Source organism: Aythya marila (genome assembly GCF_965140915.1).
Source record: "Aythya marila genome assembly, chromosome: 3".
In the NCBI taxonomy this organism is placed as follows: Eukaryota; Metazoa; Chordata; class Aves; order Anseriformes; family Anatidae; genus Aythya; species Aythya marila.
Genome location: NC_139044.1, coordinates 43,368,256 through 43,505,197, shown reverse-complemented (window position 1 = coordinate 43,505,197; position 136,942 = coordinate 43,368,256). Strand labels below are relative to the sequence as shown.

The 136,942-nt window shown below is 43.4% G+C and overlaps 6 protein-coding genes across 7 annotated transcripts; 2 read left to right on the top strand and 4 right to left on the bottom strand.

Moving 5' to 3' along the window:
- Window positions 1-51,356: 51,356 nt before the first annotated feature.
- PSMB1 (proteasome 20S subunit beta 1) lies at window positions 51,357-56,594 on the bottom strand. Its single transcript, XM_082757392.1, has 6 exons — window positions 56,400-56,594; window positions 55,419-55,526; window positions 53,967-54,048; window positions 53,397-53,526; window positions 52,988-53,094; window positions 51,357-51,633 (listed from the first exon to the last, which is right to left on the bottom strand). Exons 1-6 carry the CDS (start codon window positions 56,501-56,503, stop codon window positions 51,448-51,450), a joined length of 717 nt encoding a protein of 238 aa, XP_082613518.1. The 5' UTR covers window positions 56,504-56,594; the 3' UTR covers window positions 51,357-51,447.
- Window positions 56,595-56,640: 46 nt separating this feature from the next.
- Window positions 56,641-66,132, top strand: TBP (TATA-box binding protein). Its single transcript, XM_082757391.1, has 8 exons — window positions 56,641-56,727; window positions 57,756-57,997; window positions 58,655-58,986; window positions 60,114-60,201; window positions 62,226-62,317; window positions 63,467-63,634; window positions 63,933-64,027; window positions 64,959-66,132. The coding sequence occupies exons 2-8, from the start codon at window positions 57,944-57,946 to the stop codon at window positions 65,036-65,038; spliced, it is 909 nt and encodes a 302-aa protein (XP_082613517.1). The 5' UTR covers window positions 56,641-56,727; window positions 57,756-57,943; the 3' UTR covers window positions 65,039-66,132.
- An 894-nt stretch (window positions 66,133-67,026) lies between these two features.
- PDCD2 (programmed cell death 2) lies at window positions 67,027-71,893 on the bottom strand. Its single transcript, XM_082756329.1, has 6 exons — window positions 71,398-71,893; window positions 71,069-71,317; window positions 69,863-70,054; window positions 68,697-68,812; window positions 67,703-67,819; window positions 67,027-67,444 (listed from the first exon to the last, which is right to left on the bottom strand). Exons 1-6 carry the CDS (start codon window positions 71,693-71,695, stop codon window positions 67,265-67,267), a joined length of 1,152 nt encoding a protein of 383 aa, XP_082612455.1. The 5' UTR covers window positions 71,696-71,893; the 3' UTR covers window positions 67,027-67,264.
- Window positions 71,894-71,999: 106 nt separating this feature from the next.
- Window positions 72,000-91,765, bottom strand: GNPAT (glyceronephosphate O-acyltransferase). Of its 2 annotated transcripts, none has more exons than XM_082756327.1 (16): window positions 91,475-91,765; window positions 88,919-89,110; window positions 87,373-87,549; window positions 85,790-85,919; window positions 83,776-83,903; window positions 83,247-83,322; window positions 82,515-82,666; window positions 82,282-82,412; window positions 81,357-81,580; window positions 78,823-79,068; window positions 77,735-77,814; window positions 75,216-75,356; window positions 74,239-74,338; window positions 74,057-74,150; window positions 72,775-72,836; window positions 72,000-72,399 (listed from the first exon to the last, which is right to left on the bottom strand). In XM_082756327.1, exons 1-16 carry the CDS (start codon window positions 91,748-91,750, stop codon window positions 72,356-72,358), a joined length of 2,253 nt encoding a protein of 750 aa, XP_082612453.1. In that variant the 5' UTR covers window positions 91,751-91,765; the 3' UTR covers window positions 72,000-72,355. The 2 variants fall into 2 exon arrangements, with proteins under 2 accessions (XP_082612453.1, XP_082612454.1); XM_082756328.1 differs by having other exon boundaries at window positions 88,919-89,107.
- A 30-nt stretch (window positions 91,766-91,795) lies between these two features.
- Window positions 91,796-97,294, top strand: FSAF1 (40S small subunit processome assembly factor 1). The gene is given in 9 exon segments (XM_082756330.1): window positions 91,796-91,871; window positions 91,993-92,029; window positions 92,031-92,115; window positions 92,118-92,279; window positions 92,622-92,678; window positions 93,790-93,885; window positions 94,512-94,598; window positions 95,580-95,632; window positions 96,286-97,294. Coding segments are annotated over 9 exon segments (768 nt in total). The 5' UTR covers window positions 91,796-91,810; the 3' UTR covers window positions 96,416-97,294.
- A 7,937-nt stretch (window positions 97,295-105,231) lies between these two features.
- On the bottom strand, window positions 105,232-135,366 carry TRIM67 (tripartite motif containing 67; the record flags this gene model as incomplete). Its single annotated transcript, XM_082757866.1, has 10 exons — window positions 105,232-105,297; window positions 106,283-106,445; window positions 111,436-111,739; window positions 113,230-113,368; window positions 116,308-116,453; window positions 121,979-122,138; window positions 124,193-124,303; window positions 125,578-125,700; window positions 129,569-129,664; window positions 134,452-135,366. 10 exons carry the CDS (start codon window positions 135,364-135,366, stop codon window positions 105,232-105,234), a joined length of 2,223 nt encoding a protein of 740 aa, XP_082613992.1.
- Between the last annotated feature and the right edge of the window lie 1,576 nt (window positions 135,367-136,942).

The window sequence follows — 136,942 nt, the reverse complement described above, 5'->3', positions numbered from 1 at the left end:
ATCAATTTGTAGGTAACTTTACAAAAGAGGATTAAGAGGATATGAGGCCATAATTACTTGAAAAATAGGAATTAAGGGTTATGTTTTATTGTAGATGTCTTGCACAACTGACTTCAGATTCACCACATCCTCTTAGATGTGTTAGGGTGACAGTGCTGGGAAATTAGCCCAGACCTGACTTCTGATAGGTTTCTTGACTGCTGGACTACAAACTCGCATGACAGATTGCATCCAGCACAGTAGGCTGCAGAAAGTAGTTAATGGAAAATAGACTGCTTTGATGTTCACTTCTGGTGGGCTGATCCTCTGGTTTAAAGGCTAAACACCTATTGTCCTCAGTAGGAGTTTTCTTTCTGAAAAGCTTGCACAAAATCTGTAATTTCCAATTTTGTTTTCTGAAACCACCGTTTGGTCTATTTCTGTATTCAGAAGCCAGCAAATGTTTTCAAGAGTGATTTTGAATTTTTTAGTCTCTAACTTCAGATGCCGTAGAGAGGACCTTATTTCTCAGAAACCACTGAGCATCTGTCCTCTCCTGCTGAAGCAGATGTCTCTAAAGCATTTCCATTAGAGCACCATAAACGAAGGCACCTAAACACACTGCCTGCTTTCCTGAAAAATGGGGCCAAGCGCTGCAGAGATGCACCTTAGAAAACAGGCTCAGCTAGAATTAAAACGGGGGGGGGGAGGGTGAGGAGAGGGAGAGCAAATACAGTAGCAGCCTATGATTAGAAATCTTAACAATGACAGTGAGTTCTGTTTAATTTCTAACCGCTTAAAAGCAGGCCTGGGGAAATGCTCTGCTTAGAAATGTCATGGAAAGTGCAGCTGGTCCGTGGGCTTTATCTTGAAAAGCAAAGGATCTTTCCCATTTTGCAGTAACACTGCCATTTACTGGGCCATACCACTAGCAATTTGCAACAATGGGAGGGAAAAAAGCTGCCATTTGACCTAGAATGCAATTTTCAACTAATTAATAAAGTGACCATTAGTGCCCGAGGGGATAATAACAGGAATAAGAACAAATTACTATGGGGTGCAAAGGAGGCTCGGGCATTGTATTGCAAATTTCTTATGGCACTATTCTTCTTTTTTTTTCTCACTAATACTTTTAAAGTGCCCCCACTCAACACTTGCTCCTTGTAGGACCCTTGCAAACCACATAAGAATTAGCCCTTCAAAGATCAATCAGGATCTAATTGTTGTTAACAAAGTGCCACCTGGAGAGAAATGTTACAATATACCTTCATTACAAAGCATTCAATCTCTCTCACGCTCACAAGTCCTGGCTACAGTACAGACAAAAAGGAGCGCTTGCTAGCATTAAGATCAGGCACCTGCAATTGCTTGGAAAACACTGGCAGTCCCTGCACAAATATGTTGCTAACATTGCAGGAGCCTCGTTAGAACTGCTCTGTTTATGCTTCCTCAGAGCAAATTTTGCTGGGGTCCCTCTATTAGCAGTGCTGTAACACATCGCCGAAGCCCTCATATTGCTGGGGACGCTGGGCACAGCAGCTACGCCATTTGCTGTGATCTCTCTTGGGCTTCAGGGACTGCTTTCAGCAAGGATCCTTCTGTGTTTTACGACCATTGATCTCCATGTCCCAAAGGTGAACACCTTTGAGCGTTGTGTTTTCATTCTGGTAACTGGCTCTGGCTGTCTTGTCAGAGATGGTGACTAGGTAGGGCACGTTTGCTGTAGGCCCTGCCTGTGCTAGTACTTTGCAGCTTCTTTGGTTAAGTTCAAGACGTAACTCACTGCCCAGCATCTGTCACTTACTTCTCAGACATGTTTGTGGCTACGTCTCCACAGAAGTTGAAGTCAACTGGTAATACCCACCTGTCCCACCTGTCCTTTGCCCTGTGCTGGCACTGGCATTCCTTTGACGTCCCAAGTTGGATTGAGATGGAGAGCCAACAGAAAGTTTTCTTTTTTAGGCTGGTTTAGTTTTGGGCATCTGCAAGTGGTATGGGAAGGAGCTTAAAGCAGGATTCATGAGTCTTACTGCCAGGTGCACTGGCCAAGGGCCTACCCTGGTGTCTGAGGTGGTGAGGGATGACAGTGGCACCCAGTTGAATTTACCTCATAGTGAAATGAGAATGCCTTCAAACTTCTCATGGCTGTTAGACTGCTGTCAGTGTCTGGCTGGGCTAGTACAACACTGCTTTGCCCCCTCACCATGGCTTAGATTCATTAGTTACCTTCAAGTATTAAAAAAAAAAAAAAAAAAAAAAAAAAAAGGAAAAGAAAATAAATCATCCATTGCAGTGAGTCCCAGGCATTTGCCACTGCACATCCCCTTCTGGATGCCTGATCTCCTGGGGATTCCTGCAGAGATTCCTGCTCTGCTTGTCAACAGCAAACCTACCAAGATAAAGCAGAACAGGATTCTCGAACCTTTTTTTGGTTTGTGGGCTCCTGGACATTTCCAGTGAACTGCTTTATAGGCAATTTAAAACTACCGTCATCAGACTTGCTTGTTCACAGTCAGGAAGTTGGCTTGACTGAAAGCTCTGTATGAAGGTAAACCCAGCCTCTTCCCAAAAACAAACATCAGTGGTTACCCAGGGTCCCCAGACCGTACTTGGCCAGTAATGTCGGGAACAGTGTTTCTGTTTGGGTGTTTCTCCTTCTTCCAGTTCAGTTCAGACGTGTTCAGTCCTCACTGAGTTCCTGTGTTGGCAACTGTGATAGCTGCTATTGCTAGGACTGTGGAAGCCAGGCCCAGGGGCTAGTGAGGGCAGTGCTTCCTTTCTGAGTCACCCCAAGGGCAGGTGCTTTTTCAGTGCAGGCTGCTTTCCCCGTGTGATTCTCTTCCCTGCACTGTCAGACCCTTCAAGAATACCTGTCATCCCCCAGCAGCAGGAAATCAGTCAGGTACCATGTTTGCTGGGTTGTGCATCACATTTGTGTCTGTGCTAAAGAAGATGAAGTTGTCCATGCTGTACGGATCCACTGCTGTAGTGTTTCATTTAAGAGAATTCAAAGCAAAAAGATCCAATACCTTAACTGAGTCACAGAGAAGAAAATTAGCATGGTAAGGGCAAATGGGCAGAAGCTCTGAGACATTCACAAAGTCTTGCAGACTAGCTCGCTGTCCCAAGTGCTGCATCCAAGAGTTTGCTTGTGGGATCCACTCCAAAAAACAGATTTAGAGGGTGTTGGCTAAGTGTCCACTGCAGCAGTGAGCTGACATGACCTGTGATTGTGGGAATACATGGGTTGTAATTGCTCTACAGAACTTGTATGGCTATTCTGCTGTTGCGGTTTGAGTATGTAGCTGACAAACATCATTTTGTACTACTTACACTTTTAATATAAAAACATTAATAACCCAATTAATCATTTATATGATCATTTATATAACCACATTTGATTGTTTGTAAGCATTGGATTAGTTCTGGCAAACACAATAAAAATGTAAGCCATCTGGAGTCTAAAGTACAACAATAGTGTTAGTATGAGTTCCATGAATAGTATGGTGTTACCCTAAATCTGGCTGACTAAATTAATTTGATGTGTCAGGGAACAAACTGTGACAACCAAGTGCTTTCTAGGGGCAGTCTCAGTTGGCTACATCTTGGTTTCACCTGGGATACATTTATAGCAGTTATAGGCCATTATATGTAGAAACTATAATTTCACCTGATTTCTTCTAGAATGTTACAAAGATAACCTATAGTGGGTTTTTGAGGTGTTCAGAGTATGTTCCTGGCTGCATCTCTAGCTAGATTGATTCTTTAATGGAGGTATGTGGAGACAAGAATCTTCCAGAGAATTAGGCATGTGGTCTTAGGCTTCTGGTTTTAGTAGAGAAATCACATCTGTCCAGACACAGCCCCATACATGAATACATGGGGAGAAATGACACATATGGTGCCTGTTTTGTTGGATAACTAAATTCCAATGCACTATTTACCCCCTTTTTCTTTTTTTTTTTTTTTTTTCTTGTGGGGAGGGGGGGTGGTCAAAGTACTGCAAGTAAAGATACAGAAGGTGGTTTGTTGTTTTTTTTTTTTTTTTTTTTTTTTTTTGTTTTGTTTTTTTCTGATAAAGAGCACATTATGCACAACTGGACCAATCCTTCTGGCTCCTAACAGGCTTCATTTATTAAACATCATGCCAAATGTCTTTAACTGGAAGATACTGACTGTTTGTGCTCACTCTGCAGTTGTTTTGTAAACAGTTTGTGTTACTGCTGCAATTAAAATACATGCTTTGAATTTTTCACTTTGACTTTGTGTGTCTGCCCATCCTAAACTGCCATGTAAGCAGCACATTGATCATAAAGGAGCTGTGCCACTTCAACCTAGCTGAAGATTTGCCAAAGAACCAAGTGGTAATGTTTTAAATAAAAAATCTTTGGTGTAGCAGGAACAGTGAGGCTGCACTGAAGTAATAAATATGCACAGGCTTCGCATATGTGTGATGGAGGAGAGGAGAAAGAACATTCCCTATGAGTGGAAGAGAGCCCCACCCAGACAACACTGAAAGAGGTGGGCTTCTGACCATACAATCCCAGACTTGCAGATTGTCTTTTTGAAAGGCTGAAAGTTATTGATAGCACAAAACAGCTGGCATCCTTGAAATGAATCAAAATGGTTCAACGACTCTGGCTTTTTAGGTTTAAAATGTCCTTAAATGACTTTACTAGAGTTGCAGTGCTTTTCTCTGGAAGTCAGCAACAAGAATGCATGCTTGGGACACCTCGCTGCTCTGCAGAAATCACTGTTTATATGTGATTTTCTATCCAGTCATTTGCATACATTGTTCATTAGGGAGTGCTCATTGAGCACGTGTTTTCAGACTTGATGAGTATCGAATTTGGCCTGCTCTAAGAGGATTCTGTCTAATCAGTGTGATATGGGGCAGAGTTAGGAAATCTCGTTAATTTCCCTGCACCTTCCATGTCATTTACTTACTCTGTCACCATGCTCAAGACATACCAACTCCTGTGCCACCTACTCTGCTGGAGTGCAACCTACCTGTATCTAGAAGTCTGTATGGATCTTGGATCCATTGGGCACTGCTGTTACTGTAGTGCATGGCCACTAAATAATGCCAAGGCCAAATACTGAGGTGCGCAAAATTAGAAGCCACTTGAAAGTATGGGCAATTGACTCCCTATGCCAAAACAGAGCTGACAGTATTCACCTCTCACAGCTATTACAGCTTGAAGAAGGGCAAGAGGTCCTTATGTGAATGGGCTGTAGGACTGCATAGTAGCTGGGTAAAGCTTCAGAGGAGAAAACGTAGGAATAAATAGGGGGGAGACAGGGGGCTATCCAGACTGCAAATCTCTGAGCAAATTCATGCACGCCAAAGAAAGGCTCAAGGAACAGAGGTGCAAGGGTTTGCCATCCCCAAAACAGCTTGGCAGTCCCCCCAGGACTGAAGACTGGTTTCACTGGAGGGCCTGTTCTGCTGCTGACACAAGAGAAGGATCTACATATACATCAAAGTCCCATTAGAGTTAAAGGGAAGCATCTGCCAAACTTTCCCACATGTTAGTGGAGGAAAAGTTGTCTAAAGGTATCTCACAAAGTAACAAAAGGTTGTTGCTGCATGTCACATTATTTTAATATTTGCCTGTGATACAAGCTGTATGCCTGTGTTATTTGGGTGTATGTGCTTGAAATCCTGCTATCTGTCAAAAAGGGGCATTTTGGGACCGTCCAGCATACTTTCCCATTCTCCTCAATGCAAGACTATAAATATAGAACTTGTATGCAACCTGTTTGCATACTGATTCCTTCTCCCTGATCAATCTGTTGCTGATTTCCAAGGACTACAGCCCCCTTTGATTCCTGTTTTTTACTGCAAGCTCATCAGCAGGGATATATGCCTGAGGTTTTTCTTCTGTAGCTGTAAGTTTTTCTGTCTTTTGTAGCAATCATTAAAGTTTATTTGTGGGCTGAGGAAAGTTATACCCTTTCTGACAATGTGTTGTGGGGGTTTATTTAATCCTGTGGGGCATTTGAGTGCATTCTGTTGGGGGAGGGATGGAAGAAGTAAAAGAAAAAGCTGTAGAAATCAGTGGAACTGGAGATCTAGAGTCCTAGAAGGTGGCAATCTGTTAATTAGTGTTCTTGGGAAAACCTGCCTGTGATGAAAATAAAGCCCCGTCGTTAAAACCCACTGCATTTTCCTTTTCTGCCCCTGAATGTTGTTAACAATGTTGCACTCTGGTTAAGTAAAAATCTAAAACTGCACTGAAGTGTTAGTAATTGGTTCCTGAGCAGATTCCCTAATGCTATTCACTTTTCCCTGCTAATCTTCCTGTGTGAGTTATAACAATGCAGCACCAAATGAGAAGGAAATGTCAGGTTATGTTTCAGGGCCAGCCTCCTGCCCACCCTCCATCTGTGCTGATGTCAGTGCTTATTGGAACATATGCTGCCTGTTGCTCACTGACCATCTGTTAGCCGAGCTGATGAAGTGTTCCCGTTGCTGGGACAACCCGGCCCTTGATTGCCAGTGGCACCGCAAACATTTTCCGCTCAGGTTTCACTTTTATCTGTGCTCTGGAATGGCAGCCCCGGGTGGGCACGGGCTGCCCCATCCCTGCCTTTTCCTTCCACGTGCGGGCCGAGCCAGAACTCGGGCCCCAAGTTTTGGGGCAAGTGTGGAAGGCTGCAGCAAAACTCAGGTGCACGTGGGGCCTGCGATCAGCTGTGGGCTCGGCTCTAAGGGCAGGAACGTGTCTGGTGGTGGTTAGAAAGTGTGTTCGGTAAGAGCCCCTGGACTGTGACCAGCACAGCTCAGAAGTGCTTGTAGCCCAGGGCTACAGGGGTATTTTTGGGGCCAAGCAAAAGGCTAGAGACGGACAACTTTTCCCTTGCTTAAGAGCCACTTGTTCTGTAATTGCTGGGTTCTGTATTTGTGTCTGACAGCCGCAAGTCTCTTTACAGCTGTAGGCCTCGGTTCATAGAGTGAAAGTGATGATAAACCACAGCAGCAGTGATCAAACCGTTTGCCCACATGCAGCCTTTATGCAGCTCCATCGGGTGAGCTCCCCCCCTCCCTCTTAAAAATGTCTACAAGCGTTAATCAATCCTCATGACAAGCCTGTGGGGCTGGCAGGTGGTATTCCCATTTTGAAGAGAGAGAAGCGAAGTGTGAGAGCTGGCATGAGAACCAAGGCATGCCCACCTCCCAACCCTCGCCTGCTGAGATCACTAGACCATATTGCCCTTCACTGCACACCAAGAGCCCCAGCTCGGCCGTGGTGCCAACGGGAGCTGCATACCAGAAACGAGGGCCGGGTAGGCTGTGTCTTTTAGCTCTTCCCATGTTAAATATAAAGGGAAAAGAGCAGGGCCTGATAAATGAATTTTGTTGGTGAAGGCGGCTGTGGTGGTTAGGCTCAGTGCTGTGGTAACTGGGTAAGCAGTGACAGCCTTTAGGCTGCAGAAAGTCTGGCTGCTCGGTAGTGTTAAACATTGTCAGGTTGGGAAATGCCTTGATCTTTTGTCTGCTGTGTTGGTACTCCCTGGTGTTCCTCCCTGCTGAACCTGCCAGCAGTTTTAGTCCCTGGATAACATCAGTCACTTCCACGAGCTCTCTGCCACAGCGCTAAAAACTATCCAGTCCATCTTTCCATTCCTCTCCCTTCCATGCAGCCTTGCCACTTTCCTGTTTTACCAAAATCCTTTTCATACATGTTGCCCCTTTGCAGTTCCTACAAAGCAAAAAGTGAAGTTTATAGCCTCTTCTACAGCCTGTCCGTTCTGCGTTCTCCCAGTTTTCCTGTACCTGTAGCCTTCACTCTGGATGGCCTTTTTTTTTTTTTCTCCCTGACTTCTCATGTTTCTAAAATCCTCTTTTGTTCTGTACCTCACACAAAAATCCTCTTCCCATTTTTCTTTTTCAGTTCATCCTGTCAGATACCTGTACCATCTTTTCATAGTAGAAGGTTGTAGGCTCCTGTAAGAGTTGCAAGAAAAAGGGCTATTTCTTTTTCACCCTGCACATCAATTAGTGTTTTAATTAAATGACTGAATGCTACAATAATGCTGTGTGCTCAGAGACTACGTGACGTGTGGTAGAGCTGGACGAGATATGATACATACTGACATAATCCTAGGTGTTAATAACAATGTACTACTTCAGCATATGTTGCTATTTCAGGATGTTCTGGCACAATAGGCTGGTTTTATTCACCCTGGGGCCAAGCACATGAACAAATTACCACAAGGCCAGTGAGGGTAGGGATTTGCATTGCCTCATCTGCTTTGTGGTAAGTGCCTGTGTTGGTTCCTATTCCATGGTGAGTGCGAGGTGCTGTGCTTTTGATGAGCAGCAAGCTGAGTCTCCTACCTTACATTTATCGTGGTTATGATAAAGGCATTTATCTGCAGTTTATCACAATTACCACGATGGAGCCTGAGCACTCTGAATTTATACCCTCTCTTGTGGTGACTCGTTTGGTGCCAGTCTGCTTTTAATCCACTTCAGTATCCCTTTGCATTGCCAGAATGGTACAAATGAGCCAGAAAACAGATTAAAATTGGGCCAACTTTTAATCCCTTCCAAGAATTTTGTAGGTTTTGTTGGTTTTACAGGCCTGGGCCTCTATGCATTTTGAATCAAAACAATGCGGAATTTAGCACTTTCTTTCCTTTAAGAATTGACAACCTAAATTTCCCTTGATCAAGAAACATGAAGGAAAACTGGTAATATAAGCCACCATCTACCCAGCCTCTAGCAGAGTTTGCAGTTCTGAACTGAAAACGCTATTCATACACAGGACAGGATTTCAATTTTTAGACTGAGGTTAAACCATCATACTGATTTCTGCATGTGGTTGAGTAGATAGATTACAGTGTGGATTTAGTGATACTGGAAGAGCAAGAGTGTTAAACTGAATACTTTCAAAGTTTTGAGATGCTACAAAGCATGTTAAGATGAGGCAGATGCATATATTTTACCAGAAATTTGTAATGTCTGAGCATTTCTAGGGCAGTAAGTAAGGGTCATGTTGAACTTCCAGATGGTGATACTCCTGCTATCTTACATGGATAGCTTTGTGACAAGTACTGTCCTCATCTTAACTGGTGGTGGAGGTCTCTGGTCCAGCGGCCTGTCCACAACACTGGAAGGTAAACTAGGGGTTGTCTTGCAGTTGTACAGGCTTCTGAGATGGGTACGCATAGTATTGGCTGATGCTTCCAAAAAGCAGAGGGGTGGATATAAATCACCTGTTTGATGATGCTTTGATGTAGGTATAAGAAACAGTTACAAAAGCACTGGGGAAGATCCTCAGCTAACTGGTATCTAGCGACACCATTAGAGAAAAAAACAATTTTTACCAGCCAAGAACCAGATCTCTGTGGCTAGGGTGTTAGACACTGAGGGCTCTGCGTAATCACAGCTCTCACACATTTCCTCAGTCTGGATGGCTGGATCCTGTGAAGAACAACAAATACTTGATTGCACTGCTGCACTCTGAGGTTTGCGGAGCGGGGCTCTTGTGTGTGCTTTTGTGAAAAAATCCCACCCTCGCCGCAGTGGGGGGGAGCAGCCTGCCACTAACATCAGCTGCGTTAGGATTTGCTCTGCCTGAGTTCTGCACATCACTCTCTGCACAAATTAATTAAAAGATGCCTTAGGTAGGTGTCCAGCAGGCACAGAAGGAACCCAGCTCTGTTACTAGTCTGCAATCCCCAGTTTTCCAGCTGTCACTATGTAATACGGTCTCCCCCTCACGTAATTCCTTCCTGTAGTCCAATAGAAGTCCTTTAAAGATGGGGAAAAAAAAAAAAAAAAAAGAAGAAAAAAAAAAAAAAAAAGAAAGAAAGAGGAACAACAAGCAAGTAATCCTGTCATACGATCTGCCCCAGTAGTTTGGGGCCTGTTTCTCTTTCAGGGTCTGTGAGCATGCTTTGAGGTGCACAATAGAGATGCCTTCTCCATTGACTGAGGAGCTCAATGAGCCAAGCTCGGCAGCAGCCCCGGTAACAGCAGCAGCAGCAGCAGTGGTGCAGCACAGTAATGGGCCCAACTGTTAACTGATTTAACACTCTGCCAGCTGCAGTCCCTGAGCTCAGAGAGGAGCAGCGGGCCTTTGAATATTACCTTTCAGCCAATTAGACATATGTCACTTTCAGAAAATGTTGCGTGCCTGCTCCCGTTGAAGAGAGGCTCTGCTGGGGAGTGGAGGGGAATGGCATTACCTGCTTTTCTCCCGAATGTGAGGACCCTCCCTTGGGTAGGAATTTGTTGTTTCTGGTATTATCAGCACTGTGGATGCAAGTGCCTGAAGAGGAGTGTGAGGAAGAGTGATTATTGCAGCTCCAGGTTTTTTAGTATCTTATAGGCTGCCTGGGACAGAGCTTTTACAGAAGAGGTGGGTTTGAGTCACTGAATTAAAATGAGACCTCTCTCCTCACCTCAACACTGAGAAAGTTAAAATCAGCATCTGAATCAGCTCATGTTTGCTTCTTTTTTTTTAAAAAAAAACAAAAAAAAAACATAAAGAAACTAACTCTGAGCTCTGAGGTACTAGGCATGGCTGCTTCAAAGTTAGTGTCCTTAGGATTGAGAAGTAGGTATTCACAGAAAATGAATATTAGGGATATTTATTTTCAGAATCAATGGGAAAAGCAGAAGCATTTATATTTGTCATAGGGTAAATATGCCACGTTTTATTCCCAGATTGATTGGATATCTGTATTTCAAATTCTTACTTCAGTCAAGTTAGTTTCTTTATGTTTTTTATATTAAAATACACAAAAATGCATTTTTAACATGTGTATTGGGATGCAAATTATGGAAAAAAAATAAATACTTAATGTGTTCAAAATATTTTAATAGCAAAAGTCAAAACAAGTGAAATGAAGGTAAGAACTTGAGCCAAGTGAACTAAATGAAAAAGATAAGAGAAATGCTTAAAGGTTTTTTACAACATTGTAAAATTAAAGCATTCTGGGGATGGAGGCTAGTGGACAGAAAGACATTTGTTTTAAAACCTTGGCCTAATATTTTCTATCTGGCACTTGCTGTGACACTACTGGTGAGCAGAAATAAGGGGTCTAGAACTGTGTGAAGACTGCTGCTTTTCCTACTGGAGGTAGAGATTTGCATAAGTTTGGGACACAGTCAGACCTGGACAACAAAGTGTGTGTGGCATTCAAGAAAAGGGAATGGATGATGGCTCTTGCTTCTGTAACTTGTAAGAGGAGTGATGCAGCTAGGTTAATCACTCACCAAAAAGCCAAGAGAGTGAAATGTTCTCTGAATAAGTGTAATCATTTCATTTGGTTTGGGCTTTCCTGGGTTTATTCTGGGTTTTTCTTCTCAGTTTCATCAGTCATTCTGGTAGTAAGATGTTCTATGGTTTAGACTTTTGGTGCTTGGTAATTAGGAAATAGTGTTTCTCAGGGGCAATGAGGTGAAGCATATTTGGGGGGTGAGGGTTCACACTGAATCTAAATATGCAGAAAAAGTTTTGAGGTATTGAGTCCCTTTCACATCTAACAATACCTGAAGAAAGTCATGAATTTAGATTTTGAAAAAATAATCCTTTCCTTTCCAAAAAAAAACACCCTCTTCCCTTACACTGTTTTGACCAGCTTCAGGCAGTGATGACAGGATTATGGAATGGTAATATATACACTGAAATGAGATGCTATTTGGAAGATCCCAGGGTTGTAGTCAGACAAGTGCTTCAAGCCAGAATAAGTTGTCAGTGTTGATAAAAGTAGTAGTTCCACACTTCCTATGCTTCTGGCTGCTTGTTCGCACTCTTGTGCTATTCTCTTCCCATCACCATACTCTCCTTTCTGCAACCTAACAGTGAACTGGAGCAGATTCAGCTGGAAATAACCTGTTCAGATTATTTCAGAGGCTGGGAAGGAGAGGGGCATGTGTGGCAGGACGTATTGGGACCTATTTTCTCCAGTCTGGTTCATTGCATGGCTACACAAACCCTTGTATCAGTAGATAGTCCATGGTACACAATGATGAAATTGAGCAATCAGAGCAGGAAGAAAGCAGGACCACTTTTTTTTTTTTTTTTTTTTTTTTTTGTCTGTGCTAGCACTAGCTTATTGTCTTCAACAGTGCCTGTCTTCCCATGTAGGGAAAAATTAGGAAAAAGGACAATTTACCCTTTTTTAACAACTGGATCACCTACCAACAGAAGCCACTTGAGGAGATCTTACAAAGTCCAAGTCAGCGTCTTGTCCAGCCAGCAGCTGGAGAGCCAAGATCAGATGTTCCTGTTGCTGGAGCTCCTTGCAGGTGTTGCTACCTCTAGACTTCATTTGGATGTGACAGATTTCTCAGTGGGGTATGTCAGTGCTGCTAAGCGTGTTTTTGATGGCAGTCTCCATTTTACCTGATAGTGTAGTTTGTAATTAAAAAAAAGAGATTCTGAACACAAGTGGGTTAAGTTTAAATACACCATCAATAAACAACACAGTACTTTCCCCCTGTGGAAGTGTGTTGGATGTTTACCTCACAGGTCTTGTATAACACTACACTGTTTGAACATGGTATTTCAGACAATGATTGTTCACTTTTTTCGTCTTTCTCTGCCTGAAAGACGAAATCTTCACTGAAGTGATCTTGCAGACTCTGTTGCTTTCTACCATCAGTCACTTAGTTGGTATGGCTCGGAACTTGCATATCTTTGTGCATTTGAATTCATTACTAATGCATAAGCATTCATCAGTTTGGCAGGAATGGACATTGCACATCTGTAATTCATAAGCTTCAAGACAGTTTTGGGTGATGATGATTCAGGCATCCACTAAATGTCCAAATTCCCTTTGGCATCAGTTGTCCAGCCATAACTTGTTGGATCCAGCAGAGTGAGTTCACATTGCAGGAATCATCTCCAAATTCCCGCTTAATAGTTTGCATGCAGTTCATGCTGGAATAAGCAATCTTTGCATGGGGGAAGCTGGCTGGAGTCAATTTCATCCCTTTTGGCAGAGAAAAGTTGATAATGGCATCAGTTGTTGCACTTTTAGGGACAAACAGATGGCATGTGAATTCTTGTAATTTCTGAAAGAAGCCTGATGAAAGCTCCCAGGGTTGTCCAAACACTGAAAAGTTATATTGATAATGCCATTTTCTTTGCATGAGTTCTAGGGCTCCCAGTTTTCCTTTGTTTGAAAAAACACTAACAGCATCGCATCCCAAAAAGACATGCAGGCCAATCAGTACCCTGCATGCGTCAGTCCCAGGGGGGCACGCTATTATATTACTGTCAGGGAATGATGTTTGGTGTCTGCTTTCCAACTTTCTCATGCATTAGCCAAGATCTGTATTACTGCTGGATTTCACCCATCGTTTTAGCATGCAGTATAACACACATCTTCCCTTTTTTTATGGTACTTTGAGAAGTTCTGTTTTCTTGTGGTGGTCTGTGGTTAGCCAGAAAGAGAGGATCACAATTCAATATAGAAGTCTGTAATGTGCTTTACCTTTGTGATTTACTCACATGCACAACATCTTTTAATCAGGATTTTGATAAGGTTTAACTTCTTGAAGGGCCAAGAGAAAAAAAAAAATTGTTACTTGGACTTTGTGGCCTGCATTTGTGTTCTCAAAATGAATGTTGGTAGTGGATCGTCTTGTATTTCTCACTGTCTTTTGTTGCTTGTGTCTGGTAAATATTCTAACTTTCTGACTTTCTGCACCTTCCTATAGTTCAAAAGAGCAGAGATGCCTTGTTAACACCACTCAGCCCTGGGACGAGTCTTTGTTAATAACACAGACAGATGGGATAGTGATGGTTTCAGGGGGGCTTTGCTGGACTGTTCTTTCCCCCATCTGACTAAATAAACTAAGTCTTAGTCAAAGAGGTTTATCTGTTGCTCTGTTCTTGCTGATGGGCTTAAGTCTTCTTCTATCCTGTTAGCATTGTATGAAGAAGCCATGTGCATTTGACTTAATTCAGTTCTGAGGGCTGAAAAGGCCACAGCTCACTCTCACTGCATACTTTGATGTCTGCTGTCCTCTGTAAAACTGCTCTACACAGCACTACTTGGATGCCTATTGATTTTTACTTCGTTGCTTTCAGCTCTGTGGTCAGCACTAAATTATCTTTGGCAAGCATATCCATCAACAAGTTGTCGGGATACATGAGCTCTGGCCCTTTGTCTCCCTGGCTGATACGTACCTAGTGTCTCCTTCAGACCTGCTCTTTCAGGTTCCAAAGGATTTTTTTTCTCAGTTGAAACGTTATTTATTGGATTTCATTTTTTTTTTCTTTTAGATAGAACTACTCTTACTTTAAGATAAAAGTTGCTGTCGTATCTGGATTAATGAAGACACTTTATGATAACTGCAAAGGTCACTTGGTATACAGAATGTTTTTTTTCTGTAGAATATTCAGAATTTGGATTATCCATCTGGTAGTATTCAGCGTTGTTATTTGGTCTGCCTTTGCTTTTGAAGTACAAATGATAACAAGACTGGGAATTAATGAACTTCTGAAACCATAGATTCGCTATTGAAAATGGCAAGGTTCCTGGTTCTTTGCAGTATTCCTTACACATCAGTACATAGTGTATTGCATTTTACAGGCAGTTACTAATCCTTTATCTTTTCAAGTATTTGGGGTGGGGATTTGAGATTTGGTTGTGGGTTTTTTTTATTCTGTTTTATTTTTGTTTGGTTGGTTTTTTGTTTCGTTTGTTTTGTTCATTGTTTGTTTTGTGTTTTTTTTAGGTTTTAACTTGTTTTGTTTGTTTGTTTAATTTTTTTTGTTGTTTGTTTGTTTGTCATTCTCCCCTCCCTCCCCCCAACAGAAGACACATTCCTATTCTTTGAATCTCATTTCTTTGTTTTCCTAGAAGTTTCGCCCTTCTTAGTCATTGTTGCCTTGTTTCTTTGACTGAGTGACATCCCTAAAGACATATTTTTGGCCATGGTTATTCATACTTCTCACAATACTGAATCTGTGATGTTTAATTTTTATTTGGCAACATCCTAAAACAGGATGAAACAGAGTCTGATTGCGGATCTAGGCAGCTTTCAGAAGAGTATTTGCAAATGCATGCTCAGTTGTAGCTTTAGGTTAGAGCTTGGTCTTCTGAAATTGTGTGAAGAGCGTATGTTTTCTGTGCTGTTTCAAAGCTGCTCACTAGTTCCTCTCTCTACTGCTTACTTCAATAGATGTGACACTAATATTTCAAATCTGCAATAAAAAACACATGTATTGGAAGCATCAGCAAAGTTTACCATCACGTAAACAGAAAGAGGACGTGTGAAGAAAACTGATATTGTGGCACTCAGTTTTCATTTGGTAACCATTCTGGAAAAGCTAATCTGTTTGACATTTGTATTTGTTTTCAAACTCTTAACAATGGCCAACCATAGAGATAATGCAGACTATGCTGATTCACGTAGAAAAATCCACCTAACTCAAAATTTGCCCTCTCAAAGGCTATCACGTACCATCCTGAGACACTGATGAAGAGAAAAAGTGCTGTAGCTCCACTTCAGTGAGCCCTCAAATGGTAATAGCAGGAAGACAGATACACTACCTCTGCCTTTCCTTAACCGAGTAGAGGGTTTGAAATTTTAGTGAAAGGGATGAATTCAACAACTCTGAGATAAAAAAGCAAAATACTACAAAAATGGCTTCCTCTCAGAACAAATTGCTTTCATTCAATGCTTTGTGTTGTTTGACTCACAGAAATTCCTGATATTACTAATATTTTCTGGCTCCCCATCAGGACCAGATGAATAAATCCCTTGTTACTGGATTTTCATATGTATAGCCTTGAAAACTCGAAGCTTTCAGTTCATTCTCCAGTCTGTCTGTAATAAGAAGTGACTTGAGGGATCTGGACCAGAAAATTGTTGAAATGGATATGTAGCTGGGAAGTATTTCATCCTTAGCAAAACAACATATTTGGCTAAATTTCATGTAGTTGCAAATACCCCCATCAGCCCTGGCCAGCAGTGTTTGGTTGTGATATAAATTAAATAAACGCTATCTTCAGAAAGCAATTGCCCATGTAAGAACACTGTTAGCACAGTTCTCCCACTTATCTTTCTTTGATTACTTGCACTTAAACAATAAGTGGAAAGGAGCAGACAAACATACAAGTGGTAAAAGACACTTCATCTGATAAATAAGGTAGATGGACCACCTATATAATACTTTGTATTTCTGCTTTAGTTTAGATATTTTAAAATAGCCCATAAAATTCCATATGGGTAAACCTGAGAATCAGCCACATAAGACAATTTTTAAAAATTTAAGACATGTTCCTTGACAAAAGGAAAGGAACTGAAGGAGCATGATCTCTGCAAGACCTCTTGTTTTGCGCTTATATTCTCTGGTGTTTAATAAAATGTTGCCTCTAGTGTTCCCTCAGTGAGGCAGACATTATGTCTCCCATATAGATTCCTTGCATCTTGTAAGATTTAGCTTCTGCTAATGCCTTTTCTTCAATAAGGGCACAAACAGAAGCACCTTCCTCAACCCAGCTGCCCAATTTCATAAGACTTGTAGGAATTTAATCTCGGAGTGTAATTTCAACCTCCTAGTGACTTCACTGCTGTTCTGACTCCTTGATACTTTGGTCACATTAGCCAAGGTAACTTCTCAGTCTCTGCAAAGCAAAGCTGAAGAAAGTAGGAGGAATTTCCTCCTATGGAAGAGATACTTGAAGTTACCTCCAGATTCTTAGCTACTGCTGTCAACTTGAGAATTTAGCTGGCATGCAAATCAAAAGGGACAAAACCCGAGCAGGAGGAAAAGGGAAAACAAGACACTTAAGAATATCCCTGAGGAGATTAGATGAAGATCCCTCTACAGGAACTCTTGGCACAGCAGACACAAGCTTATGAGACTGTCCTGAATTAGACTTGTCAGAAAGCAGAGCTAACAATAGCTGCTGGGCCCAGCAGACTGAGCCGTGCACCCAAGAGGCTGCACTGTCCCTCAGAAATTAGTTATCAGGGACTGCAGAGGTGAACGAGAGGCACAGTCAGAAGCAGCCACCATCCTGGAAGCTGGATGAGTGATGTGAGTAGCTGGTATTGCTGGGGGACGGCTGTGATAGTTCCCCTTCAGAACAAAGCTGTAAGATATCTGTTACCCATAATGTGTGCAAAGACTTTAAGGTCATGTCTGCCACAGGAAAATACGGGTATACGGGTATGTATGTATGTAATGCTGTAGCGAGGTGGGGGTTGGCCTGTTCTCCCACGTGCCTGGTGACAGGACGAGGGGGAATGGGTTTAAGTTGAGCCAGGGGAGTTTTAGGTTAGATGTTAGGAAGAACTTCTTCACTGAAAGGGTTGTGAGGCACTGGAACAGGCTGCCCAGGGAAGTGGTGGAGTCACCATCCCTGGAAGTCTTCAAAAGACGTTTAGATGTAGAGCTTAGGGATATGGTTTAGTGGAGGGCTGTTAGCGTTAGGTTGGAGGTTGGACTCGATGACCTTGAGGTCTCTTCCAACCTAGGAAATTCTGTGATTCTGTGATTCTGGGTGTAACACCTGAAATAAATTGTCTGATGTGCTTACAAATGAGATGTCTAATTCACTTGACCATAAAGAAGCCCTATGGCAACAATAAAGGGTAACGCCCATAGCAATTTTGCACTTATCTTGTCTTTTTTTGGCTCTCCAGCTCCTCAGTACTTCCACTGTGGCGGCATGCAGAGCCATAGCAGGACACACTGATGCCACACATGCATCGCACTTTCATGGTAGCTGTATGCTGGTGATGAGGGGAGGTTTTTAGGGCCGTCTTGCCACACAGCTGCTGCAGCTCTGTCGACACATGGAGCAGGGTGTGCTCCGAGCACAGCTGTCATTGCTGTCATCGAGGAATGGTGGAGACTGTCTTATGCTAGAGTCCAGGTTCAGGGGATTCCTGGGGAGCTCCTTGAAGGCAGTGTATTATAAAAGTGCTTGTAAAAGAATTTTAACCTTAGCTTGTAAGAAGATATACAAGGAAGTCATTTGGAGCTACATTTTTAGGAAAAACTTCGTCTCTTAGCTTGTGAACCATACTCTGTGTCGATAGTTGAGCAGTGTCTTCCGCTGGGAGGATCTATACAGGGAGGCTAGGGCAGGAGATTAATGCCCTTATGTTCAACTTGATCTATTACATACAGTGCTCTGTGTCACTTCTCTTGGACACACCATGATTTAACATTCAGGAGCACACACATCTTGTCATGAACTCAATCAGCTACTGGTTTTCTAACCCATCCCTTCATCAGAGTGCGAGAATTTTCAGTTGCAAATATCTCCAGAGTAAGGCTTCTCATCCAGAGGAAGCAGAAGGAAATTGTCCTCTTTAATGAGCATGAATTAAAAAAGGAGGAAAATTTCCTGCCTTTCTGCCTTCCATGAACACAGTTGAGGTCCATTGTGGATGCTGTTTGATATGCCTGAACTTCTCCTTCAAATAAAAGCAAGTAAAGCCAGGGTCCTGGCTGTTTCTTATTGAACATCTCCCTGAACTTTTCACAGCTGTCAAGTGCTGACTTGTGCACAGCAGCTGAATTCGACCTTAGAGTAACTGGACATCACTTCTCTATCTTCCTCATCTGGTTGCGTTTCCTTCTTCCTTGGCACCCTAGCCAAGGGCAGCCTCATTTCAGTGGTGAGTTTGTTCTGCACGGTGTTACCTAGAGGCTGAATCCTTCGGTCCTTACTCCAGCTGGTGCTTCCCTTGACTGCAGTGCAAATGTTGTGTGGAGAAGTTTAAGTAAAGACTACCGAATGGCTCCAATCCTGTGTCTAAATTTAAGCATACCGTGCTGCCAGTGTAGAATTTCATTCCTTCTCCTCAGCTTTGTGAGACTGAAAAGGCTTCTCTGTAAGGAGCCAGGTGCAGCAGGGGGATCAGCATCTCTATGTCCCTCAGATAAAGTGCTGCTGTGGAATTCACAGAGTTAAAATAGCTGGTACATTGATACTGTCAGTGTAGTACAGTATTTTTAATAGACTAAAAATCTTGCTTATTTTTCATGACCAATAACTTTTATTAAAAAAAGTAAACTTTTAAAAGGTTTCATTAAGAGTGCAGAAAGATCCTAGAAACAGGGGCACTTCTGAGAATTCCAAGTGTCCACCTGTAAAGTCTTCATATACTAAAAAATAACTTTAATACTTGAGTATTTGTCCTTTATTCAGCTATCTTGTAAGTACTGCTGCAAATGCAACAAGAGCCGAAAACAGCAGCCTCTTAACAGTGGCCTTTTTTTGGCTGTTTAATAAACATACACTAGATACAAATTTAGGCAATAAAAGGTTCATGTAGTATGTATGTATGTATAATACATGCACAAAAGGACTATTCAAAATGCATAGCAACCACTCGGCAGGGTTTAATTTTCCTTAACAGTTTTCCATTTTCCTTTAAATTTGGGATGGGAGTGGGGGGTAGCAATCAGAATCCTTGGCATAAATGGGATAATAATAAGGAAGTTCCTGGTATTGTTGATGTTATAGTTCCTAACAAAGCATACAACTGAATTCAGATAAAAGAAAGTTTCTGATTAAAAGGGACCATATGAATGAAAAATTTTAGAAGTTATTGGAAATTTCTTTTAGCTGCTAATCGTTGTCATATGTTAATCATAAGAGAAGTGAAACACCAGCCAAGATTTTTGTAACATGCTTTATTAATTTGGTTAACAACTTTCTTAAAACGTATTTTAAAAACTATTAGCATTCTGTATGATAGCACACATAAATTATGTCAGCCAAACAGTACGGCAGGTTACATCATTGTGACATTTATGAAGCCAGCATCTGCTGTGCATGATGGGCTGGCTTTTTCAAAAGTCTATCTAAGGGTTTTACAGCTGGCTTTCCAAATATATGCCCTTCCGTCTTCTTAAAGCGACACACACACACACACACAGATCGGTGCTGGGCTTGGATTTTCATCCAGATTTCTCACTTAGCATGGTCTGTTTGAGTGTCGGTTTTCATGTGTGCCGGCGGTGAAGTCCTGAGTGTTAAGCAGATGTGTCAGGACAACACCTAGATGTCCAGACTGAGGCTGTAATCCCCTTTTAGTCCAAGTGCAGAAGCAGATATTACTAACAGTTGGCTGAGAGTGCTGAGTGCTATAAAAACTAGTCACGCTTTACTGTCTTGAAAAATACAGAGGCAGTTAATTTTGGAGGGTGTTTTGTTGTGTTTTTTGTTGTTGTTGTTGTTGTTGTTGTTGTTGTTTGTTTTGTTTTTTAATATTTGACACTGATGGTACAGATAAGACTTTTTATTTGTTTCAGAAGAATCTACCTGTCTAACTCTCACCGAAATCTGGCAGTTCAGTGCCTTCATGTATTTAATGGGCCAGGGTCTGGCCCTCTCAGCCTTTTTAGGCACTTCAGTTATCTTTTGCACTGTGCTGGAGAAAAGGCTCAAGATGTGCCTGTAGGGTTCTGTGAATGCAAAGAAAACAGGGTTTTAAGGGACTTAGGATCTGGGCACAAGCAATAGCAGGACTGCTGGTAAAATAACACCGGTCTCACCAGACACAGTGCAGGACTGGGTAAGTTGGTCTGCCAGGTTTATCTTCACCTGTTTGTTTCATTTTGTTTTGCTCTCTGCACAGAGCAGCACAATCAGGCCGTGATGTGTGAGTGAAATAGGCAGAGGCTTTCTTCACGTTTTATCTTCCTCTGCTACAAAAAAAAACAGCAACCTCTTTCCTATAAAGACTGACAGAACAATCTTGTGATATATGGTGAAGGTGCATATAGATGTGTGCATGTTCGTACATGTATGCATACGAAGCATTCTGTCCCTAAGTCCTGAAGTCAAACAAAGCCCTAAACCCCTGCAGTGCACTAAATAGTCTTGCAGTTCTGATACGTGCATAAAGCTAGCCCCTAGTACTTCTCCCTGAAAAGGCTTTCTGTGCCTGAAGAAAGAAGCAAGCAGAGGTAAAATCAGGTTTACAAAGGGGCATCGCAGTGTCTCACCTGCCTGAAGGGATCGGGGATCAACTTCGGATTCCCCTGCAAAACCCACCAGCAAAACCCCAAGCTGTTACTGAGCCACTTTTTTTTTTTTTCCCCTAAATCCTTCAGTGGCCCGACATACCTTTCCATGGGGCCGCAGTTCTGCTTGCAAAAAGCCAGTCGTTTCATCAAAGCCCCAGACTCTGGAGAACATGGGCTGTGCCATCTCAGGGCTGCTTTTCAAGGAGGCATCTGTGCTTAGCATATGGCAACTATTTATTATAGCTGTTGCATTGAGAAACAACAATTCCCATGATAATTGTTTCTCGTATATCAAGATGCTTCAATCTCTGTTTCCCACAACATTCTGCTTGTCTGGTATGTGTGTGCCAATGTCACCACAGTCCTCGCAGACAGTTGTCTACGTTTTGTCATTACTGAGGGTAAACAGACATGACTTGAGTGGGAAGGAGAGCGGGGGAAGTGGACTGCTAATTTAGTCTGGCTTCAGTACTGTGCTGTGAAAGGAGTACTGAATGATTTGTGGGCAATATTTACAAACCTCCCCTCCCTCAATCCGTCCGTCCTTTTTCTCCGAGCACACATTGTTTAAGAGCATTAATGCTTAGGGGTTTTGCCAGAATGCAGTACAGACGAGGCTTGAATTTGCAAGGGAACGGGGGAACTTTTCAGTCTGTTCATTATTCCTAAAGAAACAATCACACAGAAAATATATTACATGTATTGTACATTTAATCACATGTGTGCGTACACTTTGAGCACCTATACTAGGAGCGTACCCTTTTACCCTCTGCATACAGTATTCACATACATACCTTTTATTTGCCGGGTGTCAAAATCCCTAAACACATAGATTAATGGAATAGAATAAAACCACTGGTTCATCACCAGCAAGAGGGAAACTTTTGATGCCTGACCTGGCTGTGATTTCCCCTTTTGAGCTCTGAGTTTCAGAGCCTGTTACCGAGAACAGTTCTAGGCTACTTGTTTGCATGAATCAGCACAACTCCGTAGATTTTCAGCATCAGTGTCTTGGCCCATACAGGGTAGGATTTGTATCCATAGCATTTGATGACGTTTTCTTTTTTTTTTTTTTTTTTTTTTTTTTTTTTTTTTTTTAGGGGAGATAGGGGATAGTATGCACCTTTCAGTAGTTAATGGAAGCAAATGTGACCCGGAAATGGCTGAGCAAAACAGCATCTGAGAGTTCTATGCATTGGGTAAACATTGCACTCACTTTCTCAGTTAGCCAGAGACACTCCTAAGAAGCCATAAGCATTAAAAATCAGCAGGATCTAAGCTTTATTGAGGAACTATGAGGGAGGTAAGGTGTTGACTCTTACCATATTTTAACTCAGGTCATGCTACTGCAGAGCTTGGGCATAACCAGGATTTGACCTCAGCTCATTCTGTGTTCAAAAACAGAGAGAAGGGTCTGTTACTTTCTGATAAATTAGGCTCTGTTCAAAATACAGCATTACTCCCTGACAATACAAACGAGCCAAGCTCTTAATGCGATGATGAGAGCTTTGATGATATTCAGCACTTGTGAAGCTGACTCTTGGTCTTTTGTGTGGCACTGATGTGTTTATACTAACCAGAAGATGTACACACATACCATATTATTCATAAGTTCATCTGATTTTAACCAGCTTGTCTGCTTTCATGTTAAAACCTGAGCTGAAACAATTTTGCTTGTGTGAGGAGGTGGTACGGCTCTTAGTGAAGTTTACATGACTCTGCTGCTTTATGCCATCGCTAACTGGATCCTGTATTTGCATGTAAAAGTCTGACTTCATAATGCTGCTTTATTTTTGGCTTTGTGCAAGCTGTTTCTAGTTGAATCAATAGTAAAACCGCTCCTTAAGGCAGATAAATATGTAATTAGTAGAAATAATGGAGCACTAGTCAGCTGCAAAACTGATGCTTCATCTAAATGTGTGTAAGGCACTTTATTTAGTTGGCATGGTGCTAACATCTATTAAGTTAAATTATGAGAAGTGTTTTGAGGCCTTTCACACAGAAAGTGAAGCTTTTCATTCCTTATTTACATGTGTGAATGTATATGCATGGAGACTTCAACCCATGAATTAACTCCAGAGGAAAACAAACCACCAGATAAACACAAAGCCTGGGTTTGTGTTTGGGTTTATTATTTTTTCCCTTCAGAAAGCAAAGAAGCATCCTTACAGAATTTTCTGATTAATTTATTCAAAGAACTTAATTGATGTATCACAACACAGCGGTATAATTTACATGGCATTAAAAAATGGAATTGCTTCGTTCTTCACGCTGACAGCAGCCAGCTGACTGAGTAACAAGAAGTCGATCTTTGATGGTCATTTCTGTGACTTTGAAACATGTGCTTTTATTTAATTCTCACCTCATGCTGTTTGCTTTTCTAAATAGAATTAAATGAGCATGGAGCTGCGCTTGAAATATTACACGGTGTTTTATTAACACCAGTTAACACTGGTAGCTCTGGGTAGATAGATAGCTCCAGGTCCTGTTGGAAGTCACCATACATCATGGGGTTTCATGCAAATGTAAAACCCTTGTTAAACAACTTCTGGATTGGACAATTACATGTTAGAAGTCAGAAACTTCTTTGGTTGGTTGTTTCTACAGTGCAGCTATCAGTGCCAAAGAAATCCAACAAGACATATAAATGTATACATGAGCTGAGTGTCCCCAGTGGAAGAGGTGTTTTTAACTTAGTAGACCTGGTCCTTTGGGGTTTGGGTCTGGGGTGTTGTTTCTTTGCTCCTGGGGATGCTTGCAAGGTTGCCTTTACACAAAGAGCACAGTCACATTCAACCTGAGGTGACTTTTTCTTAAACTAAGGAAATCTGAGAAACAAAAATGGGATGAAATCATTGAAGCATTGAATAATTCACACTGGTAGGGACCTCTGGAGGTCATTTAGTCCCACTGTCTGCTCAAACCAGGTCTGAATAAAGCAGGTTTCTTGGGGTCTTTTCCATTCAAAAGATCATCAGCAGAAAAAGCAGTGTGAGAGTCCCTCTCACTTCATTGCAAGTCCTCTTGCCAAAGGCTACAGTGACACAAGCTCCTGAGGCTAGGGCTTCACCCTTGGTATAACCCTGTCCCAAACTCTGTAACACCTGCATGTTTGCTGCTAAAGAAGCCCATTGAAAGGGAGAGTATTGCCAACAGGCAGGGGTTTACCAGGGAGTGAAGACAGAGATTTTTACCTATCCCCACCTGTGAGTTGGGTGGCATTGTGCATGCATGCCCCTGTATCCCTGCAGAGCTGCGCAGCTCCCTGGTAGAGTCAGGCTGCAGCCACCTCTGGTCCCATCTGCCCAAATCTTCCCCAAAGCAGTGGCTGTTTGGGCCACACAACTTGGCCACACTCTACAAGAAGGCTAAATGGTGTAGTGTAGTGTGGAGCACAGCTGAGAAGCCCAGGACCTGTGAGGTGTCATCTCTCAAGCCGTGGATGTCTCTGCTCTGCAGTCCAAGCTAGCTTTGTGCTGGGAACTAGGAGGGGGATGAAAGGAGAGAGAAAACTATCTCCATATACAAGGATGTTCTACTAGTAGCACAAGAAAAGATGGAAGAAATTATAAATCAGTTTTCCAACTCCTCGCAAGCACAGAGTACCTTGTCACACTGCCTCATAAGGATTTTATGTATGGTTTTAATACTTGAAACTTCCTCCATCTTCAAAGAACAACAAGACTTTGAGACAGATATGTGGGAAATCACTTAGCCAAGTCTTGTAATTTCAGTTCTTCTGCAGTGATCTGCAAACCACAGACTCTGAAATGAGCAAGGGGTTATGTGAATGTTCCGTATAAGTATTTATTTTTATTTTCTTTAGTAGAAACTGTCAAATAAAGCATCTCCTGCCCTTCAGAGTTTTTGCAGTCTGTGCAGAGCCTCTGCAAGCCAGAGCTTTGCTTAGTACACTTAATTAGAGTTTGCTTATTATAACACTGCAAAATACAAGCTGGTTTTAGTCAGGGAATTAAATTTTGCAGCATTTTATTCTTGGTTAGCATCAGTTGCTTCCTAGCATTGGCAGCAATGCTCATGAGATCTGTGCACGTCTGGTGCATAAGAGGTTAGTAGATTTAACAGGGAGACATTAAAAATGGATTTAATAGAGTAGTAGCCTGGACTTCAGCATGTACTGTAATTTTAGCATTGCCCCTGGGTAAGTATTCAATTTTGACTTTTTTTTTTTTTTTCCTTCCAGACTAAATGAAACAGATGCCTCTCAGTACACTTCTTTGGTAAACACACTCTGAGAATCCTCCATCCAATTGTAAGTGATTATATGGCTAAAAATGCATTCTGTAATAGAGAAAACAGATGCAGTGATAATTATCCCAGTGCCCTGCATGTCAAATATTAACTATTGGTGGTGGAAATAAAGAGGCTGAAATCAAAACCAAGTGGGATTTGCTGTACCAGATCAGACTACCAGTTCAGGTTGTCTGACTATATCTTCAAATACAGGCTCAGCTTGATAATTTATGAAGAAATCAGGAATGCTACTTTATAATATTGGAAAGGAAGATGAACTTCTGACGTTAAGTTTTCCTATCAGTTGTTTGTACTGGATACTTACTAGTCAGGCATGGAACTCAAAGGGTCATTGGGACTTCCAGTAATAATTATTTGAGTACTTCAAATCTGTGATCTGATTTTTCATTGCAATTTCATTGCTACCAAAAGCAGTAGCCAACTGTGCTCTGTGCTCAGTAACATGAGAATTGCAATGCCTTCCTAGGCAGTTTGAGGTTGGATCAGTGAATTAAGTTTTTTGCCTGTGGCTGTTGCGGAAAATTCCATGTGGATGTGCAAGCTTATCATCTGATCTTCCAAGATGTTGGTGAGCATAGCACTAGCCAGAGTGACCAGCATGTATGCAGGATCTTAGCTCAGGCTGGAAGCTTCAGCCCTTTGACCAAAATCATTGCAGCTGCTTCTGATTGCTCTTGTTTTGCCCTCACACAGCTGAAGATGATTCAATTTAAAAATGTAAGTGCCCAAGTAAATAGCCCCTAATATGGTCTCATCTCCTCTGCTATTTTTCTCTGATTAGTTTTAGAAGGGTTGCAATATTGAAAAGGTGAAAATTCCTCCATGACAAAGGTATTTGTCACAAATTCCCTCAGCTAATTGGAGGTATCTAACCTATTGAGCATAAGGGTAGGTGCTTTCTCACCCAGCATTTGCTGCCTGAAGCTCACGCTGTTGAAGATCCAAGCTAATATTCCATTTTCCTTCTCTTGCCAGTAGAGATAAAACAAGCACTTTCAGATGGCAGTTCAGCCTATCCGAAGATTGATGGGAAAACTGTCATCCACAGGTGCCTGTTTTGTCTGTAAAGGGAGCCTGCAGCGCTAAAATAAGCCAGAAGCCTAATTTTTTGGTAGTTTGTTTATCTGAGGTGAGTGTTATCCAAGTTAGCCTCATCGTTCCCTTCACTTCTTCTCAAGATGGAGGAAAGACAACCTCTTTCAGAGCTGGAGTGGAGAAGTGTGACCCTGTAACATGGGGTAGCCAGAGGCTGGTGGTTAAAACAGGAAACTAATGTAAACTGCTTATCATTGACAGGGAGGTAAACTTTAGAAACTGGGTGAATTCACCTGAAATGTATGAGAAATAGGTCAAGGCCATGCTGTCTGTTTACATGCTTTTAATCTCCACCAGGACATAGCAATTTATCATCTTTCCGAAGTGAAAGCCCTACTCAGTGCAGAGGAATGGGTTGAAATTCCATGGTCTAGGAGACACAGGTGTTCAGGTCAGAAATATCTGGTGGTCTTTCTGGGTGTCAATAAGCCTGTCTAGGTGTAGTTAGTTCCAATTTTATTTTGATGTGGTTTTACGAGAGTCAAACCTACTAATGGAGTGGCCTCCTAAGTAATGTTGTGGGGGCAGGAGAGGCTTGCGTTTTGCAACTCTGTTAAAGAAGGACAAATTATTTATACACATACATATAAAACCTATACGTGTACTTGTCCAGGAGAAAGGTGTGATATATTAATGTGAAAAGGCACCTGCTTGTGTTATGGGGGAAAACATGACGTATAGGAGGAGAGGAGCTATTGGAAGTTGAAGGCATCTCCCCAGGGTACAGTCGAGACCAGCTCAGGCTGGACCTGAGCACAAGAACCTTCTCTGCATTTTCCTGCACTGAGCAGCAGCAGGAGCAGCCACCAGTTTGGTTTAGCAGTAATCACTGGGCTAGCCTTTCATTAGTGTCTGACACTAATTAATATGCCATGTGCTCTTTCAAGAACACCAGATAAGTACTCACAGCTTTTCCTAGGCAGATGGTAACTTTCATTACTTGACCAGATTTGCTGATTGCTGCTAGATGTCTCACTCCTTGCACAGCTCCAGGGCCGTACCATGTCATGCCTCTGAGTGTTCTCAGCCACAGAAAAGAAGGAGCCTGTTTGATTTTGAAAGCCATGGGCTGGGTAAAATCCCATTGCTCTTTTCTGATATATCTTCTACTAACATCAACTTTTTGTCTGAATTTTGCCTGAAAACTGTCAGAAGAATAAGCTGCAGGTTTAAGCTCACTGTGAGCAACAAATTCCCACACTCATCTTGAAACCCTTTTGTTTTTCCACAACTTTGTAGCATCTTTTAGGTCTCAGGAGGGGGATTGCAAGTTGTAAATGTCTTTATGTGTCCTCCTTTCACACTCCTAGGCGTGAAAAATAAAATGCTCCCCAGCTAGGCCATCCCTCTGTCTCTGAATAAACATTTGTTCGAGGGCTCCCATTCTTGCCAAGGTGTTAGGATAACATTCTCATGCTGATTCCTCTGCCTTCCTTCAGCATCCTGGTGCTGGAGGTCCATTTCCGAGGCTTTGAAATGGCCTTGCTCTCACCTCACCTTATACACATGGAAATCAGATCACCAGAAGGAGAAGGAGCGAGCTTGTAAATCCCATGGAGAAGCCAACAGGGCAGGTTAGGGAATTATGACCTTCAGTGTATTAACATTTGTGGTAGGAGCTTTGTGCAGCCAAAGAGGCTGCAATAAAAATTGAGAAAGGGTGGGTAGGTGCGTGAGGGCACTGCTAAAGGGCTTGGGCTTGCTTCTTTCAAGCTCCACTGACTGCTTTGCCGTTGTGTTGGGGAAGGCCAAAGCTGACCATTTAAAGCTTTTAGCTGCTTGTTTTTATACACTGAGAACAAAGGTTCTCTTATCATTAGCAACTGTTTATGCAAGAGTTGAGAAACCACAGCTGATAGGGGAGCCATGCCTTGGTGGGCACCACACATGCCTAGAAAGTCCTTGCCACAAATCTACAGAGAGGCTACAAAGGCTACAGCATTTAAGTAGCATGGGTGTTGCAGCAACAAATTTCCAGCAAGACTGGCCCATCACCATCAACCACAAGGCCAACTTGTCTCCTTAGGAGTTGTGTAAGAAACAAAGGGGGCCAACTGGGTGTGCAAATGTCTCCTCTTTACACTGCTTTTAATTAATCAGGGGAACTTGCTGCCACATGGTGTCTGGGAGGCAGCTAGTTCCAGTGGCTGCACAGTGAGAAGAACAAGGCTTTGTCTGCCCTTCAAAGGGGATGTCGGCAGAGTTATTCCCCAAACCATGCCTTCCAACCATCAGCCTTCATGTCCTCTGTCCAGCATAGGTCCTGCTTGTTTTCTGAGCAGATGAATCCTTAGTGATGAATCCTTCTGCTGGTTTAGTTGTACCAAAGAAAAGGCTTTTCCTGGCAAAGCTACAGTGGTAAGGGGAGGAATATTTTCCAGCGCCTGGCTGCCGTAGCTGGTCTGAGAGGAGCCTCCAGTGCAGGCCTGGTGGGAGGCTGTCAAACAGGCGCTGCAGGCAGCAGGAGAGGGTTATGTCAGTCCTCAAAAGTCACAGATGGGATCCAGAAACAATTTTTTCTCCTCATTACCTAATTGCATAGGTACCTTAATTTGTGGAGCTGTTCTTTCATGTTTCTTTCTTTTGAATTTCCTTCACTTGCATATTGCAGTCATGTCCAAGGAGACTCCTAGCCTTTGGTTTGGTCGCACCATCAGTGCCTCTGTTTTGTTCTCCATAGATGTGGGGCACTTCAGAAGGAGTTTAAGTGTGAACAGATAAGTGTATCACTAAATCCACACCTCTGAAAGCTTCATTGAACAATTCTTCTCGCTCCTGACATGTGAGACAAGAGTGAGTAAGATGGGTTAGGTTTAAAGTGTCTCTCCAGTGACAGTAGATAAGGTCAATGTTGGTTGTTTAGGGTAAGGCAAATTAAGTACAGTGAAAAGCCTGAAGGGAAGGAGGGAAAAGTACTGTGAGAAAGACCACATTCAGTATTGTTCTGTCCCTGTAAAAGAGAAAGGGGCAGAGACCAAAGCTCTGGTCTAGATTAGATCTAGAAGTCTTGTTAGGTCTGCAATAAGATCATCTTCAAAGCATAAGAGCTGACTTAAATATTTGTTTTCTGATCTTAGTAGGAGCTGGTTTGAGGATATTGCTTCAGGCACATCTTGAATGCTAAATAACCTGAAATTCGTATTTATAGGTGATCAAAGAGAGATAGAAATAAGTTGTTTGGGAGATGAGAACTTTAACCAACACCAAATAAAATGATACAGAAATCCCAAGATTAGTCAGGTAGGGTATCTTAACATACTTTAACACATTAAAAAGTGTGGGCCTTTAGATCAAGTACCCTTTGATACATTAGAAAGAATCAGACAGGAAAAGAACAGTTCTCACGACTCTTAGAAACACTTCTGTTTTTTTTAAAAAAACAAAGTAAGAGCTGGAATTCTGCCTGAAATCCTGTCTTACAAACTGTGTTTCCCAGGTGAAACCCCAAGTTTAAAGATAAACATGTGGACACTGTTGCTTTACCCAAGCCTTTCATTGTTATGGCTTATTTGGTTCAGAGGTCCCTGAGAACTTCCAAGTGATTTTCTTATAATGAGGGGGACACACTGAAGCATGTGCAATGGCACTTGAAATGGGAACGTTCCTCATTCTGTATTAGCTGGCACGCTGCTTGCCAGGGGCATATGGTTTGGGTTGTAGGGTTTTTCTAGTCCGTGTTTGCAGAGCTGTCTTACATCAAAAGAGAACCAAGAGAAAAGGGAACAAAATCTTAAAACCGTTCCCTTTCCTCTGCTACTACAGTGAAAAATGCTCCCTAGAATGAGAGCAGGTCAAATTATTCAGTGTTGGTGTATAAGTGCTTTGGGAAGGGTTACTAGGGCATTTCCATTATTTGCTGTGGTTGTTTGGTGGTTGTGACATTTAGAGGGTACTTTGAAGAAAACAGCCCGGCTGGTAAATGACAGCAGAGAAAGGGGAAGGAAAGCAAATGGAGAGGAGGGAAGTTCACAGAGATTTCCTGACAAGATGAAAGGGTGAAGAAAACCCAGCGAGTTCTTATTCAAAAACCATTTTGGTAGCCTCTATTTGAATGAGAGAACAGTTTCTTAGCATGCTTAACAACTATTTGGTCCTGTCCAGGAGTGCACTTCACCAAATGTCTGCTGAGTTTAACACCACAGCCAATTTTGTGAAGTGTGATGAGAATTATTTTTACAGCTGAGCTTCTTCAGAGGGGACCATGTGTGATGTGCAAATCCTGGTGGGTTTTAATGCACCTCAGTTGCACTAAAAAGCAAAATGCTGATCTTCACCAAGATTAATAAGGTACACAAAGATATTAGCATCCAATGTTTAAACCAAATGAAAATGAGTCTGGAAACCTGGTGTCCTCCACAGGGGACCCAATGTGCGCATGTGGTGGGATAAGGACAATGACTAGACTTTGCTGATTCTCAGCACAGTTTTAGTCATGTCAGCTTTCCAATATGTCCTACAATGTCCTTCAGTCCTACAGGGGAAACAAAGTAGTGACCACTGCTCCAGACTGACACTGTAAGAATTCAGTGCTTGTACACAGCTTTAACGAAAAGTTCAGTAAGTCTCAGTGCTCTGGTGTCAGGTGATAGCATAAATATTGCCACATGCTTAACTAGAAGTTATGGGTTTGGGGATAAAGCATTAATCTGGCATGAGAGAGAATCTTGTGGGTGAGCACAGTGATATTTTGAGTGTGACTTTGGGAAAATTGCTTAACCTGTCCTCTGTGTCTTTATTTCCTAACTCTAAACCCAACTGGGTATGTTACTGCCCTGTTTGCAGGATTGCATGAGCAAATTAATCAGGCTCTGAGTGGCACTCAGATACTACTGTGATATAAATAGAGCTGGGCAGGAAACTCTTCTCAGATCCTTCAACTTTATTGTACATCAAGGTAAAACAATCTTTCAAGGGTTGTTTGTTAGATTTGTGATTGAAACAAATACATACATACATAGAACAAACATCATTTTGTTGGTAAGTGTGCTCCTATGGGATGTGCATTCACGTTTTGAATGAGTTTGCCACTAACTCATTTCATAGAAGGACTTGAACCTAGGGTTTTTCTTTCCTGAAAAACTCTTCAAAATGTTGTTTGGTTATAAAAGCCTCTTGTGTTAATAATAATAATAACAACAACAACAACAACTAAAAAAATAAAGCTGACTGGCTATAAACAGAGATAGTAATAACAGAAAGATGTGATTCATGAAAGCAAAATTTAAATATGGACCAATATAGAGAAGGCAAGGCATGATGAGGAATAAAAGAAGAAAAAAAGAAAGAGAATATAGAAGGGCGTGCACTTCTGTCACCAAATGTGTCTTTTCCAAAGCATGTGGAAAAAATCATCATGAAGAGTGCAACACAGCAGGCTAGGTGTCAAGTGGGCATGTAAACCTTTCCCCGAAACACTGAATAGTGCAATGGTATGGAGCAGTGAAGTGTGAAACGGAGCAAATTTAGAGAAAGGAGAGCTATGTCAGCAGCAGCAGCAAAATGTAGAGACTAGCATAGTCTTGTTGAAGAGAAATTAGAGGCTGGGAGAAAGGTGAGGGAGAAAGTGTTGATGCACTATAAGATTATCGCACATTTCTAAAGAGGTCTGAAAGAGCTGACTTCCTGCTGTGGGGTTCCTCTCACACTGGTGTGAACAAGCATCACACTATCACCTGCAAAGTCTTTAAGTGCAAGTGGTGACACTTTAATATGCACAGCCTGCCTTAGAAAATCCCGGAGGAGCAAAAGAAACATGAAAACCACGCAAGTCAAAAGGGTGCTGCTGCCATTGTCCTTTGTGCTGCATGGCTATCCGGGAATCCCAGAGAACAGAGAGGGCCCCACATCTCCCCACATGTGCTCTGCCCACATCCTAGGGCACTGCTGTGCTACCCAGATAGAAACAGCTCCCACAAACACCTTTCATGGCTTTCACAGCAGCAGTACAATGAAATCAACCTGCTAGGTGGGAAACAAGCTCTCACCAGAATACGTATAGTGGAATATATAAACCTGGTAGCAAAACCCCTTTACAGAATAGACAGGAGTGAAACCACTTGGGACTGTCTTGAACTGAAATAGGACTTTTGGGGCACTTGAGACCAGGTCTGAGTTACCAAAGACAAGAATGCATCTGGACCTTCTCCAGCTGGGACCTTGAAGGTAACCACTGCCTGCACCTGGCTATGAGCTCCTTCTGTTCCCAGCCCATGGGCTTGAGGGCCAAATACACTGTCAAGTGCATGAAGGCCTGAAGCTGAAGGAAGCCAATATAGATGTGACAAGGAGAGGGAGCTCCACAGAGAAGTATAATAGCAATGAACAGGTCATATACGAAAAACTGCGGGAAAAATTAGTGAGGTAAAATAGTTGGTCAGCAGGGTGATGGTCACTGGGGGACCATGCTGAACTCAAGAAAGATGTTAGGCATGTCCATGTGCTTTGCTGATTGAGTTTTGTACTTTGTAGAAGGTGTCACACCACCAAGCTCTCCCAAGGAGAGGTTTGGACTTCCAAGGGGCACTCTGCTGTCTCCAACATGAAGCAGTGGAGTGCCAGTGCAGGCTTGTTATTGTACTGTGCTAGAAATGTATAATGAGAACCTGAAAAAAGCAGGGCTGAACAAGGTCCTCTATTTAGACAAAGAGTAGCCTGGCTTATTTTCCAGGATGAGGTATGTGGGAGGAGTATGAACATAGTTAAGACCATAGGGAATAACAAGGTCTTAGAAACATCTTTATAAAAAGAAACCCTGAGTGACTATATTTTTCAGGAGCTGATCACGATCTGAGTAGGCTTTTCTGGTTTTAATAGTTATTTGTGCTTTGGATAAGCTCATTCATTTGATGTCCAATCCTATAAAAAGGACCCAAATAAGATGAGAACTTTGTGACCTGCAGCTCAACAACATGCCACAGCCATTATCAGCAACAGAGAGACTGTTCATGTTCTTGATTCCTTGTGGAAGACAAGACTTTAGTGTTTCTTCTATAACCATCACCACCACCACCACCCCAAAAAAAAGCAAACTGCAAATACTTTATCTTTTACTTTTATTAACCCCTCCCCAACAAGTCAATTCATTTCTCTCTTGAAAGACAGAGATAGTGTGGCTAGCTGGCGCATACTAGAGAGCCCTTTGAGCTTGCCTTCCCCACATTTCAAGACAAAGTGAGAAAAAAATCTAAATTTTTGTCTTTTTAATGAAAATCCACTTTTTGTGCTCCTTTATTCATTTATTTTGAGGCCTTCTACCTCTGTTAACTGTGGGAAAAAGCTTCACTTTGCCAGGGTACAGCATGCATTGTAAAAGTAATTCAATTTTACACCATAGCAATGACATGATCAAGGGAACTTTGAGCAGGCTTTGTGACCAGGAGCATTTAACAAGTATGTGAAAAGCTCCCAAAGAGCCTTCATGAAAGAAAGAAAGATTATAACAATAGGAGAGGTAGTTCGATAGTGGTAAATTAAGAGTCATAGGAGTGACTCTAATCAGGTTAGACTTTAAAGAAAGAGAAGCACCTTTATATCTCTCGTGTACAGGCCTGACTGCGTTAAGAACTGTTCGGTGTGTGTTCTGAAGTGCAGAAACCCCTGTGATGCTCAGCACTTGTTGAGCTCCTTGGGTTCAAGAATTCAGCCCTGCAAGTGCAAAGGCTTCTAGGAGAAATAAGTCAAACTGCAGATTTGGACAGGGTGCCTTGAAAAAAGGATTTTGAATCTTCGTTCTCCCTGCAACAAAGTTTTAACCTATGTAGGGTTGGTAACCTTTCATTTTTGGTCCCTGTGGAAATCTGACAACTCCCATGCAAGCATGGAAACAATCTTGTGTATAAAAGTGATGACAAGTAATTCACGTCTGATGGTTTATCAGTACAGCACAGCCTGAGCCAGATTCTGTCCTCAGCTGTATCCCAGTGAGGTGCATGATGTACCAGAAGCAAAACAGGCCATGCAAATGAGAAATAACTGTGTATACCCTGTGTATTCATATGCACATTAAGGGAATTGGTTCTGGACATGTAATTAAAACTACAGTTAGTAAGTAACGTGTACAGAGATGTAGATTTTAAAGGAGAATCCAGCTGTCTAAAAAAATAATACATATACAAACAGCCTATCAAGCAGTGTTAGTTTTGTTTCTCACATGTGGCTGACTCACTACTTCTTAGATACGTGCTGGTGTGAAGAATAGTCGAGTTTATTTTGCACGGGAAAAAGGTTGCAACTGGTCTTTTTCTTTGTTAGCAAAAAAAAAAAAAAAAAAAAAGAGGACTGAAAAAGTTGGGCTTGCCTCCTTTTTGCAACCGACAGGGACACCTACAGGAAGACAAAATTAACACATTGGCATATTGGGTGTTTTCTGCTTTATTTGTTCACAGCTTGAGCCTATTACCTAATAGAGACACAAGAAAATGGCCCATCTGTTTGCAGTGGGCAAATGTGTGAGTACTGCTCTCTGGGGCTGCATGGGAGAAGGGTTGCTTTTCAAGAATGTATTTACTTTACTCTCTGTTTTCTCAACGGTGTGTATAACTCAATACTAAAAGGCTAATTTGTTTAAGAAAACCAAACCTGACTTCTTCAGTTAATTGCTCCCAGAAAAGCTGTAGGTATTGCGCGAGTTGTGTGCGCTTTGCTGAGCGCTCTGGAGTGGCCTCGGCTCGGCTGCCGGCTGGGAGGCAGAACAGCCAGCTCCATCGCGGCAAAATCCCTGCTCCTGGCCTGCTCGCTCAGCTTGGGCTGCAGCTCCTGGAAATCAGGGCTGCGTAAGGAGGGGGAGAGAGATGAAAGTCTGCCTATCAAGGAATGGGGATGAGGCATCTGGGAGGGAAAGGCTGCTCAGGGGCACGCAAGATTTGAGATATGATTAATGCTCTGGCAGCACGTTAACGAGAACAGGGTTTGGCAACTCGGAGGAAATGCCTCTGTGTTTGCTTGCAGCCAGCCTCAAGCAGGAATATGAGCCTAGGCTCGCGTGAAAGCGAATCCAAGCTTTTGCATGGACACGAATGGCAACAGGATGGCACAAATCCTGCGGGGCCCTTTCCATGGAGCTGGGTCTGCTTCGTAGCTCCTTTTATCGACAGAGGGACAGGGGACGTTTTGGTAAACAGCAGCACCGTGAAAAACCTTCAGCGATTGTCACTGCTTCTCCCCAGCTCCTTGGCCTCTCAGGCTTTTTAAACAATTTTTACAAACTCCCAGGGTCAAAGCCAGTGACAACAGAGGTAGCCTTTACTTCTCTGCAGTCTGCAGGGACAGAACTGCTTGAAGGTATTAGCTATGCTAAGCCTCTTAAATAACTATTAAACACATAAAACTCTTAAATGCACGCAAATCCTGTGTAACAAATGGCAAACAATAAGGAAAAGCTGATCAACCATTACACAGCAATTTAATCTACGCAATTTGCATAATTTTGTCTAACAGAAGGAGGCTATAGTAGAACTGCTTTCTGAAGAAAGGCAGAAATGCTGTACAAAACAGGTAAACAATCGGGGATGAGGATTTTGCAAGTTCTCGACAAATTCTTGGCTCCCGGACAAAGGGAGTGTGATGTAATTGCAAGGGATGTGATGTAGATGGGCTGAAAGAGATAAAAGAAGAGTTGCGGGCATGAAAAAAAAAAAAAAAAAAAAAAAAAGTTTTGCAATCAAATTGGGGAATGGGGAATTTAGGACGAAGGTTGAATGTGTACCTTTAACTCTGTCCCCCTGTATCATTTCAGTAGCCTCCCGTGTCTGCATCCTGCGCCAGGGATGCAGTGCTGTGCTGTGACAGGCACACCGTGGCTACCTTCACCATTTGTGCATGTGTTGCACCTTTGGGACTGGGGAGATCAAAGAGCAGCCACTTCTGAGCAGCCTCACGTACAGATGGCCACACGGCAAACGAGCCACGGGCACCGGGACTCGGGGCCAGCTCCCCAGAATAGCCTGCACCTTCACAGTCTGTAAGGTGGGCTCACACTTGTAGAAATATGCCTAGCATGTTGTGGAATCCGTAACGCTAATCTTAAGTCTAAGCATGCAGAGATCTCAGGGACAGGAGCTGTGCAGCTTACTCCAAAGTAGGTAACCGGGGGCCTGCTTGTCACTACAGAGCCACCTGCTTAGGTACAGCCCCTGCACCCTGTGAATTTACACCGGGAGCTCATTAACAACTTAGTGCTGGGCTGCAAAGCAGCTTTTTTTTTTTTTTTCTTTTTTTTCAGGATTGTCCTCTATTATGTTCCCAGCAATCTGGTGGCCATCAACACCTTGCTGATAAACTGGAAATTTTCACCTTCTTCCATCCTCACCTCTCAAACGACCCATGAAAGAGCCTTAGAGATCAAAGAAATCCTCTTCCAGCCTCATCCTTCTGACAGAGGGACTGATGGGATTTAGCACCCATGTGGGAATGGCATTGGTAACTGGGCAGTGGTAGGGGTGGAAAATGAGGCAGGGGGTGTGGGGGTGGAAGAGCCCAGAAGATGAATTACCTGGGGAGGAGGTGCATAGTGAATTGTGGTCACCATGGCAAGTGTGAGAAGACAGAAGAGAAACGACTTCCTCTGCCCCAAATAAAGATCAAGGCACATTTGCATTCAAAGGGGTTGGGTTTTGCACGTATCCCATCTCTTCAGTCACTTTCTTTTAACTGGAAATCCTCACTAATTAATTGTCCTGCAAATTCTGCTCCTGCACATCATATATCTGAAGGGCTCGCTTCTTTCTCCAGTGCTGACTGTGCTCTTTCACCTTGCATTTTTGCTGAAAAAGACAAATAAAAACCAAAAGGACTTAGCCTAGGGGATCCTATGAGATTTTTAAAAGATCCTGCAGTTTTTAAGTATAGACCTACTTGTAGAGATAACCCAACAAACTGTCAAATAAGAGTTATCCATTATTTATGCTATTGTTGCAGCAGTTTTAGGCTTTATATTGAAATCACGTTCACAGACACAGCAACCTGGGGAGTTTTCACAGCACCTTAGGCAGACTGAAGTGGAGCTGACGAATAATCAGTGATGGAACAGCTGTTATCCAGAGATAACAGAGGACTTCAGGCTGCAGATGTGCATGGGGTCAAGGGAGACAATGTTGTGCATGGAAAAGTCATACAATGGAGTCCTGTGTATTTTCTTCAGATGTGAAGAACAAAGAAGCAATGACCTTTTGTCTGTTGCTGTCACTCCCCGCTTCACCATTAAGGTAGTTTTCTCTTTTTTTTTTTTTAAGGGGAGGTTTCTTGAAATAGACCCCTGTCAGTCATGCCCTGAAAACGATGAGCCCATCCGTGAGCAGAATCCTTTTTAGAAGTTTACATACTCTGAATATCAAAATACACTTAGTTTAACACGGAGCTTGGGATACCTGTGATTTTAATGCATCTGTTTCAAAACAGTGGTAAATAGCGGTGTGCAAGAATAAGGCTAGCAAAGAGCAACAGATCTTTTTGTGCATCCTCCTGGTATCGGGTAGTCTGGGATTTAAGGATTTCCGAGTTGAGGCTGTGGCCATGTGTTGGTGTTGAACTGCATTTACGGGATCTAGATTTGCCCACGCCAGTACATAAACCATGCCTGGCTCCTGAGCAGGGTTTGAAAGCTGCTGCCATACAACCAGTGGTGAGAGAAATATCTTCACTGGGGGACCAAAAGCAGCAGTGCAGGAGCTCCTGCTCTGCCCTGGCACACAGGCTTTCACCTGATCTCCCATGTGGTGGATCAGTAATCGCAGATCTGTGCCTCATCCTCCGGCACGCGCCGCGCTCGCCCCAGCCGTGGGCAGGTCCGGGGTGAACTCTTCCCATGCCAGAGTAAGGCAGGGCAAAGTCAGCATGCCTCGCCCGAGGCTGAGGATAAGCCTCTCTCTTCCTGCTGGCAGAAGCACAGCTTTGGGAAAACTCAAGCCCCCGGCGCAGAGCCCGGTGCCAGCCGTGTGCCTGGGCACAGGGCGCTGCCGCCCGCAGCTCTCCCTGCCCAAACATCTCCGCTGGAGCTGGCCACGTGGCAGGCTTGGCTGTGGGTCCTTCTCCCACACCCTGCTACGGGGCCGTCACTTATTCCTCACCTAAGAGCCATAATGAGCTGATTACGGGATTTTGTTTTACCACTGGGATTATTTTTAAGGAAGGTGAGTGCTCACGGGTCATTTCCCCCACTAGACAGGAGGGGTACACATACTCTTTCTGGAGCATCCCCTGCATTCAGTAGAGAGTTGTGTTGGTTTGGGTTGAGAAATGTGAGTGAGAGCACACAGCAGTTACGTTCCCAGCCCAGCTTGTTGTTTTTTATGGTTCCCATCCCCAACAGAGGACAATGGCTTCTGTAGCTCAGGATCCATGGGAAGCTGGTGTTTGACAATACACTCCCAACACGTCTGGTTTGTTTTTCTGTTTGGGTTTTTATTTTACTGTTGAAATTAGGAGTTTCCATTTTAGCTTTTTTTTTTTTTTTTTTTTTAATTGCTTTCCCCCCTCCTCCACACTTTATTCTTTTGGCACAGAGCTGCCACTTACCAGCTGTTCACAATTCCTTCACCCCGTCTGCTTTTCAGTACAAGATTACCACGACATACACTCAAAGGACATTTTCTTCCTTGCAGGAGGTCCCTGCTTCCCATGCCCACTGAATACATTTAACAAAAATACTTTTCTCTCTCCTTCATACCTTGGAGGAAAGTTTTTATATCCGTACTCCTCACATGATTCAGATTGGCCAATCTGTCACCCTCTAATTGCCTGAGTTTGATTTCTTGACTGCTTTTAGATCCCAGGACTACTGATTTCCCCCTCTCCTTGGTAGAGCGAGTTCACCCACAAAGTGAGTACTCAATAATTATTTTTCAACAAAAAGTTCATTCATCAACTCATAAATCTGGTCTCCTCTCCCCTGCCTTTTCCATTTTGTTGTGTGTAATTGGATTATTTTTCTAGGCTGAAATTTGACCAGAAAAATAAGTGCGTTGCCACATACCAACAAATGGTAGCCGAAAGAAGCAAACTGGCATGTCACTGTGTCACTGTGAAGCAATCGGTTGCACTCCCTGGTAGATGTCATCTGCTAAAGGGAGAGCGAGGAGCCATGATTTGGGATCGAGGGCTGCAAGGTGCAAAGCCTGGGAACTTACACTGTTGCTAATGGGAGAAAGAGGCTGCTGAGCTCCTCTCAGGAATGTACTGCTTTCATTTCTAATTGAGTTATTTGTTCACTTGTTGAAGAACTCATCTCTTAGGGCAGTGACTCCCACAGACAATAACAGTGGCCTCACGCAGCCACCAGGGAATTCATTGCAGCCACAAGACAAAAACTTGCTCTGATTGTTCAGTTCTGTTTTGACTTAGTCTGTCAAAACTGCGGCCACCATGAATTTACTGTGATGGCACGTGTCACAGCTGCTTGTCTGGGAGACACTGGTTAGTCCTGTCTCTTTTTTGGGCCCTTGGAGCAGGAGTTCTCAAGCTGCAGCCTGAGAGACCACATTGAGTAGTCTGCAGAGCCGTACTAACATTGCACATTGATGTTGTCTTTCTACCTTGTTAGTTAAAAGCCATTTGAAGAAGGGGTGTCATAGACTGCAGGAAAGATCTGGGTGCTCCGTGGCTCCAGAGAAAATGGGGACCATCAAACCCACAGGTCAGCTCTGCTCTCAGCACGTCTCTGCCAGTCTTGATTCCCAGATCACCCAGAGCCTTCTGCTGAACATGTCCCTGGCCCTGGCCTCTGTCTTCCAGGGCCATCTTTGTCCGTGGAGCAACCTCATGGCCATCAAACAAACCCCCAAAACCATGGATACTGCTGACTCAGGTACATTTGCTCTAGCCCTCTGCACATGTCCTGCACAGATCATGCACACACCCCTGAACTGTCTCTCTGGATACTGAAAGGGCTCACAAGAGGCCAGAAAGATCAAACTCTCCTTCTAAAACAAAGTAATTCATGAGCTAGCCTTGGACATCTCCTTATCCAAGCTTCACCAGTCCTGCATTTTTTCTGGTCTAGGGAGTTATCATCTTCTGCAAAGCTACAGGCAGTCTCATACAGCTTCCCACTGGGGAAGAGACCCAAGCCCTGGAGCCGTCTGCTTCCCACCCATGCTCTTGACCTACTGAGGTTGCTTCTGGCCATTCTTGGTCAGCAGTTCCTCGCCTGCAGCCTCCCCTGGATGCTGCTGCTCTGCCAAGACTGCAGTCTTTCGTAAGAGGCATTTCTGACTGACTGCTTGGTCATGTCTCAGGAATTTCAGGAGTCCCTTATTTACCTTTTGCAAGCAGTTCTCATCAACAGCAAATCAATACCTTCTTATCTTGTGGTTAGGATATTACTAATATTTGTCCATAGTCAATATTTTTCCTTAAAGCTAAAACATTCAAGTTTTTTTTTCTCTCTTTTTGGTTATTCTTTGCAAGCTTTGAACTATGTGCAAGTAGTATCCGAAGCCATAAAACTAATACTATAAAGCTGGGCTTTCGGGGGGAGGGTGCAGAAACAAGTCGTTTAGATGATACGTTGATAAATAATAATAATAATAAAAGTTGATCATTTACAGGAGAAAAAAGTGTTTCATACAAGAAACAGCATCCTCATAAAAAGTTTTATTGTAAGGGACCAGTATAGTACGTTGTGCAGTGAAACAGGGCAGGTTGTGTCCCTTCCTTCCTACCAGAGCAATCTGCTCCTGGTTGTCCCTGCACAATGACTCCTTCAGAAGCTGGGTAAGGACCAAAGGGGCAGAAAAGAAAGGCAGTACAAGTAATGGATATGTGCTTGTCTGTTGTGTGACGTTTTGCAACTTTGTCTTTGGAAATCAGAAGCGTTTGAGAAGTTCAATTTTCTCCTTGTCTAGCAGCAGTGAAAGAGGTCAGCTCAGCATGCCCCTCTCCCAGTTTATATCCCTACCCCCCAACAAATAGATTTTAGTAAAATGAAGCTGGTTTGAAGCACCTGTGTGATATTCCCTAAAATGCCATCAAGACCCTGTGTCTTCCATGGCCAGTCACTCCTGAGACAGCTACGTGGACCTTTTTTGTGGGATGCTGCAGGCTGGCATTTGACAGGTGAGCGCACCTAGTGCCAAGCACAAGGGAGAGGCACGGGCACTGCTCCCGAGCTGATCCCGTGTCCTTCGCCCCTCTGGGTGAGTTCAGAGTGGAGCAGCAGTGTTTGGTGCTTCAGCAGCAGCACAGCAGATGTGCTTGGCAGTGTTTCCAAGGACTGTCACCATCTTCTTGAGCGTGTCGCCGCCCTGTCCTTCTCCCCTCCCTCTCCTCGACCCCTCAGTGGTGCCCCCTCTGCCGCCCCCCTGCTCAATCCAATCCAACAGCACAGTCTGCATTTTCCATATCTACTTTTTTTTTTTTTTTTCTTCTTCTTCTTCTCCCCCCTCTTTTGTCTTCTGGTAACAGCGTTTGGCATTTCCCGGACAGCCCGTACCCCATAAGGCCTTAGTGTCTGAATGCGAGAACGGCTTGAGCGTTGCCTGCTGCGACTGAAGAAGAACTTGAGTGAAAATAATCCTCTCTTTTGTTCCGCTTGGGTTGCTTTTTGTTTGCCTGACAGATGTTCGGCCCCTGTGCGTGCGCGCGGAGCGGCTCCTGCTCCGCGCGGCCGGGCCCTCTGATCCGCCAGCCCATTGATTTCTGCACCTCGGCCCGCTGCTCCCCGGCCCTTACAGATGCGCTCTTCCACACACAGGCCGGGCGACCCTCTGTGTGAGGGGGGACGGGGAGGGACGGCCTCTCCCTTTCTACCACCATGGTGACAAATCCAGGCTAGTTTGGGGCAAACTCTGTCAAGCATCACACCGCAGTGCTGTGTTCCGAGGTGCCGTGACATGGCGTCGTGCAGGGGTGTGAGGGAAAAGCTGCAGGGGCACTGCACTGTGCCCATATTATTTCAAGTTCATAATTAAGTCACTCAAATGATGAGTGTGAGGAGCGAAGCCTTGAGACATGTGGCACTCGTTATGCCCAGATCAGCCCCGTGCAGCCTGCCATCAGGAGGGTGCTGGGTGTGCGCACTGCAGGCAGGCCCCTGCAGTGTGCGGCTCGGGGCTCATGTCGTGCCCACAGAGTGCTCTCGAGCGCTTTGGCCTCCCCCCCACAGCCTGACATATGCCTGCACAGGTCTGAGCTGCCTCCAGATCTAGAGCTGTGGGTGGGTTGTTGAAGGCAAGGTGTTTGTTTTGCCATACTCAGCTGTTTACCTCGGGTAAACCTGTGCTACACAGAAAATGGTGGATGCGCACGCTGCCCACCCAGCTCTGGGTAGCAGCGCCTCTTTGCCTGTGTCTGTAATGCAGTTTCAGAGCGGACACACTCCTGAGCACAGAGCTGCATCCCCTTTCTTTGGGACCAGAATCATGTCCACGCTGTGCATGACCCACCTCACCTCCCTTCACCATCCCGCAGAGCTGAGGTGTGCATTTGTGGGCAGCCCCAGGTGCCTGTCTCCCCCTGCCAGCCCCTACATGTCCGCACCTACAGCAAGCTCCAGCTGCTGTGCTTCTGGTCTGTACCGTGCTGCCCAGCCTTATTGCCTGTCCCTGAAGTGTATCCCATAACGCAGCACATGTCAGAGCTTCCAGAACGATGACTGTGCTGTGGCATGGAGAGGGACGGCCTTTGATTTCCCTGACACTACGAGGCACTGAGCTGTCATCTAACACTGCGGTAGCTGTGCATGGGTTTATTGAAAACTTAGCTAGCTACGTGTTAATGACCTGTTGCTTGACAGGATATTTTCCCCTGCAGAAACAAATACAGACACGTTCCTGGTGCTACAGAGTTCATCCGTGCTCTTCCTGAAGGCTCTGTGCCTGCAATAGCAGGGGCAGCTTGGTCTGGGCTTGTTACGGCAGCACTCCCACTGACGTGCAGCCGTCTGCTGTATCCCCCCAAGAGGCTGGCAGCAAAGCTTCGCCTGGCACAAAGGGATTTATCCTGACACGGAAAGCAGGCAGGGAGGGAAACCAGCCTGCAGGCTGTGGTGGCCTGTGTCACAGCTCCAGCTGCAGTATGGCTGCTGGTGCTGGGAGCAAAGCTGCAGTGCGGTGTCTCCAGCCCTCAGCGAAGGCATCGCACCCACAGCTCACCGCGACGGGGCTCAGGTAGAGCTGGTGGCAGGGGGGTGTCTGTGAACAGCTTCTTGGAACAACCCCTAGCAGTAGGGTGGGCAGAGAGACCTGGACAGCATCTGCAGCAGCAGAGCAGATGTTCTACAGAGCCACCTTGAGCGGCTTCTGCCTGTCAGCAGCATTGGAAAGGTCTCCTACCTCTTAGCCTCAGCTCTTAGCTTCAGCTCAGGCCTTGAGATTTCCTTCTCTGATGTGCACATCATGCAGTTCAAGTGGGATGCGTGTGTGGGTCTTTAAGCCAGGGAAAACAACATTGAAAAGCCGCTGTGGTACCAGTGGCCAGCAACTTACATTCCCCTCTTTGTTAGTTTTGGAGCCTCCTTGACACGTATGTAAAAATGAGCAAAAGGGGCTCATCTGGAAAGAAGAGTTTTGTAAAATGCCCTCTGGCTTGACAAGCAAGCTTTGCTGAGCCTGCTGGACCTTGTGCTTAGCCTCTCTTTTGGTCACCAGCTGAGGACTGTAACTGCTGTGAATTCCTCAATGCATGTTCCGAAAAGTGAGTTTTGTCCTGGGAGTGTCACCCAAACACTGTTAGTTGCCTTGTGGCTCAGAGAAGTTTAAGATGTTGGGTTCACCTTGCTAACAAGCGATTTTTTTGCTAAGCATTCAGAGATTACCCAAAGGCTATGGGGATGGTCAGCCTCAGTGCAAGCCAGGAAGGGCAGGAGGTGCTTTATGAACAATTCCCAGTTCAGGGATGAAGAGAAGGAATTCCAAAATCTAGGTTTATCGATCCTCTGAAGTCGGTAGTGATAAAAGCCTTTCTTTGGTTGTTGTGTACGAAATGCCTTAAGGGTGTGGATCAGTGAATGCAGCCCTGTGCATCCATGAGTATCTGTAGGACAATATATCATACATCCTGCCATAACCAGTTTTGTACATGCATATTTTTGCAAAGGCTATGCTATAACTCTCTGTAGGCAGCATTAGATGAATACCATGGGATTTATCTAAGCAGTTATATCCCGTAGATGGTACCTGAAATCCAGGCTGTGTCCATGCTGAGCGGTAGCGAGGGACATCAGCATCAGAACTAATTCCCTTTGACTCGTCTTGTTTCTGTCATGAGGCTCACGGCCCTTCTCCTTGCTCTGCACAGCCTCTGGGTGATGTTGTTGTTTGCAGAGCTGTGTGCGAGCTATTCTGTGACTTTTCTTTTAAAGTACTTCTTTGAAATTCTCCTGCTTCTGTAATGGGGTTTGAGCTCAGTTGCGTCACTGTTGTGATGGTCTGTCAAGCCATCTAATTGGGTTGTCTCATTAAACCACACAATCAGTGCTTACAAGGCAGCGATCCTGTAGCCCAACACTGTAGCTAGAGCCACGCTGGCTCCTGTTGCCTGCATGTGGGTCGGGACGTGATGCAGAGGCTGAGGGGAGCGTGCTTCTCTGTGGACTCACCCAGCAGCTTCTGAGGTGACACTTGCATCAATCAGGCCATTTCCAAACTGACATGCTCTGCAGTGAGACCAGCTGGAGCAGTTCAGTTAAAATCAGCAAACAGGTGGCTTTGGGACTGCAGTTCGGAGTGAATGCTGCTACTGGGATCTCAGACGGGGCGATGGCTTCCAGCACCGTAGCTAAATTTAACTGGGAGCATGAACGGGAGCGCAGAGCTCCTGGTCTGTGCACAGAGCGAAAATGAGGGTAGCTTTCCTGCCAACACCAATCGTAAGCCAAACAGAGGGTTTAAACTGCCCGAAGCCTCTATGAAATGCTTGTGCAGGAGCTTGGTGGGTTAAATTAGGCATGTGAATGCCTGTGTGTAGGTGCTGTTTTGGTCACTGTGACTTCCCAGCTACTCAAGGAAGAGCATCTTGGCTTTGCGGTGCTTCGCTAAGTCTGAAGTGCCCCTGTGACAGAGTCATGTCCTAGCAGAGGTGAAGGTTACCACAGCCCCTGACTTTAAAGGCTGCATAGCCAAATAGCATACATTTGATCGTTTAGGTGGAACAGCCTGTGCTGAACCAACAGCCTGTCTACCTGAGGCTGTAAGCTCACTAGCTCCGTGCTAAGGGCCTGGAGAAATGGGGGTAGAAATGGGCCATCGCCTTCCTGTGGAAATGCTTCAGCTGTGACCAAGCGAGTGCTGAAACAGGCTGGGGCCAGGAGACACCGGCTGCCCAGGTGGTGTCTTTGGGGATTTGAGGAACATAAGATGAACAGTGTTATGCACCAGTCTAACAAATTGTGTAGTCCAGGCTGAGCCACACATCAGACCAGTCTTTACATGAGCTGAACTCTGTTCAGCATCACCGAGCTTGCAGCAGTTAACAGGCTGTAGACAGCAAGGCTCTCCTTTCCCCCGCCTCACACAGCGCCTCCCGATGCTGTATGAGAAAAATCTAAGTGTCACCATTGAAATCTTCTCGTTTGGTTGCACTGTTAAAGAGCAGTTTGATGTAAAAGCCTCACTAGGTACCAGCTGAAAACGCTTTGCATCACCCTTTACAATGCTTTTACTTCGGATTTTGTGGGTTAGCTCAGGGTGAGCCCTTCCCTTGGCTTTCGCAAAAGGACATAAAACCCCAGACTTTGTGGCTTATTTCAAATCAGAGAACGAAAACACACTGCATAGCTCTTCCAAAGACAAATTATCTTTCATTTTTTAAAAATCCCATCTAATTGTCATTAATCAAGCCATCCCCTGCGCTAATAAGATGGAGGCGGGGAATGGAATGCCGCCCCGGCTCAGGCAGCTGTTGAGCATGTCAACCAGTTTCAAAACGCTTGGCAGAAGTTGTAAATGCAGTTCTAATGAGATCGACTTGTCTGCAACTAGCAAACAAATACCAGCCGCACCAAACTGTTTGTTTGCTGTGGGACTTAATGGAGATTGTGTTAACCATTCCGCAGTCAAGGGGAGATGTCAAGAAAAGTTCAGATCAAGCGCAAGGCAGTGACACTGGAATGCAGCTTTCTCCAAAATGGTTGCTCGTACAAAACCTAAGAAAAAGCTCCCCGCTCTTCTTTTATTTTTCTAACCCTCCCCACAGCCACCAGGCCTCTGAACTTTCTGCAGGCTCGGTGCATGACACTCTCCGCAGAGGCTGTGGAAGCAAGCTGCAAACAGAAACAGGCGGCGTGAGGATGGGCTCCTGGCAGGGGACACGCTCCCGAGGCACCCTGCAGCATCCCCACCTCCCAGGAACAGCTCCATCAGTGGTCCAGGTGGTCGTGGAGAAGAGAGGTGGCGTTTGGCTGATCCACCCTGGGTCTCACACAGAAGAGCACAGCAATGAGAGCTCTATAAGTAGCTCAGTGAGCCGCCAGAGCTGACTGGTGAGCTGGTTACAGCCCTTTTGCACAAGGCCTGGTTAAACGTGGCTTCGGTCCAGAGGAGCTGTGACCCCGCTGGGCTAAGCCACCTCATTTGGTGCGCCCTGGGTAAATCAGCACAGCAGTGAGTGCTTGGACTAGAACCGAGGAGGTCACCAAACCCCTGTGGCTGGAGAAAGCTAAGCAGGAATACCTACATTTCAGAGGTGTAAGCCAAATAAACACACCAAGAGTGAAGCATCTATATTGCTGCAGTACAATTCCCAGTCTTCTACACCTTGTTTCTCTTCTTCAGCAAGAATGAGAATCCTGCTTCGCCCCTCTCTTAGGGTTCTTTGGTGAAAGAGCAAAGCACCAGTTGCATTTTGGATGCCATCCTTATCCCCTTGCTAATATCCCTTTAATTTGTCTTGTGCCAGAAAAATTAATTATTGCAGGCTAGAGCAAAGTTGAGCAGCTTGACAGAGTCCATCCCTACCCTCACTTGAGCCTCCGAAACGAACAGCGAAGTTGAACTCTGCCAGCAACTGTTCGGAACAGGGCCAAGAACAATCTAACAGGAAAGATACTGAGGATTTTTTTGTTTGTTTTTCTGTTAAACCATGTTTTTGTAATTACGAAGACTTTGTTGAGATTGCTTAGAAAAGGAAGTGCACATAAAATGGTCCATACAATTAAACTAACTACATATTAGAATTGAAAGAATATAAGGCTGGTCTCACTGTGTTGCACCCACACAGACAAAACCCCTCCTCAAAAGGAATTTGTCCTGAGAAGGCAGTTCTGGAGACAAATCTTGGTTAACTTCAGGCCTATGTGCCACATTGTCTGTTTTACAACTGCCCCAGTTGGCCTAAAAGCAAAGGACATTCATATTAAACAAAAGCCGACTGAAAGAAAGAATTTGAAAGCTGTCACTCCCAAATCCTTTTCAGTCAAAAGTTGGTTCCTGACTCCAGATCAGGAGCCCCAAACAGGGCAGCAGCTACTGTATGCTCTTAAAACTATCTTCCACTAGCCTCGGGAAAAACAGGACCGCTTTATTTTGCTCAGATTCACATGAATGCTTTTTTTTAATCGTTCCCTACTTGCTCCTGCCACTTCGCCCCAAGCTTAGGTTTGTAAAATCCAGAGTCACTCAGCAGAGCACTTGGAAAGCCTACTTCTTCTTGGTTTCCAGTTTGGATAATTCTGCGGTATCAAAAAAAAAAAAAAAAGTTTTTCCAAGTGTGGGAAATTACAGCGTTGCCCCATAAGCATATAAATAGTGGAAAGGAGCGAGTTGCAGTAGGATCACTTCAGATTGCTATACTTCAAATCGTGTTTTATAATTCCCATATCACTGTTTTTCCCCATGAAACAGCAATAACATAGAAGCAGCCCGCTCCTGCCTCCCCCCTCACAGAGGCATCTCTCTGTAAAAAGGAGAAATGTCTTCATGGAGTTAGAGAACCCAGTGCTTGTTCTGTAAAACAACATTTTATGATTCAATCTTGAGATCACCTTAATAAAGGGAAATTCAACTTATCCTCCACGCAGCAGTGACACAGTGAACTAGCTCTAGAAGCACGGATGCAGTATATATGCCCTGTCAAGCACTTTCACTTTCCATAATAACAAGCCCCCTCCCCTGTACACAAAATGGATTTGACACATAAACAATCCTGCTGAAAACATGTGTCTAAAATAAAGCAGGGTCTACTTCCTTACAAACCTAGTCGTCAGGGCTGATTCTGACCTTGCGCCGTCCCTTATATAAGCAACAGTGTGCTGCCATTTGGCTGGGATCAAAATAAAGCCTCCCATCCCCTCAATAAACACTACTGCGAAGCACGTTACAGTGGGAAACGGGTGAAGTCTGCATGACTATTTTTACCCACCCCGTGTGTAACGGTGGTGAGGCCAGCTGGAGCAGCTAACTATTGCCATCTGAAGGACTGGGTTAGTACTGCTCCAGACGAAGAGGAGCTCGCTGTCGCGGCTTTGTGCACTTGCTCTTTTGCCATGTCACTTGCAAGCACTTGATCAGGGTGGTTAAAAGCGCTTGTGCCAAGATTAACCAAATTCTGCAGCACAGCTGGCTTTTGAAACACATGTGTAACTTAATACTAAAGGGTATTGCAAGACAAACGTTTTTCTTCTCCCTTCTCTTCCATCAAAGTCTAAGAGAGACATCTCATCCCTAGCCAAGTAGAACTGCCAATGCCAGACCTCTGCTTCTAGGAACTGTGAGTGGTATTATTCTATTTATTCTTCTTATTCTTATTATTTTATTCTTCTATTTGTTTTGCCTTGCTGTACCTCCACAGTGTACCACCCTGGGCAGCTGTGTAACTAGATAGTGCTCACAGTACTTCATAAAGCATTAATTGACATGGTAGACAGTGCAACACGGCTACAGACCTGATTTATATACACAAAGCACCAGCACAAAACTAAGGAGGGTTGTGAAAAGTCAGGGAATTCCTGAAAAAATGACATTGGTATTTCATGTCCAACAAGCCTGTGTAAAAGCTCTCATCCCCTGCTGGTTCTTCAGCCAGACATACTCCACAGGAGAACTGAGAAGGACACAAAATGGCCATCTCGTCTGCACCAGTGCTCCAACCAGACAGCACTGGTGCCCAGTAGCAAGAAAACATATATCCTCAGTACCTGTTGTATCTCCCCTCTGACCTGAACACTCAAATCACCTGGCATTCCTCCTGAAACAACTTACCGAGACAAGCCTAGACACCTCACACTAGAACACGTAATTCTTTACGTCTGTTGGACGTGCATTTAGTTTTCATATAAACTTCACCTTTGAATTACGAGCATCCAAATTCGAAATCAGTCTTTTAAATTGAATCAGTGCAACTCTCCCACACATTTGGCATCTATCAAGAACATTAAATTCATTCAGGTACAAATTAGATCCTTGTTTGTTGCCTTTCCTTAGTAACTGTTTTGCATATTGGAAACAGAGCTGTCCAAAAGGCAGGCATGCCAACATGTTAGCGTGAGCTGCTTACCACTGCAACTTTAGTACTATCCAGTCTCACTGGAGTCCAGCAATTGTGCAAAACTAACATTTTTCATGAGACACTTTAGCAAATCAGCATGGAATTGGTATCAAAGATAGCTGAGCTGAAGGTGCTTTAATTTAATTTATTGAAGTAACAGTGTGTACTTAGTTTAGCATTTCAGGTTTGCGTTTCAAGTAGATGCAAGGTTTTAGTTCTTGGAATTACTGCACAGTGTTTGATTTGCTCAGTAAGGCACAGCCTGTAGCTACAAAATCAGTTCTACAACTAACTGTGCCCGTTTAAGATGGCTTTTGCAAATAATCTCAAGCATCCCTGTAAGTTACTGGAATGTGCCTGGAAGTTCTGACTTGTGGGATCAAGTGACTTCAGCCCGGGATGCTGTGTCCCTTTACTGCTGCTGATCCCTCTGGGATGAGCTGTTCCCTCAGTGGGAATAGCGGCCCAATAGTGGCACCCAGTGGTCAAAGGGTTTCATGAGCAGTAGCAGCTTCCCAAAGTGCTCAAGTTGTCACTCACTGGATTTCCTAAACACATCCAGAGTCCTTTGAAACACACCACGTGTTTCACTGTTGGTGTCAGAGTTACCTGCTGTTTGAACTGTCCAGAAAGCCGGAAACGACCATCATTGATGAAGACTAGCCAAAGCTAAAAAAAATTGCACGACACCCACAATGCTGCACCCAAGGCAGTCAGCCACCTTCAAACAAGCCACAAGCTTATTGCAGGCTCAAACAGAATTGTTTTTATAAAGATCAAGCATGGCACCTCAAGCAAAGAGATATTTTTTTTATATGTCCTTTTCTGAATGGGTAGAGACTGAATAAATTCCTGTACAAGAGATGATTCTGCCCTTGATTACTCATCTCTGCCTTTTTGAAAGTCCTAGTACCCAAGCCAGATTCCCATGGATCTGACTGTCTATGCTTGCTGCAGTTTCCCAAGAATCAAAAGCTAGTAGGACTGACAGCTTCACCCTCAATGTTAACAGGCTTCCAGGAATCTCCGCACTAAGCTATTATCCATCAGAAGCCAGAAAAGGACACTGCTTCCGTTTTGGACACCAACCAAATACAAATGTGGAGGTGAGTCAAGATGCTGAGTTCAGGGCTAAACTTTGAAAAGTTCCATGTATCATCCTTCCCTCTTATGCAGATAAATTTGTTTCAGGCAACTCAGATTTATCATCTGTAAATAAATACAGAGAGGTCAGATGCCAGAACAGCACGTCAGAAAGATAAACAAGAAGATGGGAAAAGTAAGCTATGAAGTACGGAGAAGACAGCAGGAACAAACACAACAAATGCTTTTCTCACTAAACCAAGGCTGAACAGAAAGCATCATCAGAAAAGCTGTCAATCTAATTTTAGCAAGTTCACAATCCTCCATGTTGTAGCATATAGGACGGCAAGAAGAGGATTAAATTGACAATGTAATTAGATCGATTAATAGATGAGGATGAGATGAACCAAATTGACCTAGACAAACACTTAATATCATCCTCGCCACAAATTGTTTGGGTTTCTAAAAAATCAACAAAAAACCCCCACACCAAAAACACCACTATCACTTCTACCAGACAGAAAACACTCGGCATTACAGTAGTCAAACTTCTTGAAAAAATTTAATAAGACAAACATCTTCACAATACAGTTAAATTGTATTCCATAGATTACATGTTTGTATGTGAACTGAATTAGTCTTTCCGTAATTGGATGGTTTCCTCTTTAATTCCATCTTTTGTGACCACACAAATCTTAAGTGCATCACCAGTGTATACATCTCTCTCAGCAGCAGAAATAAAGACATCTTTAACCAGCTGCAAAGCCTTTTCCAGGGTCAGAGGTACATGCTCCACATTTTGCATGTTCTTGAAGCCAATCTAAGAAGAGATGAAAATGCTTTTTAAATGAAGTACATTCCATCTAGCACGAAAACTGTTTCAATCTCTGCACTAGAACGAGCAGATTTAGACAACTTAAAAAGAAATGATTAGTCTGTTTTAAAAACAGAGTTGGCAAAAGCAGTACTCCATACAGTTTATAGCTGCGTGATCAGAACTTTACCTATGCTGATATTCATACATAAGTAAACGGAAGCAGATCTAGTATAAAGCATAGCCTCTCCTACCACTATTCAGCATATGCAAGATACTGATCTGTTTGTTCAGAAACTTCTCGCTGGGTTAGCAGCATCAGAACTGCACACAAGCCCTTTCTCCAGTCATTTCATAGTTACAGCATTTCTTAGAAGCAAGTTTTCCTAAATGCACCTAGAATTTAAAATAATAGCCCATAATAGAGCATGATCTGCCCCATTAAATATATTTTAGCCATTAAGTAAATGTTAGAATTGGAAGAGTCATTTACTCTTCCTCAAATTCAGAAATTATAAAAAAATAACACAACTTATGGCAGAAAATGTTTTATTCTCTCCAGTTAATGATGCTTAAAACTGAAACAAATCTGAGAAACTGGATTTTTAAGGAAACTGGAAAAATGCTACTCCTTTCTTAGCTGGCAAAAAGCGAGAGCGCTTACTGCTTTTTTGAAGCACTTAAGTTGTGTTGGCATCAGGCTCGACTGACTAGCAATACCAGCACCAATATCTAAGAACTAGATGAGTAAAATGTGCTTTAGTGTTTCTCTAATTCAACAGTTAACAGCTTCAACTAAATATGAAGATATTCAACTATTTGACAGACGTAATTAAATAAATTTCCAGCAGTTTTATGCAAGAACATTTTTAGAAAGTAGTGAATGACTTGTACACAACTTGAAAATCTCAGAGTTAAGGTGTTAAAATGCATTAAATACCCCAATTAATTCTATTATCTTAATTTAGAATTATTTCATGGTAAGTAATAGGCATATTTACATTATCAGACAATGGAAAAAACAAAAAAACAAACAAACAAAACAAAAAAAAAAAAAAAAAAAAACAACAAGCTTCTGTGGGAAGCAATTTCTCAATTAAAACATTTAACTATATTTTAAACAGAGAGCCCCCTGTAGCTTATTAAAAACCTTAAGAGAATCCAAAAGCAGCACTTTTGGACTTCTCCTGAGAGGGTGGAAGCACACAATTTGTGAATTTATTTTGGTAGGATTAATAATACCTGTAGTACATTTAAACCTTCTTTCAAAAGTAATCTTCCTCAAAAGTAAAACTACATTAATTTGAATGTCACAAATCTTCACTGAGATCATAAAACCCAAACACTAAAATTATTTTACCTGGTTATCAAGCAAGGGCTGCAGCATGGCACTTGCTGATCCACCTGCTTTGAAAGAATCTCTCTGGTACGAGCCTACTGGATCGAAGCTATAGACTGCTCCCTTCCCTTAAAGAAAAAAAAATACATAATCACAATCCAAAAAGATTCTCTGAAGCATCAGTTTCATGAGGACATTCTGGTGAAAACACAGCACCTGGCCAGCCTCAAGGAAGTCCTTTACATTGCACTGTAGCTTCCACACAGAAGTCATTATTTTCATTAGGGATTAGTTAACATTTAAAAGTCTCTTTAGAGGAACCTCTCTGGAGTAGGTCTTCATATTTAAGAATCTCTACCACAATGAAAGGCATGAATAAAAATAAGTGCAGTTGTACTAGTAACATTTCCTTAGTCTCTTCCAGTCTTACCTTCCTCATCAAGTCCACCAATGATGTTGTAAACGTAGTAAGGGAAGAAACGTCGGGAGTACAGGATCGTGGACAGCATTGCTGCAATAGCCCCAGTAGTCATGGTCTTGTTATTGGAATGCTTGTACATCTGCAAACAGCACACCACATCCAAGGCAAAAGTCACACACTAAATTTTATACTCAGTCAGGATTACACTTTTGAAACCTTGTTACAGAAGAGATTGAGGCTTAGCAAGATGATCAACTAGCAAGATGAGCAAAAACACACTGGTCTAACCGTAAAGTCTTATTACAGGCCAAAATTAATATTTCCGTGAGATTTTGCACAGAATAGATGTTGCCTCACGAACATTACCCTCTTCAGTGCTTCCATCCTTTAAATTTGTGATGTTACACTTGTAAGAACACAGCATCAATTTCACCAGCCTGATCTTTCACTAGCAATGCAGCTACAGCTGTGATACACACAGTTGAGGACAAACAGCAAAAGCCATATTTAAACACATCATGGGTCTCAAATGCAACACTAAGAACAGAAGTTTCTAAATACATTGAGATAGCTAGCTACCTTTAATCTTGCTTCAATGATTTTAGTAAGCGTCAGGCAGTCCCCATGGAAACCACTGCATCCAATGACCGTTCGTTCTGTTCTGTAAAACAAAGTTTTGTCGGGACTTTAATTCCCTGTGAACTATATACACCACTTTCTTACACAGTAGATTATGAAAACGTGAAATGTATTTCCAGTTTCTCCAACAAGATCAGAAACTGTTGTCTAAAATGTAGTAACAGGTATTTCCTGCACCTAAAGGGAAACCGCAGCCTACATCTTGGGAAGGACTCATTCAGTACAGGACTACACAGGTGTCATTCTTCAGTCTACTGACTACTACAGCAAGACTGACCAAAAAAAACCACTTCACTCCTTCACGCACCCCTAACCCTAGCTATTACCAAGCTCCATCATATCAGTCAACCCAGTTTTACTCCATCTGGCCAGGGGACTGCTTTAAGATTTTAAGATGGTTACATAACATTTACAGTGTAGGTGGTTTTCTGTGTCAGCACAACAGAAGTTGTTAGCTACAGAGGTACTGTAGGTTAGCTCTTCGTTCAGTCCCAAAGCATTTTGTAAATGCTAATTATGGGAACACACATTTGAATTTTAAACTCTAATAGATCAGTGACAACCTACAAACACTGACATATATTTTATAGGATTAACACTCAGCAATCACTTTCAAAATAAGTTCAAAATCGTCTCTCACTGTCACTACAACCACCCAAATTCACCATGTGCTGCACACAGATTGTGCCAAAGCAATTTCCATTTAGGCAGTAACACAATCAAAGACACAGTACAAAGTTAGCCAGGAAAAAAATCAGCTCATATGATTTTGTGTCATCGACAAAAAAATTGTTTATACAGCTGATGGCAGCCTACCAGGTAAACACCTCCTACATTTAAAATACGTATTGTTTATATTCTTTTGAAACCAAGAGGATGCTATCTAGGTGAGTCAAGATAACCATACAACAAACATGAAAAGTTGAAAAATGAATTACGGACACAACAATTATGGTTTACCTCTCTGAAAATAAACACCCTGTGAAGTGACAGATGGCTGACTAGAGGGACACAGGACAACAGACAGTGGTGGGCACACTCATGTCCCGGCAAAGCAGAACTAGTTACTACAGAACTATGTTTTGCTACAGTTAAGACAAAAGTTCTTCTGATTATCGGGTCAGAAAAGGCCCTAGCTTATATTACAAAATCTGGTACCATGCTAAAAATACTGTTATCAGCAAAATTCAACAACACACAACAAGAAATCCAGCTGCATCTGGAGCAGCACATCGCAGTAAGAGTCACCATGACTCAGAAAATCAATTCTGTTACTATCCTTTTTTCTTGAGAATTTGGCATAAAGAAAGTAGATCACTTCATGCAGGTGACATGCTCATCAATACGCATTGATCTTTCCTCCATTTCAGTTCTTACAAGGTATGGACTTACAGTTTGTAGCATTTGGGACTGTCCCGGCTGTGAATTGCATAACCTTCACTCAGTCGTGTGTCAGAGGCAACAATGCAAAAGTCTTCTCCAGCAATTGCCAACACCGTCCTTAAAAAAGAATGTTCATATCATCATGACTTCTGTGACACAGCTTTTATTTATATATTGAGGTCTCTTCCAACCTAGACAATTCTATGATTATATATATATATATATAGATATATAGGTGGCAAATAAACAGACGAGAGCTCTCTAACCAGACTCACGTTGTGTCAAACATCTTATCAGATTCCTTAGTATGCTTCCCATTAGGCATTTCCCTGCACATTACTCAGGATTGTAGGGAAGAAGACACTACGTACTGAAGAGAACATACGTGATTCTCTGCGTTGACTGTAAATCATAGGAAAATTTGGTAATATATAAAACAAAAACTAGACAGAGTGAACTACAAAATATAGATGTGCGGTAAGGAAAGATCCAATCTCCTGTAAGTGCTTGGATTTCCAAGCAAGAACATTCCAGCCACGTATCAAACACCAGTACTGCTTTAAATTACCTCTTGAATTAGTATTGCTCTTTCAGTTTGACATTATTTTATATTACTAATTTCCAAATAATAACTTTGCGCTTGTTAATACACATGCTACCATTAAGTAATAATCAAATACCCTTTAAAAAGTGGTTAGATATGACGAAGAATACATCTAAAGAACAGCACGCCGGCTCGGCCCTGCCACCCCAAGGCAAGAATCACCTGCCCGCAGCAGTTATGACCAAGCAGTTTCCAAACCCGTCACGGACCCAGAAGCAAACAACGCGGCCGTTAACGGCTGCACCGAGCGCTGTAAAACCCGGCCCCGCGGGCAGGGCCCCGCCCGCACCGACCCGTGAGGGCTGCGGGACCCCAGGCGCGGCCGGGCCCCCTCAGACACACAGCGGCCAGCCCGGCCCAGGCCCGGTGCCGGTGCGAGGACTCACCCTCCGTTGAAGGTGTAGGGCGAGAAGCGGTACTGCAGGGCAGCCCCCTGCGGGCCGAGCCCCGGCAGCATCCCGGCGGTGGCGGTGGCGGCGGCGGCCAGCATCCCCCCGGCACCCGGTACCGGCACCGGCACCACAGCGCTGCCGCCTCACGGCAAAATGGCGGCCGCAGCCCCCGGAAGCCCGGCCCCGCGGCCTCACCGCTGCCCTCACCCAAGATGGCGGCGGCGGAGGCGGCGCGGAGGAAGTGTCGCGGTCGGGGCGCGCCGGGCGCGGGGCGCAGCTGGGGCCCGCCGGGGCTGGGCGGCGGCGGCGGCGGGCGCGGCAGGTACCGGGCGGCCCCCCCCGAGCCCCTCAATCCCTCCTCTGGACCGCCCCGGGACGCGGTGCTTGGGGCCGGGAGGGGAAACCCGGCCGGGAGGGACGAGGCCGTGATGGCGGCGGGGCCGGGGGGCTGAGGGGGAATGGGGGTGGGGGGAGGAGCGGCCGTTAACGGGCGGGGGGCGGCCGTTAACGGTCAGGGAGCGGGGCCCGGGCTGCTCGGGGCCGGTGTGGGGCTTCCCGGCGCGGGGCCCTCGGAGCCGAGAAGCGGCCGGTAACGGCCCGGGGAGGCCGGCCCGGGTGTGCCGGTGGCGCGGGGCCGGCCCAGCAGCGACCTTGGGGCTCTCCGGCGGCGGGGGCCCCGCTGAGGGAGCCGTGAGGTACCGGGGAGGCGCCGGGTGCCGCATCGCAGCCTGCAGGCTCGCCACGTGCCTCGGTTGGTGCCGTAGCACGGGGATGTAGCGAGTAACAGGCACGATTTGGAGAAAAAGCACCACACAAATCGTGCGTGCGCTTTGTGTGCGCACCTGAAATTGGCGCTCACTTGGTTTTTCCCCTGTAAAGCACGCCACAGAGGTTTATTTCCTAAAACTGGACAAAAGAGGGCTTCGTAGCTCCGGTTTGAACAGGGATGCTACTCCCCCTATAAACGAAAATATTTTTGGAAGCCCGAGCTGTAAAATTGCCCAGGAAAAGATGAACAAGCAGCGTGGGGCTGTAAGCTTGCCAGTCTGTTGCTGGTAGAGTTCGATTCTAAAAAAAAAAATCAACGTTTTTCAAAGCAAAGCTTGCAGAACGAACGTGGATGCCTCATGCTGTTTGAAAAGGGGGCTCCAGGGACTTGCAGGGGTTCCCAAGGCCCTGCAGAGTGTGCCCGAAAGAGGTTGTTGTGTACATGGTGCGTATGTGCACGCGTGCGTGGGTGAGGGCTCTTATATATATTTGTACGTGGGCGTCTCTTATCTAACTTACCAGCTGATGGTTTTGTTTTTTGTTTAGCCAATATTCTCAAGATACTATTTCTTTTCTTTGCAGGTTCTGTTTAGTATTTCAGGCTCGCCACACGCGTTTCTCTGGAGCTGATGTTTTTGTAACATTTTCAGCTTGGCTAAAAGGCTGCTCTGCTGGAATGCTTTAAAGGGTTAGAAACCCCTTCGGTTTGAATTTAATTTCAGTCAATTGAGGGAAATATTTCTGATCATACCAAAGAAACAACTGGAAACATGGATCAGAACAACAGCTTGCCGCCCTACGCTCAAGGCTTAGCCTCCCCTCAGGTAAAAAGAAATGATTTAATACGCAACTGTGATCTGAATTGCTTCGTGAAAGTGTCTGTTGTTTCTTGCATGTCATCTCTAGGTTTTTGTTTGCAGATCCGAACAATTCTGCTACACATAGCATGATATTAGTTACAAGCAGAATTGTAAAACCTTCGATTTATGTATCCAGAGATTTAAGAAACATACAGATATATTGATTTCCCTTGAGTTGAAGCATGGCTGACAGATTGTAAATGTTAATTTAGTTTTGGTCATTGCTGTTGGAACCCTTTAAATTACCTTACATGTAATGGACCACAGCTGTGCCATGAGTGCATTTGGTTCGATGAGTGCAGTTTTCATTCAAGTGATTTTAAGTAAAAAGTGTGGTTCAAATTTGTGACATGCTTGCAAGGTACTGTGAGAAACATATTGGCATGGCTGGCTGGTGACAAACAGCGCTAGAAATGACAAAGCGGTGGTGGTCGTGTTTCATTTTCTGGAAGAAGGGCGTCTTCCAAGGGTTTTCTGTTTTTAGCAAGTTACTAATATGCCTCAGGTTTGATATGATCAACTAAGATGATTTATTTTTAGACTACCCCTTCACGCTTTTTTTCCTTAAAAGCAAAATGGATCACCGCAGGATTCATGGTTTTTTTGTGCTTTTTTCCACAGGGTGCAATGACTCCCGGAATTCCGATTTTTAGCCCGATGATGCCGTATGGCACAGGACTGACACCGCAGCCTGTCCAGAGCACCAACAGCCTGTCCATCCTTGAGGAACAGCAGCGGCAGCAGCAGCAGCAGCAAGCAGCACAGCAATCTACATCACAGCAAGCGACGCAGGGAACATCTGGTCAGACCCCCCAGCTCTTCCACTCACAGACTCTTACCACAGCCCCCCTGCCGGGAACCACGCCTCTCTACCCCTCTCCAATGACTCCGATGACTCCCATAACTCCTGCGACACCAGCATCTGAGAGCTCTGGGATAGTGCCGCAGCTACAGTGAGTGTGTCGTGTCCTTTCACAGGACGTGCTTTTCGTGCTTAATTTATCAGCGTTGTAACTTTTAACTGCATGCACTCTAAGAGTCCAGCATGCTTTACTTATAAAATAGTCTGAGTTGATAATCTGGTGTTTCAACATATGTGTACCTTGAAATATATTCTCATTTGTAACTTGCAGGTTCACAGAAAAGTAAATAGCCCCAACTTCACTGTGCATAGAAGTTTGTTAGTGGGATATTAAAGCAGACTGCAGGAACTTTCACAGCTGAAAAGGAGTTAGATGGGTAGAGGGAAGAAACCAGCTGTTAGTCTAGGAGCTAGTGTTGAATAGTTTTTAATATTACACGTTCCATTTTCTATTTCATTACTACAGTTGAGCTTGTGATTAGGAGGAAATAACAACCTAGAACTAGCTGAGGTTCAGGTATGAAAGTGTTTTCACTGAATCTTAGCTTTAAAGAGATTTCCACAGCAACTTATGGAAGCCCCAAAGAGAGATGGGTGGTAACCAAAGGAATTTTGCACTGAAAGAGTAGTTCCTACTGCTTTCCCCCACACACACCTCCACCCTGTTGAAGACCTTTAGATTTCAGAGTTTTACTGGCAAACAAACGTCAAAAGAAATTTTACATCTAGTATTTGCTCTTAAACTTTTTGGAGACCTTCTTTCCTATCACCTGGCAAGGGGTTTATCTGTGAGTGCATTCTCACTTAGTCCTGTACATCTTCTTCCTCCTTGAAGGGCGTACAAGGGAAAATTGTTGGTACTATTCCTCTTTTCCTACTGCACTTCTCCTGTTCCCAGCAGCTTCACAGAATGGGCCAGGGGGAGCTCTCAAGCTCAAAAATTTTTCCTGCCAAACTGAAATAGAGATTTTTCTCAGGAGACACTTTTCATAGTAGCTGGCAGAAAAGGAGGAATCTTCAATCATGCTTTAGGAGATAATGCCCTAAAAAAGAGGTTCCAGAGCCAAAACACTGTTCAGTGTGTCTGTCAGTAGGAAAGATCTCATTCAAACTCTCTTAATTAAATAAAAAATGAAATCAGTCAAACATGCTAAAATGTGTAAGATGCATGCATTCTTTAATTTACTTTTTAATTGTATTTCTGTGAACTATCTTCAGGAATATTGTGTCCACGGTGAATCTTGGCTGCAAGCTTGACCTAAAAACCATTGCGCTTCGTGCCCGAAATGCTGAGTATAATCCCAAGGTAAGAGCAGTGGGTTAGAACTTACCCAGTAACAGGTATGTCAGAAGCACAGGTTTGGGGCATACTTTGTTGTAATAGCTCAAACGAAAAAAAAATTCTTCATATATATGCAGATTTATCATAGAGTTAACAGAATCATCTAAGTTTCTTGAAGATTTCTGTTTTAAATCAGTAAGAAATGTTGTTATGCTGATGTAGCTATGTTTTACATGAGGTTGTAATTTAGTAGATGTGGAAAGATCAGCGTGTTTAGGAAGAAACTAACTAACAGTGTAATACACTGGCAAAGTTTTTTGTTGTGGAGCTGTCCTGAGCTCCTGTTCGTGTGGGCATGTTTGTTGCTTGTGCTCAGAAAGTTCCTTTTTTCTGTTGCCACAAAATGTCTGATGCTGAAGTTTGTTCCCTGTCTCCCAATAAGGAGAATGGAAGGAAGAATTCAATTTCTGGGCTCCTGCCAGAGCCACGGTGGTTCTGTGTGTGCTGTGGCTTCCTCCATCCAGCTGCTCCCCTGGAAATTGCTGTGGCAGCAGTGCAGTTACTGGTTATTTTATCATCTCACTCCCCCCACCAGCTCTCTTTTCTTTCATGTTGTCCCCCAGTACTGCTACCATCTCCTTGCTCCTGATGGCTAGGTTTGGTGAAATGGCAATTTTTTATTTTTTCATGTCTACTTCCAAGCTGACCACTGCTTCTGACTAGCAGGTTGGAACAGCAGTGACTTAAGCCATGGGACTTTGTAAATTTGGGGAGCTTTGAGCAACAGCAGAGGCCCTGGAGCAGCAAATCAAGAAAATGAAGTTGTTTCATTTTTCTTCTGGGTGTCTCCACTTGGAAATGTTATCTTTGCAACCACGGTAGTTGGACGCTATGTCTAATAGAGGTGTGGATGTTGTGTAATTGAATTGGCTCGCCTTGGGAAGAGTTCGGTTTTCTCGGGATGTGTTAGTTTATTTTGGTTTAGGAGGTGGGATTTTGCTATGGTTTGCCTGAACTCTGCTCAGTTGAAGCGTGCATGCAGGCCAATATAATAAATAATTGTTACCATAAGTTTGTACCAGTGATGCTGTTACACGATTGCATGCGAGTAAGATGCTAGCGAGGCAAAAATTTGAGCATACTCTGAAGGTAGGGTAGGTGTCTGTGTAAGCTCGTGGGCTAGAGTGATCAATATGGAAACGCTGTTTACCACAGCAGAGAGAAAGGAGGGTTATGTAATACACTCCTGACTTTTAGTCAGTGCGTTCATCTACAACAAAAAGATGTTGCTTGGCTGTGTTATCTAAGCCACGGTTTGTCAAATGTGTTGTTAGGTAACCCACGCTTCTGCCTTGGCTATGTCAGCAGAGCATTTATGGGACTGCAGGGCGAATTGGTCCAGGTTACATGTGCCAAACAAACAGCAGGGCTTGTGCCTGATGCCCGGATCAGTTTAACACTATCTTTTGCTTCAGAGTTTAAGAATATTTATAAATGCAGGTAGAGATGTTACAGTACGTAAAATACAAAGCTAGAGCTGAGCATGCTGGTGTGTTGCACTGTGGTTGGTGGTCGAGGTGACTTCTTACACAGACCATGGCTTCTGACTTTTCGGCCGTTGTTTGACAGTAATACAACGGTGTCCAACTTTTTAAGGTAAAGAAACAAAATGGATCATAAAATATTTGCTTAGTCTTCCATCCTGCTTATAACAGATCAAGTTTCAAGACATGGAGGAAGACTTGGTGTTAAGATTGTCTCTTTCAATCTGTCGCAAATGCTAGTGGTATTTTTCTGTCACATGCTTATTAATGAAAGATGATCTTAATAAAACAGGATTGCAACAGAAAAAAAATCCTTCCTCTTTGACTCCACCTCTGCATGTGTGGGAAGCTACTTAAAATTTACTCAAAATGCTTGAATCATGAGTGATCTGCAAGTATATTTGAATTTAGTATTTCTTTGCAATGGCTTATGTTATGCAAACCTGGGCTTGGTGTGATGATCACAGTGGTGTGTCACTGACAGTCTCAACACTCACATTTCAGCGTTTTGCTGCTGTGATCATGAGAATAAGAGAACCACGTACTACTGCACTTATATTCAGCTCTGGAAAAATGGTGTGCACAGGAGCAAAAAGGTATGTTTAGCTGTTACAAGCAAACTAATTAAAGCTGTCTTTTCCTTTGAAACCACAATGCTTTAAGAATACCGATGCTTGAATACAGTATTTATATAAAGTCAGACAGATCCAGTTAAGCTTGCTTCCCAAATAATTTCAAATAGACAAACGTTTATGTTCTTTGCAAAATGTCTTTTTGTAACTGAAAGGACTTCCTTGCTAAAGAGGAAATGAGAGTTGTGTTTCTGAAGCTCTTTCATACAGTCCGATAAACTGGCTGAGGAGATCATTATTCACTTTTTTTTGGCTTTGCAGTCATCTATTTTTTTCCCTGATAATTTAAGAATTTCAAAGACTGCACTAAAACCATTTAAACTGTAGGGGCAGTGGCAGGGTAAGAGTGATGGGGTATTTGAATAGTTTCATTCATCACAGGCCAAGAGCTCGAAGTCTCCAGTCCCTGTAGTCTGATCTGTTCTTAATGTGATCATTGAAGCATGAGAATTGGAAACTAAACATAAGCTTAACTCCAGTGGGCAGAAGAGAAATTCTGCTCTGAAGAAGTCCTTTAGGAATCCAGAAGGAATAAGCTAATGGGCAGAGATGAGTGAATAGAGCCCCACAGGAAACACTTTCTCTGCCTGGGGATGCTTGAAATTCCAGGTTTCTTACTCTGCATTAGGAGCAACTGAAAACTTCACAAAAGTGAAGCAAACTGAGTCTGCAATAGCAAGTAAGGCCATGCAGTTGTGTTAAACCCAGGTCTGGGTGCCTGGGCTGAATCAAGCAGGTAATTTGGGCAGTTTACAGATTTTTATAGGAATAGCATTTTGTAGCAGTAGTAATTCCAAGTTTTCACATCTTACTGGAGGGACTCATGTACATATATATGAAGTCTGTGAAAGACGTGGCTTTTCAGCTTTGTGTTTGCTGCTTTATAAACAGTGAATACAGTGCCAGTCGTGTTCAGGACTATAGTACCAAAACTAAGCGTAAAAACTAGAGTTAGTTGTTAATTTTAGATGCAAAAATTTTGCATGCGACTCCCCTTCCCATCCCAACGCACACCACATTTTTTTCTCCAGATAAATATTTGTGGTCTAACGCTATTTGATTCAAGTAATACTTGACTGAGGAAATAAAACAGCTATGTTTTTCTCCCTTCAGTGAAGAACAATCCAGACTGGCAGCAAGGAAGTACGCAAGAGTTGTTCAGAAACTGGGTTTTCCTGCAAAATTTTTAGATTTTAAAATTCAGAACATGGTGGGCAGCTGTGATGTGAAATTTCCTATCAGATTAGAAGGACTGGTACTCACACACCAGCAGTTCAGCAGGTAAATAAAAGCTTGCCTATGTTTCATTCTTGCTGCATACCAGCTAGCTTAATTTGGCATGTGTTTAGATCGTTTCCTCACACCAGAGAGGAACCTAGACCTCTGTTCCTGTCACTGCTCTGCCTCCGGTGTAGCTGATGTAGCCCAGCATCAGCCCATCAAAATCATAGTCTTTGCTGCTCTCTCCCAGTTTCAGTGGAGTCTGCCCCTGCTCTGTCCACTTCTAACAGTCCTGCAGATGAAAGGCTGGGACATGTCCACAAGCACGTTGAAACCCTGTGACTCTCTTCTCTTCCAGCTACGAGCCAGAATTGTTTCCAGGCTTAATCTACAGAATGATCAAGCCAAGAATTGTTCTGCTTATTTTTGTTTCTGGAAAAGTGGTTTTAACTGGTAAGTCAAGGCAGTATTTTATTCCAGTAGGTTGGATTTAGACTGTATTACAAACAATGATATCAGAAGTCTGCAACTTGCTAGGTGCTTTCCTTTAAAGCTGACAGTACTGGGAAAGAACAGCTAGTACAGCACTCTGCGGAGGAGATCCCACAAAGCAAGCCACGTGTACTTGGCTAAAGCCATATAAGCAGTGATCATGAATCCTAATTGGGACTGCACGTGCCCCAAAAAAGCCGTTGAGAGCACAGGTAATGTGCCTAGGAAAATCTGAAAGCCTGCTTTTGTGCGCTAGGTGCGTGACTGAGCTGACTGCTTTATAGCAGCTTGGCTGGGGGCTGCTGCCATCTTCCTTTGGCACAGCAGCCCGGGAAGGGGAGGTGGCCCAGCTCGAGGACCTCCTTCACCTCAGGCACTCCACCTGCACCCTGCCTTTTCCTGTTGTGCTGAGCCTTACTGTGTAGGGGAAAATGCAGCTCGCCAATGAAAGGAAGAGAGTGCCCCTTCACCATAGCAGGTGGTAGGCTTCTGCAACACCCTCCATTTCCAGACCTTGCTTCCTCATGGGTTTGCGCCCTCTTGAAGAAAACACTGCTGGTTAGGCCTTTCTGCAGAAGCACCCCGTTGGCTGTGCTTTGTAGTTGGGTCTCCTCAGAAATTGCCTAGGAGAATCTCATTTGTGAGTATAGCATTAAGTGCAAAGAGGCTAATAAAGTCCAGAAAGTTTTTTGTTTGTTTTTTTTTTCATTTATCAGCTTTTTCACTGTTTATTCTAAAGTATGCTTTATATGAAATGTGTTTTTAAAAAATAGATGTAAAAATAGGGATCACATACATAAAGCTGCATTCAGATAAACATTCTAAAAGCTAAAATGAAGTATTTAATGCTGGAGAAAGGCACAAACTGACTTAGTTCCCTCTCTTTTTCTAGGCGCTAAAGTTCGAGCAGAAATCTATGAAGCATTTGAAAACATCTATCCTATTTTAAAGGGTTTCAGAAAGACAACGTAACAGTTTCTACAAGTTTCAGAGAAATTGGGGGTACATTTTAAAAGGCATTGCATATGGCACAGCAGTAACGAGATGGACTTCAGTGAAACTGCAACACCAGGACTTGGACTATTTCCCAGTTAGTGCCTACTTCCCCGATGCTCAAGGGGAATTATATTGATTACGTCTACTGAGTTACTGTGAGTTGCTTTACTGGGCTGTTCCTGGAGCAGTCTCTTCAAGTTTTATTTATATTCTAGCTTTTAAATAGTTTTAATGCCAGTTCTATTAATAGAAAATCCATAAATTGGTTTAAGAGACAACTGCAACTGTGTCACTCAGTGTATAAACCACTTAAGTTGCCATGTATATATGTTTTAATTTTCTTCCATAAGACCATGGTTTTTATAATTTTAAGAACTTAAGCTTTTAAATTTTTTCAATTTTAATTTTTTTTGTGCCAGACACATTCCCTCTTTCCAGTATTAAGCAAGACAGAATAAATTTATTAATGAAAATGGCTCACTGTACATATATATATAATATATATATATTCCTCCTCTTTCCTCCTTCAGCTCCACATGTACAATAAACCCTGTTTATACAATTACGGGAACTGTCTTACTGAATTTTAAAATTATGCAGCTGGTAGAGTGAAATGTATTAAACTTTTTTTTTAATCTGGATTTATAAAAAGCACATACACTACTGTAACTGACTTGTCAGTTTGAGGAGAATCTTAACAGTACTCTGGCTTGCTTACCGGTAGCCATGTCCTTGGCACCATTTAGCTTGAATATTTCTAGTATGTTAAAACAGGGGGTGATTGGTTAAAGAAGTTTGTGTTCAAGTATGTGTTGCTTCACATTCAACAGATGGGATTTATGCAAGTCTTAAATAACTACACTTGAGTGAATTGGAACAAAAGATTCTTGCTTAGCTTCTAGGCTTTCTTTAAATTACTTTTGTATTTTACCAACTACGCCAGTCTCACTATATTAGTGTTCCTGTAAAATGTCAAAGCCCTTCCGACTAGAGTCAGCATGTACATAATCTTCCCTTTGAACTGTGCTTGAAGCTTAATGGGCTGAGAACTAAAAATAAACTTTTTTTCTCCAGTACATTTCCAGTAATAACCTTTCTATGACTTGCACATTCTTTCAAACAGCTTTTACCTAAAACTAACCCCAATGTAACCACAGTCTCTTTACTTAATGAAATTGATGTTTCGTTTCATAGAAGATGAAATGATGGCTGGTTTTGCTGCCATACTGTTTGCAAGTCTGAAGTGGACTTACTTTATCCCTAGTCTTCTTGATACTATCAGGAAGCCAGTGTTAAGCAACGTAGCTTTGCCAAGGTAAGTGCAAGCCACCCAAGAACTGCATCACTGTCAGTGCTGCACCGTAAGCTGGCCAATGTTCTTGATTGATTGCTCTTGAGCAAACTCTGTCACCATCCATGCTTTTTCCTGATCTTTCCTGGAAGTGTAGCTCTTAGCCACAGGGGTAGTTAAGCAACCACTATGGTAACTTAAGCATTACCATTTTGTTCTTCTCTTGCCTCAGCTATACAGCAGTCACATACCCGAATAATTCCCACAGGAGGCACTTGTTTTAAGCCTCAACCAAGGCAGCAGTGCTAAGGTACGGTTCAGAGTGAGAATCAGCCACCACAAACAGTAGGTAGCAGACAGGCAAAGCCAGCTATCCCAGAATACATCTAAGCTGCTTCTGCATCAGACAGAGTTGAACTATTTCTGCATTCTGCTAATGTTTTTAAGTCAAACTGAATTACCAAGAATTACGATGTGTAGCAACTGTTGCTTTAGGCTGCACGTTGAGTGGTTGAGCAGTTTCACCTTCGCTATGACTGCTGTATGCCTGCGGAGCATCTTACTGCAGTCTGCTTTTCTCTGTGAATTCATTTTTGAGAAGCCCAAAGAAAACCCTGGCAGACAATCATCTTAAGTTCTTAAAGTTCAGCCGCCAACAAAAGACGCTTACCAGTCCAAAAACATCTCAGCTTTATTTAAACATTCAGAACTGAGATTTGAACCAAAATTCAATTAATAATTGCATCTGGCTTGTTGAAGTTGCTCCTCTGGAGCACCATAAAGAGGCTGTCACAGTCTCCTAGTAGTTGTATTGTTACAGGATAGACAGGTGTCACTGATGTTAGTTCAGTTACCTACTTGCAAAATGCACAGATGCACTAAACAAGGAAAACATAACATTTAGATGCAACTTAGGAACTTGATGGAAATTTAATAGAGGATGTGGAGAAGTCTTGTTTCCATATGAACTCCTCAACGTACTCGTTTTCATCCCCGCAGTTCTCAGCACACGTGTACACCACCAGCGTTCCCCAGTCAATGCTCTCTCCAAGGCTGTCAACCTGGAGGTGGTTCAGGATCTGTGGCATAATCTTCAGGGGAAAAAAAGGGGTTAGAGGTAGCCCACAACCGCTCTTTACTCTCTCTCTCTATGGAAACACACTTTTTAAATTGGAAAATCCTATATGGAAAAGTAATTGCAATAGTAAATACGGGCTCTGTACAAATTGGCATCATTATTTAGTACCAACTTCAACTCCTTTGCTCTAAGCATAAGTCAATGCCTACACAATTAGACCCGTTAAGCCTGAACTATGTTACCTGCATTACCTTTAAATGAATTTACATACCTGGAATTCAAATACTCTTTTGGCACCACATGCGCAATTTGGGATATCTTGTTCTTTGGGGATATTTTCCCTTGATACCCAGATTGGGCCTTCTCCTCCTCTGCAGTATCTAATGATCTAGAATTAAGCAGAAGGTTAAGTGATCAAGACTGCCTTCTCAGCTGGTTATAAAATGAGTGGTTACTGACGTAGACAAAGGTGTAAGATGGGTGTAGAAACAAGTCAATCAGCAGCAAATGCAGAATTCTAAACAAAACTGTTCTTTGCATGGACTCAGCTGGTTAAGAAAACTTGTGTAAGTATTCACGTAGCCTTCTTTGCAATTTATCCCTAGATCACTGTAGTGTGTATTTCTCAAATTAAGGGACCCATAAATGCTAGACAGGTATTTTAGCTTTGAGATGGAGGCAGAGAGGACTGATAGATGAGTACACAGAAGTGTACAGAGAAGTCAGGGATGCAGCACAGCTCTTTCTGTTTGCAGTTTTGAGTCTAAACACAAGGGGATTATCCTACTGTCCAAGATTTAAGTATTTTCAGACATTTGTATTCTTTTTTGTTCTATTACTATCTAAATACTTACATAGCTAATGAGGCCTTATCAGCAAGAGGGCACTTATGCATGGAGATGATGCACCTACCCCAAGCAAGGAGAAAACAGACTCAAGGTCTCCTACTTCTTAGACGTTCACCCTAATGCCTGAGCTACAAGCTGAAAAACAGAGAGACTTGCTGCTTTCTCCTCTGCTTTCATGGATTTCCTTTCATGTGTTTCCTTTGCATGGAACCAGGAACCGTGTTTTTGTTTTAAATAGTTGCATGTTTTATATGATCTGGCCCCTACAGAAGATTAGCCTATGTTAAAGTGTTTAGAGAATGAGGAGGCATTTCCATCACCATTTATAATCACAGACATGGAAGTGAAACAGGTGGAGAACAATGCTGTGCCAGAATCTGCAAGTTGTATGTATGCCCCATATACCTATATTCTGACCTGCTCTGGTTCAGCAGCTATTCGCTCTTTAAACATGCGGAAAATCTTGTCATCTTCAGTCTCATGTTTTGCCATTGCTTCCAGTGTTTCTTCATCTAAGGACTGACTCCCTTCACCTAAGCAAGAAAAAAAAAAAAAACAAAAAAACAAAAAAACAAGCAAACAAACAAACAAACACAACCCACAAACATTACAAGTTAATGCAAGACAGCCAAAAATTTAAAACAATGTTGCATCTGTAAGTGTATTTTGTTCGCAGCCATTCCCAGTGTACATCACTCTAAGACACGTTTTTTAATTTGTGACACCTAAGATCCTGGCACATATCCGTTTATTAGTTTTAGTAGCATTTTAACCATAGACATGAGTAATTGCACATTAGAAAGAGAAGGAGGTCATCTACCAACGTTTATGGCTTCCAGCAGGGATCGCTAAGCGCTAAGCCTTCAGCATGTGACATCTGGAAAAGGCCGCCCATGCTGCACACAGGACACACTTCCAGTTTCTATCACTGAGGCGGGCGTCTGCTGCACTCCTGCCACAGCCCTCCTACCTTCACATCAATGCAGAGCATCGAGCAGCCTCCAGCCAGCTTTAGGGCCAGCTGGGAACCCAGCAGCTTTCCCCTGTAACCGCAAACCTTGGCTGTGTGCAAAGCCTGTGCGGTGACTGCAAACACATTAATTTTGTGGAGAAAGGGCCTGCACTTCAAGTTCTGAATTCAAGGACAACGAAAATAACCTCAGGACAGTTTCCTTCTGGTAAAGACAACGAGGTTCAGCATGCATTTTCCATGTATTAAAACAAGCTAAACCGAGAGCCTCTAACCCAGTCTCCTGCTTCCCGCAGTGTCCAGAAAGAAGCAGATGCTCAGGACCCTGCTCATCTCACTCGAGTTTTAACGTACTTGAGCAAAGCACACAAGGGCACAGTATGCTCCTAGCTATCTGCAGCAGCTGCTCTAACAACTCCCAGGGCTGGGGCCCAGTGAGTCTCTCCCATAAACACACTTAATTAATATGGGATGTATACAAAAAGCCTGCACCGCTACTGACTACAGCTTTTTGTCACCAGTAGCTTAGATGGAACACTTAAAAATAACAGCATGTGGTATTTTAAAGAGGTAATACAGGCTTCGTTAAGAATTGCAGTGTCATGTTTCTTACCTGTGCTGCTACTAACTCTGTGTTCCTCCTGTTCTTCTGCTTCCTTTGATGTACCTGCAGCTCCTTTGTCATCATCAGGATCGGCCCTGCTGTCAGCAGGAAATTCTGGTTCCTCGGGTTCTATCAAAATCTCATATTCTGGGAACAGGAATTTGTCCTCGCCTGGAGCTGTCGTCGCATTCTCCGAGTTATCTGCAAAGCAGAAAACATCACTTCACAACGCCAATTCATATTTCACGCTCTTCTCACCAAAAGTATCCACAGCAAGCTGCGTAGCAAAAATACAGCCCAAACATGGCAACGGTGAAAAAAATACAAACCTACATCATTGTTAAATCTGATACAAAAATAAGAAAAATTCTAACAAGAGTAGAAAACCTACAGTAAATGATGCATTGCTCTGAGCCTTTGTAACTCCACATGACACGGAAGACAGACAGTCTTAGCAGCTGCATTTAAAAAAATCCCAAAGAACTGCAGTTTGACACCTCTGTGCATATCCCATTCTAAGCAGCATATGCACACAAGTCAAGTCTGTACTGGGTACCCTGAGGCCACACCATTCCTCATATTTGCCCACTGCATATTTTGAGGAGCCAAAGTTTCCACAGATGCATCGACGATGCCTTCTGTAACGATGGTACTAGTTGTGTTCTGTTATGTTTCATATTCTCACTGTTCCTGTTCCAGTTACATGACTCAAAAGCCTGACCCATAACTCAATTTGCATGAATCACTTTCTTTTACTTACTGCTTGCTTCCACTTCCTGCAGCCCCGGTTGGAGGGACTAGCTCAATGCCTGAACAGAGACACAGCACACGCTCACCAAGTTACATCGCACTACCAAATACTTTAAACACTCTGTACTTCTCCTTGGAACATCCCAGAAGTGTGAATGAGACGTCAGGGTGAGAGGGAAGGGCTGGCATAAGAAAAGGCTGTCTTCTAAAACAAATCTGAAGTACTTTTTTTCTACTGACCTGCACAGTGTCGTTTTAGTCATCACCTCGTGTGCTCCTTTACGAAGGCATTTTAAAGGCAACCCGCAAAGGGCACAAGCAGCGTGTCAGGAACAACAGCGTTGTTCCCCACACTCCTCCATCCTGCAGCCAGCCCCTACCAGCACAGCCATCCGCAGCCCTCCACCAGCGCTACCCCAGCGGCCTCTCTCAGCCAGCCCGGCTGGGGGCCCGCTGGGGACCCACCTGCATCCCCGGCCTGCCCGCAGGTGCGGCGGTGCCCGCGGCGCCAGTCCAGCGCCTGGTGCTCGGTCCCGCAGTAGGCGGCGCGGTGGCAGCGGCCGCAGGCGCGGGGCCCGAGGCAGCCGCAGACGCGGCACAGGCGGGCGCCGCTGCGGAGCCGCCCGGGAGGAGCCACGGGGCCCGGCGGGGGATCCTCGGGGGGCGGCTCCTCGGGGTAGAAGCGGTTCCGCCGCGGCAGCTGGCTCCGGAACACTGCGGGGAGAGGCGGCGCTCAGCGGGGCCGGGCCGGGCAGCGGGGCGCCCCCCGCGCCGCCACCAGCCCCCGTGCTCACCGCAGAGCGGCCCGCCGGGGCCGGGCAGGCGGTAGCAGGCGGCGCCGCGGCATGCGAAGACGAAGAGGCTGCGGTGGAAGGCGTCGCGGCGGCCGGGCAGCGGCGCGTAGAGCTGCAGCAGGAAGGCGCGGGGCTGCTGGCAGCGGGCGCAGCGCAGGGCGCCGAGGCCCGGCAGCCCGTCCTCGCCCAGCCAGGCCGGCCGCCCGCCCAGCTTGCTGGGGAAGTAGGCGCTGCGCAGCCGCCACGCGTCCTCCGGGCCGGCCGCCGCCGCGAAGCCCAGCTCCACGCCGCCCGCCATCGCCGCGGCCAGGCGGAGCGCCCCTCAGCGCCGCCCAACGGCCGCCCGCCAACGGCTCCGCCCCGCCGCCTCAGTGCAGCGAGCCCCCAGCGGCCCCGCTCGGCAACGCAACGCAACGGCCGTGAGGCGGCCGAGCCGTGGTTGAAACCCGCAGCTCCCCCCCCGCAAGGGTTTCGCCCCCCGGGCCTCGTCCCGCACGCAGGCAGCCGGCAAGGCGTTTGTCTGGACGCTCGTTTTAATGCGCAGCCGTCGGTGCCCCCCGTTACAGCTTCGCCAGGGAAATCTTTGAGACCGACCAGGTGGCTCGTTACGAGTCTAAAAAATGTATTTTAAGTAGGCGTTACTGTGCGCTTCTCTTTAAATAGGTATCCAAAAAAAAAAAAAAAAAAAAAGTTTAATCCATTTTACAAAGCAAACCACAGGTGAGTATACAAATACAACTGTAGCCAGCGGCGGCAGCAGTCTCTAAGTGGTTAGGGGAAGTACCCCAGGTGAAGACCACCCTTCCACAGCCTCAGTGCCTGCTTCTGCCTCGCACGCTGACAACGTCCAGACAGACGGACAAGGCGTGAGCTTGGTCTGCTGCCGTCCCCGCTCCGCTCCGGCAGTGGTCTGTGCCCCCAGCAGGTACTCACGTCCAGTCACAGCATCAAAAACCACTTAAAGTCTTGCAGCCACAGGCTTCTGTACAGGTATCCTGGCATCTGACAAAAAGAAGAAGAAAAAAAAAATCACTTACTTGCAAGTGCTCTATTAAATTACCTTTTGGTTTATATGAGGAACTATTAGGAAAAAACACTAGGTCTAACATATCTTCGTTGTCCAAACTCACACAATCACAGAATCACCTAGGTTGGAAGAGACCTCCGAGGTCACCGAGTCCAACCTCTGACCTAACACTAACCAGTCCTCCACTAAACTGTATCCCTAAGCTCTACATCTAAACGTCTTTTAAAGACACCCAGGGATGGTGACTCCACCACTTCCCTGGGCAGCCCCTTCCAATGCCTCACAACCAAACTCCTTTGTAACTTCAGAAGTTCTCTTCAAATTAACTAGAGACCGCTCAAGACACTCACCAAACACATCCAGGATTTTATTAACAGCCTCTTGATTTACATTGTAAGTGAATCCATTGGACCTACAGTTAAAACAAAACAAAACAAACAAACAAAAAAACCACAAAATTGTTACTTCAATGGATATCTCTTATTTCAGTTATTTCTACACAAATAATCTGAATGAAACATTTTCATAATGTCATCACATTCTTCATCCTACCAGCGTACTTATCAATTTTTAGGTCACAGCAGACTTTTAAACACAAGTGTATTCAAGGATTGTTAGGGTTTATCTTTCCTCTCATTTACACCCCCTGTGTCTGTATTCCCTCGTTTTTTTATTGGGGATAACCACAAGAAGAGAACATTTGTTTGTTTGTTTTCAGTGGTACAATTTTCAAGACTGTGTCACTGAAACTGAATCAAACCTTCTGCTGATCTCAAAATCTGTTGCACTTGATTTATTCCATTTACTTGAAAGGGGAATTCAGCTACAGACATTTAGTTAGCATAATGACATAGCAGGGGGACATACAACAACAGCACTTTGTGCGCTTTCCAAGAGCAATACAAACCTTAACCAATTCATTTCCTCGACAGACAAATAAGAAAAAAAAAATTAGGTCATCAGCTGCCAACACTGTTCTATAAAACAGTCAAGACAATGTGGGGACTTGTAGCAGGGTCTTCTATGGTTATAATTTTAAATATAAGAAGTACCACCTCAACACAAATTAATCTGATAACATGAAGTATACGTAACCATGTTTCTGTATAAGCATAGATGTAGCTGTTGTTTAATATTAGTCTGGGGAACAGTGTTAAGTAACTTTAATGTCTAAGCTTTCATTGGAGTTGATTTGAGACTTCAGTGCCAAAACACAAAAAAGTATTAGTATTCCTGATTATTGCTTACATTGCCTGATGAGGCTTACTGTAACACACAGAATAAGCAGGGCTGTTCTATTTGCTTATCAAAGCCCTGGTAAAGATTTTGAAAACCAAAAGGTTTAGAAAAGGGAGTCAGAAGAAGCCCAGTAGTGAGTTATTGAATTCTGTTGCTGGGTCCCGCGGGACTGTTTTCACTCTGAGGGGTTCCACTCTGCTTCCACAATGCGAACAGAAAGCAACTACCTGGGTCTTCACCACAACTCAGGTAAATCCAAATTAACCTTCAGTTGACTGATGCTCAGGTGATCAGGTGTGTGCTGTACTGCTTAATGCTAATAGATCAGTCATTAAGAATTTCCAGTAAAACCCCACATTGTCTTTTATACACCAAAAAGCCAATGTTACTTACATTTTCTTCTTCTTCACTGCACCCATTTGCACAAGAGCTGCTAAGGCGTTTTTCTGCATGTCAGAAGACAGCGCTTCATAACACTGTGTATTCCCTACAGAAAGCAGAAAAAACAAAAGTTTTACCACTGTTCATTAACAGATTAAGCTCGTAAAATCATGTTGCATGACAGCTGTACGCACCCTTTTCAAGAAGCTGAAAAACAAAGTTGCGGACTCCAGGTACAAATTGCTTCTCCGTAAAGGCTTCTCTTGTTTCCTTTGATAGGTATCTGAAAATTAACTAACATTACAAGAAAATAAACATCAGCACTTCTTTCCTTGTGATTATCAATTTGTTATTAGTTACAAAGATGTCCCCAAAAGGAAGTAACGTTATTACACTTTGAAAAGATAGGGGAGGAAATCAAAAGGTATCATTAAATAGCACACCTGAAAAATTTATTACTGTTTAGCGTGCATCAGAATCTTAATATTAAAAGACTCAGCATACATTACTGGAATGGTTACCTTAGACATCAATTTAACATTTCTGTTCTTGCAATCAAACCCAGTATAATTCTATTAAAGCACTATCTGTTTTTACAGATCGGAATAAAATCAGGCAAATCAGTACAGACCAGCCTAAGTCACACACCAGATCATTAACGGTTCCCTCATCTACTAGGTTCAAACATCTACATTCCCACCAATGTTATGCGGACATAGAGATTTTAGCCTCCTATTTTTGTGCAGGTTATATATTACAGGATTGTAAGTGTTTAGCCGTATTAAAACCTTTGGGGGAAAAAAAAAACAACAAACACACACACACAATCCTACCAGATATGGGACACAAAATGAATTAAGCAAGATTTCCTCTATGAAAGAGCAAGGGAGCCTGAGAGCAGCATACTCCCTGTGCAGCTTGTATACCCACAATAGCTCGTCAGGTTACAAAGCAGCTTACTACTTTAGTCATTCTGAGAAGTCCGAGCCAAAAGTTGAAATCAGGTTCCTGGAGGGAAGGTGATGTTAAGATACCTGCTACTGCTATTTCTCAACTCTTCCATTCTCCAGCCATGGAAACAGTCGCTCCTTGTACTGCAGAACTATCACTACTCTACTACTTTTCGTATAAAACACAGGATAAAAAAGATAATTTTTGGAAAACAGCCTACCTGATAACCTTCCACGAAAGGTCTGAACATAGCTGACAAGAAAGATACTATAACACTTCCTTTGTCAGTAAGGTAGATTTCCTGTTGAGTTGTTTGAATCGCATCACATTTTGTGAGTAGAAAACATCCTTCCTCAAAATCCTGGGAGAGAGAACCGCAACTGAAATGTTAACATCTACAGCAAGTGCAGAGACTTTTTCCCACAAAATCAACGAACCAAACACAAAAAATAAATCAAAACAAAACCACAACAAAAAACACACAACATGACACTTCTTCCATTTCTCACTTTGGTTCTCTGGAAGCACGAACCAAAATTTTCCTATATACCAGAAACACCCTTCTAAAAAGGCAGTGGGAACACAATCTTAGAGCAAATCTGGAAGTACAACAAGCCTAGGACCTTAGAAAGAGGCTGTGGTTGCTATTGTAACAGCCAGCTTGTATTCCCTTGGATTCTGTCGGAATACAGACAAGTTGTCTATTTTAAGGATTTTTTGTTTGTTTGTTTTGTTTGTTTGGTGATGGTGGTGGATTTTTTTAATTTTTAATTTAATTTTATTTATTATTTTTTTTTAAGTCAGGGCTTTCTTTTATCTCATGCACGCTGTTAGCAATAAACGATAACACAGTTCACTGACCTGCTGTCTACAAAAAAAGGGCAACACAATGGCCAAAAGATACAGACTGTGGAAATGTCAGTGACAAAATTATTTTCCTTCCGTTACCAGAGGACAAGAAGGCGGAGGGAGTGGACATGATAGACACATGGATGACCAGAGGGGTGTCTTGCTGAGATTTTAATATAGTCATGCATCCTGAATATTCTTACATAAATTACCTTCTTTTTTTTTTTTTTTTTAAATGCAGGAAAGATCACAATTAAATATCGCTATTAGATATTTGGCCTTAACATTTAACAAAAATCACATTTAAGCTGTTTTAAACCCAAATAAAAACTGCACCTGGACTTACAGTTTGTATTGGGTATGACGTCAAACCAGTTTTCACTAATAAATTTGTGCTCACCTGCTTTTCAAGCTGGCTGGACCAGAGCCAGGTCCAACCCTGCAGGACGTGTACAAACTGACACAGCGTGTCCTGCAGGGATCAAAGTACTGCCTGCAGTTTTCACATCTTTTCTGTGTCCAGCTGTTTTCGGAGAGCGTGCAGACACACTGAGTGCTGTAACAAGGCAGCACGCACGAACAATACCGGCTTTGTCTCAGTAATGCTGATATGGGAAGGCGGGTGGAATGAGGGGAAGCTGCTTTCAGGCAAATACAATGCAACTCAAGCTTCCCTAAGACTCTGCTAGGGACACCGTTGTGCAATTAGTAAGGCTTTCACTTCAAAAACCTTCACAGGCTGTACCTTCCTAGCTCTGTAAGATTTCATCTGCAGAGGTTTAAACCAGGCTTTACTCTAAGTACTTCCTTCTTAGTGCTCATAGTGTAATATCTGAATCTACACGAGACACTGCCAGTAATAAAAATCTAAAAGGGCTCAAAGCCATTAACACTATATACTAGAAAAAAGTGTACATATGCACCGTAATATTCAGATTTCAAGGTGTAAGAGGAACACCAGCTGCTGTATAAATGCTGCAGAGGTAGATACAGCACTGGAGGAGAGGTGGTAGGGAGATGTGCTCTAACACACACAGCGTTGGCACAGTGCTGCGGCAGCCCCAGCAGCACAGACCACACGTATCGCGCTACACAAAGCAGCCGATCACAGCTGCACTAGAAGGACTATAATCAAGCAGAAGACAATAAGGACTTAAATTTAGAACTGCATACTCTATTTGTCAAGGATAACAAGGACATACAATGGTTGATCAGTAATTAGTATAGGACCCATAGCTTAACTTTCTGAAAGAGCAGCAGTGCCCCCTCTGCTACACAGCCTGCAAGAGCTTTAAGGAAAAATGACCCTGCTATAACCTCAATGAAAACTCCTCTTTTGCTTCTGTGCTGACAGAACATACCCACTCTGTGAAAGAGTCCAATTAGACAATTAGACCTACATTAACACTTTCTTCATAGCCTAAAGTCTCTTTCATAACCGCAAAGGAACAGGACAGTATTTACACTTCATTATAAAGAAAAAAAAAAAGACTGCTCTACTAATTTTTATATCCATTCTAGAAGATTGGTAGTTTTTTATAAAAAAGCCAAACTTCTGCTACAGCTCACTTCAATAGTTCAGGAAGTTTCAGTTTTTTGTTTTTTTGTTTTTTTTTTTTTTTGTTTTTTTTTTTTAAAAAAACACAGTGGAGGAATTAAAAAAAAGACTGCATATGCAACCTTGTGGATTCACACAATGTTTTGCAACTAACCTAATGACTACCTCCACTCTGACCCTCTTTTAAGTTCTCCCTCCCACTTACTGATTAAGCTGATATCTCTGTAGGTATTTATCACAAGGCATGTGTTAAGCAGAGCCCCAAAATCAGATGCTATTTTAACTGGCTGTGCTATGGACAATCAGTATTTTTGTATAAAGGATGTTTTTACCTTCAATGAAATACCAGGAAAGAAGATGAACTCATCAGAGAACACATCTCTCAAGATGCTGAAGCAGCTGTAGACTTCCTCTGAAAAAAATATTGTACAGTGTTGTTTTAAAAAACATAATTTAAAAGGATGCCATTGAAAAGCCATTAACTCCTTATTTCAGAGAAAATATTTACTCTCTATTATTATTCCTGAGAGAGAATATCTACCTCAAATAAAATTTGAACTTGACATTAAAACCATGAGTACATATACAACAGAAATCACCACAGTAAAACAGGAAGTAGTCGAAGTACTTGGTTCAGATTTTACCAAAGGCAAAAACAGGGGACTGTAGCTTCTAAGAACATACATTAAATACCATACTGTCAGATGCTGCACAAAACCAAGGTATATATTTTGAAGTTTTACTTAACGATCCAAGTATTGGAAAGCACTGAAACACTTCAGGAACAGCACTGGGAAGAGAACAAAGGCTGAGAACTGGCTGCACTGTGTGTGAATGTGAACTGAGTGTAATATGTAACCTAAAAAGCAGGTCTGCTAAATGCCAACAAAACAATAAACTTAACAGTTGTAGTTTATTTTACACTGCCATGAAAGAAAGCTGCACTATAGAGACAGGAGACACTTCCTAGCATGCTTTTATTTAACAGCTGAAATACAATAAGTGATTTTTGCCACTTTCAGGGCCATTTCACCCTCTGGCAGTTTCATAATGTATACCACAAGGGAAGCAACCTAAGCACTCCCAAATATGTTCTTCTACACTCAACTACTTCTGGACTGTAGAACAGTGTAAATAAGAACTGGAATCACCTCGTGCCTGCTGTCTCACCAGAATATGCCTTGATACTTTGAAAGTATCAAGGGGTAAACAAAAATGGCAAAAAAAAAAAAAAAAAAAAAAAAAAAGTCCCCTCCCAACACACCCGATTTATGCCACAGGACCTTATTTAGAGTCCTGGCACAAAGCTGTTAAGTAGTTCCCACTATCAATCACAGGAATCTCCTGCTCCTCTCACTGAGGACATGACAGGGAGCAAAGCTTGACATGACAGTGGGCTCCCCGAGCTACCCAAACGTACCTTTCCTGAAGCTGCGTGTCATTTGCAAGGCGAGTGCCACCAGAGAGGGACGCACAAAAACATTCAGCAACTGGTTTCTGTAGTTACCACACATGAGGATGGCCAGAGCTCGCTTGAAGACAATTTCCCCTACAGCTCCATCTTCCTCTCCTTTGTCATTAAGGACCACGTGGCCGTTGACGAGGCGAGCAATGTTGGAATGCAGGGCGAGGGCAGACGTAACTGCTTTTTTGGCACAAAGATTATCTAGCAAGAAAACACAAGACTCAGGAAGATGCAAAAGAGAATATGTCTCTGTTGACACTGTCTGAAGTATGCTAGTATTTCATCCAGATTTATTTTTAGGACCAATTATTGCATCGAACATTCAGTTAGAAAAATGTTCTCAGCCCAGGCATTGTATACAACAGAGAGAACAAATTTCAGACATTTCTGTCAAATTCTTCCACTTGCTAACAGCAACAAGTAATTTCTTTGTCTCTGGAACAAAGATTCTGTGCCTCCAAATAAAAGAGGCTAGAACTATTTGATGGAAACAGTCATCGTTAAGGAAACACTTTGGCTTAGGAATTCCTGACACTGTAATCTTTGAATCAGACGCACAAGTCTTTAAAATGTTTTTCTTCAACTCTCAGAAACAAGGAATCCCTCATCATAATTAAGTTTAAAAAAATCCTAACTGAGGGGTCATTGCATAATGTACCTGCTCAAAAAGAAAACAGCTTGCACTTAAACCCAAGTATACTTTTGTTACATTAAAATCCTTTTAAAAACTCTAAAGCAAGGAACTGGGTGGGTTTAGGGTTTGTTATTTTTTATATTTTTTTATATTAGTCCTTCAAAGAACTTTAAGCAGATAAAGAACAGCACCTCAAGTCTTAAAATACAGTCATCTTTTTAGAATATCTTAGGCTTTAAACCCTACCAAAATTCCCTACATTGTGAACCACTAAGCAAGCAAGGAAAGAAGCAACAAAAACTTAACTGAACATGAAAATACCATTTGCATGACCAGAGCAACACAAGCATATCAAATCAATCCAGACTTTGACTGGAAAACAAAAACATATTTTCCCTTTACACTAGCTTTCACATAGAACCTCCTTGCATCTTATTTGCTCCTTCAGCCTACTGTATTCCAGCTTTGGCAATGTTTTCACAAGTTTCTCAGTGTAATAGTAACTGAGAGAGGGCCATTTTTCAGTTCCTGTTTTTAATATAAAATTTCTATAACCTAAGCCAATGTTCTGCCTATAACCACCAACCAGCACGGTAGCAGGAGAAACAGCACAGACAGGATGCACGTAGCTGCTGACATGGTGACGTCTCCAAACTAACCTTTAAAATTATTTATTCTTTCAAATTATTGATAACTCAAACCAAATGAACAAACAACTCTGTTTCTATGCAAATGACACCTAGTGCAAGGCCAACACACTCAAACAAAATCTTTTCCTCCACCTCAATACCTTGCCTATTTTCCATTCTCTGCAACTAAAGCAAAAGTTTATTCATTTTTACTAAGAAAACAAAATTACTAAGAAAGCAAACCCAAATGCAGTATATTCTTCAGTTTACTAAGCAGTAAGATTCTAAATGATGTTAAACACCACAACATTTTTCCTTTCACAGTCTGGCAGGAGCAGACTGCGTCCATATTTACTACAGTGAAGATACCTGAAAGGAGAAATGATATTTTTCCAGAAATGAGAGCTCTGTTCTAACTGTGGCCTGCTCATATTTCTCTTTTGCAATACTGAGAGTGATCCTTGATTACACACAAGTACAAAAGCGAAGATCCGTAGTTTAAATATACCTACAGTGAAAAGGTATTTGCACCACACACTATTTTTCTTTGCCAGCTTATCCACTTATGTCCTGAGGCTCCAAAACAAATTACCTGTGTCAGCTTGGCTCAAAGAGAGATGCTTAAAACAAGTGTTCAGAAGAGGAAGAAGAATCAACCTTTCCACAAATATATATATATATATATATATATTTATGTATGTGTGCGTATAATGTAAAAACACAGAAGCCACTACCTCAAAAGTCATCACTGCATCCCCAAAAGGGTGAAGTCAAATTTAAAAATAAATAGTCAGATTATAGCTTTGGTTTTATTTATTTCACACATTTGTTTAGGCTAGTTCTTTACCACAGTACCAACTCATAGCCAATATCAAGCAATAAATGTAGCATTTTACTGAGGTACTGTTGCAGACTTGGTAATTAATTGCCTAGGACTTAAGACCACCTTCAGAAAGACGTTATAAAACAGTCTATAATTTCTCGCTCATTACACGCTTCAGGAAATAACTGTTTTTCAGAGTAGCATCTTCTATAGCCCTAGGGCAAAACCCTTTCTATTTTAGCATCATTTTTGGCATATCCTGAAATCCATTTATGACTCAGCACCCATGAAAACAAATCTGTAACATTGTCACTATACACTGCTTCCACATAAAAATAATGTATCCTTCATAAACAAACAAACAAACAAACAAAGAAATAGAAATAACACATTCTGTGCATACCAGGCCATTCAACGAAACCTCCAAAAGTCTGCGTTAAGCCTTTCAGCCACAGCGTCTTTTCTATTAGAAGTTCAAAATCTATAGCTGGCAAATTCTGGAGCAGGACGGCAGCAACTAGCACCCACGGGCTCAAAACCATGTTTTCGATTTGCAGGAGCTCCATTTTATACGCCACATCACTGACAAATTCTTGGATATCCTCAGAAGGCTTCTGTGGAAGATGTCTGAAAAGAACCATGCAGTTCAAGGTTAAAAAGCTCCAAAATAGGGACGAGTATGATTTATATTACAGATTTCTTCTGTATTGCTCCAAGATCCATAACTACTTTCCAGCACCTAACATCTGGAGGGTAATTCTACCTATGCACTATGTAGTACAGAGAAAAACATCAGTAGATTCACAAAAATATTTGAAACAGAACTCTGTATTGATGCTATACACTTGCTATCCTGAAAAACATTCAAAAGCATTATAATTTTATATAACAAATTGCAAATCCACCCAATTCTATCCATAGCTGAAGCTTCTTGGTACACAATCACAAAACTGTTTGTAGTAATAAAACAAGAAGGGAAAGAAAGTAGATTTTTAAAGTAACAAAACCACTGCATTCTCAGAAAATAAAGTTTTGCCAGACTCATACACCATCATGAACTTTTAAAATGGCACCTTCTCAACCGAGAACAGAGCAATGGAAGTAACAACCTATTTCAGAAACAGCCAGTCACAAACATGATAGCTATGAGTGCAGACAAAACATCTTCAGTAGTCAAATGGAGGGCAGAGGAGAGAAATTGAAACCAAAGTTAAAAAAAAAAAAAAAAAAAAAGAAAACCAAAAAACTTCTTAATTATTTTTACATTGGTGAGGACTACATGTAAACAAATGTTTTTCCTGTGCATAAGTCATGGAAAGATCTGGTACCTGGGAACCAAGTTATACGGGCAGAGATTGATTCTCCCAGAAGCCAACGTTCTAAGTGACACCGGCTGGCCAACGTAGATGTGTATGGTACCAAAATTGTCGCTGAGGATCCTTCTGGCCTTTAACAACCCCTAAAAAAATGGGAAGAGCAGAAATAAAATTTTAGTGCTGCAGGGTGTGTATGCTGCAGGGTGTGTATGCACCTATATTCTGTTCTTAAGGAATTTACACACAGATGTAGATTCTTTGGGCTTTGGGACTCCTAGGAGTTCATATGCATAGAGAGATTCTTCTAATATCCTCTCGTAGCTGATGCTGATGGGAACAAGGTACGTGTCAAAGACTTCACGTTTAAAAAATGGTTCCATCACAATACTGAGAAGACCTGCAAAGTGGATTAAAAAAAAAAAAAGTGAAACACTTGTCTTCAAGTGAAAAGCAGCTGCAAGATATCTTTTTCAAAGTTAAGTAAGTTTTAGAAACTGTAAATAGGTGAATGTTATGTTTGTTCTCTCTTCACTAAGCAAAAGCAGAAGACATTGTCCAAGCTTTAGAACAGAAGGTAAATTTAAGCAATGCATTTGGACAGCTGTTTGTGCTCTTTTCAATAGCACTTCTTTGCACTCGCTCATCATCATCTTTCTAAAGATTCCCCTTGTCTTTTACAAACAGCTCAAAATACTTCTGTGCAGGTACGGGGTAGCCTATTTTCCAGAAAGAAAATAGGGAAGAGTTATGCAATTAGTTACACAATGGGAGAGAAAGAAACAGAGTGCAAGAGGCATGTATTGCTGCCCTTCTTTATTTGGCCTTGGAAATCAAACTATAGTGTTTTTTTCCACTATGACAGACTTTGCCAATTTCCTACCACTTCAACATCCCTTCCTAGCTGAGCAACTTTAGAATAACATAACCACTACGGAAAACATTAATCATAAAAAGTTCCAAGTGTCCGACAAACCCACCAAACTTTGGAGCCAGAGTCTTGGCAGTGCGGCTTCTTGTCCCTTCAAGAAAAAACTCAATTGGGGCATAACCATTCTACAAAAGTAAAACAAACAAAAAAGCCTGTCAGAAACATAAAAACATTTCATCTTTACCGCTCACAAATAATTTTAAGTACTTAAAAAGTAAGCAGTTTTTTTTTTTTAATGGAAGCCATGCATCTCTAACTTCAGTCATTTTGAAGCTTATATTCATCTATTGTATTTGCCACAACATACAGTTAAATTAATAAAAATATTTTGTCTGTTATGAGATATGGACGCATGAGCCAAGGAAACTGAAGCTCAGCAATTTGTTTATCACCCACTGATGAACTGCAGGAAGAGACTGCAAACTTGCTCTTCACACATGAATTCTGAGGTAAAATCCATTTCCTCAGACCACGATGAAGACTTTCAATATCCTGCTCACATCATGCACGTTTAACATGAATCACTGCAATACAGTATTTCTTAAGCATACACTTTGAGAGTTCAGTAATTTACTTACCCTTAACATAGTTTTTACGTATTCAGCAAAAACTGCCCAATAGAGCCTGTTCCCACCGAAGGAACGCCGCATAAAAAAGGCACCTGCCCTTCGCAGCAGCTCACCAACTATTTTCATTCCTAGGAAATCTGAAAAACAATCCAACAAAAAACAAAACCACAAACACAAAACTTATTGATTAATATCTTTCAGCAGAAACAAACAATTTATGTAATAAAGTGATTCAATTACCAGGATAAAGGAGATCTCTTTCAAGGATTCTGTTGCAAGTACTCGGAAGACGTGATTGTCATGTTATAAGATGCTTTCAATGTTTTATATTTTATTTTTGGAAAGAGCATTCACTTAGAGCAATTTGTTTCAATAATTTAGATGCCCAGATTTCAGTCATAATGAAGACTATGTATTTTTTTTTTTTTCAAGTACATTGTCTCACTCATCTTCAGTTACCATTGAACATATCCCGGAAGACACAGAAATTAACCCTGGAAATTAACTGACCAATTATGTTACATTATACCATTTGAGAGCCTGACTCATCAATTTAGGAATGGTAGACTAAATCAGCTAAATTTTTTGGTAATTTCCTAGTTTCAAGCAATCATAACCAGTGTTTAACTTGCCAAAACTCGGAAACATTTACATTTATTCATGAAACATTTAAAATGAGCCTACACAGCAGCCAGCTATTTGCTGCTTCAGCCTTCTTGCTACCTCAATCAATGAAAGATTTGAGGATGGAGATTCACTCACTGTATAAAATAGATAAAAGGAAACTGGCTGCAGGACCCTGGGTGGCAATAGCAGCAAATCCCCACAGATCTAGGTGTATGCTACCTGAAACCAAATGACAACTAACAAAGCAGAGGCACTTATTCCTCAATCAGGAGACCCACAACTAGTAGCACCTTGAGTTAGTTCTTGTATCACATCTTGTTAACCTCTAACAACACATTGTAGTTATGTGTACAATCAGACAACTGTATTTTCACTTACAGAACTTAAAATAACACACACATGCAACATCTTTTTTGTACTAGTACCTGTAGATACTGCTCTGAGGCTTAAAGTGGGTCTAATCCAAAAGTTAACAAAGCACCACACCAATATCTGTGTTGGCATGTGAGCAGCTTCAGAATAATATGTGACAGGTAAGTAGCTGTAGCACCTTGATAAAGGCAGCTATGAGACATCAAATTCTTAATTCACCAGAAGCTAACCTGCATCACACAGAAGGCAGGATACCCGTACTTCACATATCAGCAGCATCTTGTCTTCCCTATTCTCCCAGTTTCCCCTGATTTTTTACTGGTATTCTCAATCTCCCAACTGGAAAAAACAGTAAAGATCTAGCCTTCTTGGATCAGGCTTCTTGGTTAAATGCTGCCATAGAAACAGGAGTTTCAAAAAGCACATTGACTGAGAAGATACTGTTAGTTTTCAATAACTGCTTCCCACAAATAAAACCAGCTTAATCTGCTTTAGACCTACGTTCAAAATCTTGCCAGTTTGCCCTCTGACAAAGTTCTGTTTCTCAGCCAGCTCTGCTCTCAGCACTTGGCATAATGAAGCTCTGCCAATGCTTTCAAGGGAGTCGGTCACACCACCAGCCAGCACAAGGCGATTGGCACTTCGTATCTGGCTACTGTGACTGTGCTTAGAACCGTATCAGGTATTGCAAAACCTTCTGTGTACACAGGAGCTCATGGCCAAGTTTTTGCTTGTTTCTGGGCGAGGACAGTAATACAGAAGAGTCTGCTTCAAACACCTCTCTTTGCCCAGCTTTGGGTCTGCAGGTGAGGTGCTTCTGGCTGAACTTGATATGAAAAAATTCACTTTTGATGGCACTCAGCACAGAGGAGAGGCACGTACACTGCAAACATCTAACTCAAGGGGTTTTTAACAAAATGTATTTGAAACAGAAATTAAACACAAGTATTTATAGCAGCAAATACCAGACCAGTTGCTATCAGTACTCTGAATCCTGAAAACACCGTTCAAACAACATACTTGCCTATTCCTGCAGCAATGACAGGCAAAGCCAAGTCGTACGTGTACAGCAAGTAAGACAGCATCAAAAAGTCTACGTAGCTTCGGTGACTGGGCAGCAGTACAACTGGGTGCTCCTGAATGGCATGCTGCAGCTGAAAAAGAAAACCAGAACAAACAATATTGCTCCAATATTTGCGGAACAACTGTTGAAATTTGCAAATACAGATCTTCACGTGGCTTCAGACAAACAAAAGCTGATTTGTTGATGAGGGTGGTTTCTCTATCCACATACTTTATATCTTTTTCAGCATGGAGTCAAAGGAAATTTGGAGCAGTAGCTACCAGAATAGCAACCTGTGATTTGGAGGCACCACAAGACTCAAAGGGCAGGGCCACGGCCACCTCATTACATGATAGCACAATCCAAATCCCTTTTGATGGGAACGGGAAACCCAGTAGGGCTTGTAAGGGTTGACATTGTTAAGTCTTGCAGGGCACGGACTGTACCCTCCTCCAGAGGGGTGACAACCTGCAATGAGACAGGGCACAACAAATCCCCACCGGACTGGGGCAAACTTCAGGCATCTCCTGCCTCAGAGGTACACAGTGTTTCGTGGATCTTAGCTGTATGAAGGTTTGGCAGAACAGCCAACCCACTCAGCCACATAGAATTAAGCAATAAAAAACTTTAACCTTTTCTTTTTACATTCTTGGCCACATACCATTCTTTCCCTCCAGAAACAGTTCCAGCATTTCTATTTATCTACTGCCCAGGTAGCTATTGTCATGTCCCAACCCACATGGAAATTGCTTCAAGAAAGTACTATATTAATTGCCATTTTAAATGGCAAATCAAACTAAAAGAAAAGAGGTCAAAGTATTCTCGAAACAAAACTGTTGAATAAAGGTTTCTCATCTTACATCTCATAAATCACTTGACCAAAATTAGTCATACAGAGAACTTTTTTTTAAAAAAATTAGGAATTCAAATCCCTGAAAAGCTGGCAAAACAATTACAGAAGTGAAAAAAAAGCAACAAGAGAGATAGGATGACAGTCACCTGTGTCTTCTTTTTGACAACTATTTACCTTTAATGACAACCCTCTGGAAAAAAATGCAAACATAAATAATGTGAACAGTTCACTTCTGCAAGATCACAATTACTCTTATCCTACTAAAAAGTTTTAAACAAATTCCTTCTAAGCATCAAAATACATGGCACAAGCACTATATATATACATATATTTATATTTAAATCTTACAGATCATATATTCCTCATTGCCAAATGTATCCCAAATGAAGGCCTGTATAATCTCTGCAAAAGCTGAAAGATGTTTTATGCAAAACATCTTACCACAGGAAACATTTCGAAAAGTGTACAAAAAACGATGCTGACTGTTTGCCTCAAAAACTTACATATCATCTGTCCTTCCCTCCCTTTATTTAGAAAAGCTGCAATAAACGCAAGTGAAGTCTTTTTTGTTGGTGGTGGTGTTTGTTGTTTTTTTTTTTGTATTTTTTAGTGGAAGTGAAGATGGGAGTCTTTGCCTAAGCAACCAGCATGAAAATATTACAGCTTTTTATTTTTCCTCAGCAGTACTCACTCTCTGCATTCCTTCTTCATTCACACAAACTCTCTGGAAAAGCTGTTTAAATATTTTGCTCAGAGTAAAGGCAAAAAATCTGACAGCTCCTAATTGCATACTGTGACCCATCTCATCCAGGATTTCTGTGGCTTCTTCTTGAATAATATCAGGTGATTCTCCCATCTCTTTTGCTAACTGAAGAGAAAACAAACAAAAGAGCAGTCAGATGTGGTTTCTTTCTCCTTGCCCGTGCACACTGTTCAATGTGCCACAACAATTATGGCAACACTAATGCAATAGCCAGCAAGATTTTATTTTATGGGACAGGACATTCATATGGACATTCTAATCTCACAGCATCTGTTCTTTGTCAACCAGCAAGTGAAAGCCAAGTTAAAGCTGTTCAAAATCCATGATGAGCTTAGCTGTCAATGGGGGGTGGGTAGTTACATTTCCTCCCCCCTCCGCCCCCAAACACGCCATCTGAATATTTTAGCCTGTAGCATCTTTGGAGCAGGCTCAGTTCTAAGAATATTTCACAGACTATTGGTCTAAAGAAGGCTGTGTGCAATTTTCTTTATCCAGGAAAAAGAAACTTATGTTTGCAGAGATATTCAAGTAAATCTCTGAAGTGCATTTGGATTGGATTTTCAGACTTGGCTGAATAACATCGGCCCTATCAAGCTTGATTTTCTTTGTAGAGTATTACTGTTGCAATTGCTAGCTGAAATGCATACAAAGCGCTGTCTCTACCAGCTTTGCATATCAATGTTCTTTTTTCTGTTCTTACACACATTCCCTTTTGAAGTTTCTTAAAACGGACTTACATAATGGTCGTCTCTTCTATTTACACAGGAGGAGAGATTTACATTCTCTCCTAAATATATAAATATTTAGTTGAACAGTTTGTTTTTTTGCTGTTATAGAATGAGGAACGTGCCTTTTACAGCACATGAAGTAGGAAGAAAGAGGAAGAGTGACAAAAGAAAATGCCTCCCAAACAGCACAGCTCAGTTTAGAGACCAGAAATACTTTCAGTAATTTCTAGTCCAAAGCTGAGAACTAGATTGCAATGGCAGAACTAACCTCCTTTAACCACGTGACACTTGTCTGAAAAATTTCTGTCAAAATATAACTCTCATTTTAGAGAATGTATCAATGACTAATTCATAAATACATCACTAGCCCATAAAATTGCTACAACATGTCCTCAAAATACAAAAACTACTAAGTAAAATCTTTTTCAATGCTGCTCTGTATCAACGACAGGAGAGGAGAAAAAAAAAAGAAGTTAAGCACATTGGTTAAGTTGGATGTAAAATATCATATACAGAAAATAAAAACACTACGACACAACAACTTTAGTGGCAACTCTTTGGTAAACCAGTATTTGTTCTTCCTGCCAGAAGAGCGTGCCTCCCTAGTTACTGATTTATCAGAGTGCCTTTCAAACTACAGCTCTGGTGTTTGACGAGAGCAGCAATAACTTTTTTTTCCCCCATTGCCACACAAAATTTGGCTCTGTTCAATCTACTTCATCTTACAGCTCAGTGTTCAGACTCACCTGCTTGATAACATACTGAACTTGCTCTGACTGCAGAACAGCAGTTTTAATAGCATTTGGCTTGCAAGGTGAAAGTCCTTTGTAGATCACAGGAGTGTAACATTTCATTGCATATCTCAAGTCACTGGACAATCGCCTTTCCTCCAAGATATCTTCAAACTCATCCCTTTTCTTTGATGTGAGCTCTTTCTGCTGGGAACATACAAATAAAGAATGAGACACTGTCTCAAGAGATTCAGTGATCTGCTTGCCTACAGCAGTAAAATAATAGTGTGCACAATTTTTGTAATGTGTTTGGTTTTTTTTTGTTAACCTTTCTATAACATCTCCTTTCCATGCTCTGAGTGCATGAACAAATATTGCCTGCTTGGAACAATGCTGCAATTAGAAACTAAAACCAAAAGAAACCAAAGACAAAAGAAACTACCGTTTCCCTCCGCAAAGGTCCCCAAATCACCATATGCGACATTACTTAATTCTGTCCAACAGGAAGAGGCTGAGGAAACACCTAAGCTTTAAAACTAAAATGCCTTCCCTCCAGCGTCCTCGTGATTAAGAGGTATTAACTGAAACAGCTTTGATCCCTACTCTTGCAGCTGCATGAATGCAATAACATGCATGACATTATAAAAACACAATCATCAACACCAGAAATAATCCTGCTTTAAGTTGGATGTGGGATCTCGGTGATCGCTGCCGGCTTTCACCAGGCTTGGACATAAGGTACAGAACGCATAGCCAGGTAGGAACAGAACCAAAAAAAAAATTACCAGCCACGTGAAGACCAAAAAGTGACATGGTATAAAGAGAGCACAGTCCCTGAGTGACCAGCATCACCAGTAAGCAGGAAAGCTAGCAGTACATGCACAGCTAGCTGAGAAATCTCAGTGACAAAACTCTTCTCCTTGAGTCAGTGGGCATCCCCTGTGCTGGAGCGAGATGTCTCCTATTATCTCCTCTCACAGCACAGATCACGTGAATGACCCCTTAGTCTTTAAATCGTATTCCTCCACACTTCAGAACAGCAGCAACAGTCATCAGGCAAGCAAGGCTCAGCACAACACAAAGGAAACGGTTATGATTAAGCACATTTATTAGTAGAAGATGCTAAGATAAAAATGCTTGCGTCTTCCTCTTCAGCACAACTTGAAGGGCAGCACAGGCACCCCTTCCACTCATTTTGCCTTCTCTCCCCCTATACAACCTGTGCAGAACCAGCCTTAAAGCGAAGGAGAGAACACATTGCTTCACGGGCTGTCAGAGTGACCTTCACTGGCCTCAAGATGAAAGCCTGGCCAGCAAACGCACAGGAGAAATCCAGGAACAGATAAGCAAAATGTCCAGCAGCAGCAGCAGCCAGGTTTTCAGCCTCGGGAGAGGGAGTCAGCTTTCACTGCTGGTTGACCGCAGCCACATCAGCAACATTATCGAGAGCAGCTGACATTTAAAGTGAGGACAGAGCAAACATTTCGTTCCTGTCCATTCATCAGCATGAGATACCGTGGAAGTTTAGTATTACAGCTTTCAATCTGTCTTCTCCCATGGTTTTCACCTGGCTGATATTTTGCAAGAGCCGTGCAAGCCACAAAGTGACAAGGAGGCTGGAAATAGTTTGTATTAGTCATCAGTTGCCTTGATACCTTATATCAACCCTCCTGATTAAAAATAAAACAGGAGAAAAAAAAATAAAACAAACAAACAAACAAAAAAACACTTATGCCTTATAATAGTGAAAAAGATAGCTCAAAATAGCCTCAGCAAATAGTGGTCGGCTCTAAGCACACACCTGCTTAGGTCAGTACGAGACAAGACGTTACCCAGAAAATTTAAGCAACATTTCTTGGGATCACCAAAGTTTAAATCCTACAGCGTGCAACCCCATGATAAAAACACAAGAAACAACAAAAAAGGAAGCAACCCAGCACTCAGCCCCGGTATCGTCAGCCTCATCAGGAGCCGCTGCGCTGCCACAGCCGTTGCACGACGCGTCCCTGCTGAGCGGGGCTTCACCAAGGCCACGGCCAAAGGCCAAGTCACCTCCCTGCCACTCGTCTCCATTTCACATTTCTGGATTTGACCTGCCACGGGTTTCTTCCCGCAGCAGTAGTTATTTTCGTGTCCCGGCCTGAGGTAGCTCTGAGCTAATGACGGGAGAAGCGCCTCGCTCCTCTGGTGCCCCACAGCCGAGGCGCTCCCCCGCGTGGGCTCCCCCCCGGCAGCCTCCAGGCGAAGAAGCCAGAGGGGCAGGCGGCTATGGGGGCACCGGCAGTGACAGAAACAAAGCGGTGGGAGCCAGGAACACCCCTGCCTTCCCTATATTTTCCAAAACACTAAAATGGGAGCACTCACGACGCACCCGTGTGGCACCAGGGGACACGGAGATCGGGGATCCCCGCAGACACCAGGACTCCCCCCCTGCCCTCCATCCCCCTCACCCAGAAGGGACGGGAACGCGAAGGAGGCACCCTGCCCCCGCAGCCATCCCCAAATCCTCCCGGGGGGCCGCCACAGCGTTTGGGGAGGGGGCGAGGCGGGCAGCCCCCGCGGGCAGCCTACCGAGTACATGGGCGTCCCTCGCCGCGCCCGCCCGGGCACCGCCGCCGCCGCCATGGTGCCAGCAGCAGCAGCAGCAGCAGCACCGCGCCTCGCCGCACCCCGCTCGCCCGCCCTACCCCGCCGCTGCGGCTGCGGCCCCCATGGCCCCGCGGAGCCCCGGTCCCGGTCCCTGCCCCGGTCCCGGTCCCGGCCCGGCTGCCCGCAGCGCTGGGGCTGGGGCTGGGGCTGGGGCGGGCGCGGGGGAGGGCGGAGGAGCCGCGCCATGGGCGGCGCCATCTTAGGGCTGACGGCAGCCGCCCGCGACCGCGCGGCGCCTCCGCCCGCCCCGCCGCGGCCATGGGGGCGAGGGAGCCCTGCCGGCGGCTGGAGGCGGTGCTCGGGGCTCTCTACGACCTGGGTGGGTGAGCGGGGGCCGGCGGGGCGCTCCCCAAAATTAAGGGGGTGTGTGGGTGTGTGAGGGGGGGGGGGGGTGTTCACTCTGGAGCGGAATGATGGCTGACTGGGGGCTCTCCGCGCAGGTGAGGAGCCCGGCGATGGGGGCGAGGAGGTGGAGGAGGAGAGCAAGGAGCCGGCAGCAGCAGCAGGAGGAGGAGATGGAGGAGGAGGAGGAGGAGGAGGAGGAGGAGGAGGAGGAGGAGGAAGAGCGGCGGGGGGGCAGCGGGGTGCCCGTGGCTTCTTCGAGGGGCTGCGGGAGGAGCTCCGCAACGCCGCCCCCCCGCCCGCCGCCCCGCAGCCCGTGGAGGTGGAGGTGGTGCTGTTCCGAGGGGGCAAGCGGCGGCCGCCGCCACCCCACGACGGCCCACAGGTAGGCATGGGGCTCGAAGCGTGGATTTCTTCATTTATTTCTTGTTTTTATGTTTGTTTTTTTTTGTGCCTGGGCTCTCGGGAGGTGCCCCAGCATCAGCTCGGGGAGGAGGCTGTGATGGTACCCCGCTAACTGTGCGAGGGTGCTCCAGAAAGACCCCACAATATCTACATATAAAAATACCTGAGACTTTTCCTTTAATAAATCACAGTGGTAAAAGCAGAAAAAGATACCACTACCACCCATTTTAGCATTTCACTGCTTTCTAAACAGCTATCAGAATCTGCTTTTAAATTGATTTTACTTCTCATACTCAATGGAAATGTTTTATTTTGCTTATAGGCCAAAGCAGTGGCTGAGAAGAAAACTGTGAACGAGCAGGAATTTAACTTCGAAAAAGTAAGTCACCGGAATCTATCAAATCTCAGCACTTTATTGTGCGTGTCTGCGTATCTATATGCTTGGGAATGCTATGGTGGGACCGAGGAGAAACACAGCCAGAAAAAGTTAGCTTTTCATGTTACTTTGGCCGTGTGCTGTGCTGGAGGAGGACTGTGTGGACAGCTCTGTATGGAGAGAGGCACGTTACAACTCGGTGTCCTTTCTTTCTGATCCCTCACTGATAATTTGCGGAGCTGCACTGTATGTCAGCAGTGTGAAGCTCTGCGAGGACCCATGATGTGTAGCATATGCTGTTTTAGGCACGTGGTGTTAAATTTGCATTTCTGGTCCCATATGGAAATGAAGGTAAAAAAAAAATAAAAGCATCTTGGCTTCCATTTTTGAAATAACAGATGATTTCTTTACATTTTTTTTTTTTTTTTTGTGCTAACCTGTTCTATAAGTGTAACTAGCACTGGCCTTAGCTACAGATTTGTTTGCAGATTTGTGAAAGTTGTTTTGCATGCCCAATCTCTGCCCAGGGTTGTGCTGTGATCCAGCGAGACCTTCCAGTGGAGATTCTGTGTGGAGGGCGGTACTGCTGGAAACTCTGGGGCTTCAACTACTACCTCTATAAAGGTTATGATTTCCCTGCTGGTTTTGCCAGGGAGTTCTGTTGCAGCGTCAACTGTGTACGTATGTTTACATAGTTGAACCACTGCACCAGATGCCCATCTGTGTTTCTCAGTGGTCAAAAGCTCTGCAGCCAAGGAATGGGAGCGCTGTGCAGTTGCTGGGTGCTGTGGGTAGCACGTTTTATTGTTCGGGTTCGTACAGCACAACATCGTTCACTTTTATACAAAGCAGGTCCTTCCCATGTGTCCAGTTCTGTGTGAAATGAGAATCAAATACTGACCCTCTGGTAGTCCTCATTGTCCAGAGATTAGATGGACAGCGGTTAAGTGTTCTGCAGTATAATTCAAAACTCAGTTAGTATTATTTTATAGCATGCCAAATTCAGGTTTTAGCTAAGGTTTCTCTGGGAGTGTGAATTTGTTGTGGTCTGCCGAGTATTTTACAACGGGTCAGATGATTACAAAATGCTTGCAATTTTTTTATGATGTTTTAGGCTCGCTTGGAAGTGCACAAGTTTGGGATCACTGGCTATCAGAAGCAAGAGCAGCGTTTATGGGAACGGGAACGGGCCATCATGCTGGGAGCCAAGGTAATTCTTGCTTGTTTTGTGCTCGGAGGTGACCCAGCTCTTACAGTGCAGGAAGGTGATAAACACTGTGGGGTTTTGACACTACTTTAAAACACCAGATTCCATCCCATGCCCTTTCTCCCACCTCATGCTGACTTTACATTTTTTATTCAGTCTTGCCTATTTTCTATAGACATTTGGAAAATTAGTATGCTTGTCGTATCAGAGGTGTTTAGGTGAAATAGGACTGATTGGGATGGAAAACAGCATTTACCGATTTTTAATCAGGCCATTCAAAACCAAATGGCTGGAGGGGGATCTTGTTCTTAAGCTTTTTAAAGCCTCTTTCTCCCAGTGAGTTAACAGTTTCCCTAGGTCTTTGGGAGTGGGGAAGGGACTGTTTTTTTCAGGCCCAGTGTTATTGTGGAAACTCTGTAGGTCTGCTACATAACATAAACATCCCTCTCTGCCAAGAAACGTATGTTCCTATGTATCTACCCTAAGTCATTTCCTCTTATCCAAAATGAAATAAACCACGTCTTCTGTCCTCCCCACCACCTGAAAAATTATTTCCATGCAAATGTGAATATATTTTTGAACCTATTTGAAAATTTCATTGCTGTTATCATTCCCGATCTTTTCTGCAGCCCCCCAAAAAGCAACACATCAACTACAAGGCATATCAAGAGAAAATGAAAGAGAAAAAAGCGGCGAAGGAGGACAATAAGGGAAAGGTTTGTGTGAAATTTTGTCTTTAACAATTCAGCGTGTAAGAGCTAGCCCAAGAGCCTGACAGATAATGCCTCAGGCACAGGAGGAGTGCCTGGGCTTGACGTCTGCTGCTCCCTATGGAGTGGGTTCCTGACTCCAGCAGGACTCACCTCGTCAGTCCAAGCTGGTTGTGGGCAGTGTGAAAGGTGCAGAATTTTTGCCTGCACTACAGTGTCCCATCTTTGGAGGCTGGTAGACTGATGACATGAAGTCAGCAGCTGTTTATTTTTTCATGCCTCTCAAGGGCATATTGCCTCCAGTTAGTGCTTGTTGCATGCTGAATAACCACAGAAGGCCAGATCTTCAGCTGGTTTTCTATCAGCACAGTTCCATCTAGGATCTTGCTCACTATTTAAAGCAAGGGTGAGGTTTCTGTTGCGTGCATCCCCTAGCATGGCCTCTCTGGCCCCAAGCCTGTTCCCTGCCTCTGCTGTAGATGGGATCAGGCTGCAGGGCAGGTTTCTGTTCCACCAGCCTGTCTCCTGCCACCCTCTTTTCCAGGGGACCTACTTCTCCTCCTCTGTCACGTGGCTCAAAGCACAACCCAGTGCATGGCCAAATGCAGGCGAGCCCTGTGGTGTGACAGGCTCACTCAGGCAGGCAGCTAGGTATCTTTGCCTGCTAGCAAGTGGCTCTTCTGACCCAAAGATCTATCACATACCCAAAAGGCAGGTCTCTCCCCTTGTGTAGCTGGATCTGCACCTCCTCAATGTGGCAGGGGCAGCGTTTTGGCCGTGAGAGGGCTGTGCCTTCCACAAGGTGATGGGAAGGGCTCTGGGCATGGTGTGGTGCCTCCGGATGCATTGCATCACTTATCCTGTCAGGAGGTCTCCCAGCCTGTTTTAATGCATTGCGCTCTGTGAAGCGAAGAGAACTGTGTGCTGTTTGTGCAGAGGGTTGATGCTCTGTTCCTTCGCCATTAAAATATGTATCTTTAAACACAGGAACACAAAGGAGATTCTCTGAAGAAGAAGAAGAAGAAAGACCTGAAGGAAAGGTGAGACATTTTTAAGGCTGGTAAATTTATTTCGTATAGCCTTCCCAGTGTATTGCCTCGGTGTAACTATGCACGGTCTTACACCACAAGTCACACACGTGCATTTCTCAAACTGCAGAACTCTTTGTTGCAAAATGATGACCTTGTTCTGTGTCTAGCAGCTCCAGAGGCTTTAGGTATGCAGCTTAACTGAAAATGTGTCAGTTCTGCCCTGGCATGTTTAAGACTGCCGTTGGAGGTGGGATGGATGGGAATACCTGTGTGGGGACCTACAATATGCCACTGAGAGCATTTGCCCTGAGAAATAAGTTTTGCAAAACACAAGCTGCAACGTAGAGAGGTTTGGAAGGTAAAGTGACATCCTTAATTATAGTGCAGCAGGCTCACTGACATGTGAAACTCTTTATCTCCTTTGTCTATCTGAAAGTCTTTGTGGTTTTAAACTCACTTTAATGTAGTTCATTTTGTAATGTGCTACGAGTTTGGATGGTGAAGGGTAGTATAAATGTTTTGGGGTTGTTACCTGCTCTGGTTTGGTATTCCATAATATCAACACTGACTGCATAAATAAGTGATGTTTTTCACTAAATTGAGTATTTTCACGAGTTTCTGCTGTTTCTCTTGATTCACTTCTTCCCCCCCTCATATTTCAGGAAGGCCAAAAGGAAGAAATCAGTGCCTAGCATTTGGGCTGCAGGACAAGTCGGAAAATTCAGAGATGGAACCTTGATTCTACAAAGTGGTGACATAAAGAAAATTAAATCATCTAAAGTTGTCAAATGAGCTTACGATACAAAAGGAAATGGACAAAAGCCATAAGACAGAATTCACACTGCCACCAAAACATAGCCCCTTGCCCTGGCACCGTGTTGTAATTCTTGTACCTTATTTTTTTGTTGCAGGTTTTTCTATCCTCCATTTGTTCTTCAGGGGAATATGAGAATTTACCATTTTGTAAATAAAAATAAGACTTTAATAATTAAGAAGGTTGTACAGGCTATTTTTATTAGTCAGTATGTGCTAAAGAAAGCATGTCACTTCATTTCACTTTCTAGAATTAGCTTACTGGCTCTAAGCAAAATATTAATTTAATCCATTAGTTAATGAATTCAAATATGTAGCTATTTGCTTTTATCTGAAGGAACGTGGCAAAAGCAATAACTTATTTGCTCTGAACCTGAAGTAGGTGTTACTATGTGTTTACTTACCAGGCATCTGTTTCTGCTTACCTGAATTGTTAGCAGATAGAGGAGCTGCACAACAGACAGTTCTCCTGCCCAGCAAAGCCTTTTAAGGCTTCAAAATTACCTGGTTGAGAATGAAAATGAGCTTTTCCTGAAGTTTTGTCCCAGGTAAGGGTTAGAAATTCAACTTCTACATCTCCAGAGTACTCTAAATAGTCACTGTTTCAGGTGGTGGTTTTGGGGGTGGTAGTGATGTAAGACAGGGTAAAAAACAGACAAGATTCAGGACCTGAGCTAAATACCAGATGAGGCACAGACACTTAGTAGCTCCTGATTGTTCACGGTTATCTCACATTTGTTTTGATCAGTGTTCCCGTGCCTCATAAGCTTTTTCCGTGAAATCTTTGTCAAAACTGAAGTTTCTGCGCTATTTGGATTTCAGCAATTTGGTCTGTCTGAAAGAATTTTGTCCTCTATAGCTTTGTTTGTTTTGTTGTTGTGTGTTTTTTGCTTGTTTCTGAGGGTTGTGTTTCCATTGGAAATGGAATTTATTGTTATTCACTGAGTTTCAGCTTATCCAGTAGGGTTTGGGAAGCATGCTTCCTAGCTGCCTCCCAGGAGCCTGAATAAGGTGAGCTCTGACTTCACCAAGCGATGATGTCTGAGCCAGCTAACAGCTAGCATGAGAACAGCAGCACCAGAGGCTGCTCCCTTCCCAAGATAAGAAATTATCCTGAGGTAGGGAGAACTACGGCACAGAAAGGGATGCTTTCTCACACTCTTCTTCCCTCATACCTTCCACCTTACTTTCAAGTCCTGGAGATAATGCTGTGCCAACACAGAGAGGACTAAAAAGAGGGAAGGAGCAAACCCAGAGGGAAAATAGAGCAAGATAAAAAGAGGAAGGGAGTGTTTCTGCACACCCTTCCCCTTCCCACACAGCTCCAGAGCTGGATTGCTAAACACTGTTATCACATTTCATAATTGCTTAATTGGATTTCTTCCTGTTCGGTATTGGTTGCAAATTCAAACCGGAATTAATATCCCATCTGCTTACTGAGTATGAGGACTGGAGAAATATCAAATCACAACTTCATGTGAAGGTGTAATTACCAAGCAGGATTGAAGAGAGAGCATCAGGACTTGCTGAGGCAGCAGATGGGCTTTGGATGTTACAGAATAGCCTCTATCTTTTTAATTTCTGGTTGATCCTTGAGCTTGGTTTTACAGTGCCCGCTCCTAGATAAAGTGCTGTTTATCTGGCTTTGGGTCTAATACATCTTGGGAGCTTGTGTACTGACTCAGCCTAGATAATTTAAAGGGTTCAGTTTCCACCTCCACAGCTCCCGAAAGGTTTTTAGGAGTGAACTGTGGTCAGAATGGAATGTCTAATTATTGCAGCCCTGGTCTCAGGTTTTGTAAGTGCTGTTAAAGAAGAGGTGAAGGAAATTCAGTTCTTTAAAAATAAACAGTTGAAAATTGAAACGCAAAGCTGACAGCAGAACATCAAACCTTAGAAAAAAGAAGAAGCTTATTCAGAATGTTGTGTTTTCTCACCCTTTAAGCATGTAAACACACAGTGCTGTGGATGCATTACAAAAAGTTGCTGTTAAATGGTGCCACGTTGCTTTTTAATATCACCTTATCAAAGTGACTTAAGTTGGCCATGCTACCTACTTTCAGAATCATGTTCTCAGTAAAATATGATAGCTTTAGTCCAACTTTGTTACTGGACACGTTAACAAAAATGATATTGACTGACATTTGGCTAACTAAACTGCTGAGAACCTTTTATGCACTTAATGTTTCTCTGGACTAGAATGTACTACACTTACATGCTCTGTTATTTAGGATGTTCAAGCAGCAAACAGTTGTTTTGGGGGCATGTACTGATGCATGAAAGTCAGTATTGACTGAATAACAGATTTGTTACAGGCAAGGAAGAACAAGGACCATCTGATTTTGCCTGTTATCTGCGGTCAGACAGCAAAACGAGGGAGAAAAGGAGAAATCTTTTTGCATTCTTCCTATCTGCTATTTCTTATGCCTTTTACTGTGACAGTCAGCGTTATTCCTGTTTGCACAGGAATAACTGTTTCCTTCATGCTGAAGCCAGTCAGATCCTTCTGGTGCTGTCATTGTTTTCAAGATGTGCTTCCTCCAGCATCAGGGATTTCTGGAGACTGGGAAACTGTCTCTGGGAAAGTGTCTAAATGGGTGAGAGCTACATAAATGGGTCTAAATGGGTGAGAGCTACATAACCTCCCCATGCACCCTAGAGAGTACGTGAGCCAGAGGTAATGGGGTGATGCTGAGACAGAGATGTGTCACGTGTGTTAAGTTCAGACATAGATGGTTTCTCTGAAGAAGAGATCTTGACTGTCTCTCCGGGTTATGGACTGGTAACAAAGTAGGCATCAACAGCCAGGCATGCATCCTGCAGGAGTGCCTCATCCGCACTGTGACAGTCTTCTTAATAACAGTAAGAAGGCCACTGATGCTGAATTTGTTGGCAATGTTTTAAGAATTTATTTAGAAACTGTAAAACGGCATAAACTCATATGTCAGGTTTTTCCAAAAGAGTAATAATAATACACAAAGTTTTAGACCAAAAGACAAAAAGCAGTTTGTTTCCGATTCAAAAAATACAAACTTTTGCTACAGATACAAAATTATAAAAGTTTCTATTTTCCTCTTGATCTGGTGACAGACACATACAGAAGAGATGTATATTTCACCAGGTCCAAATTCATATAAGGTATGGGAAATGATGCTAAAGAAAAAAAATGTTGTCGGTAAGAAGAAAACAGAAAAAAACTTCTCGTCCTTCACTTAACCAGAAGTGAACACCATTATCTTATTCCTTTGCACTTTTTTTGGTTGCCAACATTTAAATTAGTGTTACTCATGCTTCATATAACAATCAGAAATAACAGCAGTTTTACCTCATGCATTTACTTCAATATTCATCACATAATGTCTTCTCACCATGCTACCTACAAAGGTTAGTTTTTATTGACAACATTAAAGGAAGGTGGTAGCAGCCATCAGGATGAACGAATGGGATCTGGATCCATAAATACTTAGATCTACTGACTTACAATAACATATTAAAAATCCTCCAATTAGCAGAAAAAAATAATACTGTTCTGCTTGGATTTGCTTCCAATTACAAACACAACAGAAAGTCACTTAACAGAAGGGGAAAATGCTGCTGAGTATCTAGCTCAGCCAACACACATCTGTCTCCTGTATTGTGCGAAGATGCAGAAACCCCACACGTAGTTTTTGTGGCTTGCATATGGGCTTCTACACGTAGAAAGACCGAGTGTATCTTATTTGTGATGGATTTGTGCTTCGAGCTGCCACTCCAGCCATTTGTATGCGATCATTTAGTAGTACTGGACAGAGGAATCACCAGAAATGTTGTCAATAAAAACTAGAAGCAGCTCACTTAAAAAAAAAAAAAAAGTTAATAAAAATTAATAACAGTAAGATGACTCTCCATCTTTGATAATTATCAGTGACAAGTGCCCTTTATGTTTGCAATGTGTTTGATTTGTTACCATAACCTGTTGATGGACTTGTGATCTCCCTTCCAAAGTTGAGCTAGCCAAGATGTTTGGGTTTTTCATAGTATTTTACCTGGTTCAAAGGTTAATTTTTTCCTCTGCTATTTAAGCATATTGCTGCAAAGCTGATAAAGCCTGAGATTAGGTCTAACAACTGTATTTTCTCATCTTTCTTTTTGTGAACAGAGGATGTACTAGATGGTACCAGAAAGCTGCTGTTAACAGGTTGTCGTACTTCACATCCCTTCTCACAGGAACAGGTCATCTTAATTGTGGTCCAAAATGCACCACCTCGTTGGCAATCACAAAGTATTTTTCACGTGGTGGTAGTGGCAGCTTAACCTTGACTCTCTTTCTCTTTCCTCTTTTAATGTTAATATGTAAGAAAAAAATAATCTGCATATCACATTTCTTCTTGCTCTAGAACAACTAGGAAACATGGGTATTGGTGCTCTGTGCCATCTTTACTAATTATACTTCAAAAGGAGAAGTTAAAAACAGAATTCATACAGCACTACAACAGAACTCTGATCACCAGCCAAGAACAAACTACAGCAATACACTGTAATGGTTTTATTTACAACATGATGGAACACTATGCACATAATAAATTACATTTGATAATTTTCCTCTTAAATTCTGATATATGTAAGCTTTTTTTTTTTTTTTTTAATCTAGTCCAATGTATTTTTCTTTATGTCTTTAAAGTATGGCAAATACGGGAGGTGACAGTGCTGTGTGCCTGTCTTCTGTGTTTTAGAAGCCAAATTGCTTTCCAAATTCAAGATGCATCACAGTATCCTACTGTCCTTGCTGACATATTTTAGTGTGCATCTTTCAACCTCAGAAGTAGTAAGAGATTGTCAGCTAGGCCTGTGCTCTCTTAGTAAGAGATCTTCACAAGAACTCTTTCTGGGCTGATGAGGGAAATACAGGTTCAGGAAATCGTGTAGCATTGCACGCAGTGGGAGATCTGACAATGCCCCTGATGGCACAATTCTTTTGTTTGGTCCCACTAAACGTAATAGGGAAATTTGCAGAGGAAAGAGCCAAGATGATGGTTCACAAAAGATAACGTTTGGGTTTGTGTGGGTAGGTGAAAGCTAAGAGCCCCTTGTTGCTCTGCAGGACAGAAAGTTTGCCTGCTGTATTCATTTAGCAGCTGTGCAGATGTTCCAGATTGACGTTTTCAGAAATCAAGTTTCATTGTGCTTATTAGAGGAGGACTTGCTTCTTTTGTAAACGTTTAGTCAATTTACAACTGCCTTATGTGGACTCTGCATCACAGGGGATGAACATGGGATGAAACTCATCCCAGTGCAAAAGGCTCTGCTCTTCTATTGATAGGGAAGAGCCTGTGCTCCAGGAACAGATGCATCCCACAAAAAGCAGCTCGGTGCTTGTCCACGTGCCTGGGATACAGGAGGATTATGATTTTGGAGCCCCAGAGAGCTGCACAAATATCCCAAAATCAAAAGGAAGCAAGAGACATCCAAAGCCCTTCGGTATTTGTGCCACCTTTTGGTTCCCTGGGTTCCTCCTGGATAGTCAGCAAGGCAATTTCTGCAAGGACTGCACTGCTAAAGGCTGGCTCCCTCCCAGAGAGGGGATTTGGAGGAAATAGAAGCTGGCAAAAGAGATGCTGTAGATGAAGGACATGCAGGCTGCTGGGTTTATAACCAGATGGGAGAGTTACCTGCAGAGAAACAAGCTACCTCCCTCCTGAGCAGAGAGGTGAAAGTGCCCTGCTTCTCCCCACCCGATGCTGTTCTGCAAAAGGCAATTTCTGCTCTGCTCTAAGTTCAGATGGCTCCCGCTGCCATCTGGATGCTCTGTGTAAATATATGTGTGGAGTAATTCATTTCCTAGCATAATTCTATCTACTTAAGCATTATTTCTGTTAAACTACCAAAATGCATCCAGCTAAGTCATGAGACTATGCTCTGTTGGGGTAACTTGGCTTATTGCTATGGACCACGCCAAGTCCAAATCGCTGAATTTGTACACAACCAACACATACACCCACTTTGTTTAGGTTTAGACCTAGGCTAAATTAGTCCTATTAATGCAGGATACCTACTTCTAACTGTATTCCTTTTATTTTATTTGCATCTCCACTAGGTTAAAAAGAGGCTGTAATGGCAGCTAGTCTGTACCCTACTAGTATGAGTGTTAGAACAACAATGAGCTTCTCTACAGAGCTGATGTGGGTCCCTACCGTCCATATTTCCATTAAAACATAGTGCCCTGTACCACTCACTGTATTCTCCCCAAGGTACAACACTAGGAACCTATACCAAAGCAACTATGCAAACCAAAACCAAGTACTGCAACGCTTCTAAAACCCATTCAGAATTAATTTTAAACATCTGGCAATGGTTGAAGAGTGAAACGATCTAAATTCATTTGAATTTCCTTCACAGAAGCTGGGAGCAAAGACAAAGGTTCAGTCCCAAAACAAACATCTGGTTGTTTTTAATAAGAAAAGTGAAAGTGGAGTGCCTTCTGTATTAAAGTCATCATGGGATGTTCCTCAATATAAAAAACTATGTGCAACTTATGTACAGTATTCCCACACACTGCTCTGACTGGCAATACTCAGCTTTTAGGTTCACTGAAGACAATTTTATGATGAGCATGCTCGGGAGGAAATTCAGGGTCCAATAGCACTCTAGCTGAGGTAGGTTAAAGCAGACCCACTGAATTAGAAAATCCTGCACGAGTCCATATGGCATTAAACACAACCAAAAATTAAAACACAGCTGGTCTCTGCTATTCCTTAACAAATCAAGGTGAGCATAGCACAGTTATTCCAATGTTTAAAAGGTTTCTCCATTTCAGACTTTAAGAAAGTACAGTTGCTTTCCTGCTTAACAGCTTAAGTTATTTTTTCCTGTTGTTGGTTTTGTTTCCTATTTCAGTCTTGACATCCCTGAAGGTGCATTGCTGTCGTGCAGGAGAGGTGGGCTACGAGATGCTTAGCTGGTTACAGGCACTGTGGTGGCAGGCTGCATTTCACCTGTCAAATAGCCCGTGACTATTTCATGCCAGGTTGCCTTCTGCTCCCCACAGTGGCTGCAGGACAGGATGCCACCAGTGAGGACGCTGGCTGCTCTGTCACAGCGCAGCCTTGCCAGCACTCAGCACTACCTGAGCGATGTGCTCAGGGCAGGGACTGAAAGTGCAGCTGCACCAGGCTGCCCGAAGGGAAGCTTGGGCTGTTGGTCCTGTGGCTATGCAAGGCAGTTAGCTGGATTTGGGCTTCAGGCTTCGTAATTACTTGGCTGATAACAATACGCATGTGCTTGGACATATGCTTAGAGGGGAAAACCTGTATAAGCAGCAGAATTTAAGAAAAGGACATACTACATCAACAGGATGTAAGAGCTGATGCTTGTGGCATCTTGTTTGATCCCACAGCACTTACGTAGGATTGGACAAAATGACAAATGACAAAGAAGTCTGAGATGTCGTGGGCTCACACAGTCTGCTGCATCTTGTTCTTATGTGTTACCACTATGCACACACAGAGCTTATGTTAACTTGTTTTAGAGGAAAAGGAACACTCACACAAACCAATATGTTTTCTGACAACAGCATGCAGGTGGGAGTGCTGTGGTTAGGGGAAGTTCCACGTTGGTCAGACTCACGTTGTCACAGACAGCATCTGAAATGGCTTCTTGCTTTCAAGGGAGATTCAAGAGACAGTCACATCTCACAAAGTATTTATGTCCCAATCCAGAAAAAAATCTTCAGAACAGGTTTAGCATTAATCCTATGAATCCCTCTTGCTCAAATGTTTCATGGAAGTCAAGACGTTAGATACATCACCCTAATCTAATAGAAAATTAAGGCTTTTGATCTCAAAGCTACATTGGAACTACAGCTGCCCAGGACTTACAGGCTGAAAAGCAGCATTTCTCTGTGTGGAATACTTTGCATATACCATATCTAAATAAATCTCTCATCAGTTAAATTCAAAAGGATCTACCCTGCATCATTTTTCAAGAGTTGTGCTGATAACCACAATCAGATCTTCTCTGTGTGATAGTCCCCACAATCACACTTAAATAAGGAATATGAAAATGTACCAAGAATATTTTTCTCTCTACCTTTCATATCTGAATTGTGCAGGTATCATGGTGCAAGCTCAAAGGAGCACAACTATTATGTGGCAGCATTTGGGAAACGATCTTATTCTTGTTGAAGTGCAAGTTCTGCCACTGAATTCTAGGGGAACACGAGTCACAACTTACTGTACTCTAGAGCCAGAAGGAATAGTTAAGGTCATTTGAGCCCCTGGAAGTAACAGACAAAAGAATCTTGCAGGTGAATTCTTTAACTGAGCACTCAGCTTCCACTTCAGCTGCCAAAACACACACTGTCTTGAATTAAGGATTTCAGGAGGCAAAAGGAATCCACCAAATTCACCAGCTGGTGAATTGTTCCAGCAGCCAATGTTCTCCAGTCCTAGTCTTGCCCATTTTTTCAAGCATCCTTAATATCTTTTGAGTACAAATCCAGCCATGGGAGAGAAAATACACTCATTTACCTTTTCACCTTATAAATATGTGTATGCATGTGTGTGCACATGTATGCAATGCAGTATAGATATGTGCAGGTACCCAGTTGTAATCACGTGCCAGTTCTGTGGGTATGCTTGCTATGGCTTGTTAAATCAAAGATGGAGTGGGCGAGCTGTAACCAGTGGAGTACTCAGTGAGCAACACGGTGTACAACATTTTACGTAGGGAAGAGAATGCTTTTTTTCTGACTTACTAAAAGGTGCCAAATCACACTGAGAAAGCTTGCAGATCCAGCAGGGGCTCAGGCAGGAGCTTCATTAGTTGCTGGGCAACTTTGGCTGCTTTACACATTGTGGCACCTCCAGTCCTGTCTGCAGTGTCACCTGTGCAAAGAAGAAGTAACACTGGCCATGAGCTTCCCCCTCACACCTTCTTGGCCATGCTCTGCCTTAATTTGGTCATGGTAAACATAAGCAAGGTACTTAAAGGATGTTGGAAAGCTGCAATTGAAAATGTGTGTTGAAAATAGCAGTCAGGTGCCCAGGCAGGTGCAATTCTGCATTTTGCATCAAATACAATAAAGCTACAGAAGATCTTAGAGGATTTGGATGTCATCAGTAACTAATGCTGATGTTCATGTAAGGCCACATGAGGTTTCTTGCTTCAGTCTGAGTATTGTAAATGATGGATATTCCACCCCTGACTGCATTGGTCCTGTCTGACTAAAACCAGCCTCCATCAGTCCTCAGGCTTCTGGCATTTCCACAGGTAGAGCTGCTGGTTCTCCCTTACATTACCTCCTGTTTCTAGCCATATGCAGTGGTTTTGAAGTAAAAAACACGTTATATTGAAAGAGGGTTCCTCCAAGAGGAGATCTCTTGGGAACAGAGAGAAATCCCTGAACTTCAGAGTCTTCTTTGTTGAACCAATTCTCTGACCTGTGTTGTCTTTGCTCTACTTACTGCTTTGCTGTTGGCATTTCTGTTTCTTGCCAATGTTAACTACTTCTAAACACAAGATCTATGTGGAATTCGGATACTCATGCTTTTTAGTCAAACTGGCAGAAGAAGCCTTAACCCTGCTGCTTTCTAAGAGGATGGGTTGCAGCAGAACAATGTAGGCATTAGGATGCGCAGGCACTTTTGCTTGCTTTTACAGGGTTACCCCTCACACCTTTGAGGCAAGACAGAAGGTCAAATCCAGTTTTCAAGAAAGTGTTAGCCTTCTCAGTGAAAGCTGAGAAGGAAAGAGCCAGTATCAGTAGTGACTACCCACAAATGACATTACCTGTCACAGCAGAAAGGGCCGGTAGCATATGCCCTCCTTTAGCTGAGCAGGGCAAGTTGTCTTGAACTACAGAAGACTTACCTGGACGTTTCGATTGAGGCTCAGTGCAGGCATGAAGACACCCTCAATGTTTTCAAAAGCTGGAGGTCCTTGCTGCTGCCCATTTATATAGAAGGTCAGGTTGTGCTTGTTCAGATCCAGGAGAACACCAACGGTGGCACCTTTAGAGACTCCTCCTTCAGTCCTAAGGCACAAAGGGACCGCACGGTTGGTTTAGTGAAGGCAGAATGCTACACCACTGCTGCTCTCTCCAGGACAAGCAGTCTTACTAAGGAAGGGGAGAGTGGAGCAGCACAGAGAAAAGATTAGCCCCACAGCACTTTGGCAATGACCAAACCGCACCTGTACCCAAAACATATGTACCATGTTCATCAGATCTTAAAGGGGATATCTGAAAGAGAAATTGGGTCCATTTCTCTTCCAGTTGTAAACTCAGCGCTAAAAATTGTGTCCAAAGCTAACAGAGGCCCTGAGCTGACAAGAGCTGGGCAGGTAAGCAGATCAGTTCAGTGCCGAAGGTGCAGGACAGGAGTCCTGGAGACAGCTCCTGAGAGTGCCCCTACTGTGGTGGAGTGATGCGCACAGAAAATGAACAAGCAGAAAAGCTTGTGTGCTAGGCACTCGTTTTTAATTGCTCTGCCTGCTAACAGCTCGAGACTCACCTCTGCCATGCCTAACGGGACCCAATTTCCCAGAGGCCAGGGAGCCAGCACAGGTCCAACAGATTCTGGCTTCGGGGAGGAAGGGAAGGTGGGGCTGGTTAAGGATACACGTAGATCCGCGGCTGGCGAGGTGTTCAGCTATAGGGCTGGGAGCTGCTCTAGGCTTTGGGGCACAGCTATTAGTATCGGGGATAATTGGTTGTGTCAGGAGCAGCTGCTGAGAGCTACCATGGTATCAGAGTGTGCCAGGACAGATCCAGCCATTACATGCATGAACGATTTGACGTTAATGCACTTTGATTTGGGGGTTAGTCAAACCCAGTATTACTTTAAAGAGCACTGAGCAAGAAATCTGCTACATATGCAGATTGGCCACAGGCACTGCTACTTCGCTAATGTCATGGGGTGGGGGCTCTGCAATGGATTTACAACCTGACACAATTTGTTCAGGCTAAATCAGATTTCAAGTCATTTGCATCAGGAAAGGAAGCAACTGTCCTTTGTCCCACGAGCTTCCCTCAGGCACACAAAATTCACAGGATAAATGCAATTTTAACATAAAATTTATCCCATAGATAAAACAAATACACTAGGAATATGGTGCAGGGTAACAAATTTTCATCGTGTCCACTAGGTGTCATAAACTGCTTTTCCTTTAGACTAAATGTGGCACACACAATTTCCTCTTAAGGTGTAAGTAGTTTTATCTGTGATAGTAATGGCAACAATATTTTGACTTCTCTATTTATAGCTCTTCAAACAACAATGGTACAGCTGAGAATCAGGAGTTGGGCTCTCAGATGTGTTAGATTTAAAACTGTGCAGTTCTGAGCTCCCTTTAATTTATTTCTGGTATTGTAAGCATTAACAAGTTTGTGTTTGAGCTCTTCTCCAAAACCATAAAGCATATTATTTTCCAACAAAAGTTAAAATGCTTACCTAGCCTCAGTGTCTTAAGATCTAGGTTGTTGTTTTTTAAAAGCACTCAATCATAAAACTCATAGTGAGACTGTGGGAAGTGTCACTACCACGATCTAGAGCTATTTACAAATGGATAATGGTTTTTTTTGTTTTGCTTTTTTTTCCTCTGATGGAGAACAGCTTTGATTGCAGTGCACCAAGTTTTATATCCTGCAGTGTTTCAAAATAGATTTTATGACATCCTTTTAAATGACATTGATTCTCTCGGGGAAACAGAAACGGCAACTTTGCCTATTTCAGATTATTATGCTCTTTCTTATATAATAAACTAATTTGCTTCTTGTGGGCTAATTAGCCACGTGCTACATGGTGACATTGAGTGACTTCTCTGCAGCCCAAGGGGAAAGCCCTGCTGAAGAGAAGCTGCTGCCTGCAGCACGTGACCCAGCTGAGGGCTGCCCAGTACAAGGGGAGCAAGACATGGGGCTCTCCCTGGCTTTCTTGCCCCAAATTTTGCAGCACTTCAGCAGGCCAGCTGCCTCGTTACTGAGCATCCACCTCCCCACAGGGAGCAGCAGGCTCTGGCAGGATGAAGCCATGGCTTCTGAGGCTGAACAGCTCCTCCTGGGCATCCCAGGATGTCTTTGGGAACTTATTTTGAGAGACCCAGTGCTTTTGGGAGTACTGTCACGGTCACCTCCTTTAGGAGGAAAGATGGGACAGCTAAAGTTTCATGAGCAAACTTGTGCAGAACACAGTCACCCTTCCACACATCATCAAGACAGTATTACTGGATATTTATTCTAATAAATGTCTTAGTTGTAATACAAAAGCCTGCTAGCTCAAGCAACTTAAACTGATGCTCCTTCCTGGTACACTTCTGTGCCAGCACGTCCAAGAGCTGACACTTTAATGTCTTTTTAAGCTACTTAATGGTAGTTATCCTACAGCCTCCTGATAGTCTGCAGGCCAAGTGAAAGGAAAAGGCAGCTACCTGGTACAGTGCTTTTGCAATGATGATCCATTTTTGAAAACATGCACCACTTTCATTATTCCCAGTAAATCCCAACTCTCACACACTTTTTCCCCACAGTCCTGCAAATATTTATCTCTGTGCACAGCGCTAAATACTGACTGCCAGTCTTGTGTGTAGGGCTGGAAGGTCTGAGTGCAGACACAGGAATTGGGCTACCCTGAAAAATGCCACTGTCTGCTGCAGTGGGATCTGACGTTCTCAGAATGCTTTCAGCAGCAGTGTGGACAATTTGCAAAACAGGACTGAATGAATTGGCTTGAGGAATTAAGAATAGCAGTAAGTTTCGTTGTTATTGAAAAATAAATCTTAACTTATGAACACTGTTTAATACACTGAAGAATTAACTCCACATTAACAGTGTTTTTTCATTAACTTTAGAGTAACTTCACAACTTTGCCATGTCCATTGTCAAGGCCAGTATTCTTCAATCAATTGTAGTATTTCTGTGTGATGAGAACCTGTTCTTGAGACCTTTGAAGTTAGTGCAGAGACTCTCCTTAAGCAGGGGGCTTAAAGATTAACTGTCCAGATTTTTGACGTCCCCCTGTTTTTCAGCATAAAATATTTCAGTGTGATTTCCATCTCTTTCATTGCAGTGAGTGGCGATGCCTCTAAGCAATGGGCACACAACATCTCTGCTGTGAACTGATTATTTCCAGGAACAACAAGGCTGAAAGGTACCTTACAGAGGTATATCCCTGCCCTGAAGTATCAAACTGGTGTCTGCATAACCTGTTCTCAAAGGTCTCTATTTTTTATAGCATTAGGTTCATCTGTTTGTGCCCTTTCCTCTAGCATGACAGAGGTCGAGCCCAGCCTGGCTGTTTTTAAGGATGCAGACAGATCCTGGTGTGCTTGCTGTGAGCAAAAAGAACAGGAAAGTGCTCTAAACTTGTCAGGTCCCATGCCTCGGTCTTTCAAGCTCCACCCCAGCTTATCCTTGAAGCTAGTCATTTATTTATAGTCCTAATTTAGTCTCGTGAAGATTTGGATGGATGAAATGATTACTAGGATATCTCCTCCAACATAATAACATCTGAGAGGCTAAAAGCTGGCAATAAATTTTCTTTGGACTGACATTGTGCTATCATGCACTTGTCTCCAGTGGGGAAAAATGACAAGGCAGCAACAATTGTTTCCACAAGACTACCACAGCTAATGAGTTAAAAACCTGACCTACTTGACTGTCACGGTTAAAAATATAATGCCTAGACCTAATTTCATTGAAGCGCATGTGATTTCGTGAGACTACATGCCCTTCGTCAGTGTATTTCACTCAAAAGAATATTCTACTGGACTGCCCATTCCTTGGATGTGCCTGCCAAACCTCTGTGTTTTACCTAGTAAAAAGAGGGAAGCTCTCATCAACACAAAGTACTTTGTTCTCCTGTTTAAGCAGGATGATTGGAAATCCAAAGTGTTTCCATTGCTTTTGCTTCCCAGAAGGAAAGCTTTTGCTTTGCTCTTGTGTTGCTTGCGGGAAGAAGCATGCCTAGGACCAAATCCATAAAATAGGTTTCTGGGACAGCAGCACACAGAACGTTTGCCAGTTTTTTCCAGAAAACATAAGCTGTTTCACAGAGCATTAAAATTTACCCAGCTTAACATTACTTCCAGCCTAAATCAAATCAAGATATTAAAGGGACAGAGAACCTTTTGATATATTTATTATTCTGATGTTATTTTATGCTGCATTTACTTATGACATGACCTAAGTCATGTCCTAAAAAGACCTTTCATTGGCCTTTGGAGCCGATGAAAATATTCATATTTACTTTAGATAGCTTTGGGTCCAGCTACAAGGTTCTTCCCCCTGTATATAATGAACTCAAAAATCAAACTGCTTCAAACAAAAATTACCATCAATTGCAGTATATGTACTCAAAATACAAGTATGTTTTAGAGTTTGAATGACTACTCAACAGGAGACATTATTATCAGCTTAGGATGCCATGAAAGTTGGCAGAAACTTCCCTCTAAGGAGATAATACAAGCATTTTTAGTGTTTTAAAAATGACTGCAAACCTTTCTTTTAATCATTTGATATAACTGAAACAACATCTGACCTAGGAAGTATGGAAAACCTGCTGAGACAGGCAGTAGGAAACTAAATCAAAATTGATTCCCACTCTGACACACACCTGCTGTATATCCTCAGCCAGACTTTGTACATCAGTCTCCCATCATGGTAGAGTAGGTATACAAATACGCTATTTTCCAAATATACAAGGCATTTAGAGTGTGTGGCACTCCTATCTACTGACATTGTGGGTAGGACATGAAATCATGGGTTTAATCGCAGCAGGGGAGATTTAGGCTAGATCTCAGGAAAAAGCTGCTAATGGAAAGGATAACATACACCAACAGATTGCCTGGGCATGAGATGCCATCTCTGTCACCGGTGACTTTTAAGAACAGGTGAGGCAGACTTCTGTCAGGAATAAAATAACTATTTGGCAGGGAGGTGGCCTGCAGCTTGTTGAGATCTCATCCTCTGATGACAAGGAGAAAAAAAAAACAACCGATAAGGAGAAAATTGTGCAGATGGTGCTTACCGGTTCGTGTGGGAGTTGCAGTGCATGAACCAGCTGCGGTTGTTGTCAACGTACATGGCCCAAGCCTTGTCGTCCTTGCCCAGCATCATGTCCTTGACCACGTTAATCCTGGCGATGCCAAAGGCTGGATCGGGATGGTTGTCATAGCGGTCCACGTGCAGTTCCCAGTAATGCACACCCTTGGAGAAGGCGGCTGTGCCCAGAACAACCCGGTCATCGTAGCTGCTGCAGGTGGCGGTCTGGTTGTCATTTGACAGCACGATGTCCCTGTGAGCTGAGGAGGGGTCGAAGGTGAACCACGCCACTGTGCAGGGGAAAAGGAGATGCAGGTTTGTGACAGAATTGGCTGTACACACCGATCGGATGCTCTACTTCCACTAGGAGAACGAGGATCAGCCTTCCTAAAGACCCCGCCGCACTCTCAAGTAACAAGGACGATCTTTCCTCATTATCCTAGAGGTTACACAGGACTGCTTTGCACTGAGACCCAGCTCAGGGTGACTGCTGGTGACTGAGTGAGAAAGAAAAGAGTGCTTCATGCAATCTGCATAACCCAGGAAGACCTGAAAGGCATTTTTCAGTTCAGGCAGCTGAAAGGTGCTATGGAAGTGTAAATTACTCGTGTGCCTTATATCATCTGCGTCTCTGAATGGAGGCTTCTAAGGGCAGTGATCTGCTGTTCTCATACAGTAACTAGAAAATCATAGAGGAAACGAAGTCTTCTTCGTAATGCAGAAAATGCTCACAAGTGTGAATTGGTTCAGGATTGTCTCTAATAAAAACAGAGTTCCTCTGTGTCCATGCTGGTAAGGGCTGATTTCACCAGTTTATCAAAGAAGGGAAGAAAAAAATAGAGAAAAAGCTCTTAAAGTATTAATAATTTACACTGGCCTATTTTGGCAACACAGCATAAAAGTTGAAGTGAGGACAGCACATACTTCTCAATTCATTACAATATCATTACTGAAGATGAACTTCTTGTAATGCCTCTGTGGATGTCAAGTGTAATTACAGAAGAACAAGCACAAATTCCCATCTCTGTCTTATCAAACGTTGCTCTGAAATTGAAGCAGTAGTGAGAAAAAACACAGATTCCAAAGATAAATGTAAAAGTGGAGACAGCATGGCATACAAAATATCCAGTGTGTTGCATAACTGCCTCTGTATGCTACAACAAATAAAGACCCTAATTGGACATCCAACTTCCATAACCAAACAAAACCGCAGATTTGAAACCTGAAGTGTTACTGACAATGGAAAATCCCCCAAAAGCATAAAGAAATGGCCTACTTGAATTTTATCATTAGTGAAGTTAGGACTGGGTTGTTCCCCCCCCCGAGATAGCAGGCTGTTTTCCACCCAAGTGCACTGCAGCAGCCATCAGAATACACCGACAGCTGCGTGTGGTTTTTGGCACTGTCTTCTGCACGTACACTCAGCAGCATCGGTCACCTGCATGTGGGTTATGTGGGTTAGCTTCAAACAGCACTGGAAAAGCATGCACACAGAAAGGTGCATGCAGCTTGTTGGAAACGCTGTGCATGTTTAGTTCACATGCAGAGGGGACAGCAGGGACAGCAGTGGCACAGCCCTGCATTACTGATTTGCTTTCTTCAGCCCTGACCTGGAGGTGCACGTCTGGAGGGCAGCTCAGTCCCTGGCCTCCCCACTGAGATGATCCAAAATCTCCGTGCCAGCAAGTGCCACATGTATCAGTGGATATAACGGGATGCAAGTGTCCTAACACTGAGGGCTGCAGCTTTTACTCTAGAAACTGGCGAAAAACAAACTCACCATCAGACGTCTGTAAGATAACTGTCTTGCTGTAAGGACCAACACCTGATGAATTAAAAGCTTTGACTCTTGCATTATAGGTGCTGTTGAAATGAAGGCCATCAATAGTGCAGAGAGTCTCCTTGCCAACATATACTTCCTAAACACACCAAAAACAAACAAAAAAAAAGAGAAAGAGGGACACAGTTTAACTGTTTCAGTGTCTCATGATCACGTTAAGACTTCTAAACAGAAATCACAAGTAAACAAATTCTTGTGGCTTTAGTGAATGCAGAGTTTAGGCTGTTACAACATGGATAGCTACAGAAGTGAAGACACCAAGTAAGGTCAGCACTGGAGACACTAAGGTGAAGGTAAAAAGGGAACACAGATTTTACTTTTTATCCTCTTTTCCTAAACAGCTATTCAAAAACACTATTTTGGGCAGTAGTCCTAGAATCTCAACCACCATTACCTTTATATAGGACCATAAAAAGGGGGAAAGGAGGAATAAAAAACAAGTAAGCACAGTTTAATTCTGTTGGAAAGGTTGTCTCATGCCTGCATTAATACATAATTTTGAAACCCGCTAAGACAGAGACAGAAGAATCCAGTCTCCTGAAGATTAGGATCACATGCATCACCTGATGAAACAGCAACTAGACAGCAGAGACATAATAAAAGTCTGCAAAGATTTATTAAAGAGCAAGCACTTGCATAAGGCAAAATATTTCACGAGGAGGAAAAGCTAGGCAAAATAACAGGATCAGTCAGATGATAGTTTGTGATGAACTGAAAGAAGCCTAGAAACCTCATGTTTATTGGCAAACTGAATACAGCAATAGGAAATGATAGAAAAGGAAATAATCCTGTTCGGCAGCAGGCTGAAAGCCACAGTTCCCAAGCTTTCTCTCCTCTGATTTCTCTTATTTTGTGAAATCCACAGATCTGTGGTAGCAAAGGCTGTAAACAGCTTAAGGCTGTGAGTAAGCAGAGCACTCAGCCCCCAGACACATACTTAAGACACTTAAGTATACGCCTAGAAGCAGTCCTGATGATTAAAGCTCTTTGATAGGAACCTGAAGTGAATGGAGTATGTGATGAATAAGAAAGGGATTACTTAAGTACATGGCAGGGTTTGTGTTTGTCCACCTTGCTTACCGTGGTGGCTGCCACAATAACAAAATCTCTTGAGTCCTGAGCTAGCCTCTGAACTTTCATGGAGAGAAAGAGTTTCAACAGAACTGTTTTTCATCTCTGTATTATAAAATATGCTGCCTGTGCAAAACATTGTATTTGTAGGACAACTCTCACATTTTCCAATCCATCTATTTTTACAGTTGTTTCACCATAACCACTGCTTGTGTTTATTCAGACTGATGCTCTCCACTACAAAGGAAAAAAAGAAACATTCTTAAAAATCTACTCATCAAGAACTGATGAAGCGCAGTCAGTATCACTGCTCTCAGATATGTAATCCTTCAGGAAAATGGTCAGCAAACTCTTATTGAAATGGGATTTCTGAGAAGCCTGCATTTTATCTTTCCGTGGGTAAAACAGGATGTTCCTACCCCAGCAAACAAAGTGTTTCACTTAAAAACCGTGACCTTTGAGCTTTAGGGATTGAGATTGTATTGTATCCTTTCAATCCAAAATCCTGACATGGCAGCACTGGCAGTCCTAAAGCCTTTGCCAGTTATAAAACGCCACACGCAAATGGACCAAGGCTCATTCACACCTTGGATATGCACACCCTGAAATCTTGTCTATTCACAACTATTTCTTTAGTTGTAAATAACACTTGAAATGGTTTATCCAAGACACTGGAATGTGTCGCACCTCATCCACTGCACACAGATAGATACCGCTCTCACCTACTAACATTAACTCTGCCAGCAGCTTCTGGCCAGTCATTCTCGAAGGTACCTTTTCACAAATGATACTTGGACCAAGGAATTGAGGAGAAGTTCTAGAAACACAGTGCCCTCTCCAAAACACCCTGCCAACATTGCTGTTTTTTCTAATGAGGGGCATCCAAACCAGGTGCCTTTGCTGGCTGTGGTGTAGTGGTTTGGTACAGGGAGGCAGTTCCTTAGGTGTGCCAGCTCCAGGCTATTTAACTAGCTTTACTAACCTTCAGGTTTCTGGTGGGAAGCCAGTTTACAGCTCCCAGATAAATCTCATTGTATGTTTTAGGCACAATTTCCCACTTGTGAAGACAGCAGATGTGCTCTGTAGTAATGATTTCAAGGCACTACGCCCTGGGGAACGCATCAGCCTAGCCTGGTCCTGAAGTCACAGAAGTACGAACAGTAGCAGCAATCCTGTCCGTGGTAGGCAGACCACTGCTTCCAGCATGACATGGCTGGCAGAAAGATGGTTGAATTACTTCTGCGGTTCATTTATTCAGATGTGGAGGGAGGGGACAAGAGTATCCTGCATCTACAGGCATGAGTGAGCAGTTGTGGAATCACCCTGGAGGTCTGGGAGGATGGCACTCAGGATGTCCTCCCGTACTTACTGAGGCCACTGCAGCGTGACTGAGGAACACTTCCCCTAGCCTCATATCATCCACTCTCAGAGAAAAATATTAGAAATCCTGTATTTTCATGCAGGATCCTATTTTAAATCTGAACACTAGGGGGAAAAAAAATGCATTTCTGGACCAAGAATTTCATCTATTGGAAGGGGAAACAATATGGACAGACAAGAGTAGGAGCTTCAAAGAAATCCTTGCTCCGTGGCATGAAGCACTTCCAGCCCCTGTAGGCTGGCGTGGGATTTTCTGTGGGGGTGTTCTCCAGGGAGGACACACAGTAGATACACTAGTGACTTGAAATTCCACCTTTCACCTCAGCAAGGCCTCTTTGACAGCTGCCCAGGAAGAGCTTCAATCAAATTCCTACCCAAGCTGGGGCTCCTTCTAAGGAGTAGAAACCACATCCAGAGCTTTCTACATCCATGCAATGAAAGCCAGGGATGCTTTGACAAACCAAACCTTCCCTACTCCCTCTCCCCACCCTCAGACAGACACAAATTCATATCCTGAGGAAACTTATATACAAAGAAACACAAATAAATGCTGAATGAAATTCTCACTCGGAATTGGCCACCATCTCCATCATCAAGTTCCAAGATATAACCCTCCACTGGGTTGTGGCTCAAAGGTGGCATCCTCCAGGCCAATGTCACACTGTTGTTTCTGGTGCAACACTTCTCCAGCTGCAGTAATGGGACGGGTGGCACTGTAACAGGAACTGAGTACAGATTAGTGCAGCTCTGCCCTACCCCCTCAGTCTGTGCTGGGAGCAGGACCACAACCACTTGCTTCCCTCCCCTCCTGGGGAGTGAATGGTAGGGGGGGATCAGAAGGGTGTGGGTTGGAAGGGACCTTTAAAGATCATCCAGTCCAACCCCCGAAGATGGCCCTCAAAACAAAAGCCGGTAAAAATGATATAATGAAATGTTTTTACTTGGCTAGGCAAACCATTTGGCAGAAATATGTAAATTAAAACGTATTTGGAAACTGTTCCAATTGCAACGTTTATCTAAATCCCTCAGCTCAGGTAGCCAAAGGAGCTTCTGCGTCACAGGAGACTGCTTGTGGCTCTGTCCTTTTGGAAATTAGAGCCATGAAGTTATCTGCAGACACGCTTTTTTACTGACTTGCCCAGGAAAAAAACACACCAAGACGCTGTTGACCAGAGCAGCATCTTAAAAATAAAAGTAAACAGAGTACAACATTCAGCCCTGCCTCTGGGAAGAGGCCTCCACCACACCTTCTCTACCATGCACACCTGAACTCTCACTGTTCGTCCTTTGCTGGAAATTATTAAGTGAAATTTCAGTCTCCTGGAGAGATCTGGCATGTGTCTTGTGCACGACTGAAATTACACAGGATAAGTGGGATATACGTGACGCACAGGCCCTGCCTCGTCTTCTGCCCAAGGCTTAATTTCAGCGTTAGGATCATTTCTGCAGAGCTCCACGGCGTCTTGCAGGGAGCTGAGTGCTCTGAGCATTCATTGACTGAGCTCTTAACAATGTCAATTTGCTCTTCTTTTATGTACTCCACTTTGAGCCTCTAGTTTATTTTCCTCCTCCTGCCTGTGAGAGAGCTAAGCCCTTGAGCTGTTCCTTTCGTCCTATTTAACCTCTCAGCATAAAAAGGACTGCTCATGTTTCGTGCAGCAAACTGTCTGTGGGAAAACAGGGGGAAAATGCTCCCTACTGTGTCAGGAGGCAAAGGCTTCACCCCCACGTTGGAAGGGACAAAAGTCAACACCCTACCCCAGCAGAATGAGTGTGGCCTGTAACAAAGGAGCTCAATAAACTAGCTCTTGAAGGATTTTCTGAAAACAAAACACAATAGAAACTTTTGCTGCTTTTCCTCGATATTTAAGGATGATTCAGAGGGTATCATATATAAAGACCTACTTGTTTTTTTCCACACAAAAAGTTCAGACTTTTCTCTAGAAGGCACCGTGTCTGGAAAAGTAACAGAAATATGGCATTACAGGAGCCAAAAAACTGACAGCAAGGAATTCAGAGGTAAAGCGAATTTTAAACAAACCAGTTTTAGTTTAGGGTTTTGTTTGTGTTTGTTAGCATGTGTATTTTCAGTGATTGATGAACCTGGGAGAAGACAGGGCTGCATCAGCCACCACTCCCACTCCTGCCACTCTGGCTACCCTGCTAACTCTCTCAGGAAGCGTTTGCTGGGTCCCCCCTACCTCTGAGACTCCCTCTGGCAAAACTACATGAAAACCTCATTCAGAAAGCTTACTAAGTGCAAACCAGGCAGCACTCCCACACTCCTCAATAAACTGCCCAAATCCCTGTGCTGCACAATGGCCCAGGACAGGATAAGAAGCTCACCCCAGGCAGGTGTCCAGCTTTGCTGGATTACGCCTGCTGCACTCGCCCTCCTGGAGCAGCTGGACACAGATGGTCGGAGATTTATCTTGACCTCGGACTCCCTTTGGGAGGAAAAAGGGTGAACTCTTGCTGTAAAAGTCATAGGAAAGTACAGAGGGAGTTGAATAAGTGGGACACGGGGATGCACTTCATAGTGAAGAGCCATGGGACAGCGCTAGGAAAAGACAAATATAGGCTGTCAGGAAAAAAAAAAAAAAAAAGAAGTTTCAGATGTTAAATAACAGTGCTGTCCCACTTCTGGTTCAACTTAAAAGTCCTCTAGAGAGTTTTTGAAGGAAAGGAATGAAAATATAAAGGGAGAAGTGATACTGCACTGGCACAGCAAGACCTATTAATGAGCTTGAATAATGTCCTGCTATTGTAGAAGTGCTACACGCAGGTCATGCTTAGCTAAGAAATGTGATACTGATGCCTAACGTCAACTCAGCAGTTTCAGAAACACATTAGTCAATGCATCTCACAGTTGATCTTCTCTTAGGGTAGAGTAAGGCTGTTCTAAGATTTTCCTTGTTATTTGTCATCATGTGGATATAAATGACTGTTCAGAGGTGGTACAGAAAATTGGCAGGTAGCTACATTCTTTCCTGTTTTGAACCTGGTCTACATTTTACAACAAACCAAGACTGCATGGCAATTCCAGCTGTTTGCACTAAGCAAACCTCAAACACATTATTTGCCTGTGTCCATAGCTTGAACTGAGAAAATGCATTGTACACAATGAGCTAGTCATTGAAGAAGACAGGAATTTCATGCCAAGGCACTCAGAAAAAGCAATAAAAAGAAGAAAACACAGACAGAGGAAGGAGATTTAGGAAACCCCAGCACACCAGCAAATACTAGAGCTGTGCATGTATCTCAGCAGGTCAGCTAGACAGGGGACTGCAGGACCCTTACCAAAGAACAGTCAGTGAGACACTTCAGTCAATACGACTGCTTAAGCATCGCTTCTGCTTCTATCACATTTCTGCTCCCTGCACATTTAATTTGGTACTGAATTGCTTTTTTCTTTCCGTAAAAAGGAAAGAAAACAACACTCCCTGATCTTTATTCACTGAGATTGGCCTTAGATATAGGCTTACACAGAATCCACCAGTAAGGTACATGAACAAGTCATCAGAGCAAATCTAATGTGATTTGTTCTCATTTTCATTCTTCTTTGTCTAACACAGTGAATCAATGTTTACTTACAAGCAAGCTTTCACTCTAAATGACCCATGCAAGCTCACTGAGGTTGAATGAGGCCAGAGTTTGAAAAAAAAATTAGAAATTCAGTCATGCATTAAGCATCGATAACAATATTACAGACCTTACATCGCAATGCATTTGCAAAGAAACAGCACGCAGCTGGAAAAGCTACATTGGCCCTGTTCTCGGAGGCTCCCCCCAAAATCCCTTTACAGACAGTCTCTGATGTCTTTAGTGTATCTACTCTTGTCAGATTGATCCATATGGTGAGTCAGTAACACTCCCCTCAACACCAAACATTTGGCAAAGATCGATGACTCGGTGTGCTGGGGCAGGTGAGATTCAAGAAAGAAGAGCAGATGTGAAGAGACACAGATTTTTTTGTGTGTGGAATTGGCGACTCAGAAGTATACAAGTCCTGAGGGTAATTTTGCTACAAATAGCGAAACAGAACCAACAACAGCTCCCTCTCAGTCTGCAAAGTGATAATCCTCGTGGGTCTGGGTGTTCACTACTGAAAGGCTGGGTTGTTTACTCTGTAGTATCTGTATCTTGAGATGCAAGACCACTACGCATGAGAAGATGATGCAAAGCTGGCTGATGTCCTTAGAGGTAACTATGTCCACAATGACGTCCATAGAGGCAAATTTCAGAAACAAAAATGTCAATGTGTCAGATAGAGAGCAGCTCAAATACAAACAGATTTGTAGTCAGTCATAAACTGAAAAATATACTGCATATACTTAACTATGCTCAGTACCTACAAATGTTGGCTCAGGACCAGTTGGTGGCACACGTTGCTTGGGCATACATCAGTGCCAGGGGGAATAACGCAGTCCCTTATGCATCTGCAGTAACGGGGACCAGGATAAATGGCATTTCCACCCCTGTTTGCACCATTTCTACAGCCAGGCCAGGTCTCAACATGCACCAGCCACCTGTACTGACCAACCCAACGAGATTTGCAGCTTGGTCAAAGCCAAGACAGCCCAAGGAAAAGTTCTTCCCAAGGACTAACTATCACAGTGCTGCTGGGGAGCAGTGCCCAAGCTGGTCTTTAAGCTCTCCACAGGCTTAAGCAGAAGCAGTCCTGCCCTGTCCCCTGCATCTCAGGCTACGTCTAGCTCAGTGCCAGAGCTTAACAGTGATAGTACTTTAAATGGGTTTGTCAACTGACAGTACTATCTCTCATAAAGCTCCAGTGAATCTGGCTCAATTAGTCTCTAAGTCCTCACACTTAAAGCCAGATGAACATCCACAAGCCAAATACCTAAGCTGCTCTCACCTCAAGTGACCTGTGGCTAATGAGCAATCTAAGTGGATAGTTTAGCTAAATTCTTTAAATGTTAGGGATGGAGACTGGTGGAAGATTAGTACTAAATATATTTAATAATAAATATGGCCAGCATTAAATATAAACTGATTTAAACAGATAAATGCGAGAATATTTGGAGAAGCTTTATCAGCAATACTCTTTCTCTCTTGACTGCTTTACAGCTCTAAGCATTTCAGGAGCAGTTTGCAGATGTTTTTTCAGTAACTTCTTTAACACAGCCTGTTCCTGTCAAGATGTAAGCCATTCCTGGTGAGCAGACTTTGGCCTTTAACCGTTTACCCATTCTTTCTCCACAGATTTATCTGCCAAATGATCCACTCCATCTTGGATCTCTTAGGTTCAGAATCAGGTTCAGGGAGAACAGATAAACTGAACTGAAATCTTTATGCTTATTTGGAGTTAAAAAAAATAATCACATCCAACACCACTACATGATTATTCTTAACTTATTCATGAACTTCTGCCAGCCTCTACCCCGTTGGCCACTTGTTTAACTAAGGCTTGATTCACCACTGAGTGGAGAAAGTGACCTGATTCCCAGAGACCACCATGAGTTTAACATCTAGTCAGCCTATATATCTCTCCACTTAATCCTGATGCAGTTGTGTGCTCTGCATACACCACGTGCATTACAAGCACATGTTTGTTAGTATATTTTTGCCAATGGCATCTACTGTTCATCAGCTTCTGCTTTTAAATAATTTCCTTAACCTCCTCTTCCATTTATTTGTGCCCCTCAGGATCGTTCTGACAACTGGAATCAAGGAACAGTACAGGCACTGAACTACTTTCTGCCTGTAATTCTCCACCTCCCAGTTTTATTTTATTTTAAAACCTGAGCACTGTTAGCAGCACATTCCGGATATAAGCCAAAGGGGTTCTCTCCCAATGAAGCATATGTGTGTGGGGGGGAGTATTTATTTACTACTTCAGCTGTTCCCGACAAGATAGAGGTAACTAGTATTTTGATTAACTCTGTTAAATCTATGAGTGCTATAAAATGGCATGAAGTTTCATGCAGCTGATGTCTTTTGAATCACCAAAGCTAACAGACAGTCCTACTTTGAAGAATTCATCTTTTCAAATATGCAACGGCACATGCTATCACTGTCTGAGCCTGTCAGGGTCACTGCATGTAAGGTGAGCACACCCTTCTCGGAAACACCCAGCGATCTTAATTTGTTTGAAAGGTTTTTAAAAATATCCAGCAATTTCAACTCATTTCTCTTTCCTCCCTCTGCGTCCCCCCGCTTCCCAGTGCAATTTCAACACGTGCATGAAAAACAGAAAAACAAAATCACAAAAGCTCACCCCTACATTTCATCTGAATAAAATCCAAATGGTGAATCGCCTCCAGTAAAGGTTCACTATCCAATGTCAGGTCAAACTCAGCAGACACTTTTGGCTCCAAGGCTCCTTTGACCCATTGTTCCTGGGATACCTGAACACGTTTGATTAAAGCATCTGAAATCTGAAAGACAGCATCAAGCTTATGATGAAACTGCAGATGAAGCAGCACATTGGAAGACATTAGAAGTGACAGTATGGCTGAGAAATACAGCACAAGGAAACCAGGAATATGACAGCATGAGAGTTGAGATGGGATCCAGTAATTCTGGGGTGAGTTCCATTTATGTGGTATCCTTTGGTCTCCTCCTTTCAAAAACAATCTTAGAATAGGGAAGTAAAAACTGCATAAGTAAAGACTATTAAGATTGTTATGTATCATGTCTCTGAATGCCTCATGCACTTGTGAACTCTGTTCTCTGCTGTGTACAGTATCGTTTTGCTCTCCTGTTTAAACAGCAGTTGCACAAACAGAGGCTTACATGTAAGAGAGTCTATCCATTTAGCACAAATAATTCAGCTGAAAGGAATAAAAAATCAAAAGGAAAAGAAGGTGTGTATTTCTCAGTGAGGGAAGTAAGTTGTCAGCCAGATTTCCTTAGAATATGATGGACTTGCTATCAATACATCAAAACAATTTTGTTTTTAAATCTTTGCTCTAGCTCAGCCCACAGACAATTAGGCCAGAAGTCACACTAAGATGATCCCAATGGCCTCCTCTGTAAGTGAAATCTTGGCTCTGAGGAAATCAATGAACTCAACTGTCCTTGAGTTCAGCAACACCAGTTGGATACCTGGAATCCTTCCCAGTGACATTCCTGCAAATCACAGAGAGCAGAATTTTCTTCTGTCTAGGTCAGAGATATTTTTCCTGTACTGCAGGAGTTCAGATATTCTTCCTCACTACTGTCACTGTAAGACACTTCTGTCTGGACTCCTGCACCAACAGCTCCTAACCAGTCTGTGCCTTAAGTGGAGAAGCATCTTACAGCCTTCCTACAACCTTGGAGTCACTTACAGGGGTGCTGGATCCCTTGGCTGCGTTTCAATATCCTGGCTGCAGGAGTAGTTGGCTCTAAGTAATGCAGTGCTTCAGTGTTTGCTGGTAACCTGGAAATCATTGTTAAATAAACCAGGAAAATGTAAAAACAAAAGTACTTTTTTTACGTAAAAGGCGAGCGCAAAGAACGAAGTCACAAAGGTTATAGGAAAAATAAGCTGAAGCAAAAAGAAAGCATATATCTAAGCATGTGTGTAAGACCTAAAGGTTGCATTCGTTCTGTAGTATCCAACTGACAGCTTGCTAAAATGCTGTGTAGTCTTTGAGATTAACATACACCACACATTCCTAACTCTTGTTTGAGACCAGACGTGACAGTAACAATCAATCTGGAGTGCTAATAGGTTTATGTTGGCTAATTTTCATCCCGTTCTTAGGGATACTGTGACAGCCCTCTGACATTCATGCATTCATGTGTGCAGCATGCCCTGTTCAGCTGACAGCCACATACAAATCATTCTGTCTGATGTGCCTTTCTTCTTAGGCAATTTATAAGGCAATAAAGCTAATACGTTAAAATAAGAATTAAGGAAAATAGTTAATGTGATTAATTAGGCCAAGTAATTAATTGGATAGTAAAACTTATGTTTTTTCTCATCAATTGACCCTTTCATGATTTGTCGAATCTCCTCCCTCATCTTGGCAATGGTAACCATGAAAGACTCCTGCTTCCTCCCTGGGACCTAGGCTGCACAGCTCCTGGAACTGAGCCAGAGGAAGTCAAATGTTAAAGAAGAGACACCTGCCAATCAATCCTTCATGTTGTAGGCTTACATGAGATCTAGCCATAAAATCTCACTCAACAGTTACTGAGGCAGATTCTAAGGGGCCTTCTATACATTTAAAAACTCTTCAAACCTTAGCACACACCTCTAATGAGTTGTCTGATGTAGAGAAGATGGAATAAAACCATCAGATTTAGTGATATTAAAATTGTATAGAAAAATAAAAGATTGCACCTAAGAAACAATATTTGCAACTGGCCTTTTAGACATTACCAACAGGAGTTAAAATGAACCTGCCTTGGAAGTGAAAGGTGCTAATTAGCAAAGCAGTCCATTTTTAGATTACATATCAATTTTTTATTTTTTTCCTCAGAACACTGGAAAGAAAAATACCTGTAAAAACCCAGAGGGATCATTTTCTTTGATAACTTCTAGGCAGTACTCCATAAGCCCTGTTGACTGACGTAGCTTCAGCGTACAGTGATTTATCTGGTCCCAAACAACCTGGAAAACAATCAGTACAGTCCTGATAATTGCCTCAGCTCGCAGTGAAATGTATAAAATTATTTCAGAAGAGGCAACAAACGGATGAGTGTGTTAAAGCTATGCTTAATTTAGCTGCCATATGGCCATTGCCACATCTCCATCAGCTACACTCACTTGCTCTGTATTGTAAATACCGATAATTAGTTTGGCAAAATGTTGTGCACAGGGAATCTCAATTTTCAGAGCAGATTAATTGCTCAAACCTCAGGTTTGCTTGGGGCAGAGAGAGCACAGAACATGTTTTTGCATTTGCAGTATTCACATTTACAATCGTGCTTTCACTAAAAATTGAGCTTTCAAAAAACCTTTGACTTAAAAAGCAAATATTACAGAGGATAACTGCAGGGATAGCTTCTTGCAGATTATACTCTGCCATTATCTTCACAATTCCCCATTGATCCTGTTCTGCTTGAAGATGCATTGCTAGGATTAAGAATGCCTCTCATTTCTTCCAGATTTTGTACTAGGTTCTGCTGTAAATTAGGCCTAATAGCACTGTGTTCGGTCACAGAACTCCACAGTTACCTCAGGCTAAGGGGAATGAAAAGCAGGATCAACTATGCTGTTAAAAGCACGTCCTAGATGTTGGTTGTTGTTAAGCACGGGAATTTTGGAATGCTTACTTCAGGTAGATTTTATTAATTGTTTTCCACTTTATATTTTTCACTTTGATTTTTCCTTCTGTCTTAGATGCCATTAATGTTACCAGCACTGTAATATCTCAAAATCATTTATGTAGTTCCCTTTTCCAAGAAATTTGCCTATTTTCTGACTGCTGCTTTGTTTAACCACCCATAGCTTTCTTTTCTTCCCTTTACAGCATCTCTTTAATATCTTTTGAGTAGCGCATGAATATCTGGTGGTGGCCTGTCTGAATTTCAGAGACTTCAAGAGAAACCAAAATCCTCAAAGATTTACTTGGGCAGAAGGGGTTTCTTGCATTTGGAAGGACCTACAATCGAAATCACACAGAGGTTACACTAACAAGCAGCTGTATAAGTGAGCCCCAAAATATCAGATACATAGAATGATGGCCTCACTCAAGAAATTGCTGAAGTACAGGCCTAATTTTAAGTGTGTAAGCACATTTCCATTAAACTGCTAAGATGGAACCTGCTGAAGGACTTCAGGATTGGGCTGTTCAGCATTAAAGGGCTCAGAACTTGACAAAATGCTCACTAACACAAGGTATCAACAGCTGAATATTCACAGCTAATGAGAGTTACACTCACTTTTAGCTTGTGCTCACGTTCCTTGGTAACTTTTGTGAGCAGTTTGGCCTTTTGTCGTGTTAACGCATCGACCAAGGCATCGCACTGAGCAACGAGACAGGCTTCATAATCCAACCCGTTCTCCTAGAAGAAGTTGAGAAACATATTAATCAAAGAACACATTTTATAGCTTACACAATTGTTCATTCTTACCATTTTCCATTCAGAGAAGATTTCTTTTCAAGGTTTTAGCATGCCTATTGCCTTTCTGATTTCATTATTGCTGTACCATTAATATCCACATGCTATAAAACAAAACAGTGAGATGCTATGCCACAGAGTAAGTTTATATGAAAACCTTGATTTACTGGCACTTTTCCAGACAGCAGATGTAGTATAACATAATGTAAAATCTAAACCTGCCATGCACAATGCATATATATATGTAAGAGGGTTCTGTCCCACTGTATAATTATTGCAGTGTAGCTCCCTTGAAATCACTAGCTCTACACTATGACAACTAGAAGAGAATTATGGACCAGGATGCAGTCCATAGGCTGATTACCAAGAAATGAATCAAGTACGAATATTATTCCTGAGATTTTGTGTATTGCCTCTAGTACTTTTTCATAAATAGCAAGCGCTTGGCAGTCTTTTATTGATGCTGTGGTAAAACTCTCTGCTGGGCAGGGGCCAGCACGTGAGGTGCACAATGTCTACCCCTGCTGAGCCTTGAACAATGCCTGGGTATCGCTCAGCCTTGCATAAACTCCTATACAAAAAACAGGGCACAAACCCCATTTCCACAGACTCCCACTGCAGCTGTAGAAATCTGTGTGAATGTCCTGAAGTGTCTTGTGCTGACCCTCCTCCAGGGGATGGCTCCCTCTGGTTGTGGAGTTGGTGCTGTAACATTCATTGAAGGGAGGCTCTCCCTTGCTTCATCTGCTGGTGTGGCTAGAAGGAGAAAGCTTTCAAGCTCCTCTTTCCATCTTTCCAGGAGATGCTTAGCTGTCCTGTCAGCTTTTTAACCAGTTCCCCAAATCAACAAAAAGAAAAAAAGTGAGATGATTTTAAACATGTGCTTAAGGACAAGTATCTCTATGGAAAGCCATCACACATCACACACCCCTAACTCCTTATTTTCTCTCAGCTCTTTTGTTTATGCTATTCTCTTCTTTTCTGTTCATTTCTTTTGTCTTCATTCTTTTGAGACCAAATCTTTCAGCACTGCATTCCTTTCCCTGCAGTACAACACCTTCATCCCTTCCTCTGTCCAAGGGAAGCGGGCTCACTCTTCATTGTCCTAGCCACTGGCAGTGAGAGGGGAGCAGGGAGACACCACACAGCTCAGTTACTGTTCACAGGTTTGTTCTAGATTCCTCCTGTTTGTATCTCTCCCTCCTCGGCTTTTATCACACCTGACTCACTCTTAAGCTTCTTTCTGTCAAGCTTCTCTTGACACACTGTTATGTGTACAGAGCCTGACTCTGTAAATGGCTGTGGTGCATCGTTTTTTCTCTTCATTTTCTGTTCACACATCAAACAGGGTGTTTGGCGACATGCCTCTTCCGAGTGAGAAAGGAGGAAATTGTTACAGCAGATGGGAAAATGTGAAAATCGGATAATGACCACAACAAGGAGGAGCAAGGAAGCAACAGGGGCAATAAGGAAGGAACAGGCAGTTTCTAAAGAGAAAAGACTACAAGATTTAAAAGTGACCTCAGAAAGGGGAAGGGAATGAAGACGAGGAGAAACCAACAGATCTGCAAAACGGGAGAAAGAATAGATTATGAATTTGCAAACTGCCCCAGGCAAGACAAAAGCACTGCTCCTGGTAGCTCTGACACGCTCAGAGAAGAGATGAAGAGTGGATGGCTAACTGGTCCAGTATGCATTGAAACAGGATAATAAAATGAACATATGGCTCATTCCTTTGTGTAAAAATACATTTTAGCCGAGTAGTGTCTGTATGCATGTGTGGTAACCACAAGACAGCTATTAGAAATACCCTGCACTGAGATACATGGTTCTGGGTACCTACATGCAAATTACATCTATCTACCTCCTCAAAAATCAGTCCAAGAACTGTTCTTCGGTCCAAAGGCCAAAAGGCACAGATCAGCTCATGACACATTGAAATCCCTTCCCCTAAAACAGCATGGCTGCACCAAACCTGCCTACTGGGAGCAATCCCCAGCATGTGCCATCGGTCAGTGCTGCTCAGGCTTCACCTGGGAAGAGTGCAATTTGTCATGGGACAAACCGTGCTGTGTCAGATGGTGTGAGTGATCATCATCTAGCACTCAGTTATACCCTAGCCTTGTTTCACTTACTAATATATATGCAGCTGATTAGTCCTTATGTTCTGGTTTGCTAAAATTCGATGTCCTCATTCAGACTCATGCTGGAGACTGGCTCAACATGTGAGGTTCACATCCAGCTTTGTGTCTAGACACACCTGAATTTTAGAGGGTGGTTGGTAGATACTATTTCCTTTTTCAAGCCCTCCTCTAGCATTTAAGCAATGAGCAGCATCAAAGAAATTACTTGGTCTTTTGATCTAATTCTAGCAGCTCCCTTAAGCAGAGCAATTTGCCAGTGATTTTATTGAAACACATTAAAGGATTTTACAGCATAGTCATAAATAGTCGTAATAGGCCACCTTTGGGTTTCAAGAGGGAAAAAATACATTTTTAATGGAGGTAGATGACTCAAGAAAAGACTGGTGACAGACTATTGTTTTGGATGAGTTATCCCAGCCTAAAATAGCTGCCAGTACATATGGGAAGAACGGCTCTCTACAGGTACCTCTCCTTCTCCTTGGAAAATGTCAGAAGCCCAAGTGACTAGGCTGGATGAGCTATTTACCTTTTAAATAGCTAAGGTCAGCTGAGAAAAACCTCACTCTGCATCCAAAACATGACACGTGACAGGTACCAGTCAGTGGCTGCATGCTGGTTTCTTTCAGCTACATGTTCTTTCCTTTAACCAATTTCCTAGTCTTCGCTTGTTCTCCTTCCCACCCTGTCACAGAAGGCTGTGAGGGTGGGTAATTATGCTGCTCTGTGGCAATCCACGAGCTCTGGCAGCATTTGTGGTACGAATCCATAATTTGCAGCATAAAGTGTCATTTCTTTAATGATTACGTTCTAAACCGAATACAGATTTTTGAACTTGGGCTTTGGCTTTCTGTTAGTAACAGAAACAGGACTTGCTTGTTGATGAAAGATGAGCAGGCATATCGTGGAGCAGATGATGCGTATCACACAGAAAACACACGGCAGCAGAGCGCTGCTGCTGCAGATAGCAAGTGTCCCCTCCTGGAATCAGTGAAGCTCAAAGCACAGCAGCACATCCCCAGCCCCACTCTGCAGGGTGAGAAGGAAGTTAAGGATCACCTAACCTCCAACACTGATCAGAGTTTAAATCTGGTTGAAAATAGAACTTGTTTCATTTGGGGTTTGTGCTCTCAATTATTGCACTCACCATGAGCCCTATTCTCACTGTTGAAGCTCGGCAATTATGTGCATGGAAATATCTTCTCCTTCAATAGACAACCAAATTGATTTAGTTTCTTTTTCCTTATTTTTGACTTCCTAAAAATTCTCCAATAAGCAGGTTGGCTGGATTTTATCCAGAAATTAGTACATTTTTAGAAATTGCTAGATGAAAAACAAGTAGTAAATTGTAAGTGGGTAAAAATGAGAACTTATCCTAAATTCAAAGAATTATCATCAGGCAGGAGGCTGGATTCAATCAAATACAAATCAACACAGCTCCAGCGTCCAGTATTGAATATCAGCTTCGTGCAATAAGCAGCAAACAATCCGGAAGCTAAAAGAGGCTTACAGGCATTATTTGATGAGTAATTTTGCCTAGCAAATACATTCAAGAAAGGTTAGACGATTCCAGGAAATATGAGAACAGCAAAGGAGACAAAGTCATCAGATAAATTATTCACTCAGTTCTATTGATTACATATTATCACAACAGCTAATATTCTACGTACCTGTATCTGCTGCAATAAATTTTTCAGCTGAACCAAAAATTCTTTAGCTTCTTTTGCTTTATCTGAAACACCATTTAAAGCCTGAGAGAGCTGTGCCTGCAAGAAAAAAAAATAGAAGGAAAAAATAGAGATAAAATGCAAAATCTCTTACTAATCCTTGCTTTTAACAATTAACAATGAGCTAAAAGGTTTACTTGCTGTCACATGTATTCTTACACACAGACTGTTTGTGCTTGAAGAGAACAGTTAAGATTTTAATTGTAGTAAGTTTTAATAAAGGAGAAATATGCATGTGGGGGCAGTCAAGTATTGTGTCTGCACATTACACTTTATTACAGTGACTCTGTAACTCAAAATACTTTTTACAAGACAACTACCCACATATATAACGAAATAATAGTCTTACACAGCAGCATCTGTCATGCCAAAAAAATCCCCAAGTGCTTTCAAAAACAGTTTTTTTTTCCAAAGCCTGAAATCTTTTTAAATGTAGTAGATTCTACCAAACCTACAACTTCAAAGACAAATCTGTGTTTTCAGAATTCATAGTAATGTCTTTTGGGGGCTTCAGTTTTCCATGCTCCAATCCAACAAACGGGTGAACATTTCTGGAGAAGCTGAAAAAACCTCTTCTGATAGCTTTTGACAGGTGAGATATGAGGACCTGATCACTGCATAAGTACAAACCAAAGACCCAACTTTTCCTTTGCTCAGCTGGCACCTGATCTCTCTAAACTGAACAAGACATTTCTTGATGGACTTTCTGGGTTGGAAGGAAACTCTGTCTGGAGGAACCCATGGTCTGAGCGCACAGTCCTTGAGCAGCTTCCTTAGAGCCTGGCTGGGACTACAGAAACCACACTCTTCCATCTAGCAGCCCAAATCCAGCATTAGGTCTCTGCCAGTGTAGCATGGAGAGATGGGATGGGTCCCCTTGTGGGTGTCACTGAAGACATTTTCTTCTTGCTGTCATACTCGGCCTTCTTCACAAGGGCATACACCGAGCATGGGGCTCTGGGCTCCTGTGCCAAGTCCTACCAGTTGGGCCTTCTCCTCTGGGTTTGCTTCTTAGTCGCACTTGGCCACCATCAGATTGCCAATGCCCAAGTAATATCCTCAGCAAACAGATAATAATAATTGATGGAGAAATGGAAAATTAAGTATTCTTGATAACGTCAGACCCCCAAAAGTTTACAGTCTCTTTGGCGCTAGGACTAGAGGGTGTCTTGATACAGCACCTTCTATGAAGGAAGGCACAAAAGCTATGAGCCCCTAACAGGAGTCCTAGTTGCAGTCCTGGAAGTCCCCTGTTTTCTGCAAGGGTCCCTGTTTTCTGCTAGACCTGCCGATCAGGACTGCAGATCAGCCCTCTGTGTGCTGGTTGTGGCTGCCATGACTTAAAGCCCACCCTTTTTGATGGCACTTTCTACCCACCCAACCCACAAGGTATTTGGGCCTTTGGTTTGTCCAGCTGACACATGACAAGGTGGAACTGGGGTATGACAAAGCAGTGGGGAGGAAGCAAGAAAGAAACAGGGGGCACAAGCATCAGAAGTTCTGCCAAGGACCGGCCCAGCACAACTGTCCCAGTGTTTCTGTCATAGCAAAACCAAGGACTGGTCCTGACAAAAGTAAAACTTTTCCAACATCAACTCTCACTTACAAATCAAAGTGTATGTTGCCAGATAAGACGAGCCAAAAATTATTTGTGGCCATCAGGTAGAAACCCAAGCCAACGCAGACGAACTGTGGCCACCGCAGGCGCTGCCGGCAATTCACACAGTCATGCCCGGCTCCAGTCACGCTACCACTGCGAGGGACTGGAGCAGACACTTGACAAAGTCATTGATCAGATGGCTCTTAAGGGAATTTTCGTGCTCACTAAAAACAGCAGTTGCATTAATGCGGCTGCAGCACGGAACCACAGAGAAGACCAGACCTCCATTTATGAAACCCACTTAGAGATAATAGCCTTGTTTTTCAAAGCGATTGCAAAGGATACCTTACAAAGCAGTGGCATCTGGTCCTGCACTTCCCATTAAAATCAAACCGAGCTACATGACTAAGCCCTCAGTAAACCAACCAAACCATAAAATGCCCTGTACGCTCCGAGCAGTCTTGCATGCTGCAGAATATTTACTTGAAGCCAAGCTGAAATGTTACAAGCTCCATTGGCTATGATAATTAATAACTCCTGACAAACGGTACTCTGCTGATGGTTGTCTTTACTATCATACCTGCTCTGGCAACACAAAAGTGGGGATGCTGGATGCCAAGTTTCTGCTTCTATCAAACACAGGAACAGGGAGATAATGAGGGTGAGTAATTAAATCCAGATAGGCATGGAAGACTGATGCTTCCTTTGATTGTAGAAAACGAACCAGATAATGCCAATGTCCTTTTTCAAGCGCACAGCTCGTGTTCGTTTAGCTTGTTTTCCCTCTTTCTCTCTTTAGCAACAGATTGGCTATTGATTAGATAAGCTTACCCTGGCGCTGAATGCTGAAAGAGCCCTCGTGTTTTGGGGAGCACAAGTCTTCACACCAGCAAATAAAAGCAGGCGTGCAGACTCCAATTCTATGTGTCCACAATCATTTAGGAAGTGCAGAGCTGAAACATGCCCACCACCATTCCTCATATTCGTAGGTCCTCTGTTCTTGTTTTGAATGCCTCAACCAACTTCTCTGGCTGTACTTTTACTTCATCACCTCAAGCTGTTGGTCCAGATGCACAAGTCATGTGAGTGAACATAACACAGCCCACCTAACTCAGTGGATTTACTTACCCTGCTCCATGCCATCAGGGCCCTCTTTTTGTTTTCCACCCTTTTTCATCCCTCTAAAGGAGAGGTTACGTGCAGCAGGGTAATGGGGAAACCTGCACCATTAACAGGGGCCAACCAGTCTTGAACAGCCATAAGGGCAGTAGCACGGCTGAGGGGAGATGCCATTCGCACCGTGTAGTCTGAAACACTGCGTGGATGAGTTCACACGCTCTGTAATTTCCCACCAAATCACTACATAAGGTTCAGACAACGGAGAAGTTGAAGAGCCTGAGCAGAAGGCTAATGCAGAAGTGGGTGGAAACGGTCCTGAAGGTGAAGACAGGCAGGGGCTCTGGACAAACAGCTCTAGGGTCGGTAGAGAAATTGCTCATCTGAAGTTTGCTGTTGTGGGATGAAACCACGCCCTGTAAGAGGAGGGGGACATGGCACTACCATGTGTATCTAAGTATCTAACTCCAGAGCAATTTTTCAAGAGAATGTGAGCTGCTGATTTAGGCTGTCTGACTGCATGGCTCCACTGTATTTACTTTCAGCCAAGCACATTGTTCTGGGGAAAGTAATATTCACAGGAGACCAACTTCAGAGTCCCCAAATTAGTTAATTTTGCATCTTTTTTTTTTTTTTTTTGGCTTTCACCAGCCTTTTCATGCTAAGATTGAATCTATAAATCAAGAGAAATCACATTCAGTGATACCATACTCACTGAAAAAATGCAGTAAAAATAGAAACCAACTTGCTCTTGTTCATTCTGGTGACATCAGAAAATGACCAACGGTGCACTCTGATCACAGCAGAGTTTATCACACTGTTCAAAAAGGCACCAACCAGTTTTAACTCAAAGTAGATTGTAACACAACACAAGCCGGTCCCTCACAACACACAAAACGTTAACCACATGTGAACAGTGAGCTCAGTCACTGCTCTGCCATTAGCAGCTTAGTGATGGCTGCAGATCTGTGATCTGCTCCTTCTGAGTTGAGAGAACTTCTCCCCTGCACAAGTAACAGTCACATTAGTGAGGAGGAGGCTGAGCCCTTGGCCAAGAGTATGCATTGGACACGCATTTGGAAGGAGCTTGTCTTCCTCAGATGGACAAGCTATGGATTTCAACACCAAGTGGCGTCTTTTGGAGGTCTTAAAACCAAAAGCCAGTGTTTTTCATTATGCTAGCTCATGCTCAGCCACTCCATGGCTGGAGGATGAGGAGACCTGACTTGATTCTGTCCTTTCCGGCAGTGTCTGAAAGGATCTCTCTGGGCTCCTTTCAGTGCTATCTGCAGCAGAGAAGGAGATCCTGAGGCCATCAGAGCTAGCCAAGTACCCTTCGCGTGGCCTGTAGGACTGCTTTGCCCCCAACATAGCTGGACACTCCAAAGGACAGCTCTCAGCTCAGATGTTTTAATACAAATGAACATACAGAGGGGAATTTAACTAACTTTCCCAGGGTCCATCATTTTTAATAAGAACGAGCTAACTTCGTGCACTTTATAAACTTTTATGGTCATGTCTTGCTCTTTATTCAAACGGTTGCAGAGACTTATCTTGCACCACCTGTGCTGCAAAGCACTGACTCTGAGATCTCCGGGGTCTCCAGGAAGGGCTAAGGGAAGGGAAGGCTGCAGGGAAGGATCAGACACAATATCATGGGAATCACAGGAGGTTGTACTTGTCCCCTGAGCCCACCCTACATTTCCTCACTCACTTTTGTGCCATGAAGGCCCCCCAGCCATTCCTTCTGCCCTCTGGGTATTGAGGGGAGGAGAAGACCTCCTTGAGGACAGGGAGACAACATGGTGTCCTGCGAGCCTCCCTGCCACACCTTCACATTTAAAAACTTTGTGTGGCTGCGGGCCATTTGACCAATTTGTGGCATTGACAGGAAGGAAGAGGTGGTGGGAAGAGGCTGAGCCCCAGGAGGTGAAGTGGAAGAGCGGACAGGACGATGGCATGGACAAGCAAGCTGGCGGGGCTGGCAACCCCAGGTGCCTGCTGGGGATCAGCCTGAGGGCTGGTACTGGGATCAGGCATGGGGGCAGTGGGAGGGAGCCTGCTGGTGCCGGTACAACTCGAGTGAAGGCTGCGGGGCGTCGGGGCTTACCTTGTGCTGCTTCCACATGGCTCCCAGGGCCTTGACGTCGTGCTTGCCGTGCCGGCCGTCCTCCAGGCACTGGTAGCAGACGGGGCTGCGGCAGCTCAGGCAGTACATGCTGTACTGCTCCAGCTCATGCTCGCCGCACGTCGCCGGCTTGCGCCCGCCGCCCGCCCCTTTCCCTTCGCCGCCGGGGGGTCCGGGCTGGCCGGGCGGCGGCGCCAGGCGGTGCTTGGCGAAGGGCCCGCGGGCCGGGTGGCAGCGGAGCTGGCAGGCGGCGCAGTACAGCACCTCGCACTGCTCGCACAGCACGGCCGCCGGCTCGGCCGGGCTGCGGTCGCACAGCTGGCACTTGGCGGTGCGGCCCTGGCGGTAGCGCTGCACGATGGCCTCCAGCAGCCGGTTGCGCTGGAAGCCGCGGAGGCCGCGCTGCTCCAGCGAGGCGCTCCGGTGGCACTGCGGGCAGGTGAGGGACGAGCCCACGGGGCCGGGGCCGGGGCTGGGGACGGCGCCCCGCGGAGCTGCTGCTGCTGCTGCTGCTGCTCCCCCCGGGGGTGCGGGCACCAGCGGCAGCACCCGCACGCCGTTGGGGGACTTGAGGCTGGGCGTGTAGGAGCCGTAGCCGCTGTCGGTCTCGCTGTGCAGGCTCAGCTTGTCCGCGTGGTCCCCGCCGCCGCCCGCCGAGCACTCCGGGTCCAAGGGGGCGGCGGAGCCCCCGGGCGGCCCCGGGGTTGCTGGGGCTGGGGTTGGCGCCGGAGCGGCGGTGCCCCGCGGGTGGAGCAGGGCCGGCAGGTGCTGCTCGCTCTCCGGGGTCTGCACGGCGATGGTGCGGGCGCAGGGCAGGCAGACATTGTGCGAGCAGGGCAGGATGATGGGCTCCCTGAAGAGCGAGCCGCACACCGGGCACTTCAGCTCCTCTTCCATGGCCGCCGCCGTGTGCACGGGGATGGATCGGGGGGCTCCCCCCCAAAACTCCTCCCGCTGCCCTCCTCCTTCAGCACCCGGCGGGCGCGGACAGCTCGGCGGGGCCGGGCCGAGGGGCCGGCAGCCCGGGGACGCCGCCCGGCCTGGCCCGGTGGCGCTCTATGGGGGCGGCTTTATGGGGGCGGCTTTATGGAGGCGGGAGGAGCCCCTCGCAGCGAATGAGGGGCCGCGCTCCTCGCGGCTGGGGAGGGCGAAAACAGCCTGGAAAGGGGCTCTCAGGGCGGAGGGGGCTTCCCTCGGTGCCTGTGGAGGTGCTGTGAGGGTCGGGGCTGCCTGTCCTCAGCGCCGCGGGGGCGTTCTGAGCACCCGGCCGGGCGCTGCCCCCGGGGGTGGGTGGCAAACGGGAGCTCAGGGGCTGAAGGCAGCCCCCTCGGAAGGAGAAACAGCGCTGGGAGCCCCCCCTCTCCCGTCTGGTTTACTCGGTTTGTTTTCATAGTGGAGAGGGAGGTTATTTTACGCGCTGCTGTTGTTTTTTTTGCTCGTGTGCCTTGTCCGAAAGCCACGTCTCCATGGACTTCAGCTCCCCAAGCAGGTGCCTTTTTATTAAAATGCAAGCTGGTTGGGTCAGAGCAGCTTTTAAAAATTGCACTACTAACTCGTATCTAATAATAATAATAATAAAAAAAAAAAAGTCCATATTAAACACATCGCCTCTCTCATAATGTTTCTTAATACACGATGATCATTTTGTGGCACTGGGTAGGAAAGGATTTTCCAGATTCGCATTTTCTTTTTGCCAGGTTATTAAAACTGTTGATGCGTAGAAAAGGAGGGAAGGGGACAGAGAGCACGAATATATTAAAGGCTCCCGGTTTTGCCTTCCTTCCTCTCTGCAGCTCTCCTTCTTGCCTAGATGTTCTCATGACAAGCTGAGGGGAAAGAAAGTCCCGGGTGGCTTCAAGCTTTGTAGCTGCTCGGTTCAAGGTTGAAAGGGGCACGTTTGTCCTCTGGCACACAAAAGAAGAAAGCCCTGACCCACATAAACCCGCCTGTCTTCTGTCTAGGTATCTTTTTCTTTCATGTGACCTCTGTGCCAAGACTTGGAGTTGATAGAAGGGCTGTGTTTGGGCTGCCTCCACCCAGAAACCTCAGCCGTGCAAGAAATGTTCTCAAATACCATTGATTTCACAGCTGCCTTATGCTACTGCACTGCAAGAAAAAGCTGGGGGTGAAATGCTGTCACCTCCAGAGCCTCCATTCTCTGCTTTACCATCTGTCAGCAGTGGGAAGGGATGTATAATAAAGACTTCCTGCATCTGTACAGGTGAATCCAAATCACAATTTTCACATATATGTTGGAAGCCACAGTCCTAACATAATTAGGAAGGCACCATAGCATTTTTTATTTTTTATTATTTTCTCCCCAGGACTTTTGCTTTCTTTCTTTACCTCTCTTGTGTGTTAGATGAGAGCAATCATAAAGTGTACATGTATATTGGTAATAGCAGCTCTGAGACATATAAAAAAAACCTGGGCTTATCAGACTGGAATGGGTGAAAATGACTGGGTACAAACA

Coding starts and splice junctions, on each gene's coding strand:
- PDCD2 (XM_082756329.1), bottom strand. CDS start 71,695: ATGGCGGGCGGCGTGGAGCTGGGCTTCGCGGCGGCGGCCGGCCCGGAG. Junction 71,318..71,397: donor CCCCGGCGGGCCGCTCTGCG/GTGAGCACGGGG, acceptor CTCTCCCCGCAG/TGTTCCGGAGCCAGCTGCCG. Junction 68,813..69,862: donor CAGAGTTAGTAGCAGCACAG/GTAAGAAACATG, acceptor TTTCTTGCTTAG/GTGAAGGGAGTCAGTCCTTA.
- PSMB1 (XM_082757392.1), bottom strand. CDS start 56,503: ATGCTGGCCGCCGCCGCCACCGCCACCGCCGGGATGCTGCCGGGGCTC. Junction 53,527..53,966: donor TCATTGAAGCAAGATTAAAG/GTAGCTAGCTAT, acceptor TGCTGTTTGCAG/ATGTACAAGCATTCCAATAA. Junction 53,095..53,396: donor TGGTGGACTTGATGAGGAAG/GTAAGACTGGAA, acceptor TTTTTCTTTAAG/GGAAGGGAGCAGTCTATAGC.
- GNPAT (XM_082756327.1), bottom strand. CDS start 91,750: ATGGCGCCGCCCATGGCGCGGCTCCTCCGCCCTCCCCCGCGCCCGCCC. Junction 82,413..82,514: donor AGCCCAAAGAATCTACATCT/GTGTGTAAATTC, acceptor CCATTTTTTTAG/GGGTTGTTAAAGGCCAGAAG. Junction 81,581..82,281: donor CCGTATAACTTGGTTCCCAG/GTACCAGATCTT, acceptor GGTTCTTTTCAG/ACATCTTCCACAGAAGCCTT.
- TBP (XM_082757391.1), top strand. CDS start 57,944: ATGGATCAGAACAACAGCTTGCCGCCCTACGCTCAAGGCTTAGCCTCC. Junction 60,202..62,225: donor ATGCTGAGTATAATCCCAAG/GTAAGAGCAGTG, acceptor CTCACATTTCAG/CGTTTTGCTGCTGTGATCAT. Junction 64,028..64,958: donor TGGAAAAGTGGTTTTAACTG/GTAAGTCAAGGC, acceptor CTCTTTTTCTAG/GCGCTAAAGTTCGAGCAGAA.